Source organism: Ascaphus truei, chromosome 5 (assembly GCF_040206685.1).
Source record: "Ascaphus truei isolate aAscTru1 chromosome 5, aAscTru1.hap1, whole genome shotgun sequence".
In the NCBI taxonomy this organism is placed as follows: Eukaryota; Metazoa; Chordata; class Amphibia; order Anura; family Ascaphidae; genus Ascaphus; species Ascaphus truei.
In genome coordinates, this window is record NC_134487.1 from 241,169,899 (window position 1) to 241,314,077 (window position 144,179).

The 144,179-nt window shown below is 45.4% G+C and overlaps 1 protein-coding gene across 3 annotated transcripts; it reads left to right on the forward strand.

Annotated features, from left to right (window-relative positions):
• The first annotated feature begins 53,990 nt into the window (after positions 1 to 53,990).
• KANSL3 (KAT8 regulatory NSL complex subunit 3) lies at positions 53,991 to 119,782 on the forward strand. Of its 3 annotated transcripts, none has more exons than XM_075601871.1 (23): positions 53,991 to 54,554; positions 56,321 to 56,584; positions 56,852 to 57,022; positions 57,215 to 57,305; positions 58,212 to 58,397; positions 58,833 to 58,964; positions 59,088 to 59,204; positions 59,850 to 59,951; positions 60,108 to 60,179; positions 61,498 to 61,572; positions 62,333 to 62,490; positions 64,349 to 64,412; positions 65,013 to 65,213; positions 66,059 to 66,215; positions 67,029 to 67,106; positions 67,817 to 67,993; positions 68,692 to 68,770; positions 69,789 to 69,937; positions 70,318 to 70,439; positions 91,159 to 91,387; positions 114,702 to 114,829; positions 115,870 to 116,020; positions 117,903 to 119,782. In XM_075601871.1, exons 2-23 carry the CDS (start codon positions 56,370 to 56,372, stop codon positions 118,385 to 118,387), a joined length of 3,339 nt encoding a protein of 1,112 aa, XP_075457986.1. In that variant the 5' UTR covers positions 53,991 to 54,554; positions 56,321 to 56,369; the 3' UTR covers positions 118,388 to 119,782. The 3 variants fall into 3 exon arrangements, with proteins under 3 accessions (XP_075457986.1, XP_075457987.1, XP_075457988.1); XM_075601872.1 differs by having other exon boundaries at positions 53,992 to 54,554; positions 91,159 to 91,381; XM_075601873.1 differs by having other exon boundaries at positions 53,992 to 54,554; positions 66,131 to 66,215.
• The last annotated feature ends 24,397 nt before the right edge of the window (positions 119,783 to 144,179 follow it).

Sequence of the window (144,179 nt, forward strand, 5' to 3'; positions counted from 1 at the left end):
CTCCAAACCCCCCTGCTCAGATTCCCCCCCCCCTTGCACACTTACATGGTCCTCCATCTCCCCACACACGAGAAGCAGTTGCGGAGGGCACCTGCTCCGATCCCCCCCAATCACAATCAGATTTCCCTCCCCCTGTGTGTGTCAGAGAGAGTGTGTGTGTGCGTCTGAGAGAGTGTGTCTGAGCGAGTGTGTGTGTGTCTGAGCGAGTGTGTGTGTGTGTGTCTGAGCGAGTGTGTGTGTGTGTCTGAGCGAGTGTGTGTGTGTGTGTCTGAGCGAGTGTGTGTGTGTGTCTGAGAGAGAGAGGGAGAGTGTGTGTCTGAGAGAGAGAGAGGGAGAGTGTGTGTCTGAGAGGGAGAGTGTGTGTCTGAGAGGGAGAGTGTGTGTCTGAGAGGGAGAGTGTGTGTCTGAGAGGGAGAGTGTGTCTGAGAGGGAGAGTGTGTGTCTGAGAGAGAGAGAGGGAGAGTGTGTCTGAGAGAAAGGGAGAATGTGTGTCTGAGAGAGAGAGGGAGAGTGTGTGTGAGAGAGAGAGGGAGAGTGTGTCTGAGAGACAGAGGGAGAGTGTGTCTGAGAGAGGGAGAGTGTGTCTGAGAGACAGAGGGAGAGTGTTGTCTGAGAGAGAGAGGGAGAGTGTTGTCTGAGAGAGAGAGGGAGAGTGTGTGTCTGAGAGAGAGAGGGAGAGTGTGTGTCTGAGAGAGAGAGGGAGAGTGTGTGTCTGAGAGAGAGAGGGAGAGTGTGTGTCTGAGAGAGAGGGAGAGGGTGTGTCTGAGAGAGAGAGGGAGAGTGTGTGTCTGAGAGAGAGAGGGAGAGTGTGTGTGTGTGAGAGAGAGGGAGAGTGTGTGTCTGAGAGAGAGAGGGAGAGTGTGTGTCTGAGAGGGAGAGTGTGTGTCTGAGAGAGAGAGGGAGAGTGTGTGTCTGAGAGAGGGAGAGTGTGTCTGAGAGACAGAGGGAGAGTGTGTCTGAGAGACAGAGGGAGAGTGTTGTCTGAGAGAGAGAGGGAGAGTGTGTGTCTGAGAGAGAGAGGGAGAGTGTGTGTCAGAGAGAGAGGGATAGTGTGTGTCTGAGAGAGAGGGAGAGTGTGTGTCTGAGAGAGAGAGGGAGAGTGTGTGTCTGAGAGAGAGAGGGAGAGTGTGTGTCTGAGAGAGAGAGGGAGAGTGTGTGTCTGAGAGAGAGAGGGAGAGTGTGTGTCTGAGAGAGAGAGGGAGAGTGTGTGTCTGAGAGAGAGAGTGAGAGTGTGTGTCTGAGAGAGAGAGGGAGAGTGTGTGTCTGAGAGGGAGAGTGTGTGTCTGAGAGAGAGAGGGAGAGTGTGTGTCTGAGAGAGGGAGAGTGTGTCTGAGAGACAGAGGGAGAGTGTGTCTGAGAGACAGAGGGAGAGTGTTGTCTGAGAGAGAGAGGGAGAGTGTGTGTCTGAGAGAGAGAGGGAGAGTGTGTGTCTGAGAGAGAGAGGGAGAGTGTGTGTCAGAGAGAGAGGGATAGTGTGTGTCTGAGAGAGAGAGGGAGAGTGTGTGTCTGAGAGAGAGAGGGAGAGTGTGTGTCAGAGAGAGAGGGATAGTGTGTGTCTGAGAGAGAGAGGGAGAGTGTGTGTCTGAGAGAGAGAGGGAGAGTGTGTGTCTGAGAGAGAGAGAGAGGGAGAGTGTGTGTCTGAGAGAGAGAGGGAGAGTGTGTGTCTGAGAGAGAGAGGGAGAGTGTGTCTGAGAGAGAGAGGGAGAGTGTGTCTGAGAGAGAGAGGGAGAGTGTGTCTGAGAGACAGAGGGAGAGTGTGTCTGAGAGACAGAGGGAGAGTGTGTCTGAGAGACAGAGGGAGAGTGTTGTCTGAGAGAGAGAGGGAGAGTGTGTGTCTGAGAGAGAGAGGGAGAGTGTGTGTCTGAGAGAGAGAGGGAGAGTGTGTGTCAGAGAGAGAGGGATAGTGTGTGTCAGAGAGAGAGGGAGAGTGTGTGTCTGAGAGAGAGAGGGAGAGTGTGTGTCTGAGAGAGAGAGGGAGAGTGTGTGTCTGAGAGAGAGAGGGAGAGTGTGTCTGAGAGAGAGAGGGAGAGTGTGTCTGAGAGACAGAGGGAGAGTGTGTCTGAGAGACAGAGGGAGAGTGTTGTCTGAGAGAGAGAGGGAGAGTGTGTGTCTGAGAGAGAGAGGGAGAGTGTGTGTCTGAGAGAGAGAGGGAGAGTGTGTGTCTGAGAGAGAGAGGGAGAGTGTGTCTGAGAGAGAGGGAGAGGGTGTGTCTGAGAGAGAGGGAGAGTGTGTGTCTGAGAGAGAGAGGGAGAGTGTGTGTGTGAGAGAGAGGGAGAGTGTGTGTCTGAGAGAGAGAGGGAGAGTGTATGTCTGAGAGGGAGAGTGTGTGTCTGAGAGAGAGAGGGAGAGTGTGTGTCTGAGAGAGGGAGAGTGTGTCTGAGAGACAGAGGGAGAGTGTGTCTGAGAGACAGAGGGAGAGTGTTGTCTGAGAGAGAGAGGGAGAGTGTGTGTCTGAGAGAGAGAGGGAGAGTGTGTGTCAGAGAGAGAGGGATAGTGTGTGTCTGAGAGAGAGGGAGAGTGTGTGTCTGAGAGAGAGAGGGAGAGTGTGTGTCTGAGAGAGAGAGGGAGAGTGTGTGTCTGAGAGAGAGAGGGAGAGTGTGTGTCTGAGAGAGAGAGGGAGAGTGTGTGTCTGAGAGAGAGAGGGAGAGTGTGTGTCTGAGAGAGAGAGTGAGAGTGTGTGTCTGAGAGAGAGAGGGAGAGTGTGTGTCTGAGAGGGAGAGTGTGTGTCTGAGAGAGAGAGGGAGAGTGTGTGTCTGAGAGAGGGAGAGTGTGTCTGAGAGACAGAGGGAGAGTGTGTCTGAGAGACAGAGGGAGAGTGTTGTCTGAGAGAGAGAGGGAGAGTGTGTGTCTGAGAGAGAGAGGGAGAGTGTGTGTCAGAGAGAGAGGGATAGTGTGTGTCTGAGAGAGAGAGGGAGAGTGTGTGTCTGAGAGAGAGAGGGAGAGTGTGTGTCTGAGAGAGAGAGAGAGGGAGAGTGTGTGTCTGAGAGAGAGAGGGAGAGTGTGTGTCTGAGAGAGAGAGGGAGAGTGTGTCTGAGAGAGAGAGGGAGAGTGTGTCTGAGAGAGAGAGGGAGAGTGTGTCTGAGAGAGAGAGGGAGAGTGTGTCTGAGAGACAGAGGGAGAGTGTGTCTGAGAGACAGAGGGAGAGTGTGTCTGAGAGACAGAGGGAGAGTGTTGTCTGAGAGAGAGAGGGAGAGTGTGTGTCTGAGAGAGAGAGGGAGAGTGTGTGTCTGAGAGAGAGAGGGAGAGTGTGTGTCAGAGAGAGAGGGATAGTGTGTGTCAGAGAGAGAGGGAGAGTGTGTGTCTGAGAGAGAGAGGGAGAGTGTGTGTCTGAGAGAGAGAGGGAGAGTGTGTGTCTGAGAGAGAGAGGGAGAGTGTGTCTGAGAGAGAGAGGGAGAGTGTGTCTGAGAGACAGAGGGAGAGTGTGTCTGAGAGACAGAGGGAGAGTGTTGTCTGAGAGAGAGAGGGAGAGTGTGTGTCTGAGAGAGAGAGGGAGAGTGTGTGTCTGAGAGAGAGAGGGAGAGTGTGTGTCTGAGAGAGAGAGGGAGAGTGTGTCTGAGAGAGAGGGAGAGGGTGTGTCTGAGAGAGAGGGAGAGTGTGTGTCTGAGAGGGAGAGTGTGTGTCTGAGAGAGAGAGGGTGAGTGTGTGTCAGAGAGAGAGGGGGAGTGTGTGCTGAGAGAGAGGGAGAGTGTGTGTCTGAGAGAGAGAGGGAGAGTGTGTGTCTGAGAGAGAGAGGGAGAGTGTGTGTCTGAGAGAGAGAGGGAGAGTGTGTGTCTGAGAGGGAGAGGGAGAGTGTGTGTCTGAGAGGGAGAGGGAGAGTGTGTGTCTGAGAGGGAGAGGGATAGTGTGTGTCAGAGAGAGAGAGAGAGAGAGAGAGAGAGAGAGAGACTGTGTATGAGAGAGAGATTGTCTGAGAGAGAGAGTGTCTGAGAGTCTGAGAGAGAGAGTGGATCTGAGAGAGAGAGTGGGTCTGAGAGTCTGAGAGAGAGAGTGGGTCTGAGAGAGTGGGTCTGAGAGTCTGAGAGAGAGAGTGGGTCTGAGAGAGAGAGTGGGTCTGAGAGTCTGAGAGAGAGAGTGGGTCTGAGAGTCTGAGAGAGAGAGTGGGTCTGAGAGAGAGAGTGGGTCTGTGAGTCTGATTTTCCTACCCCCTGCCCGATTTCTGTGTGTGTGTGCACGTGTGCATTTGCGTGTGCACAGACACCAACCCATAGTCAGTCAGTCACCCAAAGAGAAGCAGTTCCAGCCATCACATTAGTGGTGAGTTCATTAAATGTTTCACCAAATACAGCAGGCTAATTTTTAAGTTGATTATTTTGGATGGCCCTCGAATGATTTTATAAATATCAAAATGGCCCTTGGCAGAAAAAAGGTTCCCCACCCCTGTTCTATGGGGACATTTATCTCTAATATTACAGCTTACACTGCTTCAAGATCTTTTTTCTATTATTTTGTGTGTGATTCCAATGTTATTTTTGTATTTTTGTATTTTGTATTTTTGTATTAGATCATGTTTAATTCATTATTACGTATCTCTGCATAGGTACCCAGATTACCGCAGGGGACAGTATGGGGAAAGATCTTCCCTCTGCTGACCCCATATGTATTTAGCATAGCCTCCCGGACGCTACCTATTTTTCTGGGCCCTACCAGTGTAACTTCTGTTAGGTGCAGGCAGTGGATGGGTAAATTCCTTCAGAAAGGCCTTGTGTGCTTTTGCAGTCTTGGTCCTCGGCCAGGGTGCTGCTGAGCGGGTGCGCACGCTCACGCTGGCCGAAATGAAACACATTGCGGCAATGTGTGTGGCCAGCGTGAGCAAGCGCCTGAGCATGCGTGGCGCTTATCTGCTTGCCAAGCAAGCAAATTTGAATTTGCCGCTCGCGCGTCACGTGAGCGGTTTGCCCAATGAGGGCGAACCAGCTCTTTGACATCTTGTCCACGCCCCCCTCGCGCGCACCTAGCCGGCCACGAATCGCCCGGCCGAGCAGGGCGCAGTGCACGAGTGCCAGCGTGCCCGCTCACGCTGGCCGTTCTGAAACACATTGAGTCAATGTGTGTGGCCAATGTGAGCAAGTGCCTGCGCATGCTCGGCGCTTAGATGCTTGCAGAGCAAGCAAATTTGATTTTGCCGCTCGCAAGCACGTCACGTGAGTGGTTCGCCCAATGAGGGTGAACCAGCTCCGTGATGTCGTGGCCGCGCCCCCAGACAAGCGCGCGCCTAGTTGACCACGAATCACCCGGCCGAGCAGGGCGCAACGCCCGAGCGCCAGCGCGCCCGCTCCTTGCCTGGCCGCAGCCTTAGATACATTTGGATGTATCCAAGGGCGGGCCTAGCAACAGCCAGAGAGTGTCAGCCTGAGAGGTGGATACTGATTGGGTCACATACTGGATGTGATGGCCTGTCAGTATCCAGATCTGTCTTGTTATGAGGCGGAGTTACAGTCACACCCAAGGGTATAAATACTGGCACTCTCACAAAAGTAGATGTCTCTTTCCTCCCCCTGTGGAGTGAGTACTATCTACCTTGGGTGTCTCACTAGGAGGCCTAAGGAGGAGCACCATGCAGAGGAAAGCTATGCTATGCTGTAAGATAAGAACCTACAATAAACACCATTGTACCATCAGTGTGATTCACGGTCTAAGAACCAGTGCAAACCCAATCTCACTTGGGGGGTGTGGGGGGGGGGGGGTGAGGGCTGCAAGGGCTACATGTAAATTAATAGTGTTCAGCTCCCAGAGATCCCCTGCTTCAAACCTATGTAAAAAAAATAATAATGAGAGACAAACAACCTGCTTGAATTGTCTGTTTAAGACGATCTATGGGACTGAGATACTCCATGTAACTGATCACATCTACTGAATGTGGCAAAATGCCAAATAGCTAAAAAGTGGAGAAAACCACTTCATTCCACTATGGACTTGGACTTGGTAGTAAATAAGGTGCGGTATGTGATGGCTATGGAAAACATTACTAGTGGTGTTTTATTACAGGGTACAAAAAATAAGTTCAAAAGGCTCTGGGAGCCGTAGCATCCAAGTGTTCACGGCAGATTTCACCATATATTCTGTGCATCTCTAGACCTTCCTGAAATAGGCTCCAATAATCAAGGGTGCTGCTGTGAGGATCAGCGTAAAGTCCCGCCCTCTTCATGCATCTCGCGACGCGCGTCAGCCACAACCTGCCCAGGCACCGTGTTACTAGAAGAGGAGACACTGCAGGGATCGTCTCCAGGCTCCGCCCTTCCTCCTGGAATCTGAGGGTGGAGTTCTTCTCCCCGCCTATTTATCACCTTTCTCCCTACCCCTGGGCCGCCATATTGATTATGTGCGCGCATGCGCATTACCCTCCCGAGTGTGGTGGCCATTAGGGGAGCTGGCGCATGTGCAGGGCATCACTGCGAGCTGCGGCCTTTATGAGATAGGGCTCCGAGGGGACTACAAACTCCATAATGCATTGGGGATGTGCATCACATGTCAGGACCCAGCCAATAGGGCTGTAGGATTCTCAGGAGCACCAAGTTGATAATTTTGGCATGTCTGGGACCACGCCAGTTAGAGCTGGGACAAGGTTAGGGTAGGTTGTGTAGGTGCAGGGCATCTGTGACCCCTGCACTAGGCCAGAGACCCCCCTAGGCCCCAGCTTCTTCATGGTGGAACCGTCCATGTGGGACACCACCCCAACGTAGAGGCGGAGGCTTCGCGGATTACATTGCTGGATCAGTAGATCCCACCATACCGTATCAGCGCTATCGGGTGTTGGAGCACCCGGTAGGTACCTCACCTCACCAAGTGCACCAACTCTACAACTTCAGTTCTGGTGGGGCAGCACTGTCTCACACATTTGGGTGGGTTAACTCTTGTGGACACCGGGGAGGTTAGGTGCACAGGAGCACCTCAGTTCTTTGAGGGGACATTCCATCGGGGTGTGGGGGTTTGGTTGACGGGCCCTATGGGGAAACGGCTTTGCGTGGCCCACATTGGTGTGGTACTGTTATTCTGTTTGCTTGCCTATAGTAAAACTGTTGTCTATCACTATGCGTATATTATTATTATTTGGGTCCTGTAACAGGGTCATCCCACATAATCGGATCCCGCTTCAGGTGTAGGCGCTTGCACCTGATGGATCAGGCACACCCTAGGCTCCCAGCAGTGGAGGCTTGGCTCTCCTGTGAGCCACAGGTAACACAGCACACACACGGTAGCCGCCATATCTCCCAGGGGGTGGAGGAGAACTACAATTGGAGGCACTGCTGAGATCTCAAACCTGGGGTGCCCGAGCAGCAGCTAAATTAGCAGAGACAAAACCATGTTTGTACCCTCAAGGCAGGAGGACTGCGATTGGGCCTTAGAACACCAAGTAGCTCCGCGACACGTGGTCGCAGTGGGAGCAGTCTCCACCTTTACGTCTGCATTTACAGTCCGTGATCACGTAAGAAACTCCCCAGGACTGGCCAACGCCCGGGTCCTAGACTGTAAATATGACACCGCTTTCCGTTGGAGTGCAGTACTCCTGGCCACCGTGCAAGAGATATGCTTGGAAGCGGCCCCTCAGGCCCTAATTCTACCTGAGACCTCGGGGGACGGCTGCTCCCTTATCTATCCTGGGCTACCAGCTCCCTAGGCCACGTCCACTCTGGGACCCTCTGTGGTGGTACCCTACTCAGGTGAGGCCCCAACTCCTCCTCCTACACACAAGGGGCTGGGAGACCGCTAGCACCAACTTGGCGCTCCCCCAGGGGGATTGATGTGACCCCGCCCAGGGTCACATTAAAAATTACGGCCACAAAAGAGGCCCACAGCTGGGCCGTGTCTCCCCCACCGTCACCTGCCCCTAACCGATGGGCGAGAAGCCATACTCAGGCTACTAGTCCAAGGCCTCAATACAAGAGTCGCTTGTCAAGTGGCGGCTCCGAGTTAGGTGTGACCCTACCGCAACTGGTGGGGGCCTTAACAATGTCTTCTCAATCCCAAAGCTACAGGACTCTCAAGGCTTTCTCCAGGATGATCCCCATCCTGTGGGCGAGGAAGGGATCGCCGCCTGGCGAGAACACACTCTAAAGGTTCTAGGAGAGTGGTCCTGCTCCGAGGCAGTAAGACGACAGTGGATTATGGAGTGTTTGTGACCTCCCCCCCCTAGTGAGTATGCACTGGGAGGAGCACTCGGAGGTAACGGCACAGATGCTGGTAGACTTTCTACATGAGGCTTATGGCGTAGAAGAAGATGAGAGTGAGCTCTGGGCCAAATACTATGGCCTTCTCCAAAAATAAGGTGAAGAGCTTTCAGCTTTCATACATCGCCTACAACTCGTACTGTGGCCGCTACCTACTCGGAAGCTCATCTTCGTCTCATGTGTGGACGAGGACCGACTGAAACAGTTTCTGCGAGGGTCAAGTCCAAATCACCCCATAGCCAACATGCTTAGATGTGGCCTTATGCAAGGGGAACCCCCTACCTTTACTGGACTCTTAAACCAGATTAAGATACACAAAGTTCACACTCGTCTACATACTCCCCAGAAGACCAAGGAGTCTCGCAAGGATGAATCCAAGGGGCTGGCTGCCCCTTAGGTAAAAGGAGGCATACAGCACTGAGGAGGATCCTCCTCCTAAGTCAGCTACATCCAAATCCAGGGCGTCTGGGAGAGTATCCCCCACCTACTGGGGGGACCCCTGGCCTCCAGTGGCACAATCTGCTTCAGCTGAGCCCAGAAGGGCCACTTTTCCCGGGACTGCCCGGAGAAAAAAAAAACTCCTACTAGAACGTTCCATCCCAAGGCCATAATTTGCAACGTTCAGACAGCAGAAGCAACTTCCCCGCCTGCAGAAAGCGCACCACCACCAAACCTCGACGAAACACCTCCAGCAGACACATACTGTCGCGTAGGACAAGCTGCCATCATTCGAATCCTCGTGGACGGAAATATGCATCGGCTTTGCTGGACACTGGATCCCAGGTGACCATTGTGTACAGGTCATTCTACGATCAACATATCAAACATCTGCCATTACAGTCAGCAGACAAGATGAAGCTGTGGGGCCTCAGCAATGAGGAGTACCCCATCAACGGCGTGGTGCAGGGGGAAGAGTGTTGCAAGGTGTCGGCCCAAGATGGACATGGTACATCTATAACCTCAGAGCAGGTGTAACCGAGATTTCACCAGGGGGAGTGAAGCGCATGGCCGCAGTGTGCTGCTACCCGAGCCAAGAAGAGCCGATCACCTCTTCTCCCTAGAAAGCACACCTAAGGAAGATGCTCGCAGGGGCTACAAACTGGTGCACCAAGTACGGGAATGGACATCCAAGCTACCGGGGCGGATTAAAGTGTTCATCCAGAACATCTCCCCTTTCCCCATGTCCTTCGACCAAGGCCAACAATTGAATCGAATATATCCAGTTACTTCCGTCGATAAGATGGCCGCGTAGGTGACCACACTGCGGTACAAGATCCAATGGTCGGGCTGGACTATGTCTTTGGGGACTCGACCCTGTCCACCGAATGGAGGAAGCGGCTGACGGTCAAGTTAGAAGCCCGAGAAGAAGTCTTCTCGACGAGCGAGATGGATGTGGGCTGTAGCCGAAATGCCCAACACACCATCAGATTAAGTGATAGCACCCCCTTCCGAGAACGGTCCCGGCGCATCGCCCCCCAAGATGTGGAGGATGTGAGAGACGTTCTACAGGAGATGGAGATGGCGGGGATTGTAACCGAGTTCTGCAGCCCATACGCGTCACCCATCGTGGTGTTGAGGAAAAAGAATGGGTCGGTCCACCTGTGTGTGGACTATCGAACACTGAATAATCGCACCGTACCTTACCAGTATACCCTTCCGTGAATTGAAGAACTTCTTAACGTGCTATCGGGGGGGAGCAAGTGGTTCAGCGTGCTGGATCTGAGATCGGGGTACCGATGAGCGCAGAGGACCAGGAGAAGACGGCATTCGTGTGTCCTCTGGGCCTCTACCAATTTACCCATATGCCTGAAGGCATATGCGGAGCTCTGGCAACGTTTGAACTAGTGATGGAGAAAACCATAGGTGACACAAATCCATGGGAATGCTTGGTCTACCTGAACGATATAATCGTCTTCGGTAAGACCTGGAAGAACATGAAGAACGCCTGCTGAAGGTGCTGGATCGGCTGGACCAGGAAGACCTGAAGCTGTCCTTAGATAAGTGCCACTTCTGTTGCCCGTCCGTGACTTATGTGGGACATATAGTGTCCGCGGAGGTGATAGCCACATACCCTGCCAAAATAGAAGCTGTGGTGAACTGGCTCAGACCCGAGAACATTGTGGAACTCTGTTCATTCTTAGGCTTCTGTGGCTACAACCACCGTTTTGTAGACGGGTATTCAAGTAGAGCAAAAGTTCTTAACAACCTCCTAAAAATATACCCTGAGGATACTGGGCAAAAGGCCACCTCTGCGAAAACACCATTTGGCGACTAGTGGATGGCCGCCTGTGAATTGGCTTTCATCGGCCTGAAGAGAAGCTTGACAGAGGCGCCTGTTCTTTCATATGCCGACCCTGAACAACCCTACATTCTCTATGTAGATGCGAGCCTCAACGGCCTCGGTGCAGTCCTGCACCAGAAGTACCCGACTGGCTTCCGCCCAGTGGCCGACGTGAGCCGCAGTCTGACTCCCAGCGAGCAGAATTATCTAGTCCATAAGTTGGAATTCCTCGCTCTCAAATGGGCAATCGTGGACAAACTCCATGATTACCTGTACGGCGTCACCTTTGAGGTACGGACGGATAACAATCCGTTAAGATACATATTAACGTCCGCCATGCTTGGCGCCACGGGCCACAGATGGCTGGCAGCCCTTTCCAATTACTGGTTTACATTGAAATATAAACCCAGGCCCCTGAACATTGGAGCCGACACTCTATCCCGAAGACCGGAACTGGGTTCCACCCCGGACGATGACCTCTGGGAGGAGATCCCTGGAGCAGGGATGCGAGCTATGTGCTCAACGGCGGCTATTGTGCAAGATAAAGTGGCCTTCCCTGAACTGAGGGTTGCCGACTCCTTGGGATGCAAATCCAAGGCCATTCCAGCCATCTACTGTGACCCCCGAAGTGATTAATATTACCCACGACAAAATCATTGCATGGAAGGATATGGTGCAATATCAAATGTGGGATCAAGTGGCTGGCATCATCCACCAGGCCATCCAGCAAAATAAGCCTGCAATACTGAAACGTGCCCCCAACGACATGGTCGCGATACTCATGCAAGAAATGGATAAATTCGAGATAGAGTAGACTTATCAATCGGGTGGTGCAGTACCATAACCACCCGGATAGAAGACAACTGGTCCCGTCCAGGAAGCTGCAACATATGGTCCTGAAAGCACTGCACAACGAACACGGCCACCTTGGCATGGAGAAGACCTTTGGGCTGATATGAGACCGGTTCTTCTGACCATGGATGCGAGAGTCAGTAGAACGACCCTGCCGCCGCTGCTCACGGTACATTCAGCGCAAGACCCTCCCCACCAGAGCCGCACCAATGGCTCACCTGAAGAGCTCGGGTCCCATGGACATGATATGTATGGATTTCCTATGCATTGAACCAGACGCCCGAGGCATCGGTAACGTGTTGGTCATCATGGACCATTACACACACAAGGCTCAAGCCTTCCCCACTAAAGACCAGAAGGCCATCACGGTGGCGAAGCTCCTGTGCGAGCGATACTTCGTGCACTATGGCCTACCCAACTGCCTACATTCAGACCAAGGCTGGGACTTTGAGAGTAAACTCATCAAGGAATTACTCAAGCTCCTAAACATCACTAAATCCCGAATGACCCCGTACCATCCGGAGGGAGACGTTCTGCCGGAGCGATTTAACAGGACTCTCCTCGATATGCTCGGTACCCTGAAAGGCGCTCAGAAAAGTGAATGGAGCAAGCATGTGGAAACACTGGTACATGGATATAATTGTACCCGCCATGAGTCCACAGGATTCTCTCCATACTTTCTCATGTTCGGTCGAGAAGCCCGGTTACCGGTAGACGTGTGTCTGAGAGTATCAACAGATGGAGTACACAATACGACGCATTTCAGATATGTGCAACGACTCCAGGAAAGCCTGCAACAGGCTTATCAGCAAGCCGAAAAGTCTTCTTCCCAGCTGAACGCCAACAATAAAAGGCGCTATGATCATACATCGGTCAGACATCGGGAGATTCGTCCTGGAGACGCCGTGCTCGTCCGTAATCTCTGAATTCCCAGGAAACATAAATTAGCTGACCCCTGGCGAGACGGAGTGTTCGACGTTGAGTCACAGATGCCGGGCCTCCCGGTCTACCGCATAAAAGATGCGGATGGCCGGGTAAGGGTCTGACACCAGAATCATCTCCTACCTATCCCACAAGTGGGGGATGACAAGCCAGAGATACCGGCTACACCACTGGACGGTGAGCCGGAACAATCGGAAGACACCAAGGAAACCATAAACGAGACCACTGAGGGTCCTATAGATTGTGAAGAAACAGTCAACGAAACAGCAGAGGATCATATGGAGGGCCCCTCTCAAAGGGCACCCAGGAATCAAGGGGCACCTCCCGAAGGAGCTACGGGTAAAGGGCCCAGACGACAAACGCCTACTCCGGTGGCTCCAATGAGCCAACCTCTGGACCCTAGAAGTCCCTGCTTCATACCCCAAACAGACTTTTCAGAGACACTAGTACCCCCAATGGCAGAGGCTGAGCCTCAGAACTATGAACATTACTCCCCAGAGGGAGTTGAAGGGCTTCGCAGAAGCCAGCGTGCTAGGTACCCTCCAAGCCGGGTAACCTACGATACAATTGGGGCACCCCACTATGAGGCTCAGCAGTGGTCTCGAAGTAAGATCAAATCTGTGATTGTAATGTTCACGGAAATGTACAATCTCATGTAAAGCCATTGCAACTGTGTTAAGTTACATATACATGTAATTTATACATGTATTTTCACCAGGGGGAGAATGTGGCCAGGTCTCCCCTCCGGGCATCCCCCTCGGGCCCCCTTTGGTCTCCCCGTACCTCGCGGTTGGTTGCGGGGAGGCTGCGGCTGTCCGGGCATGGCCAGAGTTGGCGGAGGACCCGCCTGATAGGCTGGTGCTGGGGGGGCACTGCAATCGCTGACAGGGCGACTGGGTCGCCGACGGCTCCCTCTGCAGGACGCCACCATATTGATTGTGTACGCATGCGCAGTGCGAGTTGCGCATGTGCAGTTCACGCCCGAGTGCGGTGGCCATTAGGGGAGCTGACGCATGCGCAGGGCATCAGCGCGAGCGGCGGCCATTATGAGATAGGGCTCTGTGGGACTACAAGCCCCATTATGCATTGGGGATGCGCATCACATGTCGGGACCCAGCCAATAGGACTGTAGGATTCTCGAGAGCACCAAGTTGATACTTTTGGCGCATCTGGGACCACGCCAATCGGAACTTGGACAAGGTATGGGTAGTTTGTTTAGGTGCAGGGCATCTGTGACCCATGCACTAGGCCAAGGACCCCCTAGGCCCCAGCTAGGCCCGACTCACTGTGATAGCTTGTTGTGGCTACTGCAGGGACCCCCATAGATAGAGACCCTATCCTGTAGCACTGGCGTGAGGAAAAGCTAGAACGTGGCTGTGACCTGGGCCCGTGGGGATCTGGGACTGGATCATCATAACCATACGCAGTGGTTGACAAATCACCAAAAAATCTACTCGCCACACAAAAAAATCTACTCGCCACCTAGTACCAAACGTGTGCTGCTTGGGCCAATATTTACTCGCCCGGGGGTAAATCCACTCGCCCGGGGCGAGCAAATGTATAGGTTTGTCGAGCACTGACCATACGTACAGAGACATTCTTCATGGTGGAACTGTCCACGCGGAACACCACCCAACGTAGAGGCGGAGGCTTCGCTGATGACATCGCTGGATCAGTGGATCCCACCATACTGTATCAGCGCAACCGTGTGTTGGAGCACCCGGAAGGTACCTCACCTCACCAAGTGCACCAACTCTACACCTTCAGTTCTAGTGGGGCAGCGCTGTCTCACACATTTGGGTGGGCTAGCTCTTGTGGACACCGGGGAGGTTAGGTGCCCAGGAGCAACAGAAAAACAGAACTGCGCTATACAATATACACCAAATATATTTGAAGGATACACATATACCACCGTTTATAAAGAATTTGTCTAAACTCTCCCTGCAGCTGGCCCAGACTCTCTCTCAGAGAGAAAAGTCACAAATGGATAGCAAAAATGACCTATAGTGCACAGGAGAGAAGAAAACAAAACATAGTGTAATCTGTAAACACTAGATATACATTCCTGCTATAAAGAATGCACTTACAAGATATCAGATCAATTTTGGGAAAAAGTAGATGATCTCAGGTTGATGTATTGAATCCACGCTTCCAAACTTCTTATATACTAGTGAACTATGCTATGCTCCCAGATAATATATGATCAGAAAGGATAAGGAAAGGAAAAAGGGGAGAGAGAGAGAGAGAGAGAGAGAGAGAGAGACAGAGCTCTCAAGTACAAAACAATTTATTATACTAAAAACACAAGGATATATCTGTGACGAGGAAGCCCCACTCTGGTTCTCTCCTGCAATAGATACTCTCTTCACCTCCTGAACGGACGTCCTGCGCCCCTTTCCTCGCGGTGTCACAGTCCACAGATAGTCTGTATACCGCTGGAAGGCACTCCACTGTTAGAGGAGGCGACCCGCGTCTCTCTCCGCCGGTGTCTGCGCATACACTGACTCTTCCGGTCACGTGATTGTCCTCCTCGCGTCTCGCGAGATCTCAGAAGGTAGCAGGAAAGCTACAGCTGTTAGTCCAAATAAAAAAAAGCATCACCTAATATTGAAATACTTCTTTAGTCCAAATAAAAAAGGTATCACCTAAAACTGAAGTACTCATTTATTCTGCACTATCGCAACTGGACTAACACGGCTATTTCCGTTTTATTTATATATAGATGTAGTGGTATCTGTACCGTGTTAGCCGAGCTTAATAATCAAAAACGAATTGACGAGTAGCCACAGAATGGTATTGTCTATTCATTTTATATATATATATGTCTGTGAGTGGTTTGACTTGCTTTGCTAGTCCCATGCTGTGCTTAAAAGCTGTGTGAACGGCGATGTATCTGCTTAAATGGGCTCCATGTGTATGGATATTCCAGGCAAAAGGTGACACATTGTATGCTCATTTGCATGTAATTTCCCAGAATCCCTTGCTGCAGTGGGAGCACTGTATGCTAGGTGATAATGGTTGAAAGGCAGGGTTGCAGACCTGCCTAAGACATGTGAATGTGCTCACAAGTGATCTTTTTATTTGCTATATGCAATACGGTGGAGGTTTCTTGTTGCCTTTTTCACCCACCATAACTTAAAACGTGATGGTAAATCCTACAGTCTTGAAAATTGCAAAGCCAGCAGTACAACCAACTTCACACTGATCATACCCATTAAGGTTGAAACATGTCCGTGAATGTTTTCTCTGGCTTTGCACATGATTCCCATGCTGTGCTTTAAAGCTGTGTTAACAACGAGCATTAGCTTATATGGCTCCATGTAACAATGTTTTTTCAGACAAAAGGTGACACATTGTGTGCTCATTTGCATGTTATTTCGAAGAATCTCTTGCTGCAGTGGAAGCACTGTATGCTGGGGATAACGGTGAAAGGCAGGTTAGCAGACCTGCCTAAGGCTAAGGCCCCGCTCCCTCAGTCAGCGCGCCCGCACTGCAGACAGGCGGGGCGCTGATAGACCCAGACCGCGATATGAGGTCTGTAGGGAGCGGGAGGTGGGCGGGAGTGGGAGGCTTGAGCGGGAGGCGGGCGTTGCTTCAGCAGAGGGTCCCGCTACTCTAACCCCCTCCCTCCACGGGTTCGGGCTGGAGCTGCTGATGGAAGGAAATCAAAAGCAACACACACACACGCACACACACACAGGCACTCACACACACAGGTGTGTGTGTGTGTGTGCGTGTGTGTGTGAAATAATGAAAAGAGAAAAAAGAAAAGTGTCCCACTAAAAGCACTCAAGCGTAAATAATAGTGAAAAAATGTTTATTTATGGACATGGAGAACACAAAAAAGATACAAAGTTAAAACAATCCCCATAGGATCCCTACAGCTGTAAGACGTACAAAAGATCAGAGTAATACTGTAGTCCTTAATACATGTGTAATGAGAACAGATTATTGCTGCTCAAGGAAAAAAAAGTTGTCAACGCCTGAGATATATGTAAAGACCAGCCGGTCAAAAAATGATGTCAGCTGTGTGCTGTGAACTATTGACTGCTAATGATAATAATAATTGCCAATACAGTACCACCCAGGTCACCAAGGAAACAAATGAATTACAAGAGGTCACCACTGATGAAATGAAAAAATCATTATGTATACTTGCAGATTGTCATGGAAATAATGTCCTAGTTGTAAAGTCCTAAGATGGCATGAAAGGCAAAAGATCTGTAGTATTGTACCAGAAAAAGTTCACAGACGATGAGGGGGATTCACGGGGAGTACACGGAGGTCCCCACGGCTGCTGCACAGGAATGGAGGAGCAAGGTAGGCGGGTGCAGTCAGGCGCTTCCCCTCCCACGTTCCCTTGGCGCCCACGCAGGCAGGGTAATGGGAGCGGGGAAGAACGGGCCGGCTGGCACCTCTGAGTCTCCTGTCCCCATGGCTGCGGCCCGAGTAGGGAGGGGGGTGCACGGGAGACGGGCGTACGCGGGGGGCAAGGTTGGTGGGTGGTTGCTGGATCCAGCGCGTCCCCTTCCGGCTACGTTTCTCCTTGGTTGGGTTTGGAGGGGGTTGGGGGGGGGGGCTGCGGAAAAGACAGCCTCGATCGCAGGAGAGAGAAGGTAGCGGGAGGGGGGCGGGGGCGCCACCGGGCGGGAGGTGCCAGCGGGGGTGCTCCCGCTGGAGAGGGGGGGGGGGGGTGCGCGTCCTGGTGCTCCCTCCTTGCGCTCCGGTGCTCCCTTGCGTCCCGGTGATCCCCTGCCTCCCATGGGTAAACTGTCTGGGTTGCGGGAGATGGGGGGGGGGGGAAGAGGGGGGCTTTCAATCTGTGTGTGAGTGTGTGTGTGTGTGTGTGTGTGTGGGAGAGAGAGAGAAAGAGAGTGTGTGGGAGAGAGTATGTATGTGTGTGGGAGAGAGTGTGTGTGTGTGTGGGGGAGAGAGTGTGTGTGTGTGTGTGACACCAGAAGAACCCACCCAGTCACCCACCTACCAAGCCAATGAGTCACCCACCCAGTCACCCAGTCAGTCAGTCACCCACCCAGTCACCCAGTCAGTCAGTCACCCACCCAGTCACCCAGTCAGTCAGTCACCCACCCAGTCACCCAGTCAGTCAGTCACCCACCCAGTCCGTCAGTCACCCACCCACCCAGTCCGTCAGTCACCCACCCAGTCAGTCCGTCAGTCACCCAGTCTCTCTCTGTCTCTGTCTCTGTCTCTGTCTCTCTCTCTCTCTGTATCTCTCTCTCTCTCTGTCTCTGTCTCTCTGTCTCTCTGTCTCTCTGTCTCTCTGTCTCTCTGTCTCTCTGTCTCTCTGTCTCTCTGTCTCAAACCAGCATAGCCAGCAACCAACCTCACTCTGATGATACCCATCAAGGTTGAAACATGTCTGTGAGTGGGTTTACTGGCTTTGCATCTCACCCCAGCCTATGCTTAAAAGCTGTGTTTAAAGCAGCATGCATTGGCTTAAAGGTTGCTCGTGTAATATGAGCTTGAGATAAAAGGTGGCACTTTGTGCTCATTTGCATGTCATTTCCCAGAATCCCTTGCTGCAGTGGAAGTGCTGTGTGCTGGGCGATAAAGGGGAAAGACAGGGTTGCAGACCTGTCTAAGACATGCAAATGAACATACAGTAATATTTACAGTTGCTATATGCTTTACTGTGGAGAGTTTTTGTCACTTTTTTTTACCCACCATAACCTTAATAAGTGTGGTGTGTGTGTGTGTGTGTGTGTGTGTGTGTATATTATATACACAAACCTATACATTTGCTCGCCCCGTTTGGTACTAGGTGGCGAGTAGATTTTTTGGTGATTTGTCAACCAGTGTGTGTGTGTGTGTGTGTGTGTATATATATATATATTCCCTCAAATCCTTATCTCTCTGCCTCAAAGTGGTGGCAACAGATGTTAAGGAAGATACAGTATATAGTGGCACTTGTGCTGGTAGGTTTTGCATATATTGCAGGAATTACATTTCAAAATTCCAATGAGTTTCATTGTCATAGTGACACTCTGTGGTCATTATGTATATTGCAGGGGATATATACCCAATAGGTCTTTATAAAGTGATTGCCTGCGTGTTGCTATGTATAGTACAGAAGGTAAATACCCAGTGAGTATTATAATCATAGTGATACCATGTGGTCACCATGTATATTGCTGGAAGGTATATTCCCAATGTGTATGATTGAGTCATACTGACATCTTGTGGTTGCTGAGTATTGTTTGGTATATACTAATAATAGAAACCAGTTTTGGGTTATGGCCCCAAATGACCCATCCTAATAATCCCACTTGTAACCCATGCACACAGTCACTTTACGTCTGTTGCTCACACACTGTAGGTTTGGGGAAGCCCACAAATTGGCCCCAAAACGTGAGAGAAGCAGATTCTCCATGTCAATGACGATCTCTCCGACTTTCTCATCAGAGCACACAAGGTCATAATCGAAGACAGAGGCCTTTAAGTCCTTCTCCAAGGGGACGACACAGTTCAGCTCCAACAGCCTGCAGAGATAGGGAGGGGGGAGCAGCTAAGGACACACACTGCCAACTCGCTCCAGATCACTGTGTGATAATGATCTGGTCCTGGGTTTCTGAGCTAGTAAATTGAATATAATCAGTGGTCAAAATGTGATGGTGCTAGCAAATGTTGAGTATTACTACTTTTTAATTTTGACACAGAGAGTACCACTATTTTATTTATTGTTATTATTATTATTATTATTATTATTATAAAGCTAGAACTCCACTTCTTAAAGAATAGTGGATTTCTTATGTAAGGCTCCACCCACCTTCTTCCATCTTACAGCATAAACAATGCTTCTACCTTTCTAAAATTCAGTCCAATGAGCTTCGTCCCAATCATTGCAATAACTATACAGCTGACTATGAGATAAGAAGGTTCAGGTGTGACACCCATGTAACATCATATACTCTGTTACCTTGACTTCCCCCACCCCCATGGGGTCCTCATCAGCATCCCCCTCCAGAGACCTGCCGCGGTGCAGCTTAAAAGGTCTGACAGAAATCCTGCAATCCATGGAACGTGAGGACAGATTTTGTGGAGGGAATAACACAATACAAGCATCTTTGTGAGGATCAGCGCAAGGTCCCGCCCCCGTCACGCATCTCACGACGTCACCAATGACGCGCACCTGCCACAACCTGTGCCCAGGAACCGCGCTGCTGGAAGGGCAGACACAGCAGGGACTGTCCCCTAGCTCCGCCCCTGTGACACATCCCGCGACGTCACTGGTGACGCACGTCAGTCACAGCCTGCGCGCAGGTGCCGCCCGTGAGGAAGACTGACACCGCGGCGACCGCCTCCAGGTCCCGCCTTTGTGACAACAGGGGCAGCGCACAGCACATGCGAAATACGTGCAGACGCTGAACTGTTGCAGGCACTCAAGGGGTTAACGGGATCACTTATTCCACAGCTGCTACGGGCTCTGCCCCTGCCTATCACTATACATCATACAGATAATGGTCACTCCCTGCAGCCTTCTCATTGGCTCTCTCTCCTTTATATACTCAGCCAACCCCTTGGCAAATTGGCTGAGCATAATCTTTCTTGTGTGCTTACCTCCTTGCTTCCTGTTGCCTTGTTCCTGCTTTGTATTTTTTACCTCAGCTTGCACCCAGACTCCCGACTTCTCTGACTCCTGGACCACGGCTACGGATTCGACTACTCTTCTCTCTCTACTCCTGGACTCTGGCACCGCATCAACGACTATCCGACCTCCTCACCTTGACCACGGCAAGTACCTAGACCACTCTGACATCTCCTACCCTGACCCGGCTACACGACTACCACTCTGCACTCCGGACGTGCCTGTTCGGTTGTTAGTCGGTGGCTATCAATATCCCCACCTCAGCCTCGTGGTCCCACATTGTTTGTGGTGAGCACTCATGACAATCTTGTATTAAATTGTCATAAACTGTATCATAACTCAGCAGTGGCAAACTAGGGGGTGCGCCCCCCAAGGGGGGTGGGAGATTTGCTGGGGCCCCGCGCTCTTCCCCACAGCATTTAAATTAAATGCCGGGGGGGGGGGGGGGGCGTGAGGCCTCTAACTTACTTACCTGCTGTCAGCCGGGTCTTCGGCAACGCATCGCAATGGCAACGCAGCGTCAAATGACGCCGCAGGGTTATGGCGTGAAGTCACATGACCCCCGCACGCCAGAAAGGAATGTAGGGGGGCACAAGCACCGGGGGAGTAGGCAGGGGGGGCGCAGCGCAAATAGTTTGTGCACCCCTGTCATAACTCACCCATATAAAACCAACATTTAATGCAAAGATTGTTAGTAAATCTTATGCATCACTAAATATGTCATAATCATTATATACATACATTGTATATTTACAGAGAAAGGGACAACAAACAAATGTTTGTATTTCATACATTAAGACCAATATTTACTAAGTGGTCCTATTCCACCAGACACCTTCCAGCTTATTCACTTGAATGAGCCAGATGATGTATTTTGGAATAGCACCCTTTAGTAAATATGGCCCATAGTGTTCGTGTGTTCTCTCTCTCTCTCTCAATTTTACATTTTTCAATACTGACAGGTAACTTTATATTTATTGTTACACTTTTTGAATGAATAACAATGCAATGTAAAGTTCTATGTATCGCTTACAGTATATGAAATACATAACAGTTTCTCACAATCAATAACACACAGGTAAAGCACACGGGAGAAGGGATACACACAGCAAGAGCAAAACGGATACTAACAGACAACTTGGATTCCGAATCACTTGAATTCCATTTACACCTGACATCTCCAGAATAATCAACAAAGTCTGGCAAGTATGTTGCTGTGAAACAATAATGGTGTAGCTTAGTGAATTTAAATAATTGTAGCAATACTTGGGAGCTAAATGGGAAACCCAAAACAACTCTCAAACCTCCTTACTTTATGATGACCCCTTCCTCCAGTATAACCAATAAAAAACTATTGGTACCCTTGACGGTGACATTAAAAGTGAGTCTATGAACAAAGGTATTAAGTAACGAAACCTGGTTTAAAATAAATGCTCTGTGATTGTTGTCACGGTAGAGGAATACATTTTTGGGATTCTCGATTGAGCATAACAAGGCGGGCAAAATAAATTGTTATTTATTTATTTTCAGACAAACACACGACAACCTCAGAATACACTTAATAATCACTTACTGGGATGGGGAAATGAAATAAATTGTCCATAGAACAAAAGATGAAGAAATAGTCTCTGGCTTACAATCCTTTTGGCTAGGGTGCAACTTGCCTGCCCAATATTTCCACCAAATGCAGAGAGTTCGTTCTCGTTCATTGGGATTCGTTCTGGGATCCCCCAGCGCTAACGAATTCCTGAAGTAGGGGTAAATTCTTGGTTACTGTGTTTTAACCCCTTGCGCTCCGGAACCGCTGCCGCTGCCGCTGCACTTGGACGGAATCTTGAACAACGCTTGTATAAATCATGAATCACACTGGGACTAGGCTGCAGGCATCTTTATAGAGTTAAGGCTCCTATACCTAACATACACACCTAATCTCTTCTGTGGGAACACTTTTTCCCCCTAACCCAGACTTGCCAGTAGTTCATAGCATGGGCAGAAACGGCCTCCTGGTTTGCACAGAGCATGTGTCAACTTGACAACTAAGCTGCTTAGCATACTGGGTCCCACTTCTTCCCTGGCGACAGTAAGTCTGGAATTTGGCAACCAAGTGTGACTGCCCCATACTGTGTACTAGGATCTGGTACTCAGGGATATCCTGGCCACTCTAACACCTTGGCTCTCTGAGGCTTTTCAACACCGGCTCTTCTCTAGACATTGCGGCATTCACTTCGCAGGGGGCCCTTTGAAGTGCGGAGATGAAAGACCCATCAGCTCATTTCCTCTTAACATATATGCATGTTAATACATTCATTGCTGGGCACAGGAAAAGCTTCCTGCTGGTACCTTTTAAAATATAACATATATATATATATATACACACACACACACACACACACACACACACACACACACACACACACACACACACACTTTCTGTATGTGTGGGGGACACCAAACAATATGTATGGTCTTAGTACATCCATGGGTAAGTAGTTAGAAACAAGTTCCAAGTAACAGTGCTCAATACACAAAGGAAACATGTATTTCAAATAAAGTCCTGAATAAAACACATAGTAGTGTGTTGGATAAGCTCTAATCAAGCCTGGTGAGATTATTAGACCCAGTGCATAAACATATTGTGAGGGGTTAAATACAATAACCGTCCAAATAGTGGAGACAGATACCTGTATAGATGTATGATGATCCAGTAAGAGTACTCCACAGGACAATGTTCCTCTATAATCGCACTTATAATTGTCAGCTTCTCCCCAACTGAATAATGGGGTAATACTCACATAGATGGCAGCTTATCCCTTTTGCGTGCATCACGCCAGTCAGTAACAGAAGAGAACAATCCAATGAATGGAGCGGAGCACAGCTGTGACAAATGGGGCTAACACTAGCAAAAAACGGTTAAAAAGTTATATTTTAATGGTCATGGTATACGGAGAACATCAGGTAAACACTCTGACGGGTTTCAGGCAAACGCCCTTTATCAAAAAGTGGGTTCGCGTCTACTCATACTCACATTCTTATAGATGATCCCCTGCCTCCAATCACGGATGACGCAATGCAAATTGGCGAGAAAAACAAAGAGACAAATCCTATTGGAGGAACCAGTCTCCCAATCAGCTGCCTTTGATGGTAGGTGCGTCCCGTGTAAGCGGAGGATCATAGGCAAGAGAGCAGATCTGTATTGCTGACAAAGACAAAAACAGATACACATAAAGTTTATACAAAACGTATGATAACATAAACAAACAGAAAAAAATATATAAAAACAACGAACTAGTTTCCTATGTGGCTGGAAGGTATAGAGTGAATATGACAGCTATAATAAGTTGGTAAATATCTCTATAAATGAAAAACAATAAAGATGTAAATCTAAAAGGTTGTCATAATTCAACTGTATATATTAGATATCCACCTAAATGATAGCGGATCTGGATATCCGTTCGTTGTTTTTATATATTTTTATTTGTTTTTCACTTATATTCAGGGTGGGGGAGGGAGGGGGCTACAGAACAAAAGAGGGAAAGGCAGAAGGAGGACAATAAAGCCAACATAATTAGATCAACAATACAGAAAGAATAATAACAGTAGAAAAAATATTTAACAGTACTAATAACAAAATATGGAGATGGGGGGATGGCAAGAGACCATAGCGGTACTAATCCTAGTACATTTTCTGCATAAATTTGTTTAGATTTGTAAATCTTGTATTGTTGCTATGTCTTCTGTAAAGGCCCTTATCCAAGGATTCCAGATCTTTTCAAATCTTTCCGTAGAGTTGTTCATAAATGCCTTTAGTTTTTCCATTTCTAGAACATGTCTAACTTTTTCCTGAAAGATCTGATAGGATGGTACATTTGTCTACTTCCATTGAAGTGATATTGTACATCTTGCTGCTGTCAGAAGATGTGCAATTAATTTGTCCGTAGCATATGATACATTTGGTATGGGTCTCCCCAAAATCATTATTACAGGATCTATTGGTACAACAGCACCAAGTGGTGATCTCTCTTAATTTTTCTCCAGAAAATACCAGCCTTTGAACATGTCCAGAAAATATGATATAATGCACCTCTACAACCACAATGTATATAATATTTTAAGAATAAATATTATAGCTTCTGTGTAATCGATATGTTGGAAATATAACCCCCAATTCTCTCCCCCCCCCCCATCCCTCTTGTTTCTGTACCCACCTTACCCATACTTTTCCCTCTTAAAGTATGTCCCCCCAGTGACCAAGACACCAAGGAAAAAGGACGTGCAGCAGTAGAGCTCTGTCCCAAAGGACTAGATAAGGGGGAATAAGCTACGAAAATAAATTAATATAAACCTCCACAAATACGAAATTTGCTAGGGGAAGACCCCCTCTGTGATCGGTGGGACACGGTTTCTCGCAAGCCAGAGCCGAAATCTCACAAATGGAGATTAAAGAATTCAGGGCCCCCTGAAAGCCAAAAACGCAAAATGGCCACCAAACACCTGGAAACTACATTAAAAAAATTAAAAAAAACCTACAGTACCTGAAGCACGGCGAATTAGAGGAGCTCAGGCTATCAAAGAAGTTGCGGAGGAGGTGGGTGTAGAACTATTGCCCGAGGGGATCTGGGGGATCAGAGGAGAGGAGATTGAGGCCGATACGAAGACCACCGGCCATTTTGTTTGACGCGGAGGCAGCCCCGAGGTGAATTGGTCAGCCTACCCCTGCGGGTTAAGTGTCTCTGCCTGGGTCGGAGAGGCGCAGTGATCTCCCCCTCAATCGGTCGGAGTGGGCGGAGGCGTGGAGGGAGGACCTGATCGAAGACCAGGTTCGCTCAGACCCGGCTGCATATTGTCTGTGGGTTCACAATCTTACCCTATCAAGTGGACTTGCAGAGGTGGCTGCACTTGCCTCCACTAGGCAATAACCACATATTGAACAAAGATTCATAGGGAAAAGACTCAGTAGTTTCCTGAATTTCAAGTACTGACACTTGAAAGAAGATAAAATATCCCACAATAAATTAAAAAATAAATAAAAAACGCAGCATAACAAGTTCAACCTGACCTAACCTGGGCAGGATACTGGAGAGCTGCATGCGCAGTTAGGATTGCTTCAGCCATTAGGTGATGCTCCCCGCTTGGGTAAACTCGAACCTGCGGAAAATGAAGCAATGACTTAGACATTATTCCATTAAAAAGTTCAAACAGGAGACTTACGTTGCCGTCACCAGGCATGACCGTGTGAGAGAGTAACTCCCGAAACCCTCCGAAAAGAAAGAAAGGAGTAAGATAGAGCCAACAACAGTAAAAGTTATCACCAAAATAGGGGAATCAACCCAGCTCAGTCAATACATGACTGGAAAGTGGAGAAAGCCTCAAAATCAGAGCGTCTCAAAGTACTTAACCTCAACCCAGTGCTCGACGGACCACATCACTGACCCCCAAGATGGCGCCGCAGCATGCGCGCCGGGAGAACAAGCGCGTGTCCCATCCCCCGCACTACAGGGAGACCCAGAAATGAATACAGAGACCTAGGAATACCTGGAGCAGCTGTTTGCCAAAATGAGGCAGGGGTTTCAAGAGGACTTGACCTACGCAATGAATGGCTTTAAGGCTGAAATGAACTCCCTTACACAACGCACAGAGGATATAGAAAACAAAATGGAGGATATCTGCTTAGCCCAATCCTCAGCAGAGGACGAGATTAACAGGCTAGGCCACAAGGTCAATGACCTGAAAGACCGCCTAGAGGATTATGAAAATCGAGACCGCAGGCAGAATCTGCGGATTCGTAATATACCTGAAACAGTCACCACGGAAGCTTTACGCCCGTACCTCTGCGACATGTTCCTTCTCCTGGTCCCGGAGCTCCGAGCTGAGGACATGGAAATAGATAGAGCCCATAGAGCGCTGGGCCCCAGGTCTCAGGACCCCAAGAGGCGCAGAGACGTGATCATATGGTTCCATTTATATACCACAAAGGAACGAATCATGTTCGAGAGTAGGGAAAAGGGAAGTATCCATTTCCAAAATGAAGTCTTTCAACTCTTCAGTGAGTTGTCCAGAGTCACCATTGCAAAGCGACGGGAAATTAGGCCCCTTACCCAAATGAGCCGCCGCCTCCCCCTCCCTCTCCCCACTAAACTGAAGCTGATATAAAAGGATAAGGGGTACCCTATGTTCCTCCACGTTAAAGATCGCATACTAATATAAGGTTGTCTACATGTCATGGAACAGAAATACTCATTTCTGCCTTCTCTGTTTCACCCCCCCCCCCCCCCCCTTTCCTTGGCAGTTCTGCCTGCTAGCTGTATTTGGATGTTATTTTCCTTGCAGTTTCACTCCCAGTGCAGATGGAATGGATACATTATGTTGCCTTTTTTCCTTCCTGTCTGTCTGTCACGGTTGTGCTCGCCACAAACCTGGGTTGGACCGCGTGGCTGAGGTGGGGTTGTAAAAGCACCGACCTTAGACCGCGCAGGCTGATCCGGATTGCGCAGTTCGTAGTCGTACGTAGCAGGGTCTGGACTGGAGAAGGCAGCATCGTCAGTGGACAAGCCAGGGTCAGGACTGGAGACATCAGGGTAAACGTTGTTCAAGCAGGAGTTCGGCAACAGGTAGTCAGGAGTTCCCCGCTTCAGCTTAGGAGCGCGGGAGTGGACTCTGCGCGTGCGGCGACCATGGCCCATGGTACTGGTCTCAGGAAGTGATAGGTAGACCGGAGGGGCACACCGCCTGGCAGCAGTGGTAGATCAGTGCTTCAGCGCAAGAGTCCTGAGCGGGCTGGAGTATCTTCCGCTTCAGCGCAGGAACCAAGACACGCCCTCTGCAATAGAGAATGAGCAGCAGGCCCCAGGAACCAGGGAGCTGAAGACAACACTGGGGAAACCTCCGCTTCAGCACAGGAGACAGGAACAGACCGCTGCGTGACACTAGCAGCCGGTCTCAGGAAACAAGGAGCTGAAGTCAACAAGGAGAGTACTCCGCTTCAGCACAGGAGACAGGAACTGACCGCTGCGTGAGACTAGCAGCCGGTCTCAGGAAACAGGGAGCTGAAGTCAACAAGGAGAGTACTCCGCTTCACTCCCTGCGCATGTTCCACGGCCAGCGCCATGCCACTGGACACCCACCAGGACATGGGTCAGAGCCACCGGACACCTGTAAGTACAGCTACCCCTACGCTTACCGCTGCAGGACACCTACCGGCACTATCTGAGACAGTCGCCCATCGCTGACGCAGGTAACAGACCGCACGCCACACGCACCGGCTAAAGGCCTACATACACCTACAGCATGGCAGAACTCAGATCCTCACCAGACATCACGCAGGAGAGTGACCACTCAGACACAGAGACCGCCGCACAAATGCAACAGGCGCAGGCAGACGCAAGGCCTAAACGGATAGTCACACTGACACAAAAGGCGCGCGAAAAGTACGAAACTGACATTGAAGTGCACCGCGCTAAATTAGAGAAGGCCTGGGAAAGAACCACACTCGGAATACGTAATGTCACCGGCGCTGGCAATTATGTACAACAGCTCGAGCAGGCAATAACTCAATTAAAGATAGATCACTCGTGTTACCAAGAGCTGTCAGAGGCATACATCATGTACTTGACCAGGGAAAACACCGGCGAAAGCCTGCAAGAAAAAGACTTACAGCATAATATTGACGTGACACGTGACAGCCGCGTGCGAACCTCCATCACGGAAGCTGAGAATAAGAGAAAAGACCTTTTGCAGGAGACCGCATCGCAACGTTCCAGCACATCCAGGCACTCATCAAGGTCAGCAAGATCAGCGCAATCTAACGCGTCCAGCACTAGCGCTACCAAGGCGCAAGCCACCGCAGAGGCCGCACGTGTCAGGGCCCAATATGGTTGGAGAGAGGCAGCCGTAAGGGCAGAAAGAGCGCACATAGAAGAGGAGGAGCAGACAGCCACCGCAAATGCTGCCGCCGCTAATGCAACTACTGCCGCAGCCACTACGCTTAGGAAAGCTGAATTTGATGTGGATCTAGAGGCACTTAATCAAGAGAAGGAAGCTGCCGCCATAGCCCAAGCTGAAGTCCTAGAAGCAGCCGCGCAACAGGACGGCGGGGAGCAACCATACAGACGGATAGCCTCAGAGGATCCAGTCCAACGCACTGAAGACTACGTAAGGAGCCTCTTCAGTGTAAACACCAGCGCACCATCTCAACACGAAGGGACTTCACAGACACCGAAGACTTGCTAGGTCCACGTGGAGAAGACGCTGTTCCTTCGGTAGGGACATCTTGACGGTGCACAAAGTCCGTAAACAGTGTAACGGGCCCCACAATGCACCATTTGCCCAAAGACTTGACCTAGGATGGGTGATAGTGGGCAACATGTGTACTGATAAAGGACACGAACCAGACTATGTCAACGCCCGCAGAACGGTGATAACAGAATGCGGACACACATCTCTCTCCGAACCGTGTCTTGGCCATCTCCAAGTGACAGGAAGGCCAAGTGAAGAGAAGAGACAAGGTCATACTCCCGAGACCAATAAAAACATCTTCGCATCAGAGGGATGTGACAATGGCCTAGGATGCTTAGTAGTCCAGACAACTAAGGATGACAAGGCGATTCCACCGAAGGAAGAAAGTAACCTCCTGAAGGTGACCAACAAAGGGATCTCCCAAAATAAAATAAACAATTGGATGGTCCTCCTGCGAGCAATGGCACAGCTATGATGTACAGCCATTCCTCTTCACAGAATACCAAGTGGCAAAGCAGCCAGCCGCCACGGCTGGTACAGCTGCAAAAGATTGCATCCCGCAGGTGAAGCCACAGGGGCAAAAAGACTGTCCTCTCACACGTCTAAAAAGACACAGTCGCAGAGACATTTCATAAAGGGATTTACAAGGGTAAAAGAGACTGTTCTTCGTCACGTCCAGGGAGAAAATAACCTCCTGACAGCAGTTAACAAAGAGACACAAAAGCGTTTCACCAAAATATGTGGAGATGTTCTCGGGCAAGAGGAATGCACCGATGACTTACGGTGCACAGCGTTCCAGACAACAAGGGACGACGACAAGCAAACACCATCGAGGGAAGATAGAGGATTCCCGAGGTTAACAGTCAAGGTACTCTTCAAAGACGGACCGGGCAGTTGGGTGACTCCGCTACCACTCCGTTCACCAAAAAGACGCCTCACGAACAATAGAGAACATGCAATCTCTAGGCTCACTTCGCTCCGTCGCAACCCACAAAGGGAGCCGGAAACCAAGAATCAAATTGTGGTCTTCACGCGGAAGAGATTCCTTAGCGGACACGCAGAGCCAGCGCCTTCACTGAAGGAAGGTAAAAAATGCCGGCACCTCCCATCATCTGGTGTCCACCACCGTCAGAAACCCAGCCAGATCTGGGTAACGTTCAGCTCCAATGCTCAGCACCAGGAAGCCTCTCCAAACGGCGCCCTACTCACTGGATCAGACTTGACAACCAGTCTTCCAAGGGCGTTGATCCACTTCTGCAAGGAGCCAAAGGCCATCTCCTTCCGCCAAACGCCAGGTTATAGGGTGACAGACTACCACGACTGGCATATCCACGAGGTGATGCACTCTGTAGAGAAAACTACAGAGACAAAAGGACTGTTCTCTCACAAAGTTGAAAGAAAACAGTGCAAGAGACCTTTACACAAAGACATTGTGGTGCAACAAGCTAAACTGGAGCTGTGCATCCACCTGGCCTCCCTTACCAGAAGGTTTTGGCCAAAGGACTTTGATGCCAGTGGTACCGGCCGGTATCACCTCGCTATGTGGACATGGATCTTTGCTTTGTTATGTTATGTTTGCATTGCACATATGTTCCACATATTCTGTTATATAGTGGTATCTCCAGATACCAGACGGGGAGTGTCATGGAACAGAAATACCCATTTCTGCCTTCTCTGTTTCACCCCCCCCCTTTCCTTGGCAGTTCTGCCTGCTAGCTGTATTTGGATGTTACTTTCCTTGCAGTTTCACTCCAAGTGCAGATGGAATGGATACATTATATTGTCTTTTTTCCTTCCAGTCTGTCACACCCCTGGTTGCCCTGGCAACATCTCCAGTCCTCCAAGTTAATGGGCTTTCCCATTCCCACCTGTCCCTGCTGACAGTTAGTTTGGCCAGACCCCTATCCCTGTGTCACAAGCAGTACCCACTGTCTTTACTTCCTGACATTGGCAGAGTGAGTACATTTATGTTACACCCCTATGGCAAGGCCAATTCTTTTCACCTGCCCTTAACTACAAAGCATCCACCGAGATACACCTTTCGAACACAAACATCTTATCCACAAGTGCCTGTTTTTATTGCTGTTTTCCTAAATAAAGTGAAGAAAATATACAGGACTTGTTGTGCTTTGGAAAGAGGGCTGAGTTGAAGCTAGCTGGGTTCATTCATACCCTAGACATGACCCTAGATCCAGAATACTACATGTGTATAAAGTATAAAACTTACAGTATAGAAAGTTTTAAATTATATCTTATCTGCTCTCTCACCCCCTGCTCCCCCTCATCCCCCCCTCCACCCCCCTCCCACTATCCCAACCCTCCCCCCACTCACCCCCCCCCCCTCCTGCTGTCATATACTCCCTGACCCGTGGGGGTCTACTTCAATTCCCATTCCCAAATCCACTGCAATTTAGAAGTTTATGATATTGCTAAGGATGTTGATATATTTATGTTGCAAACATTGATGTTTAAAAAAAAAAAAAGTTTCGGAGGGTTCTCGGCCCTCTCTCCATGCGACACCTGTGCACGGTGTCTGGGATGTCTCCCAAGGGAAATATGCCCGCATTCCTCATCACCACGGTGATCAAGGTTTTCACTTTAGTTCTTCTTCCTCTTCCCACCTCGCCCTCCCTCAGTCTGGCCACCCCTCTACATTCCCCCAAAAGAAAGACAGAAACAATGGAGCTATCTCCCAATAAAAATGCCCAAAGTAAAACAAGACCCCCACCCTGGGAAAGTGGAAGGTCCAAATATTCTTATATGCAAAACAAAACCATGTCAAACATGGCCCCCATGAAAATTCAGTTAGAAAGAGGAGACTTGCACTCCAGGAATTTAAAAAAACAAAAGGAGATATACTGTTCATTCAAGAGACTCATTTTAATGCCCCCTCCCCACCAAACACATTTAAGAACACGTTTCCCCAATCATACTTTGCGTCATTCACTAGTAAAAAAAGAGGGGTTGCCATCCTAATTAAAAATAACGTCCCATTCGCCCCTACTAAAGTAGTGGCAGTACCAGGAGGTAGATATCTAATTGTACAGGGGTCCCTCTCAGGGGTCTCGGTGTCCCTCATAAACATATACGCTCCTAATGAAAATCAAACTGACTTCCTAAAGACAGTCTTAGAATCCTTAGACCAGCAAACTTTATCATCTTTAATAATAGCAGGGGATATGAATACGATATGTGTCCCAGAACAGGACAAGTCCTTAACTTCGGGTGTGTCCCACTCAATCCATGTTCTGAAATCTGCCAAAAAGGTTAGGGAATTAATAAAAGACTTTTCCCTAGTGGATATATGGAGGGCGCATCACCAGTGTCAACGGGACTACACGTTTTTCTCAGCACCACATCAGACCTATTCTAGGATTGATTATTTTCTGGGTACCAAAAATATTCTTCAGGCATCCACCCAGTCGAATATAGGTCCAATAACCTGCTCTGACCACGCCCCTATCGACTTGGTCCTCTCTCTTCCCTTTGTCAAAAATAAGTAGCCCGGTCCCCTCCGGTCCACCCGCTCTCCCGCTTCCCTTTCTTACCCTCGTTGCAGTGGGTGTGTTGCAGGCAGCGCGATGGGCTCGCCCGCGGCTCCCGTAGCAGGGCGCCACCATCTTCTTTTAGCTCGCACATGCGCAGACAGGGGTAGGAGTTGCGGAGGCCCTCAGTCATCTCGCGCATGCGTAGAGAGACTAGCGGCGGCTAGTGGGAGTAGGACAAGAAGCGGAAAGCCGTGAGAGCATTCAGTTCTCCTTTCCTGGAGACGCTGGTCGACCCAGATACATACCGCGATAAGGTCTTCCAATTCAGTAGGACGTTCCTGTGTGGCCAGTTCATCCTTGAGGGATTCTGATAAGCCCTGCCAGAAGGCTGCCGACAAGGCCTCATTGTTCCAGCCAGTCTCCACTGCGATGGTCCGGAACTCGAGAGCGTATCTTGCGACTGACCGGTGCCCCTGTGAAAGGTGAAACAAAGAAGATGCTGCGATAACCTTACGGCTTGAGGTGTCAAAGATCTGTCTGAATTCTTCTTTGAAGCAAACGAAATTCTGAGTGAGCTCTTATCTTAACTCCCAGATGAGGGATACCCATGCCAGGGCGTCAGCAGAGTGATGATATACGCCACTTTGGATCTTTCAGAGGTGAAACGAGAAGGAGTTAATTCAAATTGAATGGCACATTGGTTGAGAAAGCTCCTACACCCATGAGGGTCTCCCACATAGCGATTGGGAGTGGGCAGGTGTGGCTCAGGAGGAAGGTTTTATTCAGGAGTAGGGGAGAACAAGGTTGCAGACTTAACAATTCTGGGCTGAGACTGTTGCCGACAAAACTTTGAGACAAGGAAGAAATTTGAGTCTCCAGCTGGTGAAAATGTTCACCAATATCAGACAGGACCTGGCCCACCTCAGGGGGGTCCATGTTCATTGGGCTGAGCATACTGTAACACTTGCGCTCACCACGAACAAGGCGGGACCCCGGTACTGAGGTGGGAAATTGTAAAACTGTGCACCCACAGCAGCGGAGGCACGCCTGGATTCTGGCTTCTCCGATCTGGGAGCAACGACCAGACCTGACCTCCGATATCAACCACTTCACCGCGGAGTTCCAGAGGGTCTTCAACACACCTGGTCGCAAGGTAACTGCCGCTTCTACCCTTCTTAACATTTCTCAGGGGGACCACACCATGGCCCGCTACGCACTGGAATTCCGGACAGTAGCCACTGAGACCGGCTGGACAGACGAGGCACTGTCGGCACTATTCTGGCAGGGGTTGTCCGAGTGTCTCAAAGAAGAGTTGGCATCCTAGGACCGCCCCAGAGGACTTGAAGACCTTGTGGCTCTTTGCATCCGCATGGATCAGCGTCTTCAGGAGAGAAGAATGGAGAGAGGCAGACACCAACGAGGTATACAACCTTCAGCCGTTCACCCAGCAGGACCCGTGCCTTCCTCAGCACCAACGCTAGACAAACCTAGTCAATGGGTAGCTCTTTTGAATAGACTATCTCCTGATCTTCCCAAATATGAGAGCAAACTTGTCACCCAAATACTTGTGGCTACTCACTGTTTGTATAGCAACTTCGTGGTTGAAGCCTAATATTCCTGATATTATTATTGTTAAGAGACGAATACTGCATGTAATGCTGATTGAGAAAATTGCCTTTTTTTAACACAAAATGTAATACATGTTCAAGGGAATGTGATCCATGGTTGGTATTTGTTAATGACCCAAGCTTTAGGGCTTCTTCATTCCTACTGGGCCTTATTGTCATAAAGCTCCTTAGCATATAGCTTCCCTCTTCATATAGTTAGGTGTCACATGACAATGGATTTTAATTGAGCGCTGACAGGACTGACGTTTATCATCTTCTACACTACACTCTACCCCAGGCCTGCACAACATACGGCCCGCGGGATTCTCTGTGCGGCCCACGATGACTCCCTGACTCCCCCCCCCCCCCTCAGCCGGCTCTGCAGACACAAGATGGAAGGAGCGCATTGTGACACGCTCCCCCCGCACCCGCCCTGCCGAAACAAATGGGAAGGAGTGCCAGAATTGTGAATGGGGAAGGAGCGCTAGCATTGTGACGCAACGCCCCCCCCCCCCAATCCCCAACCCGCTCTGCCGACACATAAGGAGTGCCAGCAGTTTGATGTAATTTTCCCCCCCCCCGCGCTTCTTACCTTCATGCCGATAACGCTAACACCTCCTGGGGCCTGCTTCCACCGCCGTGATCGGGTGGGGGGGGGGGGAGATGATGATGTGAGGTTCTGTGGGGGAGAGGGTGATGGGTGATGTGAGGTGCAGGGGGGGAGAGGGTGATGGGTGATGTGAGGTGCAGGGGGGGTGATTTGAGGTGCATGGGGGGTGATTTGAGGTGCAAGGGGGTGATTTGAGGTGCATGGGGGGTGATTTGAGGTGCAAGAGGGGTGATTTGAGGTGCATTGGGGGTGATTTGAGGTGCATGGTGGAGTGATTTGAGGTGCATGGGGGGTGATTTGAGGTACAAGGGGGTGATTTGAGGTGCAAGGGGGTGATTTGAGGTGCATGGGGGGTGATTTCAGGTGCAAGGGGGGAGAGTGATGTGAGGTGCAGGGGGGGGAGAGTGAGGTGAGGTGCAGGGTGGAGAGTGATGTGAGGTGCAAGGGGGGAGAGTGATGTGAGGTGCAAGGGGAGAGTGATGTGAGGTTCAAGGGGGAGAGTGATGTGAGGTGCAGGGGGGGAGTGATGTGAGGTTCAAGGGGGAGAGTGATGTGAGGTGCAGGGGGGAGAGTGATGGGAGGTGCAGGGGGGGAGGATGATGTGAGGTGCAGGGGGGAGAGGGATGTGAAGTGCAGGGGGGGGGTGGGATGTGTGTGGTATGCAGGGGGGTATTGTGTGTTTGATGTGGAGGGGAAGTATTATGTGTGTGGGTGAGGGGGAGAGATGGGGGTATGAGAGATAGATGGGGAGTATCGCAAAGGTTGATAGTGAGGGGTTCTGGGTGAGATATGAGGATGATGATGAAGGGTGCCTGGGGAGATACGAGGATGATGATGAGGGGTGCTGGGGGAGTGTAACAGGGGACTTATCCCTGTTCAGTAATGTTCCTTTAATCTAGCAGTGTGGTAGTTAATTACTAAACACCACCTGCCTGATTAGATTGTTTACAAAAAGCCTGCCTTTGAGACAGGAAGTGACTGACTCCTTAACTCTGACTGAGAGCTGACCTTTGGAGCTGACCAGTCTTGAGCTCTGCACAGCAGAGCTGATTTCAAGACGCAGGGAAAACTACTACACCTGAAGCTGAACCAGGAAGTGAGAAGATTTTCCCTCCAAGAAACAGATAAGACTTTTATTCTTAAGAAACTGCTTATATCTGCTTATTTCATGCTATATGTTTTTGGGCTGCGAGAAATGCTTGACTAAGGGAGATGTGAATTATTGCATAGTGTTTCACTAGAAATACTCCCAAGTGAATAGAAGCTTTGTTCCCCCCCCTGTGTTTGGATGGATTTCCTGATGAAAAGGAAAAGGCACAATAAAGCCTTATTATAATTTCACATTATAAACGTCTCCAAATTGTGTACCTCTGTGAACGTCCGTCTACATATGGTGTCTGAGGTGGTACAAGAGGTGTCTTTGTAGTTAAAAAGGACCGGAGATTTTTATGTGAAATTTTTTTTATGCTTTTTGCCTACAAACAGTCTGAAAAAAACAAAAAAAAACCTTATTTTGCCTATCACAAAGTGTAATATGGTCATTGAAATAGGGGTCTTTGCCTTTGAGCCATAGTCAGGGTTCAAGAAGTGAGTCAGCCCTTGGAAAGGGATAGGTGTTTGTTGTTTTCAAAACTTTAGCTGAAGCAGTGAATACAGATGGTGACCCACGAGTGGTACTGATTTTGCAGATAAAGGTTGCCACACCGCATAGGACTACCAGCTGTGAATGGAGTATATGCAGAAAAGTGTGAAAATTAATACAAGACTGTGCTGAAGCAGGGGAATTTTTAGCAAACCAATGCTGAGTGTAAAATTGCCCTATAGGGGGAAAAAGTGATTTCTGAACTGTGTAAAAGGTTTTTTCAAAACCAATTGCTGAATGTTGAGTCACCCTGCCGGGAATGAAAGAAATAGTCCACTGCAAAGAATGTTTTTTTTTCTGCAAGTAAAAAAGTCTGCCTATATATATCTTGGGAGCAAAAACAGACACCCAAAGTGTGAAGTGTGAATGCCATAATACCCAAAGATGAGACTGAAAATTACTGAATTCAGGCAGAAAAACAAATTCTGTTGCTGAAGCGGGGAGGTTGCACCCTGCAAGAAAATGGTGTAAAGCAAATAGACTTTTTTACCTAGCAACTGCACAACTTGTATACCTGATAAAAAAAATCCATGCACAGTACTGCTGATATTGAAAAAAATTATCCAAGAAAGAAAAGTCTACAGAGATGCCTGTGAGAGCTACGACCTCTACAAGCAAAATATGCCCATCTGTAGGACTACCACAATTGGGGGTTCTAGCAAATACAGTGGCAACAGCTGCAATAGCGCCACCTGAGGTCAGGAAGAAAATTACACCTGGTAGCCTAAAAATGGAGGACAAGATGCAGCGTTCCTGTAATGAACCCTACCCCACGGAACAGTGGCCCTTCCAGTCTGTTAGGACCAGTATTTCAGGCCAGAGTCTGCACTCATGTTAAGCTTCCATTTTGTCTGGTCATAACTAGTTAAGATTCTGTAGTCAGCCTTTGCTGAAATATAATTCATAAATGCACTCAGTTTCTGCTAAATTGCATTTCCTTTCATTCTGGTCAGGATATTACTAGATACTTTTGTGAGGTCAATTTCCTGGTGTTTTAGTAGAATATAATAGAATGGTTCTCTGCAAGAAGCAAGAATAATGTAATAAAAGTTGCTAAGACTCAAGGTCTTTTTTGATAACAGACAATGAATAAGCTATGTATTCAGAACATTGCTTGTATTGAAAAGGGACACATCTCAAAAGTCACGCCACTAATATGTCCTGCCCCTAAATCACGCCTCTAATCAAAGCTACGCCCAACACACACCTAGTATACGCCTATGTTACGCCTCTAACCAATATCTTTTTTTTTTCTGTATAAAAATCATTACCCTATGAGTAATAAATTGAGACAAAGGATTTGAAACCTGGCGTGCGTTACGTTTCATTTTGTTCGTCTCCCAGGCCTGATAAGGTTCATCAAAAATCGGAGATAACAGTGGCAGGGCGTGAAAAACTTCTCCGGGGGAGTCTGCTGCAAACGGTGCAGAAGGTGTATCCAGCCACAAGGCTTCAGTGTACCTGGCAGAGGAAAGGTTCCTCTCGGTTCTGAAGCGTGGGTGAAGGAATAACGGATTTTCCTTTCACAGTCCAATAAAGAGGACGACATCTCTTACGGGGAACCCGAACTGAGTCACACCCACAAAACACCCCAAGAATGGTGGGGGTGCCTCAACTCGGCACGAACAGAAAAGACCGCTCCCTTTGATGACGAATATGATCAACAGGAGACAGAGCGGGAGCAGCAGATCACCCAATATTTCTGTCAGCTAAAGCAACTGCAAGAAAAGCCTGGCGTATATAATGAAGCTGCTAAAATTTCAAATGAAGATGGAGACCCCAATATCCCTGAAGGGACGGTGTCATCCAAATCAAAAAGGCGGAAAAAGAAAAGCAGTTCTTCACTTACCGTGGAAGGAACAGACATGTCCGCAGATCCTGTGGAGGGAAAGGGGGACCGAGTTGCCCTGCAGCCTAGAGTAAATGGAGAATTCTTCCTACGGTTAACCGAATATCCAGAGGGCCCAAGGCAGAAGTCGTGTACCCCAAAGAAGTGTCTGTCCGGTGCCAACAGTGAGGAACCCTCAACTAGTCATCCCAGGGAAGCGGAGCCGGAACCAGTGAGTGACGATCCCTTGACCAGCCCTGAAGACGCCCTGAAAATTGCCAGGCATGACTGTGATCTGCTCTGTGAAGAATTAGGAAGAGAGAGAAAAAATAATGCTGAGCTACAGAAGACTGTGCTCGCAATTTACTCTGCGGCCAAGACCGAATTGGAGGATCTCAAGGCTGAGCTAGATACTGCAAAGGCTACTATCTCCGCCATGGATGAAAAGCAGAGCCAATCGGATAAAATGGTGGCTACGCTAAAGCGGAAGTATGAGGAGGCACTGAAGCAGGTGACAGTCTTCCAGCAAGAGGTTCACACTCTTCGTATAGAGCTTGATGCCTCACATCATGAGACCAACAGCTGCCGCACAGACCTGGAAGTTTCCAGAAAGGAACTACACAGTCTCACTGAGGAGCTGGACATTGCTAAAGAAACTATTGGTAATCTTGGTACAGTTCTCAAAGTCTCTCAGAAGGAGCTTCAGACCCTCAACCTAGAGAAGGAAGTCTCACGCCAGGAGATTGTCATTCTCAAAGCAGATGTGCGTAAATGGAAGGAGGAATGCAAAGAAGCCCTGAAGATTACAGAGCAGCAACAAACAACAGCAAATGGCGCACAGCCAGGGAGCCAGGTGGAATAAAAGTAAATGTCCTTTATTTCAGTGCATGACTGGTAACAAGAAAACCACCATGGGGACAAAAATGCACCACTTATGCGTTTCGGACCGGTAGGTCCTTTATCAAGGAGTCTGGTATATTGAGCAATTAAGTGTCTTATATACCCCTCATCTAATCATCTATGATATCACATACCTGCTTAAATCGGGTCGCTCCCTAATGTGCATGCGCGTGACATCATATCGAGCGCCACCGCTCCAGATCCAAAGGCCTGTGGGTAAGAAAGCGCCAACTCCGTGCCGCCACGCGCCCGCTAACACAGGGTAAGACAGCCGATGTCAGGCTTATGAACGGGCAGCAAGTCCCGCCCCCGTGACATCACCAAGAGCCCCGATTGGTCCAAGCGCGCCGCCGACCAACCAATGAGGAGGCCGGCTGATCGGAAGGCACGCCCACCCTCCGGGACTCCACGCGATGCCACAGGCAGGCGTGAAATGCCAACAATACATAGTAAACTGAGCAGGCTAGCTGCAACCTATCTACAACCAAATATAAATGTATAATTTAAAATTTAAACAAAAGTCTGCTGTGTCATAATAATAGCAACAAGCCCAGTAACTATTGGGTATTTGACTTAAATTGCTCCATATTTCCTAGCGAACAATACAGAATGTTAAAACAGTGTCACTAAGTACAAGAACTTTTTAGTGACCACATAGTTAGTATAAAATAGACAACAGACATAATTTAATTATCCACAAAAATAAAACTGAATAACCCTAAATAACAATAATCGATCGAATAAAAATCATCTAATGAAATCTCCATGGAGTAAAGAAAATGTGAAAAGATGAATCAACAATATTACTTGCTTATTATATCAATATTCATTAAACAAAATTCAATTAAGCATCGTAATCGTATGACATTCTGTAGTGTGGACCATCTACAAATCTAAGATCCAAATCAATTTATCAGTAAACAGTACATGAGGTAAAGAAACAGCGGGCCTTCACAGAATCAAAAAACTACTCCGCCTCTTCTAATATTTGAGGAAATGGCTAAGGTTCTGACTACTTTTGAGAACTTGGTCATAAGGGATTTGCGTATTTTGGCGGAGGGTGTTTCGTTCTCAGGGGCGGCTAATTTGAACCAAGGGGAAAAGCAGGCATTGTTATCTTTACAAAAAAATTCCACGATTGTTATCAAGAATGCGGATAAAGGAGTGGCCGTGGTAGTGCAGAGTAGGACTGGCTACCTCAAGGAAGCTTATCGGCAACTTGGGGATGCCACTACCTACTCTGTACTACCAGGGGACCCCACTGAAGGGTTTTTGGAAGTTTTCAAAGAATTGTGAGAGGTGGGAGAAATCACACAAGTCCTGAGTAAAACTGAAAGTGTTTACTTATGGAATCCATACCCTACTATTCCTGTCTTTTACCATCTCCCAAAGGTCCATAAGACATTGGTCGACCTTCTGGGAAGACCAATCGTGTCGTCTATTGGATCTTTGGGAGATGGTCTTTCCAAATATATTGATCGGTTCTTGCAACCTTTTGTGAAGGGTTTGCCTTCCTACCTGTTGGACTCGGGGGACCTTATTAAAAATCTTAGTTCAGTCACCTGGGGTCCCCATTCCATATGGGTAACCATGGACGTTACCTCTTTGTACTCAGTCATCAAACACGATCAGGGGGTGGCGGTTGTCAACCATTTAATCGGGGGTCCAGATAGCAATCAATTTCACACAGCGTTCATTTTAGATTCTATTAATTTTCTACTCACACACAATTATATTCTATTTGATCACAAATTTTATTTACAACAACAGGGCACAGCTATGGGCACGAGTTTTGCACCGGTGTATGCTAATTTATTTATGGGGTGGTGGGAATCACAGTTTATTTTCACGAGCACTAATCCATATCGGCAGTTTATCACATTTTACAGGAGGTTCATTGACGACCTCATTATGATTTGGGAAGGTGATATAGACACGTTGCACAGTTTTTTTGATTATATTAATTGTAATAATAATAATTTGATATTCAATCATAATTTTAATGAACATCACATTGACTATCTGGACCTTCGGTTGTTTATTGATATGAATAGAGAAATTCAAACAGAAGTTTTCAGAAAGCCAAATGCTAGGAACATGTTGTTAAGAGCATACAGCTGCCACCCTCCTGCGGTGATAAAAGGTATCCCTAAAGGCCAATTCCTCAGACTGAGGAGGAACTTCTCAACCCATGAGGGTTTTGCTCGTCAGTCTGAGGAGTTGAGCCAGCGATTTTAACAGAGGGGGTATAACATTAAAAGTATAACTAGTACCCTTCAGGAAGTGGCACCTTTGAACAGTGAGGATTTACTATACCCCCCGCAGGTTGACCCAAGAGCAGATGGAGCCGATGATAAGAGATTACATTTATCAAACAAAGTGTATGGAAATCGTAATAAATATCGAACCACCAAGGATGTGCCCCTCATACTTACCCAATACAATAAGTGCAGTCAGCAAGTCCAACAAATTATTAGGAAATATTGGAATATTTTGCTTTTGGATGGGAGCCTCAAAGATTGCGTTAAGGAAGGACCCCGGTTTGTATACCGTAGGGCCAAAACTATAGCTATGTATGTATCTCCGAGTTATGTAGCCTCACTCGACAGGGAGGAAATTTATTACTAAAGGTTCATTCAGGTGTGGAGGCTGCAAAATGTGCCAATTCATGTCACCTGCTAGAAATTTCTCGGGCTCTTCCAATAGCAAAAAATTCCCTATTAAATCATTTATTAATTGTGACACTCAGTATGTCATTTACCTGTTGACCTGCGGGTGCGGGGTCAACTATGTAGGGAGGACTACGAGATCTTTGAAATGCAGAATACTTGAACATGTCAGACTGATTAAAAAACGGGACTGGTCGCATCCAGTCTCAAAGCATTTCTCTCAGTGTGAAAAAGGGGGCATCAAAGGTCTTACTGTTAGAGGCATTGAAAAAGTGTTTGCTAGTGAGAGAAAGGGCGATTTGCTCAATGTTCTAGATCGCAGGGAGGCATATTGGATATTTATGCTTCAAACAAGAACCCCCTGCGGTCTGAACATTGAGTGGAACCTTAGCCATTTCCTCAAATATTAGAAGAGGGGGAGTAGTTTTTTGATTCTGTGAAGGCCCCGCTGATTCTTTACCTCATGTACTGTTTCTTTACCTCATGTACTGTTTACTGATAAATTGATTTAGATCTTAGATTTGTAGATGGTCCACACTACAGAATGTCATACGATTACGATGCTTAATTGAATTTTGCGAACCTGTACCTAAAATTTCCTCTGTTTGCAGAAACGGTGCGAGAAGGGAGAGAGCAGAGCTTCTGCTAAAAGGCTGGGCAGCTTGCTCCATCCTGATTGGCTGCATTACGCAGCAGCAGCCAATCAGGAGGAGGTGGCATGAGCCTGGGGGTGGGGCCAAAGAGCAGAGAAAAAGCGTGCAGCACAGAGAGGTGAGGCTGTGTCCTGTGCTGTTTGCCTGCTTGTGTCCTGTATAGTTTGCCTGCTTGTGTCCTGTGTAGTTTGCCTGCTTGTGTCCTGTATAGTTTGCCTGCTTGTGTCCTGTATAGTTTGCCTGCTTGTGTCCTGTGTAATTTGCCTGCTTGTGTCCTGTGCTGTTTGCCTGCTTGTGTCCTGTGCTGTTTTCCTGCTTGTGTCCTGTGCTGTTTGCCTGCTTGTGTCCTGTGCTGTTTGCCTGCTTGTGTCCTGTGCTGTTTGCCTGCTTGTATCCATTTGTATTTGCACTGGTTGCAGGCTGCACTTATTTCCACTGGTTCCCCCTGGTCTCTCTACTCCCCCACCCTGGTCTCTCATCCCTGTGGGATGTGAGGGGGGCTGGGAGAGCTGAGGGGGGGGGGGCTAGGAGAGCTGTGAGGGGGGGCTGGGAGAGCTGTTAGGGGGGCTGGGAGAGCTGTGAGGGGGGGCTTTGAGAGATCTGAGGGGGCTCAGGGACAGATGTGAGGGGGGGCTGGGAGAGATGTGAGGGGGGGCTGGGAGAGATGTGAGGGGGGTCAGGGAGAGCTGTGAGGGGGCAAGGGATAGATGTGAGGGGGGTCAGGGAGAGATGTGAACGGGGTCAGGGAGAGATGTGAGGGGGAGCTCGGAGAAATGTGAGGGGGTCAGGGAGAGTTGTGAAGGGGGGCTGGGAGAGATGTGAGGGGCCAGAGAGAGATGCGAGGTGTTCAGGGAGAGACCCCCATCTCTCTCTCTCCCCCCCCCATTTCTCTCTCTCTCTCTCTCTTCCCCCGTCTCTCTCTCTCTCCCCGTCTCTCTCTCTCTCCCCCGTCTCTCTCCTCCTCCCCCCCCCCGTGAGAGAACCTGTTGCTAAAAAAATTGTATCCCACCACTGGGTGTAACCTGTGTGTGGCTTGGGCGTGGCTTGGGTTAGAGGCGTGATTTAGGGGCAGGACATATTAGTGGCATGATTTTGGGACGTGATTCTCCCAATACAGGCACTGTCTGAATACATAGCTTATTCATTGTCTGTTATCAAAAGAAACCTTGAGTCTTTAGCAACTGAGTTATACGATTTTGCCTCTTTCAGAGAACCAGTCTTATTGTATATTGACTAAAACAGCAGGAAACTGACAATACAAAAAGTATCTTAGCATAAAAAGTATCTTAGCAAAATCCTGAGCTAGGAGAAAATGTATTTGGCAGAAGCTGAATACATTAGAAATTATATCTCAGCAAAAGGCTGATTACAGAATCTTAACTGGTTATGAACAGACAAAATGGATGGCTTAACACAAGTGCAGATTCTGGCCTGACCTACTGGTCCTAACAAGTCCCTCCTTTTTGTTCTTTAAAGAACAAATACCCTTACTTGGTACTCTTCTCTATGACTAGAGCCTTGTAGTGACCAATAGTGTCATATATATATAACATTAAACATTTCTACAGATTAGAAAAAATGGCTTACATAACATAATTTAAGGGTCAGCTATTTGGGAGAATTGGTGGGGGCTAATTTCTGCTAAGAGCGACTGCACAAACATCCTTCTTGCACGCATCTTTCATACTGCATGTACTCAGAATGGCAAAAATGAACCAAAAGGCTGCTATGGTCAAAATGGATGACTTGTGATCCTTTCCTTGTGGACCTACTGGTCCTAACACCCCCTATGCATGAGGTAAGGCATAATCAGACCTCATGATCCTGCTTACCCCAGAATTGTCACCTGATGCTGTGCTAGTAACTGCACTCACTTCACCACGGATCGTTTGCGGGCAAGTTTGCTGTGACAGGGGCTGCACCAGCAGATCTGTGTGCAAAGTCTGCTCTCATCGGCTACCATCTGGGTAAGATTGAGGCTGTCTGACTGTAGCTAATGGGTTACTGAAACGGCCCATATCTGTTTTAGCTAACTGAATAAGAGACAGACTTGGTGTGCGTTGAAGGTCAGGAACTAACTCCTGGATGCGCTAGCACATGGACGCATGCATGACATCACCCAATTTCCATAGGTCTGTGTGCATGTACATGCAGTCATCGCTGGTATTCTTTGCCTATATATGAGAAGTTATCACAGATCAGGCATTTATGGTAATTGGGGTGAGACAGACTAGTGGAAGCGCTAGAAGTAGGTTTTAGTGATGTTTCCGTTTTGATTACGTGATATTAATAAAATGTATTTATTTTGATATTAGTGGAGGAGAGTGCATCAAGGGGATCTTTCTTTTCATCCTATATTTCACTCCTTATCCCAGGTAGCACCACTCCAGGTAGTTTATATCCTCAGCTGAGCAGGATCCACTCTCCCCTTCCCTTTCCGTATTATTCCCAAGCCTAACATGAGCACAGAAGAGCTGCGGATGCTCTACACATTGATGCACAAGCTAACCGCACTAGCTCAAGGATCTGCTGGCGATGCCACTCAGCACTATCTAGCAATGGTGTATGAACTGTTCTACCCTGATTTACAAATGGTGATTGACTATCCAGAAGCCGAGCTGAGTATGGAGTTACACTCCGTGTGCCATGTGGGGCAGAAAGAAGGTTCCCTTCTGGGCCCTACAGCCGGGTTGTGTGCCTTCCGGAATGTGCCCCACCGCCGGAGCTGTCCCTTACTGTGTCCGGTGTGACACCTACACCAAGTAGCCAACCGTCTGAGCCCCGCAGGTAAGCGCCACCCGCATACTGCGAGGTGCGTTCTGCTGCCGCTCCTGAAAGCTGCTCCGAGACAGAGAAACCTGCGGAGGTGATCACCGTCAGTGAGTCGGATGATGAGGCCGATGACGTCTATGAGGTACCCGCCGAGACCTCCTGCGGAGCTGCTGGAATCGGTAATCGTAACCAGTGGACCCATGGAGATCCGGAGTGTTGATCTGCGCTGAGATCGCACGCAAGAGGCTGCCGACATGTACCTGCGTCGCCGCCAGGAGATGCGCGAGGCCCGCACTAGAGCTGCCGCCTATGTGACCGCTGCGGAACGCCACTATGACGCGCTGAGGCTGCGCAGTAATTCCCTCAGGAAGTGCCGGCTGGCACCACCCCAGATGTCTGTGATGTAACCACGGTGACTGCTCCACCACCGGGAGAAGAGAAGACCGCAAAGCCGTCCGGCCGGGCTTACCTGCTACCGCTGCCGCTCTGGTGAGTGACAGGTCCAGTGTGGACCCCTTCCTCCTTCGTTGCAGAGAATGGAAGGAAGAATGAGATGCTCTCAATGCCACCACCATGGCTGAAGCCCGATTTCTTAAGGCTAAAGGCCGTGGTCAACTGAGCCTTGCTGGGACTGTGAACGTTTCTATCGCTCCTCCGGGGGAGGCTCCCAAAAGCTTTCTCTTCAGAGATGTTCGACTGTCCCGTTGCCCCAGCCAATGCCCAACCTGCCCATTTTGTCCCGCCATCCACTACCAACATCAGTCCTAGAATAAGACCCCTGACTCCTAGACCCTTATCCCCGGTGAGTCCCGAGGCCCCAAACAGTATTGTCAAATGTGATAATATGTCTGCCGTGCATGTTATGCCTCTATCAGCTGTGGAGAAGTCTGTACCATGGGGGGACCGGGTGGAACAGGAGGAAAAGTCCTCATCAGAACCAATACAGAAAAGCAAACAGAAGCCGGGCGCTTACCTTTGAAATGTTAGATCAGGGTGGAGGGTATAATTCAATACCTATTTCAAACCAATAAATGTAGTCTCTCACAGTGGAGTCCGTTAATCCTAGTGAGTCCCTCTGCTCAACCCCAGAAAGGGATATCCAAAACCCTTGGTGAACGTGGAAAGGAAAAGATAGGGGGAGCAAAGGGTTAGAGCATAACACACCAACGACAACAGTAATGGGGTAAGTGATTAAAGCAACAGGTCAATAACCTCCAAAGTGGATGTGGAGTGAATTGAGGATAATAATAATCAAATACTCACACGGCCCTGTGTGAGCAGAGGTGCGTAGGGGTATCTTGCAGGTGCAAAGTCTAGTCTGCCCAGACAGTTGGTTAGATTGGGGATGGGAAATATTAAAATATGGCAATAGCCATATAATACTTACACGGCCACGTGTAAGCACAGTTGTTGAAAGGTTGCTGTAGGGTACATCTAATTAACTCATCCAAGGTGATTCCAGGGGTACGGGGTTTCCGTAGCTAGTGGAAACAGTTGCAGTCACAGCCGCGCCAGAAGTTACCATCTCTTCTGACTCCGGACGCGGAGGATAGTGCGGTCGAGAAGCGACTTCCAACCACAGCAACGGGAGCGCGCCGGGGATTTGTATTTTCATGTGAGTGCCTTTTTGTGGATTTATTTTAATGTTTAATAAACGTACACTATTTTAAAGACCACTGCTGACCCCCTGCTGTCATCTTACTTCACTCACCCCCGCTTGCTGGACTGGGGAGGGAAGGAGCCTTAGAACGTGGGGATCGTGAAGGGGAACCCCATTTAACACCCTGCCTGCCAGCAGATGTGTGCGCTGTACCCCTGGAATCACCTTGGATGGGTTAATTAGATGTACCCTACAGAAACCTTTCAACAACTGTGCTTACACGTGGCCGTGTAAGTATTATATGGCCAATACAGAAAAGGTCAGATAAGAGTAGATCTCCAGATATTTTGAGTAGCGCAGGTGTATGAAAAAGACAAAAAATATATATTATAGTGCAATATGTCTGTGATTCAAATGAAGTGTTTCTTTTCTTCAAAATCTGATGAATTGTGTACTCACAAATTTCCCACTGGTATAGTGTATATAAAGGTATCTTTGTGGCGCTGTGCCAAACACCTTCCACAGGTGTGTTCACCTTAATGGAAATGCAACAGGAGAACCAACCATAGTGCGATCTGATAAAAAACTTTATACTAAAAAATATGGTAAAACACACTCACATGTTGTTAGCAGGTTAACAGCAGTTTGATCAAATTGATTTACGCCAGCAGCTAGATGCCAAGAAGCCGAGCAGTGTGTCCCGTCTGTACGTTCTGCTGGACTCACGTCCCTGTCTCCTTGCGTTCCGATGGAATCCCCGGATGATGGGCAGGGTCGGGTTCAAAGAACGAGCAGGTCACACAGAAATCAGCTTCCCCCTCGATGTTCAGGATACACTCTACGCGTTTAACTTCTGCTGAGGTTTCATCAGGAGTGTTTTTTGGTAGTCAGCAACGGACATATATACCCTATCTAGCTGTCTCATTGGTTGTTATTAACATTAAATCAAAAAGAAAAAAAAAGGCAGCGCACTGCCAAAAAAGCAGGAGGAGGCTCACAAGTAAAAAGAAAACTTTTATTCCATGATGCGATCAAACAAAAACCCCTAAACAGCCCCAAAAGCACCACACCAACGCGTTTCGGGCCGTGTGCCCTTTATTAACTGATTAAATCAATAAGGTCTAAATGAGATGTTTTTTGTACATAGATCATATATGACTTACTAAGTCAATATATCACGATGTGACCACAATGTGGCTATACAATGAATAATACATTAGAGACGCATAAATCTCAATAAACAAATGCTATTGGTGTATGAAAACATTAACACCTATGGTGATACTCCCGACGAAGCCGCTAACAGTGTTTACTGGGCGAAACGCGTAAAGTAGGCCACCCAGACGATCCGCATCCAGAACTGCCTGCAGTGTGACGTCATCATCGCGACCGAGCTGGCTATGATGTGCTGAAACGCTGAGACGGAGGGGAAATACACTCTGCACAGAGAATTCCCCAGCTGATCCGAAGTGCCGGCTGAGACTACAAAGAACGGGGGACATTCACACTATATGTGGGTGATCCCACACATTGCGGGAGGCGGTGGGAGACATCGTGATCGGTTCTGTGGTTCACTATTCAGTGATACATGCCTATTTTACTGGCACTATTGTAAGTGCGGTTTTTTATATTTTACTATAAAGTTTTCATTCATTTTATTGATCTGTGCTATGTCGTTCTTCTCATTTTCCCCTTCTACTGCTGGAGCACCCATCTATCTCTGTGATATCGGAGGGAAGGCGCATATCTGTTTATCGTAGGAATTTTTCCCTCTACGCTCCTTGAACACCTCTATCCTGTGAGTAAGCTGGACATAGAGCCAAGATCACTATCTATTAATTCCCAGTGTGTTCCTACGTCTACACTTATATTGCCTGTGTCGTTGTTTTTCTTCTCTCCCATATGCTCCCCCTGGATTTCTTGAGAATCACCTATGGTGATACAACATTGCTCTTTGTAAACATACTGTACATAGAGTTCAAAAATACAATGTCATTTATTAAACAATCTAGTTATTACCCTATATAAACTAAGGGAACTAGAAAACACTAAAACCTTAGGGATACTTGTTTGCCAATCTGCAAAATATGGGGAGAACAAATGTTAGAGATATAAACAAACACTTCATATATGAAAACTATACAAAAAAGAAACCTTAACCCTTTGCGGTCCTATGTCGGAATATATCCGACAAAATATTTTAGTACTTGCGGTCCAATGTCGGATTTCCCCAGCATTCCCCTTGCACTTCTCCCAGCAGCCGCACTGTGTGTTGTGAGAGTGTGTTGTGAGTGTGTGCAGTGTGCAGTGTGCTGTGAGTGTGTGCAGTGTGCTGTGAGTGTGTGCAGTGTGCTGTGCAGTGTGTTTTGCAGTGTGCTGTGCAGTGTGTTGTGAGTGTGTGCAGTGTGCTGTGTGTGCGCAGTGTGCTGTGAGTGTGTGCAGTGTGCAGTGAGTGTGTGCAGTGTGCAGTGAGTGTGTGCAGTGTGCTGTGAGTGTGTGCAGTGTGCTGTGAGTGTGTGTTGTGAGAGTGTGCAGTGTGCAGTGAGTTTGCTGTGAGTGTGTGCAGTGTGCTGTGAGTGTGTGCAGTGTGCTGTGAGTGTGTGCAGTGTGCTGTGAGTGTGTGCAGTGTGCTGTGAGTGTGTGCAGTGTGCTGTGAGTGTGTGCAGTGTGCTGTGAGTGTGTGCAGTGTGCTGTGAGTGTGTGCAGTGTGCTGTGAGTGTGTGCAGTGTGCGCAGTGTGCTGAGAGTGTGTGCAGTGTGCTGAGAGTGTGTGCAGTGTGCTGAGAGTGTGTGCAGTGTGCTGAGAGTGTGTGCAGTGTGCTGATAGTGTGTGCAGTGTGCTGATAGTGTGTGCAGTGTGCTGAGTGTGTGCAGTGTGCTGAGAGTGTGTGCAGTGTGCTGAGAGTGTGTGCAGTGTGCTGAGAGTGTGTGCAGTGTGCTGAGAGTGTGTGCAGTGTGCTGAGAGTGTGCTGTGAGTGTGTGCAGTGAGTGTGCGCTGAGTGTGCGCGTGCTGTTAGTGTGTAAAAAAAAAAGAAGCTGTATGTGGTTTTTTCCCTCGAAAATTAAATTAGACCTGCTGGCGCACTTAGTGAAAATTAATTGGACCGCAAAGGGTTAAAGGAGCACTCGAGTGTATCAAGAAAATAAACGATTTTATTACAAAGTAAAAACAGGGGAGAAAAAGATAAAATGGGGAAGGGGCCAAAACCACTACCTAACAAGGGACACACACAGCAAGTATGGAGGCACGGGATAGAAAAAACACAACTGGAAAAAGAAAATGCAAGGTCTGGAACTATAGCAATGAGCAGTCAAAATAAATGACACAGAAGCCAGCTCATGATGAAAAAAAGCTGGCAAAAGTGAATGAAGCAAACAGGTAAGTGGGCCAAACATACACTGGATGCACATACATGCCTAAGTTACACAGTGGTATAGGACAGGCAAGAATACACTACAGTCAGAGCAATGCATGAGAAAATAACAAGTTGATGCATTGCAACATACAAAGGCACATTGTTACTGCTGAATCAAAGCGTCCAGACACAAGAAAGTGTGGTAGCAAAATCCATAAGGTTAATTACAGTCCCAAATACTGTACATCACCACAAAGTAAGGGGTGAAAAGCCTCCAGCTGAGTCCCGGTATAGAGAGGTAGAGGAAGGGTCCCAACACCGCGCTCCCACTCCTGCATGTGCATGCGGTAGTCTGTGTGTGTTAGAAAACTTCATATACCGGTATATTGATTAAAGAAATACATTCAAGTCAAAGTCTACATTGGGACCGGCGGGGACAGAGTTTTCAACTGAAAAAGCCAGAAGGATTCTCTTTTAGTGAGATCCTCATTTCTATCTCCCCTCTCCAATGGGGCATGACCTGTTCTATTCCTTTATTATGCAGATCTTTGGGGTCCGCATTATGAGAAGTGACAAAGGGTTTTGGTACACTATGTGTTACCACTTTACGTTTAATGTTGTTATCGTGTTCTAAAATTCGTAGTGGACGAGTGGTCTTCCCCACATATTGTAGGCCACAGGTACACCACATATTTTGAACGACAATAGATGTGTCTATCTATTTTGTAATCTTTATTAGTTACATTAGATTTAAAAGTGTCTATTGAGTTAGAACTGTAACCACAAGCTGAACAATTTTTGCGGCAGTGGATATTCACAGTCGAGTGTAAATAGCCGCTTGGCTATTCCCACTCGAGTGCAAACGGAGTGGTGGTGTGGAAGGGGCAAACGGAGTGGTGGGGGATGGGGGGGAGACAGGAGAGAAGGGGGGAGAGAGGGGACAGGAGAGAAGGGGGGAGAGAGAGGGGACATGAGAGAAGGGGGGAGAGAGGGGACAGGAGAGAAGGGGGAGAGAGGGGACAGGAGAGAAGGGGGGAGAGAGGGGACAGGAGAGAAGGGGGGAGAGAGGGGACAGGAGAGAAGGGGGGAGAGAGGGGAAAGGAGAGAAGGGGGGAGAGGGGACAGGAGAGAGGGGGGGACATGAGAGAAGGGGGGAGAGAGGGTAAAGGAGAGAAGGGGGAGAGGGGACAGGAGAGAAGGGGGGAGAGAGGGGAAAGGAGAGAAGGGGGAGAGGGGAAAGGAGAGAATGGGGAGAGGGGACAGGGGGAGAGAGGGGAAAGGAGAGGGGGGGCAAATTGAGTGGTGGTGTGGAAGGGGCAAACGGAGTGGTGGGGGGGAGAAAGAGAAGGGGCAGGAGAAAAGGGGAGAGAGGGACAGGAGAGAAGGGGGGAGAGAGGGGACAGGAGAGAAGGGACAGGAGAGAAGGGGGGAGGGAGGGGAGAGGAGAGAAGGGGGGAGGGAGGGGAGAGAAGGTGGGAGAGACGGGAGAGGAGGTGGGAGAGAGGGGACAGGAGAGAAGGGGGAGAGAGGGGACAGGAGAGAAGGGGGAGAGAGGGGACAGGAGAGAAGGGACAGGAGAGAAGGGGGGAGAGAGAGGGGACTCCCGTGCTTTCTCCCTCTCCCTCCCTCCCTCCCCCCGCTCTCTCCCCCCCTTCCCTCCTCTCTCCCTCCCTTTTCTATCTCCCCCTCCCCTCCCCCCTTGCTTTCTCTCTCCCCTTTCCCTCCTCTCTCTCCCCCCCTTCCCTCCTCTCTCCCCCCCTTCCCTCCTCTCTCCCCCCCCTTCCCTCCTCTCTCCCCCCCTTCCCTTCTCTCTCCCTCCCCCTTACCTCCTCTCCCCCCCCCCCCTTCCCTCCTCTCTCCCCCCCTTCCCTCATTTCTCTCCCCCCTTCCCTACTTTCTCTCCCCCCCATCCCTCCCTTCTCTTTCTCCCCCCCCCTATCCCCCACCACTCTGTTTCCCCCCCCCCCCCCGCCGTTCACATCTCTCCATTTTACCCCCCTTCACATCTCTTTCTACCTTAAATGCCTTTATTAACTAAGATGTATCAGCAGGTATTATAGCTCAGTTGGTAGTGCAGCTGCCCATGAGTTGAGTGAACCAGGGTTCGATTCTTGGCTGGGATGTTTTTTTTTTTTTCAATTTTATTCACAGACGAGAGTAAATATCCGCTTGGCTACTTCCACTCGAGTGCGAATAGCCAAGCACAGCTATTTGCACTCAAGTGGGAATAGCCAAGCGGCTATTTACACTCGACTGTGAATATCCACTGCCAATTTTTGCAGCTGAAGAAAACAATTAGTACCAGCTACCCTGGGTCTCACTAGAAGGCCTCAGGAGGAGCACCATGCAGAGGAAAGCTATGCAATGCTGTAAGATCAGAACCTAAAATAAACACCATTGTACCATCATCAGTGTGATTCACTGTGACGAAGGCCTGATAAAAAACAGAACTCTGAGGGTTAATTGTATCACAGAATGACACGTGAATTTATTAGCAACAGGTGCACACAGCAGAGAGTTTCAAAACAAAAGATCTCTGAAAGGCAATACGGTATACAATATATTTATACCCTAAAAACTAAAATGCACGCCCCTTTTATGGTTGTGACTTGACTTGTGCGTCACTAAAAATGACATAATTGTATAATAAAAAACAAAATGAATATGTGTTAATCAGCTAAACTCATTATACCAAATTCTACATATCTGGGGGTTCATTGTTTATACATTTATTTCAAAGGGGTTAATTATGGTAATTGCTGTCTTAGCTGTTTCTCTTACCGAATATCTTTATTTACACTTTGTGAAGTTTTGCTTATCTCCGATTCCCGCTAACTATAACGAGGTCCCTCATTATTTTCTGGCCTACTCCCTTTCTCTCTCAAACTATTCTTTGATCCCCATCACTTATCTTTTGCAGCTGTGAATTCAAGGATATCTGCTGAGAGCGTCTCTGCTTCACACGTTCAGTTCAAACACACATATTCCACAGAAAACAGCTTACAAAATGAATGACACACAAGACTTATAGCAGACAAGACAACATGGCTGACAATAATAGTCAAATAACATGGCTGCTTAGAGCTCAGTGCTGTTTTGCGTCAGACCCCCTTTTAATGTCCAATTTTCTCAACATTCTTAACTGTCTAAGAAATTCATTAACACACATTCCGAGCTAGCTCAAACTCCTACACCCACCACATCATGAATATATATTTATATCAAAAAGAGTGCTACTGGACGTGGCAAATGTATACAACAAAAGACAGGGGTGCCCAATGCTACATCCAACTGACAAAACATATAAAGTAATAAGTATAAAGTTATTGAAGTATTTAAACTTGAACTTTATACTTATTACTTTATGTTTTGTTAATTGGATGTAGCATTGGGCACCTGTCTTTTGTTGTATTCACTGTCTAAGAACGAAGAAAGGTGTCAGTATGGACTCTCCTCCATCCAAAGAACCCATGCTGACTGGAGACGCTGCAACCACGACTAAGGTACCCTGTAAATCCTGTCCGGTTCTCCCCACAACACCGCAGAGCACTCAGCCCTCTTGTTGCCACAAAGCAGGCTTCTTGTTGCTACACAGGTACACACCACCACAAATATGGAGTAGCAAGAGACGCAGACCCCAATCTCACTTAGGCCTGGGACATAGTAGATAGGGCTGTGCTGAGCAGATGCACTTACCCCCTGCATCTGTCATCAGCGCGGCTTTAGCAGCTGCTTCCGCATGCGTGCGTAGGCTGAGAAATTTTGAGCAGACAAGCAAATTTAAAATTTGCTGCTCAGGGAAGCGGAGGAGCGGTCACGTGACCGCTCACATCCAATGGGAGCGAGGGACTAGCCCCGCCTCCCGCTCCCGACACGCCTCCGCTCTGCCCCCAAAGCGCGCTCACTGCCTCGCCTGCCAGGAAACAAAAAAGCTCCAGTTTGAGCAGGCGAAGCAGAGCAGGAGCGCTGATCGGCGCGGCCCGAGGCACCATGCCCGAGGCCTTAGGGGGGCTACAAGGGATATATATATATATATATATATATATATATACAGTGGTCGACAAATCACAAAAAAATCTACTCGCCACCTAGTACCACACGTGTGCTGTTTGGGCCAATAGGAGGTCGCCACGATGTTAAATCCACTCGCCCGGGGCGTGCAAATGTATAGGTTTGGCGAACAGTGTGTGTGTGTGTGTATATATATATATATATATATCCCCTTTTATTTATGTGCTCCAGTATTAGGTGATACCTTTTACAATTGATATTATAAGACAAGCTTTCTAAAGTTCTCCTGTCTTCCTCAGGTCAGCAATACTGATTTACCAATATTCCATCATCTTGACACAGATGTAAAAATCCAAATAATTTAAGGCAGGTAATGTAGTGAAGAAATTGGTAAATAAACAGATGGGGCAATAAATGATTGAAAGGGGCAGTGAGAATTTTAGGACCAAGTACCCCTCAGCAGTGAAAAGAGTGAAGATGCTAGAGGGAGAGGAGCTGATATCTAAAATTAACAAATGGGCTAAAAGAGGACTTACTGCTGATATGGGGTTTCAATATAGACTTTTATAATTTTGTGTAATGTTTATCCCTGCCTCTCTTCTTAATTTTACAATTCAGACCCTTCTCTCACAGGTTGAGTCTCTAGTCATGTGCCTCCTGCTCCCCTCCGTGACGCACGGCACGCATGGGAGTTGTGGACACGTGACAAGAATCAAATCTCTAGCCAAGTGCGCGCCGCCCTCATTCCCCTCCCCGTGCGCGCCGCCCTCATTCCCCTCCCCGTGCGCGCCGCCCTCATTCCCCTCCCGTTGCGCGCCGCCCTCACTCCCCTCCCGTTGCGCGCCGCCCTCACTCCCCTCCCGTTGCGCGCCGCCCTCACTCCCCTCCCGTTGCGCGCCGCCCTCACTCCCCTCCCGTTGCGCGCCGCCCTCACTCCCCTCCCGTTGCGCGCCGCCCTCACTCCCCTCCCGTTGCGCGCCGCCCTCACTCCCCTCCCGTTGCGCGCCGCCCTCACTCCCCTCCCGTTGCGCGCCGCCCTCACTCCCCTCCCCGTGCGCGCCGCCCTCACTCCCCTCCCCGTGCGCGCCGCCCTCACTCCCCTCCCCGTGCGCGCCGCCCTCACTCCCCTCCCCGTGCGCGCCGCCCTCACTCCCCTCCCCGTGCGCGCCGCCCTCACTCCCCTCCCCGTGCGCGCCACCCTCACTCCCTTCCGAAGTGCGCGCGAGCCCCACTTTCAGACGCACATGTACGCGCACGCACCACGCTGTCGTGCTGCGCAGAGCTCGCGTGAGGAAACTACAATAGAGACAGAGGCCGAACAGACGGCAGCGGCGGGGATCGGTGAGAAGAATGACGGAGCACCCATGTGCATTAACAGCCCATACACAGCTACACAACAGAGACCAGTGTGTTACTGTACTATAGCGACACCTAGCAGAGACCAGTGTGTTACTGTACAATAACACACAACTACATAACAGAGCAGTGTGTTACTGTATAATAACACACAACTACATAACAGAGCAGTGTGTTACTGTACAATAACACACTACATGACACTGTGACTGTACAATAACACACTACATGACAGAGATCAGTGTGTTACTGTACAATAGTACAGCTACATAACGACTAGTGTGTTGCTGTACAATAATGACACCCAGTTACATAACAGATTTCTGTGTTACTGTACAATAACACACAGCTATGCAAAAGAGACCCGTGTGTTGCTGTACAATAACAAGTGGAGCACATGCAGTGAGAGGAGATGCACCTATAAAAGGTACAGATTAGCATGGTTACTGTGGACTCTTGACAAGGAGTCTCTGGGCGAGTGTGTCTGCTATGCAAGTGTTTTTCCCCCCATTATATATATATATATATATATAATCAGGTCATTTTATTAATTTAACTTATGTATGCCTAACATTTTTGTATATGCACGTTTAAATACAATTTGAATTTTTTTTTGCAAGACTCGTGTCCTCATTTGTGTGTTTTTTTTTTTAAAGGGTTGAGATTTTCACCTCACACACGTTACTGTACAATAGCACACAGCTACATAAGAGATCAGTATGTTACTGTTCTACAACAACACAGCTACAGAACAGTGTGTTATTGTACAATACAATAGAGATCGTGTTAAAAATACTAATACAACACCACTACACAATTGCAGTTATTATTGTATAATACAAACTACATAACTGTTGTTACAACTAGATAATAATTAATGAAATGTTATGTAATATGAACTGCACAACAGTAATTCATTCGTATACATTAATAACATTAGTACATAACACAATTAGACAACATTAATTAACACACAGCATCAAATATATGTACACAGGTGGAAAACACGCTAACACAACTAGACAGTGATAAGTACACAACAGCCTGACCATACTATTATTGCATTACACAATAACTATACAATAATAGCAATTAAAATCATGACAATATAGTTGCGCAGCGTGCTGACACAATCATTCATTTTCATACACACTATAAATATGTTCGACATCCTGTGCTCAGCAGCTCTGATAATTTAAACACTACTGCAGGCCTCTGTGCACCACCCCCACTCTCATGCCAGTGTCTCTGCATGCTGTGACCCCTCATATCAGTTACTTTCTCTGCCCCCGCTGGCTTGGTGCCCCCCTCATGTTAGTCTCTCCCTGTGGGCTGTGTGCCCCCATGCCAGTCTCTCTGTCCCCTCAGGCTGTGTGCTCTCCTTATGCCAGTCTCTGTGCCTCAGCAGACCCCCTCATGTTAGTCTCTCTTGGTGCTCCCCTCATGCTAATCTCTCTGCCCCTGCCGGCTGTGTGTCCACCTCATACCAGTCTCTCTCTTTACCCGGTCATGCTGTATGCTCCCCTCATGCCAATCTCTCACTGTGCCCAAAAGTCTCTTGCCCCCCTCATGCAAGTTGCTGTCCACAGGAGGCTGTCTGCCCTTCTTTTGCCAGTCTCTCTGTCCCCACAGGCTTTGTCGCCCCATCATGGTAGTCCCTCTCTATTCCCCCCTCGTGCATTTTCTTTCTCACTGTGCCCTTGCAGGATGTCTGCCCCACAACATGCTAATCTCTCTTTGTGCCCCTGCAGATTTCTGTGTTGCGTTGCCCCTGGGCTATGCCCTGGGGAGGCGTGCAGGATGTCTCACAGAGGGGGTGAGCGTGACCTGCAGTCGTCCGCTCGCCGGATGGGCACCTCTCTGCTATTCCAGCTGTCTGTGCATGAGCGTGAGCTGGACTTGGTGTTCCTGGATCACAGCTATGCCAAGCCCTGGAGTGCCCATCCCGATGCCAGCAATTCCCGTCCCACCCGCACCCTCTTCATCACCCCTCGAAGGCAGCAGAAGAGCACAGTGTAAGTGCCACACGCCGCTTGCATACATTGCAGTACCTAACTATGCTCCTCTACATTGTGCAGGAGCAATTGCACTGCGTTCTCCTTTAATACTAAGTAAAGGCTCTGGCTCTAAAAACAATGGCACTGACTTTGAATCAGGGGAGCCTGGTTCAAATCTCAGTGTCTGGTCTTTGTGACCTTGGGAAATTCACTTTAACTGCATACAATCAACGCTATCTAAGAAAAAATATTATTATTGCCTCATTCTGCTTCCGATCATTTCAGTGAGACAGATCTCCCCATTGACGTTGAGACGGTCACACCAACCCCCTTGCCGCTGTACGACAACCAGAAGGCAAGAAGTGTGATGAACGAGTGTGAACGTCACGTGATCTTCGTGCGCACCGACACTGAAGCACCTCCCCCACCTGACGACTGGGAGGAACATGTGAACAGGTGAGCATGTGTGCCCTTCAAGTATGAACATGCTATCAGTTGTGTGTGTTATTAGAGAGGCAATGGCTGGAAATAGGTTGAATCTATTTCTTATTCAGTTATTATACCTCAGACTAAATGCACATATATAACAAATCCGCAATTGTATGAAAACCCTCACAGTCCTTGGCGTGTCTCTGGTTTATCCGACAGATCTGGGTGGAGCGCTGCTCAGAAAAAGCTCTTTAACAAGATCCTCAAAACTCTGCAGTCGGACCGTCTCGCTCGTCTGGCTAATGATGGCGTGAGTGCGCTCTGTGTCTTTCACTGAGGAGGGGCAGAGGGCATATAGTGTATTGTGGTGGAAAAAGATTAATAAAACCGCACCAGTGGATGTTTCTTTACAGATAAATTGTATGTTTCTCCCTTTATTACCTAATGATCCATATAAAACCATTCTCGTGTTTTATTGGAACAGTATAATTATAATATAAGCCGTGCATATAGTGCCAACGTCACCCAAAAACAAATGCATTGCAGTCGCGTGCGCTTATAGTAAGCGCGACGGTGACAATGCGACGGAACGGCGTCGCGGATTTTGGAAGCTGGCAATATTTGATTTTTCAAGGGCTGTCGCCTCATATGACAGTTCCTGAACCAATCAAATGCCAGTAAGCCCGCGACGCCGCCGCAAAGCGAAATATAACTTTCGCTAGCGGCGACGGGTGACATCACCCGTCGCGTCGCCCGTCTCGGGCACTATACACGCGGCCTTACACAGAACACCATTTCAGTCATATATGGGCCTTTCTGCATTAAATTCTCTCACTGACATAAGATGTAATGACTCCGTCATTTATACGAGTTTCACAAGACAGTGTTATATACTGAAGGTATATTTGAAAGGGTCTAGATCTACACGCGTTTATACCCTCTACGAATGTAGCTAATGGTATATTTTTGGAAAGTTATTCATGGGGGCATTTATATTTTGATGCATACTCCTTACGCCCATCTTGTGTGGAGGATAATTTTGAGTTTTGGATACCTGTTCATCCATAGGTCACACTCCTTTATAAGACAAGCTATATTTATATTGATATTGATGGTTGGCACAAACCTGTTCAAACTGCTTGTAAGAGGAGGGGGTGGTATTGGTAATGTAAATTCCCACCTGCTGCGCAATTCACATTGATGTATCTCTCTCCAGGCCACGAATGAGCCGGTGCTGCGGAGGGTCGCGGTGGATAAGTGCGCCCAGCGCATGCGTCAAGCTCTGGCCTCTGTGGGCTGGGAGACAAAGCTGGTTCAGTGGCTGCACAGTACGCTGGTGGAAACTCTGAGTCTGCCCCTGCTCGCTGCGTATCTGGACGCTCTGCAGACACTGAAGGGAAAGGTAACGGTCTGCGTGATCAGGGACATCCTAAGGCTGTCCTGTGTGTGTATAAAGGAAGTTTGCATGGTTTTGTGTGTAAGTGAAACTGGTTTACTTGGAGAGGAGTGTGGGGCTTCACAGAGTATTACTTGTTGCTATAAAGGGCTCCAGGTGGAGTGTGTAAGCAAGGAGAATTATGTGTTTTAGGAAGAGGGCGAGTGTCACTACAAAATGTGAAGGTGTGAAAAATAATAGATTTGCGTACATTTGTGAGCTTTGTGTTTTGGTTCGGAGGTGTGAGGGATTACAGAGACGCGTTTGTGCACAGTAGGGTATCCTCCGCTGTGTGGAGATGTGAGATTTGCATGTTGGTGTAAATGCGTAGAGCAGAGCAGGATCATACGGATGGAGGCGTCTCTGCAGAGCTGCCTCTCCTTACACTCTGCCTCCCGTCAGATCCCATCTCTCATTGACCGCATGCTGCTGACCTCCACTGTGAGGGCAGGAGGAGCAGGAGCAGAAGCGCTGTCTCTGCTCCTGAAGAGGCCGTGGGACCCAGCCATAGGAGTCTTGTCTCATAACAAGCCGGTACGTGCACTATGCAAGGTACCCAAAGTGCACATCTCACTGTGCACAGACCTCCGTCTGTCTGCCTCTTGTTCTAGGGAAGCTGCCTGGTACACACACCTATATTTCACTCCCTTGTTTCAGAGTAAACTTCCTGGCTCTCCTCTCATCCTCATTGCTCCTTCCGGACCCTCCAGCTCGGTGTTCCCCACTTCACGGCGGCACCGGTTCTGGCAATCACAGCTCTCCTGCTTGGCTAAGGTATAAATAGATCAGTGCACAGCAGGAGTTGTGGTGGGAGGGGAGGGGGTAGTGTGTGTATGTATATGTTCATGTTCATTCAGTGCTTGAAAAATGCTACCTGCATATGTCCACCATGGGGACCAGCGCAGGAAAGACAGTGTGTGTATGTATTTATACCTGTATGTAAAGTGTATGTATACCTGTATGTAAAGTGTGTGTGTGTGTAATGGAATAAAACAGAATTGGTATACTCCGCAAAGTTCCCGGCAGTCAATCAGATGGTCACATCTAGGCGGGTCCTTCAGACCAATAAGTAAAGTCCTTCATAGGCAGAGAAAAGGAAGAGGGATCCAGCAAGGACGATCAGTGTACATCCTTGTACATAGAGACTGTTCACATGTCTAGGGACACATTTCTCGGTTCTTCTATTTTGACCTTATATAGGAGCACGTCAGGAGTCCTGTGTTTTTAGGCCGTGGTCTTAAAATATTATAATAAATTAATTAGTATTTTGTGGTAACCTGGGTCCTTGTTTGGGATTCTTTTTCCTTTTTTTCCTTTGATTATATGTATACACGTATACATTGGTGTACTTGCTCTGTGATGCTTTTACCCGTAAAGAAGTCTATCCTCTTACCTATGCCTACTCCCTCTACTCTGCAGGTCATTCCGGTGGGTGCACACCTGGTGAACAGCGGCAGCGGGGTTGGCGCACTGCAGTGCCTGGAACACATGATCGGTGGGCTACGAGGGAAAGTGCTTGAGGTATTTAATATCCAGAAAGGCTGTCAGTGCGGTAGAGGACAGGCGGTTCTTGTGAGCACTGTGCTGCAGGTCTCAGCTGCTACCTCGTTTCTCTGGCTCTCTTGTTAAGTTGATACTTTTTTCCTAACCCAGTAACGCGGTGGTCTCTTTCCTCAGATTCACAATCACTTCCCTCGCAGACCTGTCATTTTAATCGGCTGGAACACAGGATCGCTGGTTTCCTGTCACGTAAGTGCCTGGGGAGGTGAAAAGGTTTGAAGAGGGGATGATGGGACAGAAGGGGGATGTTAAATATAAACTCGAACTTTGTAAAACAGAGTTTCATAATAAAGCCGGTGAAAGAAAATAAAATGCAACATGTTTTGTATGGGAACAAGAATGAGAACTAAAGGAAGCATGCTTCTTCATTTAAAGCAGCAGTTCAAGCAATATCCTACATGTTTTTTATTTTTATTTTTTTTAAATCAGTTCTGTACTTTGAGAAAATACTTGTAGCATTAAAAAAAATATATATGTTTTAAAGACATTTGTAATGTTTCTAATGTAGGAAGCATTTCTAAAGTGACAGTCCCCTTCCCCTTCTGATAGGCTCAGGCTCTTGAGCCCTGCCCTCTCTATAGCAGTGGCACCAATTGTATCTAGTAACTACCCAGTCAATCATATTCCAGGAACTACATTGCCTAAAATGCTGTGCAAGAACTGAATTAAATAACCCGGAGCAAGTGATCGATTACAGGAGAATGGATCGATCTGCAGATTAGCTAATCACTTGTCAGTGTGCAGATTGTATTGATGCACATATTGAATGGGGGGGCGGGGGGGGAATATATATATATATATATATATATATATATATATTTTATTTTTATTTTTTATTTTTTTTAAACGGCAGCTTGAACTGCAGCTTTAAAAGGATACAAAAACCCTTTGTCACAAGAAAGGCATGCTCATTGTATTGGTTATACAGAATACAATGCACTAGTACAAGTATACAGTATACTATAAGACTATAAGATGCATTCAATATGTGAGAGTTCTGGCTATTCTGATGAGAAGCATAGTTGTTTCTCACTCAAACTGTAAGTTATATTCGTCTCTTTCCAAATCAACCCCTTGTTCACCTGAACTTTGTTTGTTTCTAGTTGTTTTTGCTGTACATCTCAGTACCTATCTCTGGCTGTGGGCCATCTAATGTGTTCATCTCACATCGCCATTTCCCCCTCTTATCTCCCAGGGCCTATTACAGGGCTGCTTTTAGCGTTTTTTGGCAGTTCTGAAGACTCCAGATGTAACACAATAATTAATTGCAGGCTAAAGCATGCAGTTAATAAAGTTTTGTAGATTTTTATGGGAATTTTTCAGTTCAAACAAGAACCTTTTAGAAATGAGCTGGACGTCTGGGAATTTATGGGGTAGAGTTTTGGGACGTTAGTATAGGGGTTTGGGGGTCTTGTGACCGGATGTTAAAATAAATTGCGGGACTGGATATCAAGATTGGGACATGCTGGTCACTAAATTTGTGTTGTTTTACCGACTTCACGCACAGGTGTCCCTGATGGAATATGTAACAGCCATTGTGTGTTTAGGATTCCCCCTGCTCACGATGGACGGACCCCGAGGGGTGAGTTATCTATCATCGAGTCATTGATATGTACAAATCCACTAAATAATCATTAAAGGTGCTGTTCATCGCCCCTCCCCCCCCCAAAAAAGCTCAATGTAATACACTTTAAAGCAAATTGACACCATTATTTGACTTTTCCTTGTTTTTGATTTTATTTACCTTTGTTAAATAAAAAAAATTAAAAAACCTGCCTGCAGTAGTGTTCACATGGTAAGCTCTGCTGTTTATTCAGACTTGCTCCTCCCTATCCGACCGCACAGCGTAGTTTCCAGGCTGAACTCAAATATCATAGTCTTATGCTGAGCTTCTCTGATATGGTTCTTTGAAGTCCAGTGATGGCAAAAAATGGGAGGGGCCTAGCAGCCAAGTTATTTGCGATATTATGCTCTTGTTAGAAATAAAATACAGTAAAGAAAAACAGTGAGCAGGTGGAAACCGAAATCTCGCTGTTCAGATTAGTGAAGAAGCCTTCAAAAAAATAAATGTGCAAGGGGCGGATGCACTTCTTTTTTTCTTTTAAGCATCAATCGATTCAAAACTAGATTTTCTTGTTTGTGGTAGCCGTTTAAAAGTGTTGCTCCTGATGTCTTGTACCTCTGCTCTCTGGAATGTTCATTAAATTGCACATACACTCCCATTGATCCCATACAGCGCGATCTTTAAACACTAGTTCCATTAAAAGGCGTGAATTCCTTTTTTTCGGCACCCTCCTTTCATTGGGCCGGTGTTCTTATTATCCTGAATCTGGCTCCCGCAGGACGTTGACGACCCTGTACTGGACATGAAGACGCCGGTCCTTTTCGTGGTGGGTCAGAACGGTCTGCAGTGCCACCCGGAGGCAATGGAGGATTTCCGGGAGAAGCTGCGAGCTGACAACAGTCTGGTGATTGTAGGAGGGGCCGACGATAATCTCAGGTACCCCCACAAGGGAGCGCCATAGTCATCTGTAGTATCCGTGCACCCCCTCTACTGCCAAACAAATCGATTAGATTGTAAGCTCTTTCGGAGAAGTCACTCCTTTCACCCAATGTTTCATTGATGTTATCATGCGCCATCAATGAAACATTGGCGCATGAAACAACCTTTTTGGCGCGATAAAAATATGCATACTGTACATCAGTAGCCCTGTATTAAGACAACATTGTGTTTAGAAGCTTGATACGTCCCGAGACCCTGTAAGCAGAAACCTGTCTGCGTTGCGTTCCTTGCTGGCTACTTTTTGTATACAAAGAGTCGTGAGAGGCGGTGCAGCTGCCTTGGAAAAAACATATGACCAGTACTGCAAAAAGTCTAGGTACAAAAATGTATTGAAGGCACATTTAAAAACAGTAAGGGAGCACTCTTACGCGTTTTGCATGGTCGCCCACGCTTTATCAAGCTTGATAAAGCGTGGGCGACCATGCGAAACGCGTAAGAGTGCTCTCTTACTGTTTTTATATGTGCCTTCAATACATTTTTGTACCTAGACTTTTTGCAGTACTGGTCATAAGTTTTTTCCAAGGCAGCTGCACCGCCTCTCACGACTCTTTGTATGCTGAAATCCTCTGGTAGGAGCACGCCGACAGCACCCGGATCTCCATATGGTCATCAGTGAGTAACTTTATTATTACATGTTGCTCAAATCAATGTGACTTTTATTACAATCAAGTTCCTATACAGCCATTTGACACCCATATACGATATATTTATTATAGGCTATTTGGAGTCTGCAGATAGTGGCATTCAAGGGACCTTCACAATGGTACATATCTATCACAGACTTTGTGGATTTTGGAGTTCTGGGTTTAACTAGCTGTTTTGTTTGGAAAGATAATGAAGATTAAAATGCTCTAAATTGCATATTTAACACATGGGCATTTCCTGGCTAGCATTGCTAGAGGTTAAAATCCTCTATTTTTCTCTGGCTACTTTTTGTAGCAAGCTCAAGGCGATGAGGTGTAATAGCTGCTCCTGGTTTTCAGGTTCACTACTTTTTTTTTTTTTTTTTAAACCATTTGCATCCAGAGGGCTCTGCAACGCATTGCTGCAAAAGGTTTAACCACAAGCATGGCTGAACAAGCTGCAAGAGGTTGAAGCTTTTCGAAAATCCTTATTACAAAATTAAATCTGTGAGCTAAAGGTGACAGTTTCGGGGATCTATGTATAAAAGTCTCCTGGGTTTCAAACTAAAGCAAAATTGGTGCAAACATTTTGCACCAGATTTATCAAATGTCATTGCTTTTAATGGGATTCCTTATGTATGACCAACACGCAGCCCTTTTTTTTTTGCCCTAGTTTTGAAGCCAGGGGACCTTGATAAGTACATTCCTTAGTGTGCACCTTTGCAGAATCTGAGCATCTGCAATGTATTTACAACGTTATATAATGCAGAAAAGGAACCACACACACAATTTATTATAATCTATAATCATGGGGAAAATAATACTCCAACATACTGGTAGTTTCCACTGGGTCTTAATTGCTGAGCTATTACTCAGAATAGGCCCCCTCTGTCCGGTATCACAGCAAGAAATTTTCCAACACAAAGTAAAGCCTGGACCATTCGTGTTATAATAAAAACATAAATTTGTTTGATGCAAAAGTAAAAATTTATCTTAAAAATGCATGACACAAGTATAAAAGATGTCACCTCACCAGATATGTTAGACCCCACGAACATCAATATATACAGCCACAATGAGGAGGTCTTGCAGGACCAGTGGTTTTGCGCCCACACAGTGGCTTCTATCTGTTAACCGTGAGTATATCGCTACCTCTGCTCTTATCATCCCAGGATTAGCAAAGCTAAGAAGCAGTCTGAGGGCCTGACTCAAAGCATGGTGGACCGATGCATCCAGGTAAGGGGATAGAGGATCTGGTGATCAGTACCTAATCAGTACGTACTAAACTCTGCTCAAACTTCATTCATACTTCTATAGCACATATAGTGTAAGTAGCGCTGTACAAAGAATGTGCAAGTACAGCATATCCCAGCCTAATGTTTGATCATTGAGGCACAGAGACATGGTCACATGTGCGTTAACACTGGGAAGTAAATTAAGCTCCTATTTCAGGGATAGTGCATTTACCAATAACACTCCATTCCAATTATTATTAATATTAGATTTTGCTTACATAACGCCGAAAGTATAGAAATTGCTTTACATAGAATTTTTCAGGCACAATGAGGCCTTGCCCCAAACTGCTTACAATTTAACATTGCCTGAGGCCCAGGGAGATGGTGACATGGCCAGGGTCACAAGGAAAGCTGACACAGGTATTTGAATTGTTTCCCAGTTCAGATGCAGTTACATTACCACTGAGCTATTCCTGAAGCAGACGTAATTATTGTCCTGGCTTCCTCTACTAGGATTATTGTATAAAACAAATGGATTTTCGTCCAATAAGTTGATAATTTCGCAGTAACCATCTTGTGCTTCCCCCCCCCCGCCCTCCAGGATGAGATCGCCGACTTTTTGACGGGGGTCCTAACACGAGCCGAGGGCCACGCTGGCTCCGACCCTCGAGACCTTGATGCTGAGAAGAAGAAGAAGCCTCGTGATTTCCTGCGGAGAGACATGTCACTGGACCTGTCGGAGAGGAGCAGCAGACCAGCCTCGCCTGGTGCCCGCTTCCCCGCTTCTCCTTCCGGCTCCGAGGTGAGAAGAGGGCAGAGGTTAAAGTAACCATCCCTCCTAGTACCAAAGTGACCGCATTGCAGTTGCATTTTCTGTAGGTTAAATGTACTTGATTTATACCATTTTAATACAAATCAAACAAGTATTAGTATTTTTTTCAACTTTAACTAAAATCATTATTTTACTTCGTCTCCATAGTAGTGAAATGCTTTGGAGTATTTATACAATCTTCGCTTAATCTGTTTTGCGATGACACTTGCGTATCTCTTTTTCTCTCTTAAGTTGTGTTTGACTAAAGATGGCAGCATAATTAGTCTCGAAGAGATAATTGGCAAAGAAAAACAATTACTAGTTTGCTCTCCAATTAAGCAGACCTCAAGAAAATTGAAACTGATTAATTTTAACACGAAGTGAAAATTGTACATTAGAGGGAATTTCCCCTTTCACTGTACAATCAGCTCTATCTCTTTATGCAACATAGTTTACATTTTGATAAAGCTGACCACACCGATAAATCTATGCTTTCTTTTTAAGATGAATTTATTTCAGACAAAACTTGATCCTTCAATATAAAATTATGGTAGCTACAATACTTTCAGTTTCAGACACCTTGGGGCTGTTTTGAATATCCGGTGTATTCCAACCTAAAATGAGTAAAGATGCCGACGGACATCATGTTCTATCCCAGGTTACCAGTGCCTTTGGACTGGTATAGATCAAAAGATAGTTTGGGATTTTGACAACCCTGGGACTACTTTATGACAATATGCTAGTAACAAATGAGATGAAGGGTTGCACCTTTAACACACAGGTGGCTGGGGCTGCCATATGAAGAAGACGCTGGACTTCTTCACTGTCTTTTTAAGGATATGTCCAGCGTGTCCAGTAGCCCGGCCTCCAGCCCCAAGACTAAATTAACCACAGCCTTCCCTGCCCAGAAACCAGGACCGACTGTTGTGCCCCAGGCCCTGAAGACCCAAATACTGAGACCAGGAGCAACAGTGACCCACAAACAGGCACAAGGTAAGAATCCTCATGGTGCGGATACGGCAGGAAATCATCCTGACTAAAGCAGCATCCATAGAAGAATGTGTAACTGCTTCAAAGTGGGTGACACTTGTCTTGGGTACAAATCGCGGTCATGTTGGTTAAGTTGGGGGTCTCCAGGTTTGCAGTAGTGTTGACTCTGGATGCTGGATATTGATACAGAGAAATGGAACAATTCGTCGTGGCCATTTGACTTCACAGCCAGTCATTTTGCCCCAGGGTTTAGGCTTTATACGGTTTATTTTGGTAGGGTTTAGGTGTTAAGGATAGGAATTTTAGGGTTTGGGGTTAAGGTTAGGTTTGGGGCGTTTAGTGTTTACAGTTAGGAATATTAGAGTTAGGGGTTAAGGTCCTAGGTGGAAAAAAAAGTGTGTTTGTGTACATGCACTCATGTGCGTGTACGGGTGCGCTAGGTCGTGGGTCAGCTGATTCCCTCGGTTTCTGCCTAACTATATAAAAAAATATAAATATAAACTTTGTATATGAAGTACACACACTGTGTGATGCTTGCGTTTGAATAGGATGTTAATCCAATGCTGTCCCAGATGTCAGGATACTAATCCTCTTTCACAGAACCTTGAAAACAAGTAGTTTCTGGAGTTTGGTATGTGTCTCACGCTGTAGATTGCAGGAGGGTCATTGGACATGCTCTCTGTGAAATTATGTTTGAGATATTGCCATTGGAGTTTATAGAAGAGTCTCTTGGTATTTCCTTTAGGGTTGTTACATTTGATGAAGTCTTTTAAATACTGCTCTACATTTGATATTTGTGCCATTTAATGTTTTCAGCTCAATTTGCTGCTTTCCTGAAACAAAACATGCTGGTGAGAAAGCCTCTCCCTTCTGGGTCCCCTTCCTGTGTTTTTGGTGAGTATGTCTCCAGCTACCTTAAAGCAGTAATTCACCCCAGAAGCCTATGTGGGTTTAACTCCCATAATGTTAGTATCTTGCCCACTGAGTGTGCCCAGCATGATCTCTAGCTTTACCATGTTAATCTTTAGACTGCATGGTGTCCGGGGAGAGCTCCATTTGAACCTCCCAGACACTTACAATTTAAAACGCGTATACCTCCTGAACAAAATATCAGATTTAAAAATGTATGAACCACGTTGGAAAGGACAGGAAAGTTCCTTAAAGTAAAAAAATAGCTAAAAATGGTAATCGATGTCGACTGCTGCTTTGAGTGTCTGTTCCTCTTTGGCATCGTCCTGATCTGGGAAGTGTAGAATTGAAGCAAGATGAAATCCTTTAAATTGTTTAAAAGTAACATCTGTACGTTGTTCTTTTAGTCTCTGTGCCAGGAATATACACTGATCATTATTGGTCAAGTTTCCCAGTTGTAAAACACAAAGCCAGCTTTTTATGAAACGCAATGTTAATGTAATTTTAACTGTTTTATTGCACCCGTTTTGCAGCCAGGAACCTTTGCTCACATTGTGCTTAGAATACTTGTGATTTATGTAATTACCCTTGTGTCCAAGTGCGGAGAGTCTATCCTCTCTTCGTAACCACTGCATATTGAGCTCTGCAATGCAGCTGCAGTTTGACTTCTTAACATTCTCCCTGTCTGTGTGCAGTGCCAGTGTCGACCGAACCTTCAGAGGCTGGTGAGAAGGACGGCAGAGGGCAGCTGAAAAGGCCCGCCAGCCCCAGCAGTAACCCAGACGGCAAACCCTCCAAATGTGCCAAAATCAAAGTGACCATCGTGTCTCACGGGGAGGCAGCGGGAGGGGGCATCTCCGGCCCGCAGGAAGGTCAGAGGTCATGATTTATATTGATGCGTACAGCCAAGTCTTTCCAATCAGAAAGCATCCGATAAGCCTGATGCAGACTGGGCTGCTATTGAACTAACCCCTCCTGGGAGTGAAGGGGTTAAAGGAGCAGGACCTCATAAGGGATACTGTCTCATAGACCCCTCCTTTCTTGTCCACGACCCAGCCTCAAATTACAGAAATATTGTAAATTGAAAGTGTACACATTGCAGAAAGCAGGTTTCAACCACCACCTTCTATAAAAATGCAGTCCCATTCATAGAAGTCTTTGTTTTCTATTTTAATGAACTTACAAGCATGCAATGCAGTCGCAATAGCTCCCGTGGGGTAATTAACGAGCCGAGTAATGACTCAGAATACAGGTATCTGAGATCCCTCCTCAGGTAATTGGTGGGGAGGTGTTCTGTGAATCACACTGTATTCAGAAATAATGTATTCAAATCTTTTTTGGCTTGATTGCTGCTTCGACCACCTTATGACGTGACAATGGGGTCAGTGAAGCAGGTTTGAGGACATGTGTAAGATAGATTTAGGGAAATTATAAGTTTGCTAAATGAAATGCAGTGGCAGTATATATTGTGAAAATGTGTGTAGACTGTGGGTTGCAGGATACAGAAGTAGCTTTCAGTGTGTGTCTGTGGTTTTCTGTCGCTGATGACCCTACCTTGTGTTTTGTGCAGCTGTAAAACCTCTGTCTGTAACGGTCGGTCAGTCTGCAGTGAGCAGCAAGGAGCTGACAGGGCTACTTACTGCTCCCAAGTAAGTGCTGCATCTGTTCTTATCTTGTTAACCCCTTTGCTGCCAGTAGGCTCGCATTGCTGTCTCTTTGTATTAGCACCTTAGGCTTGTTATACAGTAGGTGGTGCGCGGGTGTGCGCCCGGCGTTGCGCGTGCAGGTAGCGTGGGCGTTTAGTTGTTGGGGTGCGGCGCGGCAGCAGCGCGAAAATACTCTGGTCTCCCGCGCCACCGCTCACGGCCGTGCGCGCCTCCCTAGTATAGAAACGTCTGTTTAACACAGGCAATTACAATTGACGCGGGCGCGCACGGTAGCGCACATCCTAGATTACAGGCCTTACATAGTACACCCTGTTGAAGGTTGTGATGAAGGGTTTTCAACACACATAGTGGGTACATAAGATTTCCAGACTTTCTTGCAGACACATCCCGGAAAGCTCTGATGTATTATATTCCCCTCTTCACTCAATCGCGTAACACAATATTTTGCCGACCTAAAAACTGGCGTAGTCTGACTGCCCTGCGGGCGAACACATTTTTAAAATAATAGAAGAATTTATATTTACCAACAGTCATTGGGATAACACTGTAAATGTAGCAATAATTAGGTAGCTCCTCTCCGTTTTGTAGGAACAATTTGTATTTTTCCCGCATATATATCTTATCTATATATATATATATATATATATATATATATATATATATATATATATATATATTTATTTATATATATATATATATATATATATATATATATATATATATATATATATCGCTGACAATGTACGCAGCATTGTACATAGAAGATTGCAGGCACAGGAGTTGCCAAATTGCCAAATTGTAAGAGTTTACAATCTAATTTTGGTGCTTGAGACACCGGGTGATTAAGTGACTTAACCAAGGTCGCAAGGAAAGCAGCTACTGGGATTTTAACTAGGTTTACCCACTTCAAACACAGTAAGATTACCACTGATGGATAAACACTGCGATAGATCCACCGTATTCTTTTCCTCCTGCTGATAATGTTTTTGTTGCTCCGCAGGCCGAGCCTTGAAGTTGCCCCTCTCAGCCCCGCTCCCTCCTCCCTGATCACCGGCACTTCCGCCCCCAGCGCGTTTCATTCCATTCAGGGCCGGCTGGTGCCAAGCACAGCACCCTGTGTACAAAGCCAGCCGGGCAGTGCACTGCCAGGTATGACCAGTGCTCTGGGTTAGGAGCAAGATCTGCTTCTATATCTAACACACTGAAAGGTGTCCATTAACTCAACATATTTTTGGGCTAGACACAGCACTTTGAGCCCTGTCTGTCTACACACATACGCAGAGCCACACTTAAACCAGTGCTAATCTGTAAGGCATCTGATTGCCTGTTCACTTGAATCAGCCATTAGATGTTTTGTGGCCTAGTACTAATTAGTAAATCTGGCCCATAGTGTCGTAGCAAAGCATACATTTCAATCGAAGCCTCGTGTGTCCTTCCTGTAATGTGTACATGAGTGACTTATACACACGGTGTGTGCACGCTATATCTCTCTCATTGCTTTCCTGGTGCATGCATTTGTTATTTTACAGGTTCAGCCTCCGGAGCCACAGCCAGCAGCCTCCTGCATGGGTTAAGTTTTAGCCTGCAGGACATAGGAAGTAAATCTCCGGCAATACCCAGCAGCTCTGCTCTCTCAGGACCCAGCACACAGGTACCCATACACTGCGCCTGCTCAGGATGGGAGCGGGAGATGCCTCCTGTGTGCACGTCTTAAGACTTGCATAGATCCTTTTTGCAAAATCACTCCTTTTCTGAGGGGACACCCAAGGGTGTGACAGGAAAGGAAGGGTAGAACTGATCTGCACAGCCCTGGTTGTTATTTAACAATATATTTTATTTTATGAATTGTCCTTACTTTCCCCATCACATCTTTTAAGGTGGAATCCTTCAGTTTTACCACTCCAGAGAAATACTAATAAGTGGTCAAAAACAGAATTCGTAGTTGAGTTTATAGGTCTCATGAGTCTCGGTGATTAAACTGCGAGTGCGTCCCACCAGGCCTTTCAACTTACAATACAAATACAGTAATATGAAGAACATTAGTAACATTTTTATTTATTTTATTTATAAAATGTTTTACCAGGAAGTAATACATTGATAGTTAGGTCTCGTTTTCAAGTATGTCCTGGGAACAGAGTTATGATGACAGGTACATGGTTACATTAGGTGAATAGGGTTATACATTATCAATAAGGACATTGCATGAACAGTTAAAGATAAAATAAGTTATAGGGGTATGTAACAGTTACAGACCACATTAAAATGTGAGACAGCTTTAGTTTTGAAAGAACTTAGACTGTTGGTGGCTTTGAGAATCTCGGGTATATTGTTCCAGTTGTGGGGTGCACGGTAAGAGAAGGCGGAGCGGGCGGATACTTTGTTGAACCATGGGACTGAGAAAAGTCCCGTGGAGTCAGATCTCGGGTGATAAAGGCTGCATATGTAGTAGGGGTGAGGAGCTTGTTCCGATACGGGGGTAGCTTGCCCAAGAAGTATTTGAAGGCAAGACAGGAAAGATGAACTTTGCGCCTAAACTCAAGTGATGGCCAATCTAGTTCTTTGAGCATTTTGCAGTGATGTGTGTTGTAGTTACATTGGAGGACAAAGCGGCATATTCAATTGTAGAGGGTGTCTAGTTTGCCAAGGTGAATTTGGGGTGCTGTGCAATATACTATGTCCCCATAGTCTATAATTAGCACTAGCATCTGCAGTGTGATGCACTTTCTGACCAGTAGACTTATGGCGGATTTGTTCCTATAAAGTACATCTAGTTTGACATAGGTTTTGGATGTCAGGGTATCAATGTGCAACCCAAATGTTAAATGGGAGTCAAACCATATGCCCAGATATTGGAAACTAGTGACAGGATGGTATTACAGTTGTTTTGTAGTCCCAGGATAGGGTCAGCAGTGCACAGCAACAAGGACAGTAAAAATTGAGCTCAGCACATCAAAAACGTTTAAAACTAATTTATTAACAAAGGTGACATCAGGGATAGGTGGGCAACAGGTAACGCTGACGCGTTTCGTGCTTGTGAGGCGCTTTGTCAAAGAGTTAGGCTTCTTTGACAAAGTTGCTATTTCATTGCTGGAAGCACGCCAAAAGGAGTCCAGAATCATATGCCGTGAGTACTACTCAACATAAAGGTTGTTCTCTATAATCAGTGTTCTATGATATATATATTGTGATCAGCTTCACACACTCTTTAAAGCTGCAGTTCATGCAATATCCTGCATGTGTGTTTTTTTTAATAAATCAGTTCTGTAGTAAGAAAAAATACTTTTAGCATTTTTTGTTTTTAAAAAAACAACTTTGAAAGACCAATTTTCTTGTATTCTATTTTAACAAGCATGCTTTAAAGATATCGCCAAACTTTGCCGATCAATAGGCGGAGAACGAATTGACCGGCAGCTATGCAGTTTTTTTTAGGTAAGTAGAGATTGCCCACATGAAACTATTGAAGTTAAAAAAAAAAATAAAAAAAAACGGGAGCCTGAACTGCAGCTTTAAGTGGTTACTCCAGTGTTTCCCAAAGTGTGCGCAGCGCCGCGGCTTGGCTAGAGGGGCGCCGCGATCAGGGCCGCCAGCAGCGGGAAACAAGGGCTGCTAGTTCATTAAAAAAAAAAAAAAAAAAACGTCCGAGGGGAAGCGGAGGAGCGGTCACGTGACCACTCCCACCCAATGGGGCTGCAGCCTGCCCGGTTGCAACTACAGAGCCACCAGGCAGCACCAAGGTGTGTGTGTGTGTGAGTGAGAAAAACGGGCTGCAGGGGGTGTGTGTGTGTGAAAAACGGGCTGCAGGGTGGGTGTGTGTGTGTGTGTGTGTGTGAAAAACGGGCTGCAGGGTGTGTGTGTGTGAAAAACGGGCTGCAGTGTGTGTGTGTGTGTGTGTGTGTGTGTGTGTGGGTGTGTGTGTGTGAAAAATGGGCTGCAGGGGGTGTGTGTGTGTGTGTATATATGTGTGGTGTGTGTGTGTGTGTATATATGTGTGGTGTGTGTGTGTGTGTGTATATATGTGTGGTGTGTGTGTGTGTGTGTGTGTGTGTGTGTGTATATGTAAATATATGTGTGTGTGTGTGTGTGTGTGTATATGTATATATATATATATGTGTGTGTGTGTGTATATGTATATATATGTGTGCGTGTGTGTGTGTATATGTAAATATGTGTGTGTGTGTGTGTGTGTGTGTATATATATATGTGTTGTGTGTGTATATATATATATGTATGTATATATATATATATATATATATATATATATATATAATGTGTGGTATATATATATATATGTGTGTGTATGTGTGTGTGGTGTATATATGTATGTGTGGTGTGTGTGTGGTGTGTGCGTGTGAATATATTTATCAAAGTTGCACAATGTTAATAAATAATTTATTCTCACATGTCTTTTTTTTTTTAATTTTTAAAATATTATATAATATACACACACACACACACACACACACACACACACACACACACACACACACACACACACACACACACACACACACACACACACACACACACACACACACACACACACACACACACACTGACAGCTACCAAGTGACACACACACACACACACACACTGACAGCTACCAAGTGACACACACACACAGTGATACCCGCCTCCCAAGCGCGCTTGCTGTCTCCTCTGCCAGGACAGCAAAAAGCTCCTGGTAGAGCGAGCGGCAGCAACCAAGAGCGAGCAGCAGCACCTAAGCGCTTACTATGTCCCATGCCGGAGGAACTATAGCCGCGCTGATTACAGATGCAGGGGCTTTGTGCATCTGTTCAGCGTGGCCCGGCTCAGCGACGCTGAGTGCCCGACGCTGAGAGAGGGAGGCCCGGCGCGCACGCTGGAGGAGCAGCACTGGGAGACAGATGTCTCCCAGCAGCACTGCAGCCTCACACCCCCCCCTACCTCCCCGCAGCACACCGGCCCTCCCTCCCCGCAGCACACCGGCCCTCCCTCCCCGCAGCACACCGGCCCTCCCTTCCCGCAGCACACCGGCCCTCCCCCCACGTGTGTGTGTGTGTGTTTATGTGTGTATTTATTTGTGTGTGTGTGTGTGTCTGTGTGCAGGGAGCTGCCTGCACGGATCTCCTGCCTTTCCTCCCTCCCTGAGAGTGTGTGTCTGAGAGAGTGAGAGAGAGAGTGTCTGTCTGAGAGAGTGAGGGTGTCTGTCTGAGAGAGTGAGAGTGTCTGTCTGAGAGAGTGAGTGTGTCCGTCTGAGAGAGTGAGTGTGTCCGTCTGTGAGAGAGAGTGTCCGTCTGTCTGAGAGAGAGTGTTCGTCTGTCTGTGAGAGAGAGTGTTCGTCTGTCTGTGAGAGAGAGTGTCCGTCTGTCTGTGAGAGAGAGTGTCCGTCTGTCTGTGAGAGAGAGTGTCCGTCTGTCTGTGAGAGAGAGTGTCCGTCTGTCTGTGAGAGAGAGTGTCCGTCTGTCTGTGAGAGAGAGTGTCCGTCTGTCTGTGAGAGAGTGTCCGTCTGTCTGTGAGAGAGAGTGTCCGTCTGTCTGTGAGAGAGAGTGTCTGTCTGTGTGTGTGTCTGAGAGAGAGTGAGGTCAGAGAGAGAGAGAGAGTGAGGTCAGAGAGAGAGAGAGTGAGGTCAGAGAGAGAGAGAGTGAGGTCAGAGAGAGAGAGAGTGAGGTCAGAGAGAGAGAGAGAGAGAGAGAGTGAGGTCAGAGAGAGAGAGAGAGAGTGAGGTCAGAGAGAGAGAGAGTGAGGTCAGAGAGAGAGAGAGTGAGGTCAGAGAGAGAGAGAGTGAGGTCAGAGAGAGAGTGAGGTCAGAGAGAGAGAGAGGTCTGAGAGAGAGAGAGGTCAGAGAGAGAGCGTGAGGTCAGAGAGAGAGAGTGAGGTCAAAGAGAGAGAGTGAGGTCAGAGAGAGAGAGAGGGAGGTCAGAGAGAGAGAGGGGGAGGTCAGAGAGAGAGAGGGGGAGGTCAGAGAGAGAGAGGGAGGTCAGAGAGAGAGAGAGAGGGAGGTCAGAGAGAGGGGGGGAGGTCAGAGAGAGAGAGGGGGAGGTCAGAGAGAGAGAGAGGGAGGTCAGAGAGAGAGGTCTGAGAGAGAGAGAGAAAGTGAGGTCAGAGAGAGAGAGAGAGTGTGAGGTCAGAGAGAGAGTGTGAGGTCAGAGAGAGAGAGTGCGGTCAGAGAGAGAGTGCGGTCAGAGAGAGAGTGCGGTCAGAGAGAGAGTGCGGTCAGAGAGAGAGTGCGGTCAGAGAGAGAGTGAGGTCAGAGAGAGTGAGAGAGTGAGAGTGTCTGAGAGAGACACCAACTGCGCACTGCAACTGTTAGGTATGTATATACACCTTTGTTTTTACTTTGGGCGCCGCGTAAAAATCCTGATTGCCTTGGGGAGCCTTGAAAAAATTCTGATTGCCTTGGGGAGCCTTGAACCGAAAAAGTTTGGGAACCACTGGGTTACTCCATATAAGTGGGGTGGAGAACAGGTCTGACTGGTCTAATAGGCTATCTTTGTCCTTATTATCCATAAATCCCCATTTTGGAGAAAACAAGTACTGCTTACTTTTCAGCTAAATCATGAGTGACAATATTATTACACACCATCTATCCAACATGCTGGATTGAAAGGATTTTATGAACACCGTGAATATATAATTCAACTTCTTGGACTCATATGGGACTTTGTATAACACACACACAAACTTCCGAATTTCTGTAGCACTGGTTTTCTGGACTTTTGTTCTATATTGCTCTCTATGATGGTATTACAGTTGGTTCTGATCTGAAGCTCCGTCTTTGGTAGCTTTGGTTCCAAATACAATTGTTACAGTCTTGTCAGTGTTTAAAAACAGTTTGTTTTGGGAAATCCAGTTTTCAAGTTTAAAAAAAAAATCAGATTGAAGTACATGTTCAACGTCAGAGATGACAGGGCTGTATGCATATAAGATTGTGTCATCCACATACATGTGTATTTAAGCTCCTTTACAAGCTGTAGGTAGATCATTGATGAAGACTGAAAATAATAGGGGCCCCAGAACAGAGCCTTATGGGACACCGCAGGCGATATCCAGGGGGTTGGAGCAAGAACCTGAGATAGACACCTAGGTTGGCATCTACCTGATGGGTATGAGTGAAACCAGTTTAAAGCAGGTTTCCCTATTCCAGAGCACTAAAGTTTGTTTAGCAAGATAGCATGATCAACAGTATCAAAAGCCTTTGCAAAATCTAGGAATATTGCACCAGTAAGTTGTCCCAGTTCCATTCCACACTGGATCTCATTGCAAACTTTTTGGAAAGTAGTTACTGTGGAGTGTTTGGGGCGAAAGCCAGATTGGAATTAGCTAGGGAAATTTGTCTTGGTATAGTAATTACTTAATTAGGAGTGAACACATTTTTCCAATGCTTTGGGTAGTATTGGGAGAAGCGAGATTGGCCTGTAGTTTGAAACCGTGTTTTTGTCCCCATTTTTGAAGATTGGGACAACTCTGGCATTTTTCCAGGTCTTAGGAATATGACCTGAAGACAAAATAGAGTTGATTAGGAAAGCAAGCGGTTTGGCAATGGCTGGTGCACCAAGTCGTAGGAACTTTGATTGCTGCAGGTCAGGTCTATTGGCTGCTTAGTTTTAATTTGAGGAGCGCTTGCGTTACCTCCTCTTCAGATACTGGGACAAATTGAAAATTGTGGGCAGTGTTGGGAAAGGGTGGGACTTTAGGGGTTCTCCCTGATTGAGCTTCATGTTTGTAGTTCGGGTTGCGTTTGGCTAATTGAGAAGTAGCACACCTCACAAAGTATTCATTGAATGTGTTTGCAATGTCAGTGGGATTTGTCAGAGTAATATCATTAATGATATTAGATGGTTGTTGATGGCTAGAAGGCTGTAATATATTGTTGATGACCTTTCAGAAGTTAGCTGGATTTGATGTATTCTGATGAAGATTGTCAGTGTAGTATTGGGCTTTGCGTGTCTTGTTTGCCTTGTGCATGTATTCCGCGGCATCTGTAGTTGAGATCATTGGTGTTGCCAGTTACTTTGTAGCTTTTCCACAAGGCATCCCTAAAATGGTAAAGCGCAATAAGTTCGGTTGTAACCCACGGAAGGTGGGCCCCCGTCCTCTTATTCTGCATAGTGGAGTATGGATATCACAGAGTTTTAAGAACTCCAATTGGAAATAATTGAGTACAGAATCGGGGTTTGTACCATTGGCGGTTGATAAGATCAGCCAGAAACTGTTGTAGGTTAAAGTTTCTTAATGTTCTAATAAGGAGAACTTTAGGGCTTGATTGGCGTGTTCTGCTGTTCCTTACATACAGTAGTAAACTATTGCATGGTAACTGAAAATGTCAGGTAGGATGCCAGAGTATTGGAATAATAATAATAATTAATAATAGCATGTTCTTGTATAGCGCTGCTAGTTTTACGTAGCGCTTTATAGAGACATTTTGCAGGCACAGGTCCTTGCAAGCTGGAGTTTACAATCTATGTTATTGGTGCCTGAGCCACAGGAAGATAAAGTGACTTGCCAAAGGCCACAAGGAGCCGACACCGGGAGTTGAACCAGGTTCTCCTCAGTGCCAGTTAGTGTCTTTACTCACTGAGCCACTCCTTCTCTGATTCTGTTGTTTTTTTATTTATTTATTTTTATTTATAAAAATATTTTACCAGGAAGTAATACATTGAGAGTTGGGTCTAGAGGACAGAATCCAGTCTAGCAAGGAATGGTTTTGATATTTTAGGTTTGTGCGTGTGGGTTGGGAAATCAGTTGGGTTAGATTTAGTGACTTGAGTTGTGTCTGGATTTTGTTGTTTTTAGGGTCAAGCCAGTTGTAGTGGAAATCCCCAAAAATGAACAGCTCACACTTCCTATTCATAGAAGAAATTGAGACAAGAAACTGAGCGATATCAGTTGGGGATTGTAGTGGGTTAGGTGGGTGGTAGATGCCAGCAATAAGAACGGGCTTAGAAATGGGGAGGCAAATTTTGCCAACTAGGATTTCAAGAGGTTGGGCTTCAGGGGGAGGGGGCAATTTAGTAGCGTAAATTGTAAGATGTCATCAATTTAAAGTAATACCCCTCCTCTCTTTGACCTATCTTTCCTAGAAATGGAGTATCCCTGAAAGGCGATATTTGCATTGAGTGTTTTAGGAATTAGCCACGTTTCTGTAAGAATGATGGCTTTGGGTTTATGCATAAGGCACCTTTTCTGTAGTTCATCCAGTTTAGGCAACAGACTACGAATATTTATATGGGTGACAGATGGAATTTGAAAGGGGTATTCTTGGGGGTATGGGATAGAGTTGAGAGGGGAGGGCCTGGGTTAAGTTCAATATCACCTGCTAAAGAGAGTAACAGTATAAATATAAATTGGAGTAGTTGTTTGCAAATTGTACATTTGGGATGTTTGTCATTAGAGTGAGAAGTGGTTGGTGTAGTAGTTTTCAGAGTTCTCCACCAACATTCAGTAGATAATGTAAGGTTTTTGAGTAATCCAGGGTGTATGATGATGATGGTGGGTGTGGGCCAGGAGGGACGAGTTTGTAGTGGATAGAGAGAGTAACATTTCATTGAGGCCAGAGTAAATAGCAGACTTGAGGTAAGTAGCAGGTTCATTATCACAAAGGTAGATAACTTTGCATGAAGCTGTGCTTAGCCAAGTAGTGTGCGCATTTAGTAGACAGCAGATGTGTGCCTTTTACTTGCCACTGAAAGTGTGCTGCATTTGGCAGTGTTAAGGTCTCTTAAGGGATTGCTTAGGAGATCGGAGAGGGATTTGGCAGATAGGAGAGGCAGTTGTGAGCAGACAAGTGTTGGGAGAGACTGCAGTAAATAAAGTGTTCAAGAGGGTTAATTGTTCAGGCTAACAAGCATGGGATAATAGTGTGGTCAATTGAGCTCACCATGTGATGCCTTGTGTAGAAGAATTTGTAAAAAGACCACTCCCAGTCCGCCTCTAGTCCAACTACAGTCTAACTACATATTCACTTAAAGATTACCACTTGAAGATTAACAATCTTAAAATGCAATGCTAAAACCCTGCAATGCTCCCCTTTACTTCTTTCAAATTTATACATCTAAACAGTCTCATGCCCTCCGCCCAATACATCTGCCTGTTACAAGCTGGACAATTAACAGGACACAATAAACAAATCAAGTTTGCTAAGCTAAACATACCACAGATCACAAATACAGTCCGGATCCGGTGATTCGTGTATATAGGGCTTACAAAAGATTCAGTTGATTAAACATTCCTGTGGGTGAAGAGACCATGCACATAGTTTCATATCACATCAGCTGATGTTATAGTCTTGCATGGGGAATGAGAAAAGCGTAAATAAAAAACACAGTCTGAGGTTATTTTGAAACAGAATAACACGTGAATTTATTCAAGTCAAGTGCACAAGGAGACAGCTTTTGGAAAAAAAGCTCTCTAACAATAACACGATATGCCATATATTTATACCCTAAAACCTAAAGCTCCACCCCTTTATGGGGGGGCTTGCACGTCACTAATATTACCTCATTTTGTAATACATAACAATACTAAAGCTGATGTCATTTTGTAATACATAATAATACTGAATAACTGTATGTAAGCTAAAAATCATTATGGGGTTAAATGTGATGTCAGTTCTGCCACTTGGCACATTGTGTGAGAAACAGTTTCTTATCTCACGGGTTCTCACAACCTTTGGCCTGTTTACACTTTCAATTTGACGCTGATTGGATGAGGAAGAATCAATAAAATCAGCTAGGAGCGAAAACATTCCATTCTCTGCTTCAAACATTTGTTTATACAGAAATGAAACACAGAAATTAAGACTCACAGAGACAAGACAAGATGGCGGATTGAAATATTCACACAAAATGGCTTCATCCTAAATGCTGTTATGTTGTTATGCCAGACCCCCTAATGTCTCAACTTTGTCAGTCCCTCCTCTGATTGTTTAAAACATAGTTTTTTGAGAATTATTGGTATGATTTTAGTCCAGAAACACGTTGGGAGGCACAAGGGTGCTCCATCATCTCATAATGCTGCTTGAGGGTATAGGACAGTGCACGAGGGTGGCTGCTAAATGTAGTCATAGTCTCGTAGTATGGTGTTGCAACCAAATTATTTTCCAGAGTTAGAACATTGTACTTGGCATCTTCTTTCTTCAAGGGACTGCTGTAAATTGGTTCTGCAAACAATGGCATTATGTCTGCAGAGGGGGTAGCACATTTGTGGATCATGCCTTTGACAAACGTAACACAAACATAGATGACAACGAGTATCACAATCACACACATTACCGCATTCAAAAATTTCGCTCTCAGTGATCCTACCAATCCAGTCAGCCCCAAAGGGTCCCAGTCTGTGTCACCTTCCTTCCTAAGTCTTTCTTGAATTTCTTCTATCTTATCTTACTCATGTTGTACCTTGCCACTCTGATCTTGGATGAAAACACAACATTGTTCTTTAATTAGGGCACATACACCTCCTTTTGATGCTAAAATGTAATCTAAAGCCATTCTGTTTTGTAAGGCCATAAGCCTGATCTGAACCTGTTCTTGGTTTAATGATGAAATTAAAAACGGCAAAATTAAGGCCACACCCTTCCTGTAAATTGTTATCTGACTGAACATACATTTTTACACAGGTTTCATTGGTTGGTGGAGACACTTGACCCATAAATTGATTCTTGTTCCTAGTGTATGATACACCCTTTAAAGAGGTTCCCTTAAAAAATGGGAAAATACAGAAATTATACACAATACTAAAAACCTTATTTTATGCAAGCAACCTTTCTTTGGATATGCAGTTGCTCGATAAAGGAAATGGCATCTATCTCTATCATCATATATTTTCAGAATCATCACAACATTCTATTACTGAGAATTGAAGGGGTTTGGTATCTGTGGAAGCGAAATGCGTGATCCTCCCCCCTGCACGCATTGTATACATCATTCACTCAGAATATCAGAACAGACGATGTCTGCGATGGGTCAAAATGGCTGACTTATGATCCTTTCCTTGTGGCTGACACACGCTCCTGGGTGACCCCCTCATTTCGGTGGAGGTGCAACACACTTCTGGATCAAAGTTTTGCTGCATATGACACATACATAGAGAGTGATGAGTACTGCCAAAACACATACAAGAGCTTTCACAAGCCACGCTTCCAGGAAACCAATCCTCCCATCAAGGCTCAATTGTACATACACCTTAAATTTCTAACTTAAACACACTCTAAAGAATAAAAATATTGAGTCTCTGAAAAATGAAATGTTCTGATAGAAATCAGGAATATAGGTATCTTTTTTTCGTCGTTGGTTAACTGTCAAAGTTTATGTCTCGTCAAAACGTTAACTTGATGCGGCTGTGCTTTAGGTGACTTTGGTCTTTGGTGGAGCTGGAATGAACTTTACTGTACTTTGGGTCCAGGGAAAGAACTCTGCCACTTTAATTGCTGTATTGGTGGTTAGTATGGGCCCTTTCATCTGGGATGAGGAGCATGCTTGTTTAGGAACTACTTGACCTTTAACTCTGTCTCGCTTAGGTGCACTTTCAACTTTGCCTAGAGAGACTCAAAAAATGTATTAGTGGCATACAATACTTATTAATTGTTTTATTACCAATAGATGGTCCTTAATTTGTTCCTTTGAACTACTGATAGTCATAAGTCATCCCATAAGTGTCATAGGGAGATAATTTATATCTAGGAACAAATTCTTGTATCAATGTGTTATCTACTGTCTTAACATCCGCATATAGACAGAGGTATCTCCTATTAATGCTCCTCATATTTAAAACTAAGCAGCTAATGTGGACTTGACTGTACTACAATCTAAGTTCCTATGGCTTTGGGCCTCAGCCATTGTCAAACCAATTGCTTCCATAATCAACTCTATCCTTTCTGCAGGCCATATCCCTAAGACCTGGAAAACTACCAGAGCTGACCCAATCTTCAAAAGTGGGGACAAAAACACTGTCTCAAACTACAGACCAATATCTCTTCTCCCCATACACACTTGCTCTCATTCATGCCTCACTGTCATCTCCTCCGATGCAAATGGTATCACCCTTTTCATAAAATACTAACTAACCTTAAAACTTGCCCCACAAATTAAACATCCCAATAGCCTGCACTCGTGCCTATTATTCCACACACAGTCACTCCTACCACCCATTGTGGCCAAGCACTGCCATCTACAGCACTTATTCCCTCACCTGCTATCTTTGTAAATTTCCCTTAAACCTTAAGGGCAGGGCTCTTAAGGGCAGGGATTTCTTTTCCTATTGTCTGATTTTGCTGCACTTACTATTCTATTATAATTCCCTCTACTGTATTCTTTGTGAAGTGCTGAGAACATTTTTGACGCTATACATAAAGTCATACACTACTATCCAAAGTCATGGAAAAAATGTGTTTACTCCCAATTAAAGAATTACTATACTAAGACAAATGCCCCTAGCCAATTCCAGTCTGGCATCCACCCCAAACACTCCATTGTAACTATTCTGCTAAAAATGTGAAATGCCTTGCATATAATGTATACCCTGCTCACTTGTGTAATTGTATTTGCAACTAGGTATCACCTGTCCTTTAACTCTATACCTAGAACATATCCAAAAACGAGAGGTGACTCCCAATGCACCACTTTGGCAAAACATTCTACAAATATTTTAACAATAACTACTGCTTATAATAAAATAGAACACCTATGGGGAAAAAAAATGGTTAAAAGTTATAAAATATATCACATATTCAGATAATAGTCAAATGCTTTTGTATAGGACTTTACACTAAATTTCTTGTAATATAATCTCTTTGCACAGTGCCGAACACACTGACAGCGTTATTTTTTTAAAGACACTCAGAGAAAAAATTCAGAGCTTGTTTATCTTGGGCAATTTGCCAGCCCGGGCGTTTCGCCAAAAAAAGACCTTGAGAGTGCAGAGCAGATAACAAAACAGTTTCTCCGTCTTCTAAATATTAATTACTGGATTGAAACTTCAGCTCAAAGTTAAAAATGGAGCTCTCTCCACAGCAATAAAACCGAAAAATGTATGGCCTCTCAAAAATAAAAATATGACCTCTCAAAAATAAAAAATATGGCCTCTTAAAAATAAAAATATGGCCTCTTAAAAATAAAAATATGGCCTCTCAAAAATAAAAATATGGCCTCAAAAATAAAAATGGGACAATGAACTATACTGAGGTTAGATCAACTTATTAACACACCATATATAATTTAAACAATACGTGCGAGCTTAAAATCTCTTTGCAACATATCCTAATCCTATAGAAATGCAATTGACGTTTTACTGGTTTACACACAATACAGAAACCACAATACAGACACACAAAGAACATAGACACAAACTTCTCTCCTACACAGTGAATCAACTTCTCATAAATAACCTGCTTTTTAAAACTAAATTTTTTTTTTTATGCTCCGGAGATTATGAGTTTTGAGTTAACTTTTCGTATCTTTTGCACATTCCTTTGGAGAAAAAGGTTTTTTTTTTGGCGCGGTCTGTGCTGCTTTTATTCTGATTCTCTTTCTAGTTGCCATTAGAACAGAAGGAAAAAGAATATTTTCTGATTTAAAAGACCCATTCGTGTGGCCAGTACGAACAAACCTTTTAAATTCCATTCTTTTTCTTCTACTCTCTCTCTTAGGGCTGCTCTGCAATTACTGGCAACATGTCCTACCTTTTTACACTTATAACACTTTCTGTCCCTTCCAAACAATATACACAGTCTCTAATTGTATCCCAATTTCTGCATATAAACCTTTCATAAAAATAACCCTCAATATCTACTTCCTCAACACCATCATATACCTTAATTATCTATCGGCAAATTCACTTGCTATTTCTTTCCTATTCACTTTCTTTTTCACTTGTTATTATATTAACTTCTGTCCTGGCAATGGTAAAAATAAATGCAGCGTGACCCTCCTGTCCCTCAAGAGAATTCTTTTGACCCATATTAACGTAAGGTATGTTTCCCTGTGGGATTCAAAAACACACGAGACGGCGCTCCCTGAGCTTATCAATCCCACAGAAAAAGACCCCTCTTTCATTTTAACATCTGCGCAATTTGTTGATAATAGTACAAACAGTGCCATTCACTGGCCAACAAAATATATTTATATTGTCTCTTTTCGTTCTCTGTATTCATTCTTTATTATTTTCGTATGCAGACACACAATCCTTTGAGAATTTTTGGTTTCCCATTATTCCCCTGTTACAGAAATAAAATTTAATTGACCTGTACAATACTTCTTCGGTTACAGCAATCAACTGTTAATTGACCTGTACAATTTAGCGTTACAATAATCAGTGCAAGCTGATTACGTACAACTCTTTTGGCGTGTTATTGTTCTAAATAGTGTAAATATGCAGATTAGGACCTGTCACAAGACTGTTCCCCAATCACATTTTCTCACCATAACTATACCAAAGAAAAACTTGAATCACTTCAGCGGGTCCAACCCAGTCCTGATAAACCTTATACTTTTATAACATGGATACAGATAAGACTTTCTAATCAGATATCCATGAATAACGCACTTGGTTTGTAAATGACAAAACAGAGCAAATGTACAATCGGACCCGTCCTGCTCAGACAACAAAAATATTTATCACAACCCAGGACGGTCTGAAAACAATCCCTTTAAGCACACAAACACTCTCCATCACCAAAACACCAAAACTTTTAACGGGACTCTTACCTTAGCCCCTAACAACTCTTAACAACTCTTACACTTTAAAATGAATACAGGAACAGAGAATAATAAATTCACGTGAAACTGCTCGGGATTCTTACTCGTCACATCAGATAAGACACCGTTCAAAAATCAGCTCCACGCATCACTCAAAACAATTTAATCGGGCTGTTTGTCTAGAAAATGCAGGTAGCTTACCTTGATTCATATGAGCGCTCAGGTTTGAGTGATGGAGGAGTGATTCATCCGGGTGCTCGATTCCAATGATATTGAGTCCCTATTCGGGCGCCATCTGAGAAAAGCGTAAATAAAAAACACAGTCTGAGGTTATTTTGAAACAGAATAACACGTGAATTTATTTAAGTCAAGTGCACAAGGAGACAGCTTTTGAAAAAAAGCTCTCTAACAATAACACGGTATGCCATATATTTATACCCTAAAACCTAAAGCTCCACCCCTTTATGGGGGGGCTTGCACGTCACTAATATTACCTCATTTTGTAATACACAACAATACTAAAGCTGATGTCATTTTGTAATACATAATAATACTGAATAACTGCATGTAAGCTAAAAATCATTATGGGGTTAAATGTGATGTCAGTTCTGCCACTTGGCACATTGTGTGAGAAACAGTTTCTTATCTCACGGGTTCTCACAACCTTTGGCCTGTTTACACTTTCAATTTGACGCTGATTGGATGAGGAAGAATCAATAAAATCAGCTAAGAGCGAAAACATTCCATTCTCTGCTTCACACATTTGTTTATACAGAAATGAAACACAGAAATTAAGACTCACAGAGACAAGGCAAGATGGCGGATTGAAATATTCACACAAAATGGCTTCATCCTAAATGCTGTTATGTTGTTATGCCAGACCCCCTAATGTCTCAACTTTGTCAGGAACAATAAATATATAGTAAGAATAATACAACAATTGGGTGTAATCCTTATCCTTTCTGTGACCCTTTTTGAAACAATGAAGACCACCAAGAAATATTTTCTCTATCGTATTCCTTTCTGATGTGTAAAAATTCTTTCATGTTCTAGAACTACTCTGGCCTCTCCTAGTTGTTTATTTGCATGTTGATCACTTCTTCAAGATTGGCTTCTGTCCACCATTGGTGCATTTCGTTGCCAAATCCAAAATGAGCCACCCAGCCTTTGGGTTTGTAGTACTCAAGATTATGTGTACTGTTCTGCAATATTGGAGCCCAGATAATACCATAACTTCCCTTGATCATGATAGTTTAATTTAATGTACACCATAATTCTTTATCTATTCATTTTACCTCTGAGCAATTATGTGTATGGATCTCTTGTGCTCCATATCCTTCCTGGTTCCAACAAAACTTTCCTGCTCCTAAATAACACATTGGATTTGATGGAGGGTTGGTAACTTTGACTACATTTATCTTTCTGCCAACAGCATGATATGTTTCTGTATGTCGTGATTCCCACTGCACAAAGGAAGTCTCCATCTTTCATTTGACAATTATTAGTATCTACTTCATAATACACAGTTTTTTTTATATCTAATTTCCGGATGTTTTTCTGTATTGTAGACCTTCCCTTCGTTCGAGTTTGGTCCATTGACCTTCCTGAATTATTCCCATGTCAATTATGCTAGCTAAGGCAAAATCGCTTCCTGACAAAGGAATAAAACTTCCAAAATAACCATTTTCAAATTTCTTTAGTCTATTTTTACCATTGCATCCCATCCATGCTACCTTCCATCATTTGAGATGTTGCCTAGCATTGACACTTACAGTATAAGTGGATGTTCTGTTGCTGTTTCCCAAAGCCAATGTCCTGACAATAGTGACTGGAGCATTAGTTTTGCATTTGTGTACATTTCTTATTGTAACTGAACATACATTATATTCTTTCCTGTATCATTCACTAGTCTGTCTACGTTATATATTTAGCTATAGACCTGTATATAGCAGTCTGTACCTTAACCTGGGAGTGTATGATACCTTTCTGTACTACTAAAGCATACATTTCTAAATCCACATTTTTACTCCCTGACTCTACCATATGTGTTAAAATACTTGATAACATTTCTATATCTATTCCATTCAGATATATTCACACTCCAGGTATGGAGTCCAAATTGGACTTCCATAGCCAAAGTACCTGGGCTATATCTGCATGTATCTGAATGGGATTGTCTGTTATATTGACTTGTACATTCTTAAGACACATCTCACAACCATTAGTTACATATGTCCATTAATGTGCAAAATAGTGGGTCACATTTATATCGATCTTCCCAATAGATTCCACCATCTTGATTTTGACATATGTCCTTAGCAATTTCTTTTTGTCCTGCAACGTGTTCCCATAAAGTATATCAACCATGTTACCAAAGAGTGTGCATCTTGCTTCTTTTGCAAAATGTCTTTATCTTCTCCTTCCGATCTGGTCTTCCATCTTTGGTTCCGTAAGTGGTTGCGGTTCATCTGAAGGATCTTTGTCCTTTTATGTTTGGTTCTGGTTTAGAAAAAGGTGGTCTTCTTTAGCTACTTCAGAACATCGGACATCTCTGGTTCCAAAAATCTCAGATACCATGGACCTGTTCACGTTATACGCCATGGGGGAAAGAAAATTCCGGGTTGTCCGGTACTTTGTGTCCAAATGGGACTCTCTTCCAGGTTTGCAAATCTATCCTTCACCTGGGGAGAAAGTAAAGTACTGTATCAGGTTCTTGGCCGTGACATCTGTTTGTTAATTTTTACCTGCTTGTCCTGTGTATAATTTACATTAATCTATATATACTACGCTTGTATTACCTTTCTTTGGCTTTTGTGACCTAGTATTCTCTGTAACAAGTCTCTATATTATAATAATGGTATTCCTGAATATCTTTCAAATTTGAAAAGAACCTTTTTTTTTTCTTGAATATTTGTATAACAATCCGAACTAATCATAACTAATATATTCACTATATCCCCCCTCAACAAACATGTATATTCTCTGACCATGTTTGTTGTGGTAAGATAGGTCTTCAAGATTATGGAGGAGCAAGGGAAATCACTATGAAGAAAGAAGAAAATATCACAGTGCAGATGTATTAATAAAATGGATGAATATTGGCTCCGATAGAGTACGTACTTGGTGAGAGAACAAAATGGGCAAATCCAAACGGTGGCTTTTTTCTTTCTTTGGGATCTGGATATCTCATAGAGGAAAAGACCCCAGACTTAGAGAAAATTGAACACCATAGTGCTGATCAGTAAGAAAGGTTCTTTAGCTATAAAAAGCTAGGAATAGTACTCATATTGTCTACATTCTTCAAAAGCAATAAAAACATAGAGAGCTAAACATTAGCGTAGAAAACAGGTCACGGTCTCACCGCCTCTGCAACAGGCAAGTATCCGACAGCACTCCCGCTCTCTCGTGCCTCACGGGAGTTTTCCGTGGTTGCCGGGATGTCACTTCCGGATTTATTGGAATGTCCCGTCCTGTTTTGCCCGACCAAAGAATGTGGCGCGACTAGGCTCTCTGGAGGTCCACTCAATGCGTTGTGCATGTCTCGGCTTCATCAGGCGTTTGTGAAACGCGTAGGGTTACTTGTTGCTTGCTGTGTTCCTTTGGACTGTTCCTGACTCCAATTATTGCTGCCAAAATAGCCTCATAGGGGCCCCTGCAACATCACTCGCACATACACCGGCAAGCAGAGAAAAGGAGACGGACAACATCGGACGTGCGGTTTTTCATAGTGGGTGCCATACTTCCCCATAAAGAGTGAATACAAATTCCTATGTAACTTTCAGAGATAGAGGGAGAGTAGGGGCTGCTGCAGTTTTGGGTGATCGTGCTGTGACAAAACATGAGCTGAATTGCTTTTTATTACAACCTCGCATTCCCACCCCTCAGTCTCGCAATTCCAATTTCTTCTCTTTCCACAAAGCATGCTCTCTATGATAACTTTGTGCCTGAGCCTTAAAATACTCTGAATCTGTTTCGTGCAACTTTTTCGAATTCTTTCTCTTACAAAATCTTCATCAATATCCTCAAAATCTCTCATAACTTGTTTCCATCGAGCATTCCACAAATCTACACATACCACATGCTCGGGGGGTGTGAGGGGAATGTTGCTCACGTTAGCCAGTTCGTAGATAAAATACATAGCAAAGACAATGTAGCCAGGGTTACTTACATAAAAGTTCAATAGATGCTTTCTATGTAGGCACAGGTGTTATTAGGAAATCCCGGTATACTGAGAGATCCGATCCCCTCTTTGTGAGTGCTTAACTTGCACTGTAACAGATCAGGAGCGTCTCTCTTTTATCACGTTCGGTCTCGGTGGCCACCGTTAATTTGGTTATAAGACATCTGTCCAAAATATTATTGACTTCCAGGTTCTGAAGGATGCACTGCTCAAAAATCTTCCCAGAGGGATGCCGGAAAGTCTGCCCCAGATGGGTTTCACTCCCTCTAAGGCAGGCCTGCACAGCATACGGCCCGCGGGCCGCATGCGGCCCGCCGGGGCATCCCGTGCGGCCCGCGACGGAACACCTTCAACCCCCACCCTTCACCCCCCTTCCCTGGTAGGGAAAGGAGCGCTCGCGCTCCAGCAATCTGTGTGAATGCGCACTCTCCCCTAATCCCCCTAACCCGCCCTTCCCCCTCAGCCTGCTCCAGCAGGGGGACGCGCTCTAGCAGTGCAGCGCGACCCTGAACTTCCGGGTCTGCTGCTAGAGTGCACTTCCCTCATGCCCTGCCGCCATCTCAGTTGCCGTCGCCATCCACCAAATCCTCCTCCTCTCTTGCCGCCACCTCTGTTGCCGCCGCCGCCACCTCTGCTGCCGCCGACGCCAACATCATCAGGTAGGCATTGGGGGGGTAGTTCATTCATGCGGGGGGCTGCTGAAATGGAATGGGCTGGGGGGACTGCTGAAATTAAATGGGATGGGGGGGCTGCTGATATGGGTTTTGGGGAGCTGCTGATATGGACTGGGAGAGTGATTGGAGGTGCAGGGGGGGAGAGTGATGGGGTGGAGAGTGATGGGAGGTGCAGGGGGGGAGAGTGATGGGAGGTTCAGGGGGAGAGTGATGGGAGGTTCAGGGGGGGGAGAGTGATGGGAGGTCAGGGGCGGAGAGTGATGGGAGGTGCAGGGGGGGAGATTGATGGGAGGTGCAGGGGGGGAAAGTGATGGGAGGTGCAGGGGGGAGAGTGATGGGAGGTGCAGGGGGGAGAGTGATGGGAGGTGCAGGGGGGAAAGGGATGTGAGGTGCAGGGGGGGAGAAGGATGTGAGGTGCAGGGGGGGGTGGGATGTGTGTGGTGTGCAGGGGGTATTGTGTGTTTGATGTGGAGGGGGAGTATTGTGTGTGTGGGTGAGGGGGAGAGATGGGGGTATGAGAGATAGATGGGGAGTATCGTAAAGATTGATAGTGAGGGGTTCTGGGGGAGATATGAGGATGATGAGAGGTGCTGGAGGAGAGGAGATGATGATCATGATTTTACCCGTGCGGCCCAAATGTTTTTTCCTTGGAGCAGTTCGGTCCATCTCACTTTACGAGTTGTGCAGGTCTGCTCTAAGGCTTCTCCCCCCCTTTTGAGCATGCAAAGACCCAGATGGGCTCAGGCTTGAGAATGAAGATGGGTCTGGCTGGTTTGTCGATGATAATAGAGCACTCTCCACCTTCATCAAAAAGTCCACAAATCGGCGCCTTTTTCAATATTTATTCATAGACGGGTAGAAAGCCATCTATATGTCTTGCACAGGCATTTCTTAGTTATGAGTGGAGAATTACAGTCATGTGGCATCCGTTCAAGTTTTGTTGGTAGTTCTAGGTTCAATACACACAGGATGAAACTCTAATACCTTCTTGTTAACCAATGTTGCCTCTTTCTCATGATCAACCACAGCAATTAATATCAATAGACAGAAAACACATTTTCATCTTAAACTGTTCTCTAGTCTTAGACATTCATGGTAGAACAACGTCTCCCTATAGTTTATCTCAAGACATCCTTGTGATATGTCTACTCATAGCATCAATCTCTATTCTGACAAACTCCCTAATAATAATGAGAACAAAACCCTTGTTTTTAGCCTCTCCATAAACCCTTTTTTTGTAGATACCAAAGGGCTCCACTATATCTCAATGCTGTCTATAGATAACAAGTTGTGCCTCATTATTTCTCTTCTTGTAGATAACAGAATCTGCCTGTCCTGCATTTTCTCTGCTATTTTTATGTTGACTCTGTGAAAGTGTATAGCCTGAGCCACACACATTATCTCAATCTTCACAACTATATGGGTGCTAGCGTCTACCTTATACAGTTAAGATGAATACAGACAATATGGCATCTCTCTGGTTCAAACTGAAATCATCCTATCTTCATTTATAAGGAGCAACTTCATAGCTCCCCTAAATCACTGCAGCATTCTTTAGATAAGGTTGAACCCATTATAAAATCAGTAGGTGTTCAACATATTCACCAGTATCTGTTGTTGAGTTTGTGTCGCAACATGGGATTGTACATCTAATTATAAGGCAGGTAAAGTGCCAACACCCATTATAATAGGTTATATTGCCTTTATTCCTCTCCTATCCTAGCTGTACTTGTGAGTATTAGTACTTCTGGTTTTCTGTCAGGGCCTCACCTTTGTCGTTCCCATGAGTATTTTGTCCTTCTCTTAGGGGTCTCACTTCTGGTCTCTTTCTTTACATGACAGACCCTGGCTGTTAAAACCTCTGCTCCCCTCCAGACCTTGGCCACCATCACGACCTGCACAGGCACCATCCTTCGTACAATCCCAGTGGTGACAGCCTCCTCCTCCCTCATGGCGTCGGCCAGCGGAAAACCCACCACCATCCACCAGCTGCTCACTAACGGGGGTCTGGCAAAGCTGGCGAGCAGCCTGCCCGGCCTGGCACAGTTATCCAACCCAGCTGCAGGTAAAGGTAACGATGTTGGCTGTAATACCCAGGGGGTCCTCAGTGCTTGTAATGTAAATAAAACAAACCATGTTAGTATTTTCACTTGGAGGGTCAGTCCCTCCTAGGACCAAAGTGTACTAATGGCAGTGACCTGTTTAAGGGGTCAGTCACTCATAGGACTTAAGTGTATTAGCGGCAGTTACATGTTTAAGGGGTTACATCTGGGTAAACTAAAAACACATATTTTAAAATAATTTAACCCGTTGTGTGCCCTATTAGGTAGCCACCACGTTATGGTGTCTGATACTCCAAAGGCCCCATGATGTAGTGGCTACGTCACGTGTTTTCAGCTCATTTTCTAGGAGAGATTGCGTTCCTGTGGAGCGCTGAACTTGTTCTGGCCAGCAGAGGAACAGAAGAAAAGGACTTCTCTTTAGTTTTCATCATCAGGGACATCACAATCACGTTATCGCTCAGATGAGTGGTCACGTGATTGCATTGTGTCGTAAAAGTTTATCAGTCCTCTGATTATCCAGGAGAAGTTCCATGAATATTAACTCTTTAAATCAATCTGAATTTTACGGTGTCCCTCTGCAGCCTTCCAATGCATTCACTGAATTCCAAGGAATACCTTATTTAAAACAAAAGAAAGACCAGTGCAAAAGTCTTCATAGTGTAACCCATATTTTAATATTGAAGTTAATTAGGGATACAACTTACGTAAACGCAATATGAATAAAAATTGCTTCCAATAACTTGTGTGTGGTAATAGTCACTGGGGTGATACTTGACGTCCCAGCGTCAGCGTGGTAGTTGTGCCGGAAGGCCGTGTGCAGCGACCCATTCTCTGATACAGTCCCCTTCATTGTACGTCTTGACATAACCCACAAGTTCCTCAAAAGTTCAAACCCAACGCGTTTCGGCACCATATCACGGAGCCGTTTTCGTGTGCGCTGCTGTACTCCACTCGGCCAATCACGCGGTTGATTTGTTTTAATTTCATGGATCCCGATTTCTTTGGGTGCAATTCTTCGCGTTCTGTGGCAGAAATGAATGAATTGTAATGTGTACAGTACAGTACTGTGTCAATTTGCAGGTGTTTCAAAACCAGAACACTAAAATGCCATTTTCTGCACTCGATAAAACACGAGTCAACACGCAGTAATGACGCGCTATGACAGGGGTATTCCGAGGTATACAGCGCGTGATATGTTCGCATAACGTCCGTTGCGTCTGTAGCATATAAATATAACAAACAAGTGCATTTATACATAGATCTACAATGATTAAAAATAAAAAATATTTAATAAAAAATAATAACATGTTGATGCACCAAGTAACATATCTAAATTAATTACAAATAAATATGCAATTATAAAACTACCATAGATTAAGCTTGTCTCACAATGCATTAATGCGGATCAGAAATATATAGAAAAGTTATGATGGTGTTGCTGACATCCATTTAAATTGTCTGGTGATATTGTACTCATCTTAAAGATCCAACGTGTCTCCTGCTTACAGAGGGAACTTGGATTTTGTTACAATCTCTGTTCTGGTGGTTAACAAAAATGTCACAATAATCCATGAGCCAATTAACCCTTTGAAATGTTCCTCCTGCATTCCATGAATCTTGTTTTCAAATTACGTTTGGTTCTTCCAATGTATTGTAATCTACAACTATATGTGAGCATATGACATTTATGTTATAACTAGTTGAGAGACCCGGCGTTGCCCGTGAGTTAAATTTCCCGCTAGAAAAGGGGGGGGGACAGTGGACAGGAGGAGGGGAGGGGGGGGGACAGTGGACAGGAGGGGGGAACAGTGGAGGGGGGGGACAGTGGACAGGAGGGTGGGGGGGCAGTGGACAGGAGGGGGGGAGACAGTGGACAGGAGGGGGGGACAGTGGACAGGAGGGGACAGTGGACAGGAGGGGACAGTGGACAGGAGGGGACAGTGGACAGGAGGGGACAGTGGACAGGAGGGGACAGTGGACAGGAGGGGACGGGACAGTGGACAGGAGGGGACGGGGACAGTGGACAGGAGGGGACGGGGACAGTGGACAGGAGGGGACAGTGGACAGGAGGGGACGGGACAGTGGACAGGAGGGGACGGGACAGTGGAGAGGAGGGGACGGGACAGTGGACAGGAGGGGACGGGGACAGTGGACAGGAGGGGACGGGACAGTGGACAGGAGGGGACGGGACAGTGGAGAGGAGGGGACGGGGACAGGAGGGGACAGTGGACAGGAGGGGACAGGGACAGTGGACAGGAGGGGACGGGGACAGTGGACAGGAGGGGACAGTGGACAGGAGGGGACGGGACAGTGGACAGGAGGGGACGGGACAGTGGAGGGGAGGGGACGGGACAGTGGACAGGAGGGGGACAGTGGACAGGTGGGGGACGGGACAGTGGACAGCAGGGGGACGGGACAGTGGACAGGAGGGGGACGGGACAGTGGACAGGAGGGGGACGGGACAGTGGACAGGAGAGGGACAGTGGACAGGAGGGGGTGGGACAGTGGACAGGAGGGGGGACAGGGGGCAGTGGACAGGAGGGGGGACGGGACAGGAGGGGGGGCAGTGGACAGGAGGGGGTGGGACAGTGGACAGGAGGGGGGGACAGGGGGCAGTGGACAGGAGGGGGGACGGGACAGGAGGGGGGACGGGACAGGAGGGGGGGCAGTGGACAGGAGGGTACAGTGGACAGGAGGGGACGGGACGACAGTGGACAGGAGGAGGACGGGACGACAGTGGACAGTAGGGGGACGGGACAGTGGACAGTAGGGGGACGGGACAGTGGACAGGAGGGGGACGGGACAGTGGACAGGAGGGGGACGGGACAGTGGACAGGAGGGGGACGGGACAGTGGACAGGAGGGGGACGGGACAGTGGACAGGAGGGGGACGGGACAGTGGACAGGAGGGGGACGGGACAGTGAACAGGAGTGGGACGGGACAGTGGACAGGAGGGGGACGGGACAGTGGACAGGAGGGGGACGGGACAGTGGACAGGAGGGGACGGGACGACAGTGGACAGGAGGGGACGGGACGACAGTAGACAGTAGGGGGAGGGGACGACAATGGACAGGAGGGGAGGGGACGACACTGGATAGGACGGGACGACAGTGGACAGGAGGGGGACGGGACAGTGGACAGGAGTGGACGGGACAGTGGACAGGAGGGGACGGGACGACAGTGTACAGGAGTGGATAGTGGACAGGAGGGGACGGGACGACAGTGGACAGGAGGGGAGGGGACGACACTGGACAGGAGGGGACGGAACGACAGTGGACAGGAGGGGGACGGGACGACAGTGGACAGGAGGGGACGGGACGACAGTGGACAGGAGGGGGACGGGACAGTGGACAGGAGGGGGACGGGACAGTGGACAGGAGGGGGACGGGACAGTGGACAGGAGGGGGACGGGACAGTGGACAGGAGGGGGACGGGACAGTGGACAGGAGGGGGACGGGACAGTGGACAGGAGGGGGACGGGACAGTGGACAGGAGGGGGACGGGACAGTGGACAAGAGGGGGACGGGACAGTGGACAGGAGGGGGACGGGACAATGGACAGGAGGGGGACGGGACAGTGGACAGGAGGGGGATGGGACAGTGGACAGGAGGGGGGGGTGACAGTGGACAGGAGTGGGGGTGACAGTGGACAGGAGGGGGGGGACAGTGGACAGGAGGAGGGGGGGACAGTTGACAGGAGGGTGGGCAGTGGACAGGAGGGGGGGTGGGTTGCTTAAAATTTCCGGGTCCCTCCTCTCCTCTCTGTATGTTTCTCGGCTCCCCCCTCTCTCTACGCTCCTGACCCCCCCCCCCCCCGTAGCTCCGGTCCCCACCCTACAGTGCCTGACACACACACAGTGTCACACACACACAGTGTCCCACACAGTGACACACACACACACACACACACACACACACACAGTGTCACACACACACACAGTGTCACACACACACAGTGTCACACACACACACAGTGTCACACACACACACACACACACACAGTGTCACACACACACACACACACACACACACACACACACACACACACACACACACACACACACACACACACACACAGTGACACAGTGACACAGTGACACACACACACAGTGACACAGTGACACACACACGCACAGTGTCACACACACACACACACACACACACACACAGTGTCACACACACACACACAGTGTCACACACACACACACACAGTGTCACACACACACACACACACACACACACACACACACACACACACACACACACACACACACACACACACACACAGTGTCCCACACACACACAAACACACTGTCCCACACACACACACACACACACACACACAGTGTCCCACACACATACACAGTGTCACACACACACACACACACACACACACACACACACACACACACACACACACACACACAGTGTCACACAGTGTCACACACACACACACACACACACACACACACACACACACACACACACACACACACACACACACACACACACACACAGTGTCACACACACACACACACACACACACACAGTGTCACACACACACACACACACACACACACACAGTGTCACACACACACACACAGTGTCACACACACACACACAGTGTCCCACACACACACAGTGTCCCTCACACACAGTGTCACACACACACAGTGTCACACACACACACACACACACACACACACACACACACACACACACACACACACACTGACACAGTGACACACACACACATACACACAGTGACACAGTGACACGCACAGTGTCACACACACACACACACACAGTGACACACACACACGTCACCTCTCGTTCCGGCCGCCGCCATCTTAGTTACTCCGCGAGGGAGGAAGGGGGTCCTTCCGGCCGCTGCCATCTTAGGTGCCGCGTGTCAGCTGCCTGTCCCCCCGCCGGGGGGGGGGGAGGTGAGTGGAGCATCGGGTGGGGGGGGGAGGTGAGTGGAGCATTGGGTGGGGGGGGGAGGTGAGTGGAGCATCGTGGGGGAGGTGAGTGGAGCATCGGGGGGGAGGTGAGTGGAGCATCGGGGGGGAGGTGGGTGGGGGGGAGGTGAGTGGAGCATCGGGGGGGTGGGGAGGTGAGTGGAGCATCGGGGGGGAGGTGAGTGGAGCATCGGGGGGGAGGGGAGTGGAGCATCGGGGGGGGAGTGGAGCATCGGGGGGGGGAGGTGAGTGGAGCATCGGGGGGGGGAACTGAGCGGAGCACCAGGGGGGAGCTGAGCGGAGCACCGGGGGGGAGGTGAGTGTGATGGGGGGTGGGAGGTGAGTGTGATGGGGGCTGGGAGAGGACAGAGAGAGAGAGGTGTGTGTGTGTGTGTGTGTGTGACACTGTGTGTGTGTGTGTGTGTGTGTGTGTGTGTGTGTGTCTCGTCACTCAGCCTCAGGCCAATGAGAGGTGTGCGGGGGCAGGCGGGCGGGCGGCCCAAGGGACCAATGAGATTTCCCCTAGGGACACAGGAAGATGCAGACAGGCATACAGTGCTTTCATTTTTATTATATAGGATTAAACCCTTTGGCTAGAAATGTAGTCCTAATCTTTATCTACTTAAAGCTAAAATATTTTTTAAAAATTATTTGTGGAGTGCTTTATGCATGATTTAAATTTTTTTTTTTTTTTTTTAATGGAACCGCATGTCAAAATATCTCAATGTTTATTGATTGTTTTTTTGATCTTAGCTGCGGACTGATTGTATGTTGTTACAAACTTAGACTGGTTATCTATTCTCTTTACATTTTATGGGAATTAAATATTTTTTTTTCAAGAACAGAAAGAGAGGGGTGCTTTTGGAGCAAAGATTAAAAGGTTTTTTTATAGCTCAATAATCCAAAATTCACAATACAATAAACAATGAAATAGAAAAATGAAAAACGATTTTTTATTTTTCAATTTCATTGTGTATTGTATTGTGAACTTTGGATTATTGATCTATAAAAAACTTTTACTATATGTTTCAAAAGCACCCATTTCTTTCTGTTCTTGACATTTCCATGTAGGATTGGTAAATCTTTTATAGGGCAGCACCAAGAGCATATTGTATTTCAACTTTTGGATTCTATATCACAGTATAGAGGACTTTTCTGTGGGATTGGATATTTCAGGACACATTAAGTCTAGTATATCATTTTTAACATACCATTTCCTATTTCGGGTCCAACATGTCCACTGTTGTATTACAGATAGAGCTCAAGTTGCATTTTCCTATGGTATTTTTTTATGGTTCATGTCATACGTCTAGACCATTTGAGTCTTGGGTGTTATTTTGTATTGTATTGTATGTCTTTATTTGTATAGCGCCATAAATGTACATAGCGCTTCACAGTAGTAATAGACACGGTAATCATATCAATAACAAATAATATAAAAAACAGGTCTGGGGAATAAGTGCTTCAGACATAGACGTAACATTTAGGAAGAGGAGTCCCTGCTCCGAGGAGCTTACAATCTAATTGGTATGTAGGAGGAACATACCGAGACAGTAGGAAGCCTTTTGCTAAGTACTTCTGCACGGGGCCAAGCTTTATGTATCATGTGTCAAGTAATATCTACGGTGCTAATCATATGCTTCTTTAAGCAAGTGTGTCTTAAGGTGGGCCTTAAAGGTGGATAGAGAGGGTGCTAGTCTGGTATTGAGGGGAAGGGCATTCCAGAGATGTGGGGCAGTCGGTGAGAAAGATTGAAGGCTGGAGAGGGCGTTAGAAACAAAGGGGGTAGAGAGGAGACATCCTTGAGCATAACGCAAGAGTCGGGATGGTGCATAGCGAGACATTAGGGATGAAATGTAAGGAGGGGCAGAAGAGTGTTAAGCTTTAAAAGCGAGGAGGAGAATTGCATGTGATACGGGATTTGATTGGAAGCCATGAGAGCGATTTCAGCAGGGGAGACGCTGAGACAGATTTAGGAAAGAGTAGAGTGATTCTGGCAGCAGCGTTGAGGATAGATTGTAGGGGAGGCAGGAAGGCCGGACAGCAGGAGGTTACAGTAGTCGAGACGGGAGAGATTGTAGGGGAGGCAGGAAGGCCGGACAGCAGGAGGTTACAGTAGTCGAGACGGGAGAGAATGAGGGCCTGAGTCAGAGTTTTAGCAGTCGCGCAAACAGAGGAAAGGGCGTATCTTTGTAATATTGCGGAGACGTTTTGAATGTGAAAGGAGAATATGAGAGAGGAGTCGAGTGTGACCCCTAGGCAGTGTGCTTGGGCTACTGGGTGAATGATGCTACTTCCAACAGTAATGTAGAAAGAGGTAGTAAGGCCAGGTTTCGGAGGAAATATGAGGAGCTGTTTTTGTCATGTTAAGTTTATGTCGGCGGAGGGCCATCCAGGGCCATCCAGCATGATATCGCAGAGAGGCATTCTGAAACTTTGGTCTGTACAGCAGGTGTAAGGTATGGTGTTGAAAAGTAAATTTGTGTTTCGTCAGCATAGAGGTGATATTTAAACCCAAGCGATGTGATTAAGTCACCTAGCGAAAGTGTGTACAGAGAAAAGAGAAGAGGTCCCAGGACAGAACCCTGCGGCACCCCCACAGAGAGATCTATGGAAGAGGAGGAGGTGTTAGCAGAAAAGACACTGAAAGTACGATGGGAGAGGTAAGAGGAGATCCAGGATAGAGCTTTGTTACGAATACCAAGAGTGTGGAGAATAAGAGGGTGGTTCACAGTGTTAAATGCTGCAGAGAGGTCGAGTAATATGAGCAGAGTGTAATGACTTCTGTCTTTGGCAGCATGGAGGTCATTAGTTATTTTAGTGAGGGCTGTTTCAGTCGAGTGAGCAGTGTGGATGCCAGATTGTAGAGGGTCTAGGAGAGAATGGGTGTTCAGAAAGTGGAGCAAGCGAGAGAATACCAGACGTTCAAGGAGTTTGGAGGCAAAAGGCAGGATAGATAGTTGGAAAGACAGGTAGGATCAAGCTTGCTGTTTTTGAGTAGTGGTATAATGGTTGCATGTTTGAAGGAGGAGGATAAGGTAGCAGCATAGAGGGATGTGTTAAATATGTGTGTGAGCGTAGGGGATAAAGTAGAAACAAGATGTTTTAGGAGATGGGAGGGAATGGGATCAAGAGGGCAAGTGGTAGAGGGAGAAGAGGAGATCAGCAGTGACACATCCTCCTCTGAGACAGCGGGAAAAGAGTCAAGGAAGGCAGGAGGAGAGTTAGGAAGCAGTGTAGGATGGGAGGAGGCGTCAGATGGGATGTTCTGACGTATGGAATCCACCTTTCCCTTAAAATAGTCAGCAAAGTCCTGAGGTGAGATGGAGGAAGAAGAAGAGGCAGCTGAGGGTGGTCTGAGTAGAGAGTCAAAGACAGCGAAGAGTTGGCGTGGGTTAGACTTGTGCGTGTTGATTAGTGATGAAACGTAGGTTTGTTTAGCCTGAGAGGGCAGAATTTGTAGTGAAGGAAGTCTGCGAGAGTATGAGATTTCCTGCAGAGGTGTTCAGAGGAACGAGTGGAGGAACGCAGCATGCGCGTGTGGAAATTTAGCCAGCGTCTGAGGTTAGACGGGTGAGGACGGCAGAGAGAAAGCGGGGCATGTAGATCAAGAGAGGAGGATAAGGCAGAGTTGTAGTTCCTGACCAGGTTGTCAGGGTCTGAAGCAGGGCTGAGGGAGGAGAGGGAGGAGCGTAAAGTGGAATCAAAAGCTGGTAGGTTAATAGAGCGCACGTTTCTGCAGAAACGAGGGCTAGATGGAGAGGGGGAGAAGTGCGAGAGAGAAAATGAGATGATGTGATGGTCAGAAAGAGGATAGGGGGAAATGGAGAAATCAGTGAGAGAGAAGTTTTTAGTGAAAACCAGGTCTAAGTAGTGGCCATCCTTGTGGGTGCTGGCTGCAGTACACTGTTGAAGGCCAAAAGAAGAGGTTAGAGAAAGAAAGCGGGAAGCCCAAGGGAGAGAGTGGGTCATCAATGTGACAATTGAAGTCCCCAAGGTGAAGAACAGGGGAGTCTGAAGGGAGAAAGAAAGAGAGCCAGGATTCAAAGTGAGAGAGAAAGGCAAAAGGGGGATGAGTTGAGGTAGGTGGGCTATAGATGACCGCCACGTGGACAGGGAGAGGAGAGAAGATCTGGACAGTGTGAGTCTCAAAGGAGGGAAAAGCAAGAGAGGGAGGAATAGGAAGGGTTTCGTAACAGCAGAGAGAGGAGAGAACTGCACACCTCCACCCCTGCCATCAGAGTGCGGTGTGTGGGATAAAGAAAGGCCACCATAATAGAGGGCAGCTTCCAGAGCAGAGTCAGACTGAGTGAGCCAGGTCTCAGTTATAGCAAATAGGAGCAAAAAGTGACAGAGAAAGAAATCATGCACCGAGAGGCACTTGTTAGAAAGGGAGCGAGCATTCCAAAGGGCACAGGCGAATGGGAGGGAGGTTGGCAGGGGATGGGTATGAGGTTAGTAGGGTTGACACCAGAAGGAGTAGAAGTTTTATGTGGAAGGAGAGGACGAGAGCATGTAGGCATAAGGCAGGGACCAGAATTGGGAGAGATATCCCCAGAAGCAAGGAGGAGAAGCATGGTTAGAAAGAGGATGTGTGAGGAGGATTTGTAGGGGTGTGTTTTAGTGCAGGGGGTATAGCTGAGTGATGTCAGAGGGCGCAGGTAAGAAAGGAGTTCATGTGAACTGAGAAACGGTGAAGAAAGGAGAGATGGAGATATATGAATAGAGTTAGAGACATGATGAGGCTGGTAGAAGGAAGTGCATAATTTGAAAAGAAGTGAGGTCACAGCAAATATAAAAAGTAAAGGCGGCATCACAGCAATAGTAAAGTGTTGAGATGTGCAGTCTGGGATGGATGATATCCTCCTTTCCAGCGTAGGTCAAATGCAGGAATCAGGGCCAGTAGGTATTGTCCAATTTTTTTCACTCCTTTTGAACTCCCTTTTAAACTCCAGTTGTTGCTTGCTACTTAAAAGGGCTACTTGACTAGAGTCTGCAGACAGCAGAGGCTGCTATGATGACTGGTTTTATCGCTCTTAAATGTCACCTGACTTAAGTACAGCCAAGGCAACTTAATTAGCACATGTGTGGCACATTAAAACAGATGGATATTCCAAAAAGGGTGTTGTCCAGGTAGAAGTTTAAATGCAGATCAGTTGCAGATGGGCTTAATTTAAAAGAGGGGATTCCAATCAAACATACCAGGTAGAAGGTTATTTAGGTTTTCCTATTCACCGTTTAACTATTCCATGGTTATACACACCTTTCAGCATCATTAACATCTATGCAGTGAGAGTATTTCTGCACATAGCGTAAGGTTCCATAGCGCACATTGTTTTTCGTGTTTCAAAATAGTTTTTTTGATTGGGCTTTTATATCACCATTTCACAATGCAAGGATTTTTCTCTCTAATAGGATTTAGCTGTGGAATATTTGATATATCCTTTGTTTTAAGCGTTTTGTTTGATTACACAGAAATTGTTCCAGAGAATGATTTCAATAATCTGTTGAACTGCCCATATGAGATATTACGTAACCAATGTGAAATATGGTTGCTACACGCATCCAAATCATTATTGCACGATACCGACTCGTGAAAAGGGACTGTTTTGATTTCAAAATGGTCATGTACCAATTAAAATCAAATCCGAAAATTCAATGGACTTGAATTTACCTTATGAATAAAGACAAATCCCGTATCACTGTTGTTAAAATGACCTACTGCACTAACTTTAAAAGATCCAATTTCCTTCCGTTCCAAATGATTATAATATCTATGAAACTGACATTTTAGATGTGGAAAGGGATGTTGTACTACTTGTTTACACACCCAAAATAATAAACAATAATTGACATCTCGTATAAACGTTAACACAATTCCAGTCAAAGGGTCATTGTAACACCAATGGTCATATATGCTCATGTGTAGTTGTGTATTACAATACATTGGAAGCATCAAATGTAATTTTAAAAACAAGATTCATGGAACACATGAGGAACATATCAACGGGTTTTCTGTCTCATGGATTATTGAGACATTTTTGTTAACCACCAGAACAAGCATTGTAGCCAAATCCAAGTTCTGGTGGTTGAACACATGCCACATAACATTTTAGGAGGTGACAGGTTTAGAACATCTGTAAGCAGGAGACAAATTGCATCTTAAGTACAATATCACCACAGGATTTAAAGCTGCAGTTCAGTCTTTTTTTTAAAATTTTATTTATTTATTTATTTCAATAGTTTCATGTGGGCAATCTCTAATTACCTAAAGAACTGTATAGCTGCCAGTCAATTCGTTCTCCATGTATTGATTGGCGACATCTTTAGATATGGGATATGTTTTTCCTCTGCTTCTGTCACTCAGTGGAAGCTTCATGAGCACTCCTGCACTGACATGTGCAAGAGGGAGGGCAGGGGTGTGCCAGGGCTTGTGACAGGAATTGAAGGGGCAGTGCCTTAGTAAATGCTTGTTAAAATAGAATACAAGAAAATTGGTCTTTCAACGTTGTTTTTTTAAAAACAGAAAATGCTAAAAGTATTTTTTCTTACTACAGAACTGATTTATTAAAAAAGAAACACATGCAGGATATTGACTGAACTGCAGCTTTAAATCAAAACATGGATGTCGGCAACATCATACGTTTTCTAGGTATTGTTGAGCCACATTAAGGCCAACATTTCAATTAGTGAGTTAAGTCTAATGCAAGTTTTATATTTGCATATTTATTCATGGGTTTTTAAAAATTATTATTTAGATTATATGTTACTTGGTGGAACAAACATGTTGGTGGATTTTATTTTTATATATATATTTTTTTTAAGTGTCATTTATATACAACTAGCTGAGAGACCCGGCGTTGCCCGGGATGTAATTTTGGGGGGGCGGACGACAGGGTTGGGCTTCCCCCGGGTGACTGGGTGACTGACTGAATGGGTGACTGAATGGGTGGGTGACTGACTGAATGGGTGGGTGACTGGGTGACTGACTGAGTGGGTGGGTGACTGAGTGGGTGGGTGGGTGACTGAGTGGGTGGGTGACTGAGTGAGTGGGTGACTGGGTGAAAGTGGGTGACTGGGTGAAAGTGACTGGGTGGGTGAAAGTGACCTTGATCTTGACTGGGTGGGTTGACTGGGTGGGTGACTGGGTGGGTGGGTGACTGAGTGAGTGGGTGGGTGAGTGAGTGGGTGGGTGACTGAGTGGGTGGGTGGGTGGGTGACTGAGTGAGTGGGTGGGTGGGTGACTGAGTGAGTGGGTGGGTGGGTGACTGAGTGAGTGGGTGGGTGGGTGACTGAGTGAGTGGGTGGGTGACTGAGTGGGTGGGTGAGTGAGTGGGTGACTGGGTGAAAGTGGGTGACTGGGTGGGTGACTGGGTGGGTGTGTGGGTGACTGGGTGACAGTGCGTGGGTGGTAGACGGTGGGTGACTTACCTTGACCCCGTGGCATCTGGCTGGGGCAAGAGGTGAGTTCGGGAAGCTGGCGGGGGAGGGGCAAGAGTGGCAGGAGGCCCGCGCCGCACTTACCCTCCGTCTGGGAGCCGGTGCACGTGAGGAGGAGGTCCGTGCCGCGCTTCCCCTCCATCCGGGAGCCGGCGCACGTGAGGGGGAGTGCAGGAGGCCCGGGCCGCGCCACGCTTCCCCTCCGTTCCTCGTTGTGAGCGAGGGGGGAGGAGCCTGGAGTTTGCTGCTGAGCAGGAGGGCCGCGCTTCCCCTCTCCGGGAGCGGCGCACGGTGAGGGTGATGGTGCGGCTGGGGATGTTGCGTTCGTGGAGATTTGGGTGAGGTGGGGAGGGGGGAGAGAGTGAGGGGCACCGGGAGAGGAGGGGCACCGGGAGAGGAGGGGGGGGTGTGTGGAAGGTGAGCTGCGGTCCAACTGACGGGGGAGAGTGAGGCCAAGCAACAGAGTGAGTGTGTGTGTGTGTGTGTGTGTGTGTGTGTCGTCACTCCGCCTCAGGCCAATGAGAGGTGTGGGGGCGGGCGGCCCAAGGGACCAGTGAGATTTCCCCTAGGGACACAGGAAGATGCAGACAGGCATACAGTGCTTTCACAAATATATAATAAGATGTGCGTACATTTGGTTTAATTAGCTAACGATATACTCAAAATAACATGTGTTGCACTTTTAGCAACAAATTGCTACAATGTGAGTTACTATAGCAACCACAAACTGTAAACGTTAGAAACTACATCTCCCATCATTCCCTGATGGTCATATTACGCAACAAAACGTGCTGAGCTAACATTTGAGGAACTTGTATGTGACGTCACGACTTACAGCGGAGGGCGGAGCTACTAACTGGGTCTGAATCGGGAAACGTGCCGCTGCACGCTGGCATCCGGCACATCTATCAGGCTGACACTGTGACTCTCAAAATCGCCCCTGGTGACTATCACCACACGTGAATTGTTGGAAGCGATTTTTATTCACTTTGTGAGTGTGTAAATTGTATCCCTAATTAACTAAGTTTAGATTTAATATTACAAAAGATATGACGTGCTTGTTGCAGACAAATTATTTATAAAATGACATACAATACATAATTTTTTAAATAAAAAGGAGTATACCAGAAAATGTATACATTTCCAGTCTTGGTCTTTATAGAGATCATGAAAAGAAAATGAGATACAAGCACACAATATGCTCCCCTAGAGCTCAATCTGCCTTATGGGGTTTAGACATAAACTCTTTTAGTTCATACTCCTTTGATGTGTGAGAGATTTCAGATTCATAACAAGCCAGTAGCGTTGTGGCCTGTCCCAACATTTGTCACTTTCTCTTCTCTGAGACACTTTTACAACTAGCTCCATTTCCATTTGCTCAAGGGAACAATTTCATCTCCAATTTAATCTGAGTATAAAATACTCCATAACTCTCTCCCTGTAATCACCAGATTCTGGGAATCTGACACGCACAAAGGTGAACCCTTTTATACCCTTTAGAAGAAATCCCTTAACTGTTATTTGTAAAAACGATAACGTTGCATGTTTTACATGACCACAAGTGTATTTTTGCTGTTTACATATTTATACCTGACTCAAAATTGCAGTGAACATGAATTATCTTCATTAATATTACTCTGTAATGATAAGAATATAGTGTCCTCCCTGTGTCCGTTTAATATAAACCGTTGGGTACAGCTAGAACCTGAACAAACTGAATGCATTTCTTTCTTTGTTTGATTGCCACTTTAAGCCATAGGCCTGTAAAGTTTTGACACAGGCCTGCTTTGCCAGAACGAAAAAGCGATATTAGTAAAGATGTAAACCTCTTGCTTACTATATTGCTCCCAAGCTTTCACTTTTCAGAGAAACAAAGGAAGCCAAATCTTTGCTGTTAGCACAGTTAGTCTAGTTTAAGGAAGACACTTGTGCTATTAAATTGTTTACAAAAGGTTGTATTTTAGATGGCTACCTGACATTTCATATTTAAGTTTGATAGCATCTGTTATTATTTCTGCCATTATTTTCTAGGTCTTTCCCTGTTTTTTTAACTTATTAAATAAAATAGGGTTAAATGACCAGAATCCAGACATACCTCAAGTCACTAAACTTAACCCAACTAATTTCCCAACCAACACGCACAAACCTAAAATAACCACTCTTTGCTAAACTGGAATCTATCCTTTAGTCCCAACAGTATCCAATCCTCTGGCATCCTACCAGATATTTTCAGTGACCATACAATAGTGTACTATGTAAGGAAAGCAGACCACCCCAATCAAGCCCTCCTCACTAGAACATTTAGAAACTTTAACACACAACAGTTGATAGCTAATCTGATCAACCGCCATTGGTACAGAATCGAATTAATACCTGACCCCGATTCTGCACTCTATTATTGCCCATCAGAGTTCTTAAAACTCTGTAATACCCATGCTCCACTACGCAGAATAAGAGTACGGAGGTCCCACCTTCCGTGGGTTACAACCGACCTTATTGTGCTTCACCATTTTTGGGGTGCCTTGTGGAAAAGCTACAAAGTAACTTAACTACAGATGCCTGTGGAATACATGCACAAAGCAAACATGACACCCAAAAGACCAATTCTACACTGACAACATTCACCAGAATAAATCATATCCAGCTAACCTCTGGAAGGTCATCAACAATATATTATAGCCTTCTAGCCATCAACAACCATACAATATCATTGAGGATGATAGTACTATGACAAATCCCACTGACATTGCAAACACATTCAATTAATACTTTGTGGGGTGTGCTACTTCCCTATTAGCAAAACACAACCTGAACTACAAACATGAAGCTCAATCTGGGAGAACCCCAAAAGCCCCACCCTCTCCCAACACTGGCCACAATTTTCAATTTCTCCAACTATCTGGAGAGGACATTATACAAGCGCTTCTCAAATTAAAACTAAGCAGGCAATGTGGACCTGACCTGCTGCAATCAAAGTTCATACGAGTTCAACTCTATTTTGTCTTCAGGACATATTCCTAAAACCTGGAAAACTGCCAGAGTTGTCCCAATCTTCAAAAATAGGGACAAAAACACTGTCTCAAACTTACAGGCCAATCTTTCTTCTCCCATTACTGCCCAAAGTATTGGAAAATGTGTTCACTCCCAATTAAGCAATTACTATACCAAGACAAATTTCCCTAGCCAATTCTAATCTGACTTTTGCCCCAAACACTCCACAGTAACTACCCTCCTAAAAGTTTGCAATGAGATCCAGGGTGGAATGGATCTGGGACAACTTACTGGTGCAATATTCCTAGCTTTTGCAAAGGCTTTTGATACTGTTCATCCTATCTTGCTAAACAAACATCAATGTTCTGGAATAGGGAAACATGCTTTAAACTGGTTTCACTCATAGCTATTGGATAGATCCCAACATGTGTCTATCTCGGTTTCTAGCTTCAACCCTTTGGATATCGCCTGCGGTGTCCTGCAAGGCTCTGTTCTGGGACCCTTAGGCCGAGTCCATAGAAGGACAGGCTGTGCTGAGGCGTGCGGACGCTCCGCGCTGAGCCCCTGCATCCTCAATGAGGATACCTTGAGAGGGGGCTCACGCGAGCGTCCGCAGGCGTGCTGAGGAGATGGAGGTTTCAGCCGAGCGCCAAGCTGTTTTTCAGCGCGCTGTCGGCTGAAAACCTCCAATCCCAGCACAGCAGTGTCGACGTCATGACGCCGTGACGTCGATGTCAGTGCGTCGCGGGCGATTGGCCCAGCGACGTCACTGCCCCGCCTCCAACCACCTCCCTCCGGCTCCGATCGCGCCCGCTGGCTCACCTGTATGGGCATGAAATCGCCCAGATTTCAGCAGGCGAGCCTCAGCGTCAGCGCAGTTCGGATCGCCTCACCCCTCTATGGCTCGGGCCTTACTCTTTACAGTTTTCATAAAAGATCTACCTACAGCTTATAATTGAGCTTCAAGATACATGTATGCGGATGACACAATCTTCTATGCACACAGCCCTAGCCTCCCTGACCTTGAACACATACTTCAATCTGGATTTTCCAAAAACAAACTGTTTTTAAACACTGACAATACTATAACAATGGTATTTGGGACCAAGGCTAAATTTGTAAAGATACCAATGACACAGCTTCAGATCAGAACCAACTCTAACACCATCCTAGCCTCTGTCACTAGTTTCAAATATCTGGGCATATGGTTTGACTCCCATTTAACATTTGGATTTAGGTTGCAGATTGATACCCTGACATCTAAATCCTATGCCAAACTAGGTGTACTTTATAGGAACAAATCCTCCCTAAGCCCACTGGTCAGAAAGCGTATCACACAGCAGATGCTAATATCAATTATAGACTATGGGGACATAGTATAAGACACAGCACCCCAAACTCACCTTGGCAAACTAGACACCATCTACAATTTCTTACTACAGAACTGATTTATTAAAAAAAAACACACATGCAGGATATTGACTGAACAGCAGCTTTAAATCAAAACATGGATGTCGGCAACATCATACATTTTCTAGGTAATGTTGAGCCACATTAAGGCCAACATTTCAATTAGTGAGTTAATTCTAATGCAAGTTTTATATTTGCATATTTATTCATGGGTTTTTAAAAATTGTTATTTAGATTATATGTTACTTGGTGGAACAAGCATGTTGGTGGAGTTTATTTTTATATATATGTATTTTTTAAGTGTCATTTATATACAATGTGCGTACATTTGCATATTTTGCAGACAGCAGCAGTTTCATTTTTAATCTTTTAATTCTAGATCATTCCAAACGCAGTAGATGTTTCCAACTATGCAGTATTGTACCTCTGTGATATACTGTTATTTAGTAACTTATGAGTATATTGTGTGCTATATGGTTTTTTTATAATTTTTTTAAATTAATTTTTTAGAGAAAATTGGTTTAATTATCTAACGATATACTCAAAATAACATGTGTTGCACTTTTAGCAACAAATTGCTACAATGTGAGTTACTATAGCAACCACAAACTGTAAACGTTAAAAACTACATCTCCCATCATTCCCTGATGGTCATATTACACAACAAAATGTGCTGAGCTAACATTTGAGGAACTTGTATGTGACGTCACGACTTACAGCGGAGGGCAGAGCTACTAACTGGGTCTGAATCGGGAAACGTGTCGCTGCACGCTGGCCTCCGGCACATCTATCAGGCTAACACTGTGACTCTCAAAATCGCCCCTGGTGACTATCACCACACGTGAATTGTTGGAAGCGATTTTTATTCACTTTGTGAGTGTGTAAATTGTATCCCTAATTAACTTTAAGTTTAGATTTAATATTACAAAAGATATGACGTGCTTGTTGCAGACAAATTATTTATAAAATGACATACAATACATAATTTTTTAAATAAAAAGGAGTATACCAGAAAATGTATACATTTCCAGTCTTGGTCTTTATAGAGATCATGAAAAGAAAATGAGATACAAGCACACAATATGCTTCCCTAGAGCTCAATCTGCCTTATGGGGTTTAGACATAAACTCTTTTAGTTCATACTCCTTTGATGTGTGAGAGATTTCAGATTCATAACAAGCCAGTAGCGTTGTGGCCTGTCCCAACATTTGTCACTTTCTCTTCTCTGAGACACTTTTACAACTAGCTCCATTTCCATTTGCTCAAGGGAACAATTTCATCTCCAATTTAATCTGAGTATAAAATACTCCATAACTCTCTCCCTGTAATCACCAGATTCTGGGAATTTGACACGCACAAAGGTGAACCCTTTTATACCCTTTAGAAGAAATCCCTTAACTGTTATTTGTAAAAACGATAACGTTGCATATTTTACATGACCACAAGTGTATTTTTGCTGTTTACATATTTATACCTGACTAAAAATTGCAGTGAACATGAATTATCTTCATTAATATTACTCTGTAATGATAAGAATATAGTGTCCTCCCTGTGTCCGTTTAATATAAACCGTTGGGTACAGCTAGAACCTGAACAAACTGAATGCATTTCTTTCTTTGTTTGATTGCCACTTTAAGCCATAGGCCTGTAAAGTTTTGACACAGGCCTGCTTTGCCAGAACGAAAAAGCGATATTAGTAAAGATGTAAACCTCTTGCTTACTAGTTTAAGGAAGACACTTGTGCTATTAAATTGTTTACATAAGGTTGTATTTTAGATGGCTACCTGACATTTCATATTTAAGTTTGATAGCATCTGTTATTATTTCTGCCATTATTTTCTAGGTCTTTCCCTTATTAAATAAAATAGGGTTAAATGACCAGAATCCAGACATACCTCAAGTCACTAAACTTAACCCAACTAATTTCCCAACCAACACGCACAGACCTAAAATAACCACTCTTTGCTAAACTGGAATCTATCCTTTAGTCCCAACAGTATCCAATCCTCTGGCATCCTACCAGATATTTTCAGTGACCATACAATAGTGTACTATGTAAGGAAAGCAGACCACCCCAATCAAGCCCTCCTCACTAGAACATTTAGAAACTTTTAACACACAACAGTTGATAGCTAATCTGATCAACCGCCATTGGTACAGAATCGAATTAATACCTGACCCCGATTCTGCACTCTATTATTGCCCATCAGAGTTCTTAAAACTCTGTAATACCCATGCTCCACTACGCAGAATAAGAGTACGGAGGTCCCACCTTCCGTGGGTTACAACCGACCTTATTGGGCTTCACCATTTTTGGGGTGCCTTGTGGAAAAGCTACAAAGTAACTTAACTACAGATGCCTGTGGAATACATGCACAAGGCAAACATGACACCCAAAAAAGCCCAATTCTACACTGACAACATTCACCAGAATAAATCATATCCAGCTAACTTCTGGAAGGTCATCAACAATATATTATAGCCTTCTAGCCATCAACAACCATACAATATTATTGAGGATGATATTACTATGACAAATCCCACTGACATTGCAAACACATTCAATTAATACTTTGTGGGGTGTGCTATTTCCCTATTAGCAAAACACAACCAGAACTACAAACATGAAGCTCAATCTGGGAGAACCCCTAGAGCCCCACCCTCTCCCAACACTGTCCACATTTTCAATTTCTCCAACTATCTGGAGAGGAAATTATACAAGCGCTTCTCAAATTAAAACTAAGCAGGCAATGTGGACCTGACCTGCTGCAATCAAAGTTCATACGAGTTCAACTCTATTTTGTCTTCAGGACATATTCCTAAAACCTGGAAAACTGCCAGAGTTATCCCAATCTTCAAAAATGGGGACAAAAACACTGTCTCAAAGTTACAGGCCAATCTCTCTTCTCCCATTACTACCCAAAGTATTGGAAAATATGTTCACTCCCAATTAAGCAATTACTATACCAAGACAAATTTCCCTAGCCAATTCTAATCTGACTTTTGCCCCAAACACTCCACAGTAACTACCCTCCTAAAAGTTTGCAATGGGATCCAGGGTGGAATGGAACTGGGACAATTTACTGGGGTAATATTCCTAGGTTTTGCAAAGGCTTTTGATACTGTTCATCTTATCTTGCTAAACAAACATCAATGTTCTGGAATAGGGAAACATACTTTAAACTGGTTTCACTCATAGCTATTTGATAGATCCCAACATGTGTCTATCTCGGTTTCTAGCTCCAACCCTTCGGATATCGCCTGCGGTGTCCTGCAAGGCTCTGTTCTGGGACCCTTACTCTTTACAGTTTTACAGTTTTCATAAAAGATCTACCTACAGCTTATAATTGAGCTTCAAGATACATGTATGCGGATGACACAATCTTCTATGCACACAGCCCTAGCCTCCCTGACCTTGAACACATACTTCAATCTGGATTTTCCAAAAACAAACTGTTTTTAAACACTGACAATACTATAACAATGGTATTTGGGACCAAGGCTAAATTTCTAAAGATACCAATGACACAGCTTCAGATCAGAACCAACTCTAACACCATCCTAGCCTCTGTCACTAGTTTCAAATATCTGGGCATATGGTTTGACTCCCATTTAACATTTGGATTTAGGTTGCAGATTGATACCCTGACATCTAAATCCTATGCCAAACTAGGTGTACTTTATAGGAACAAATCCTCCCTAAGCCCGCTGGTCAGAAAGCGTATCACACAGCAGATGCTAATATCAATTATAGACTATGGGGACATAGTATAAGACACAGCACCCCAAACTCACCTTGGCAAACTAGACACCATCTACAATTCAATATGCCGCTTTGTCCTCCAATGTAACTACAACACATCACTGCGAAATGCTCAAAGAACTAGATTGGCCATTGTGAAAGCGTGAATAAAAAAATACAAGTTAGGATTCCATATTAACAGAACGAGTGAGTTTATTGGCATAGATGTGCACACAGGAGACATCTTATAAACAAAGCTCTCAGGTAGGTATGGTATGTGGCATACGATACATTTATACCCTAATACCAAAGCTCACTCCCCCTTTATGGTGTGGTTTGTATGTCACAGAAAATAATTGAAATGTATAATAAAAAAACAAATGAAAATGAGAAAATCACCTAAAATCATTATACAAGCTTGTAACCAGTCCCCTACATTACGCATCTGGATGTTTTGTTTGAGTATTCTGTAAGGGGGTGAATGTGAGAAATGATTTCTATCTCTGATTTCACCAGACACTTGCTGAGAGTGAAACATTCTTTCAAACCCAAGCTGTGCTTTCATGCAGACAAACATCAAAATGGTTGACACACAAAGACAGAACACATCAAAATGGATGACAGACAGGGACAAGAACACATCAAAATGGCTCTGAACAAAATGGCTGCTTAGATCCTAGTGCTGTTTACTTGAGACCCCCTATGTCACTTTCTCACCATCACTTGAGTCTTGGAGCAAAGTTCAACTTTCGTGTCTTGCCTTCAAATATGTCTTGAGCAAGCTACACCCGTATCTGAACAAGCTCCTCACCTCTACCACACGCAGCATTTATCAGCTGAGATCTGACTCCAAGGGACTTTTCACAGTCCCACGGTTCAACAAAAGTATCCGGGCGCTCTGCCTTCTCTTACAACTGGAACAGAAAAGGGGTAGTTTGTAAAAACAAACAGCACAGGGCTTCAAAAAACCTTCATGCTGTGTGTAAATGAACGCTTGCACAATGTTGCAATAATGCCTTAGGCTGCGCTTATAGCGACGGCCCGTCAAAACAAATGCATTGCCGCCGTCGCATGCGCTTCTAGTAAGCACAGAGCGACGGCTTGGTTGCGATAGTTGGAAGTCATCTCAATTTGATTTTTTCAGCCACTGCAGTCTGACGTCGCCATCGCCAGCTCTATAAGTGTAGCCTTAGTCTTAAGGCTAGTAAATGTCAGTATACAAAGTAGGTTGAAAAATATGAATCCTAGTGAGTCCCAAGTGTATTGATGAGCCTTTAATACATTTGCTTGTTTTGATGATATGTCCGTGTGTGACTGATTTATGTGGTGAAAACACAAAGTCGTTAGAAACATGCAGACATCATCTCCAATGGGTTAATATCATCTCTTTTAGAATAAACAGTAGTATATCAGTGAGAAAGGGATGGGGTACTCACAGGAAATCCTTGTTTGTATTGCTGCAGTCGACGTGCTCCAGCTGGTGTCCGGTCCAGGGTTGAAGAAAAGAAAAATGTCGGTGCACAGTCGGACATAATACACAGAGGGCTGGTAAGTAGGCTCTATGAAAAGTTTATTGGCACATGTAGTACAGGGTAAAACACACTTGCGCATTTCGTGGCGGATGGCGCTTTATCAAGGGCCTGTACTGCATGTGCCAATTAACTTTTCATAGAGCCTACTTACCAGCCCTCTGTGTATTATCTTCAACTGTACACTGCCATTTTTCTTTTCTTCAACCCACAACTGGAAAATCTACCTGAGACTCTCAAAGCCGCCACCAGTCTAAGTTCTTTCAAAACTAAAGCTGTCTCACATTTGTATGTATGTATGTCTTTATTTATATAGCGCCATTAGTGTGCATAGCGCTTCACATTAGTAATACACGTGAAAATCATATAAATAACAAATAATACAAATAACAGATCATGGGTATAAGTGCTTCAGTCATAAAAGTAACATTTCGGAAGAGGAGGCCCTGCTCGGAGGAGCTTACAATCTAATCACATTTTAATGTGGTCTGTAGTTGCGTGCGCCTATAACTTATTTTATCTTTAACTGTTCAAAATGTCATTATATATAATGTATAACCCTGTTCACCTAATATAATGCAATGTCTTTATATATAATGTATAATCCCTGTTCACCTAATGTAACAATGTATTTGTAACCATGTATCTGTCATCATAACTCTGTGCCCAGGACATACTTCAAAATGAGTGGTAACTCTCAATGTATTACTTCCTGGTAAAACATTTTATGTGATCTGATACCGACAAATTTCCAAGCAGGTGTTTCAGATGTGATATTTTAGCTACCGTGCTCTTCTTTGCTGAGTTTTTATTTATTTCTTAAATTACAGGATTGAAGTAGGGGGTCTCCGGAGCTAAACTGTTAATTTACGCTTCGGGGACCCCCTGCTCCCAGAGATACTTACCTCCGTAGCGGTGCCGGTATCTCTGCAGTCAGAGAAACTGTGTGCCTAACATAATGGCGGCTTTAAATGTGTGACTTCATCCATTGCGGCTTCCTATTGGCCAGCGTGACCTGGACATTTTAACTTCACAGGGATACCGGCAGCACCTACGGAGGTAAGTATCTTCGCAAGCAAGGGGGGTCCACAGGGCTGAAATTAACACAGTTCAGCTCCGGAGACCCCCTGCTTCAAACCTAGAATAAAAAAATGATGTTGATTATAGAGATAAGTCAGACAGTTAGTGCTGTCATACGTTTTCATTGGGGAGAGTGTCTGAAAAGTTACCTGTGCTTTACCGCCCATTAGGATTAAAAGCCCCGACTACCATCACGGTCACTTTACGTGGTCAGCCGAGCCGCATCACCACCCTAAGCCAGGCTGGCATCGGAGCCGCTCAACTGAAGCCGGACGATGCTGCCCAGCTCACCAAGCCGGTAAGGAGAATCTCGCAGATCGCAAGATACACACTTCACCGGGATTGCAAGAGAGACACAAACACCTTATAAGATGGCAGCCTACATTAGCTTATTGGCTATGGCATTGTGGAAGAATCAGGAAGTTCTGGAGCAAGTAGGATGGAACATTCCTTCTCCGCAACCAGCTGCTGTGCCGGGGGTGTTGCAATAGTATAATGAATGAAAGGACGAGCCTATAAATCACAGATATCCAATGTGTGAGTGAGCAAATGAATTAGATCAGGCATCGTATTTTTATTTTGGCCAGTTGGGCTTTAAAGCAGCCATTTAAAAAAAAAAATCTTTTTAATATGTGCATTAATACAATCCATAAAATAAGTAATTAACTAAGTTGACGATCGATCGGCGAAGATTCGGCTCAGGGGTTCACTAAATGGCTGTCAGTGCAGCAGAAGAGGACCAAAGATGCAAAGTTCTGTGGGGAAGATAATGTGACCAGGCAGTCACTAGATACAATTTGTGCACTGCTAGAGAGGGCAAGGCTCAAAAAGTGGTGTGCCAGAGCCTGTTTCAGAAGGGGATGTGACTTTGTAAATAGTTGCTATAGAAACAAAAAATGCTTGTTACATTATAATGGAGTAAAGTTTTCTTTTTGTTCTTTGTTACATTATAATACATTAAAAATGTCATTCACAGTTCTTTAAAAAAAATGCTACAAGAATTTTCTCATTGTACAAAACTGATTTATTTTTATTTGTTAAACACACGTAGGATATTACTTGGTCTGCAGCTTTAAGATGGGTATTACCATATGGTAAAGTAACGGAGTGCCTCATTGCATTACAAACCAGTTAAGGTTTAAATGCAGGAGTAGACAGGAGGAATAGGAAGTAGGGCATATTGAGTCTGAGGTTTTATAATGAATAGATGAAAATAGTGTACATCGCTGTGTGCATTGTCAGCACTATAGAAAACCAATGTTATTACCTGTGCACTGATGTTCAGTAAAGCCTGCATCAGCTGGTCTCTGAAGCTGTATCCCTGCTTTAACCCCTCAGGCTGCTGACTCTGCCTCCAGCGGCACTCTGTCCGCTAGCAAACTTCTGGTTCCCCCTACTATGACTGAGCAGTGCAAGGCACCAATAGCCGGCGATAGGACCCCCGGTGACAAAGCCTTGCCTCTGTCACGGGCAGCAACACCGCCAGTAGGTAAGGAACACCCCACTGCTGCACATGAGGGCGCAGTAGTGAATAGGGGAGGGGGTAACCCCTGCAATCTGATTGTCAGCAACACATTGCAAAGCAACGTGACAACATGCAGAACAATGCATTTCAGGCTGCTCTGGCAACAACGTGGTTAAAGCCCCAATTAACAACATTAGTTGGATTTGCAATCAAATTAGAAACTGCTCTGCCATGTAATGTTGGTTTCAGCTCTGGCGACCCCCTGCTTCGCAAGATACATACCTCTCTAGGGGATGCTAGTAGCAGCTCCGGTTGGGTTAGTTTAGACCCAGAAAGCCTAATGCCAAAATGCATTTCATCAAATAACAATAATAATAATTCTGCATTTGTTGGGGGGAACCATACCAGCCTGAGAATAATGCTGCAGCGATTCCAATGTTGCAGTGACTCATTATAAGGACTTAGAAAGTTTACAGGTTTATATTTTGCACGTTCCTGCAAAATAATATTTTGTCAGTGGTTCTCTGGAATTGGAAACTGCCAAAGGGTTTTATAGTGAAGTTGGTGATTAGGATGAATAAGGGGAAGTATTGGCAAATTCTTACTCCGGTAGCACAGGGATTTAAGTAAGACAGCCCTCTTACAGCTTTTCTCTCTATTGGACAGTCATGGTTCCTCTTTGATACGATCTCCATCCCAAACGAAGAGAGAACAAAGCTCACCAAATTAAGTGTGTAGCATATGTCTTAATAAAAAAGTCAAATCCACACTTATAATTAATTTTTAAAACTTGTACTCCAACGGACCAGAACCTCCAGGAGCCCAGTGTGTCTCCAGGAGTGGTGCACGTCTCCACAACCCAAACTCAACCGGAAACAGCGTCTCTGCATAATCCCCCAGAAGACGTATGTTTTCAGTTGAGTTTGGGTTGTGGAGACCGGGTGGAGACACGGACAAGCCCTGGAGGCAACTACAAACGCTGGGCTCCTGGAGGTTCTGGTCCGTTGGAGTACAAGTTTTAAAAATGAATTGTAAGAGTGGATTGTACCTTTTTATTATGAAGTGTGCTATACACCTCCGTCGGTGCGCTTTGTTCTTTTTCTGTTGGGCAGCACATGGATTTAGCATTATATTATTTAGGTCCTACCTAAAGGTGACGTTAAGAGAGAGCGTGCGAGAGACCTATTTTAGTATAGTTAAACACTTTAAGAGACTCCTATACTGAAAAAGCAGTACACCTAATATATTCTAATAGGATATGCCAAGTATATTGTAATTGCTTTCATTTGCATATCTAAGGTGGTGTGCTCCTTTTTGAGCACAGGTATGTCTCCACTTGTTTCCGGGTATATCTATCTCTCCTTTTTGCCTTCCCCTCTCTACCTCTCCCCCCACTTCCTTCCTTCTCCCCTCCGCCCCATAAGCCATATTTCAAGGTCTGGACAGAGCAAACGCCACCTTTATGTAAGACATTAATGTCGGGTTATTTGAAGCTAATGCAAGGTAGTGCTAAATTAACCTAAATTTAACCCTATGCTAATGAGTTTGACTTTCATTGTTTTTGCATATAATTAGCTTAATGGATACCTGTTGCACTCGGGGAAAAACTACCTATTTCGATAATGCCATGTTATTTGCCCAGATTCAACAGAGTTTTAGTGCATCCGGCCCATAGTGAGGTCAGGTATCAAAAGGGTTCTGCTGCTTCCCAGCTAGTAGGTTAGTGAGCAGACTTGGTGAGTTTTCTCTGTTCTAAAGTTTAGATTTCTGTGTTTTGTTTGAACTTTGAACAGACTTTAAGTAACTAAGGTTGGATTCAGCCTGCCTCGTTTATAGTTTGCGGATTGCCCCCATTGCATTATTCTTCAAGGCCGATTTATTCATTCTCCTGTTGTGTTCTCCTCAGCGACAACCAGCCCCCCCAAGACCCTCTACGTCATGTCGGATGCCAAGCTCTCCGCACTCACCAAGTCAGTGGGCGCTGACCTGGCATCTCTCCCAGTGAAGCCATTGACCCTGCAAGCGTCGCCCAGAATGCCCACCGGAGCAGTGACTTTCACCACACCAGCTTTGGCAAGCACCCCAAGCCCGGCATGCACCATGGTGCTGTCAAAAATAGGTCCAGTGCTGCAGGCCCCCCCCAAAACTGTCATCCTGGCCGCAGCAAAGAATGAGGGGGGTGAAAGAGCGTCAGGGAACCACGTGATGAGCACAGTTGAGAGCCTGGGCAGGGTGCCCTCGGTGGTGGATGAAGGCAGCACCATCATACATAGCCGCGAATCTCTAGCTAGCAGGCAGCTTCTGCAGCCTGCACTGATCGCAATGTCTGGTACCAGCACTGTCGTTCCAAACACAGGGGTAGCGGCTAATCAGAAGCAGCAAGGACTCTGACATTGGTGAGCTCACCCCATCGCGGTTGGAGAAGACCGCAATGCATTGCAGCTAGAAGATATGGCAAGTGTAGTAAAGAAACTGCATTAGTTGGACATGTCTTACTATGAGCGTGTCTTCTAGATTATACTCTTCTAGTCGGTGAGGAGACCGAGTAGAGCCAGAGGTTTAAATATAGAATGAAAAAAGCTGGGTAACGGGGACAGATGTGTCCCTCAAGCAGAGTTTTTGGATTAGCCATAGAAAGCCTGTGTGACCTAATCTCATCTGGCAGTGAAAGCATTTTCTCTGCTAATAAACAGTATTGCGGATGTGTGTGTTCCTATTGGCACATACAGATTTCTGTCCCAATTTTCCATGGTATTCGCCCCTCACTAATACAGGGTCGCATGTTTATGCAGTGAAAACAAAGATTAAAGGATTGCCATCCTTTTCAAAAACAGTCAACGTTTTTCTTTTCTTTTGCCATCTAGTGCAGTATTTTCTATCTGTGTAAAGAACATTGGATGCACTGCTTAAGTTTAATCAGAACATTACCCCCCAGTTCTGAGCAGATTATAACTAAAATGGGGATACACCTCTTAATTCTTTTATTTTTAGTGCAATGGTTTAATTCTCCTAGACCAGGAGTGGCCAACCCCAGTCCTCAAGGGCCACCAACGAGTGAGGGTTTCAGGATATCCCTGCTTCAGCACAGGTGGCTTAGTTGAAGACTGACATATACAGCCACTTGTGGGTAGAAATTTAGGATGCCCTGCGCTTTGTAGAAAAAGGCTCATTGTTAATGAAGAAGAGAGAGAGAGTTTAAGAAAATAAACTCCTGTAAAAATAAAATTGCACCTTAAACCGTGGTGCCTGCTTCCTGGCAATTTAGTTAGTGTATTAACATGATATAAAACATTAAAAGTACATTACTAGTAGTGAGCAGTAAAGATATATTGCATGAGTTCACTTTTTACAGTGTGGCTATTAATACATTTACAGTACTCAAAGTGTGATGGTACTAGGGGATATACAGAGGGCAGCTACTTTATTTATGCGCCCAGAGTAACGCTGCATTTTTATTTACAAAGTTACAATTCCACTTTCTCTTTAAAAGAGATTTATTTTGGAAAGCCTTTCTGACACGGTCCAAAAAGATTTGTCCCCAATGTTTATTAAATGTATGTTTTTTCTTTTTTTTTTATTGGCTACCGTACTTTTGTAAGCCACTGGGCTTGAATAACTGAACCCTTTCTTCAGCTAACAGACAGTGCCGTCCATCTTTTTCTCTGTGCATATACATTATTCTTTCAGACTTTCCCACAGTCAAAAGTGAAATTATATCCACTTTTTGTAATATATACTAAGATTGAAAAGGATTTAATAATAATAATAAAAAAAAGATGTAATGCACCTTAAATTGTTTCTGGTGAGTACAGAATATTGAAAAAGCTGCCTCTGAGGAGGTTTTCTGATTCTATACTTCCTTGCCCCCACATTTTTATAACCATGTAATGTGGCAGACATGAGCTCTAGTGAAATACCATTATTCAGAATGTTTTGAAAGCTAAAAAGTGACACACTCCCTTGCTCATTTTACCCCTCCCACCCATCCTGTACCTGATCGACATGCAGTTTTCATTCACCAAATAATACTTTCCTGGTGGACACAAAATTGCTGTGTGGTCAGGCTCGCTCTGGTTTCGAATATTGTGAAATTCTAATTGTCACCTCGGCCATATTTCAAGCTTTTTTTTATTCAAAACCAGCACACAAAAAAAACCTATAAATATCTTGAGAACTAGAGTACCCCAAGGTTGGAGATCAACTCCAATGGACTCCGTAGGGGAAGGGGATTGCTGCAATGTTACAAGCACTTTTGGTCAAAAGGGGTTAAACTCGTCCTAATTTCTGCAATGATCAAGAACATTTGTGAGCACATTCACATGTGAATGTGTAACACACACAGGTGCCCAAACTTGCATTACCCCATAATCACACTGCTTTCCCTGCAGCCAGGGATTCTGGGTAATGATATGCAAATGAGCTCACAGCTCACACACTTTTTGCTTCTCCACTTTAAAATGGATCCCTTAAAGCAGGGGTGCGCAAACTTTTCAGTCTGCGCCCCCCTGCCTGCTGTCCCCCCCCTGCTCACGTCCCCTCTCCCTTCTGGTACCTTGGCTCCAGCGTCAAATTATGCTGCGGGGTCATGTGATGTCGTGTTTCCATGGCAACGCGTTACCCAAAGCCATGGTAAAGGAATTTACAGAGGCCTTGCGTGGTCCCCCGGCATTTAATTTAAATGCTATGGGGGAGAGCGCGGGGCCTCTGTCACCACTGTGCCCTCGATGTAAAATCACACGCACCCCTCAGTTTGCGCACCTTTGCCTTAAAACTTATACCTGCGGTTTTACACCGCAAGGTCTGGAAATATACCCAGGAAATGTATTCACAAGATGACTGTTTTGAGCCTTTGTATCTGGATTTCTAGGTCACAAAAACAGGTCAAACCAGTAGTTCTTTTATCAGGTTTAAATATTCAAAACTCTTACCTGGGTGAGGTTTATTAAAGGTGCAGTCCCATGTGGGATGTCAAAAAAACCTTATAAAAATGTTTGCAATCTAAGTCATTCAGTCAATGAAATCTAACCTTGCTAAAAGCAAATATGTATCTGATTTTGTTTCTTTGGAAATGAATTAAAAGTTGCATTTCTTTGGAGCCTCTGAATGGGAGAGTGTTTGTCAATCCAATGTTTCCTTAACCCTTGTCCCACTCTGCCCTTATTAGAGAGGCAAAATATCAGCGGAGGAAGGCTTTGCCTGTCAAACTCTTGTTGAACATAGTGACCGGAGGAAATCAAACCCCTCAAGTCTCAGCTTACCACATTTCCAAACTATATGTGAAAATAATTATAGGTGTCAGGTTTTGCCAGGGGAGAGTGACCCCTTAAACATGTCACTGCTGACTGGTCGGTGTTGGTGTGCGGATGCTGTGGTATCTTGGCCTTCGTATGCCTCAATTGCCGGTGTGACCCCGAGGAGGATCTCCCTAGGAGCGTTTGTGGAGCCACAGAGATGGGGTATCCCCTCTCGCCGCTCCTGAGGTCAGGCCCCTGTTGAGGCGCAATTCGGAGGGAGTGGCTAGGTGAGGATGAAGTTCCTTTGGCTATTCACTCCCAGAGCAGACCGCCAGTTGGTCCCCCAATCGGCTGTCGAGGCAGAGGGCCTTAATTTCCCCTGCAAACATGCCAACTGGTCCCAGAGGAGCTACAGTACATGTGGAGCTGCAGGAATTGACCTACAGCTCAGCTGATAGCACACAGATAAGTCTCTAAACCTCTGCTGCTGCTTCCAATACAATATTTGAGGCTTACTCTCTCTTCCATTATTATTAAATGTTTATTTGTGAAAAAAGATTGCCTTCATCTCGTGTTTTCCCTCCCCTGTCACTAAACAAGAAACATAGCATCTTTAATCCTAATTATACCTCTTATACTCCAAATACTGTTCCTTCCTGGTATACATCCTGCTGGAATTCCTCATTCCTCCATAAGTGGGACATTAGTGAGGGGGTTGTCCTTTTTATCCCCCACTTTTTTTTCTCCCAATTATCCCAAATATTTAGTGTGAATTTAATAACCGGGTGGTTATACACCTCCTTGAGGTCTATTCTTTTAGTATTTGTTTAGTGACCACAAAGCTAACCCACCATCTGCCCTTAATGCACTAAGTACACTTATTTTTATTCTCGGTTTTTTCTTTCCCCAGATAAATGTATACATTTTGCTTTGCATATCATTTATAATTTTGGTTGGAATATTAATTGGAAGGCTATGAAATAGGTAAAGCAATTTAGGGAGCGAATTCATCTTTTCATTATTCTGTCAATCCATGAAATGCAATATTTATTCCATTCTTCCAACTCTCTCTTAATTGTCAGAAACAGTTCTGGGTAGTTAGCTTAAGGCTTGTTATATAGTGTGTGCGGCTGTGCTTGCCAGTACGAAAACACGTGCCGCATGATTTGTGTGTGTGTGTGTGTGTGTGTGTGTGTGTGTGTGTGTGTGTGTGTGTGTGTGTGTGTGTGTGTGTGTGTGTGTGTGTGTGTGTGTGTGTGTGTGTGTGTGTGTGATTTATTATTTATTTTTAAAAAAAAAATACATTGGTGAAAATAAAATATTTATTAACATTGTGCATATACATATATACACACACACACACATATACATACATTTCAGCGCCGGTAGTAGCGCTAAATCATTCTATTCCCCATCTTCCCCGCTGTCGGCCGGATGCACGCTCACTGCCGTGCACGTGTGCGGCCCTTGTATAGAAGGGCTGACTAACCTCAGCCAATTATAAGTGCCGCGCATGGCATAGCACACGCAGCCACTATATAACAGGCCTTATACAGCTCCGAATATCTAGCGGTCAAATACACCCTCAGATATTTCATACTATCTTTTTCCCATTTTAAAATAAAAAAAATCTTTTTAATAGTATTTTTATCCCTGTCTCTACTCCTAATGCCAGTGCTTCTGATTTTGTGTTGTTTATTTTATAATTTGAGAAAAAGTTGAATGTTGAAATCTCAAATAGATTAGGCAGAGATGTCAGCGATCTGGTGAGTGTTAGTAAAATATTGTCTGCATAAAGAGCTATTTTATAATCTTTAGACTGTTTTATCAAACCTTTGATATTTTTATTGATCCGAATTGTGTTCGCTAAGAGCTCTAGACTCAAATAGTAAAGGTGACAGTGGGCACCCTTGTCTGGTCCCTTTATATTGATCAATCCGGAGGTGATTCCAGCTATCTTTAGAGTGGCTCCTGGTTGATTATGGAGAGCCTTAATTCTATTTAGTTTATTTCCCCTGATCCCAAACTTCACTAAGGTTAAGAACATATATAACCAGTCTACACGATCGAACGCTTTTTCAGCGTCAAGTGAAATTAGCAGTGTGGGTGTTTTTGTTGCATTTGCTAGATGGGTGAGATTTATCACTATTCTAATATCAGCTGCTTGTCTCCCTAAAATAAATCCCACTTGGTCTGGATTGATTATTCTGGGAAGCAATTTATTTAATCTTACTGCAATAATTTTACTGTAAATTTTAATATCAGTGTTAATTGAAATTGGTCTATAATTACTACAATAATTATGATCTCTGCCTGGTTTTGGGATCACAGAAATTTGTGCTCAAGATTGAGGGGGAAATTTCCTTACCTTTTATAAAAGAGTTAAAAATTATTTTTAGAAATGGTACTAAACATACTTTAAATGTTTTATAATAACTATTTGAGAGTCTGGGCCAGTAGTCTTTGTATTTTTAAATCCCTTAATCACTGCCAGTATCTCATCTTGTGAAATTTCTGCATTTAGTAGAACTCTATCTTCATTTTCCTGAGATGTAACTGACAGATACATTTCTAATAGTTGTTTGAATATATCTGGGTTTTGTTGGTTTATTTTGTAAATTGTACAGAGAGAAATAGTATGCTATAAATTCTTCCTCCACTATCTTTGGGTCAAATGTAGTTTTTCCATTTCTCATTTTGATTTATTTGTTAGTGGAGGCAATTTGAACCTTTCTTAATTTCTGTGCCAGCAACCTGTCCGCTCTATTACCTTTTTGGTAAAACAGTTGTTTGGTCCATTTTAGGACTTTTTCTGCTTTGTTAATTTGCAAAATTCTCAAATCTCCCCTAATTTTAAGCAATTTTTGATAGTTTGAATCTGTTAGTTTTTTTTATACTTCTGCTAATTCTATTGAATATTTTGTAATTTTTATAATCCCTTAGTTTTTTTTATTCAACGAGGCGATAGCAATAAACCTTCCCCACATACATGCTTTTTGTGCTTACCAAATAGTTGAGAGAGCCATATCAGGTGTATCATTAATAGAGGAATATTGTGATAGGTGTGCATTTATCTCATCAACAGTGAGATTGTTCAGAAGTGAGTCATTTAAATTCCACATATGTCTCACCCTACTAGGGTTAATATCTTTAAATGTGCACGTTACCAGTGCGTGCTGCTGGGATTAGTGAGTGTTCAATTAAAAAAATTATCTATTCTCGGGAATACTAGATGTGGTGCTGAATGCAATGTGTAATCTTTCTCTTTAGGATGCTGTAACCTCCTAATATCCCATAGTGCTATATCTTGTATACATCTTGCTAAATCTGTATCTTTTGGGTCTTGTATGCTCAGAGTCCTTTTTGGGGGATTTTATTTATCTAATTTTATATCGTATACTGCATTGAAATCTCCTGCCATAATTATTTTTTCTTTAGCAAAATTTGATCTTGTGAAGACAGTCTCAGAAAAATGTGCCTGTTTCTCGATTGGAGCATAAATGTTAGCTAAAGTGATCGTTGTGTTTCCGAGTTTGCCCTTGAGGAGTAAAAACTGACCTTTGTCTGAGTCACTTTCCTCAAGGGCAAATGGTATCGACCTTCTGACCAATATAGCCACTCTTCTCTACTTCACACATGCTGATGCGAAAATCACTGAAGAGAAGAGTCTGTCGAAGAAGCTAGGTTGATCCTGTTTCCTGAAATGAGTTTCATGTACAAAAACAACATCCAACAATTGCTTATTAAAATCCTGCAAAGCTAGTTTTCTTTTTCTGGGATTGTTTAGTCCTTTAACATTTAGCGTACCTAATTTAACACATTGAAATTAAACCTTGTTTCCTTGACATTTTTGTTGCTTTGCAAATACACTGGAATTTTGTTCTGTTATATTTAGTCGTATATTTAAGTCGTTATATATAATATTTAGTCGTTATATATAAGTCGTGCCTAAACAAATATATGTATAGCTGACGCTGAAGCAGTGTGTGTGAAGTGTGGATGCAGATACGCTACAATAGCTTATTGGCTGTGGTATGGTGGAAGTATCAGGAAGTTCTGGAACAAGATACTAAATTACCTGAATGGACAGCTAAATCTAAGGCTGCCTTTGGATTACAAAGCGCTGCTGTTCAGTTGCATGAGCGACTGGAGAACTCAAGATAATAGCCTACATAGATTAGCGGGGATGATCACGTTGGCGGCTCGCAAGTTAATATTGGTAAACTGACTATAGCTGTTCCCACCAAATATTAGTCAAATAGAATAGTTTCTTTTTCACATCATGATCACTAAACATTTTGTTTTCATAGGTTCTGATCTCTAATAGAGCTGGTAAATGTATAGCCAAGTGGAAGCCATATCTGAAAAGCCTTTCTCTAGCGGTCTTTAAGGAAGTAATATCTCCATCTAAACACTCCAAATGGGTATTGGTTGCATTACTGAGGGGAACCTGTCAAAAACTACATTTGCTGTAAAGTATGTATCGGGTTGCTTGTAGATGGAAGATTCTGGATAAATATAAAGTACTTGGAGTCTGTCACCTCTCCCAATCCCTCTATTTATTTATTTTCTCTTCTTTCCACAAATAGAGAGGAGGTGGAAGGTTTTCTATTGAAACCTATTAAATGTACTGCATTAAGAAAACTTTAAAAAGTGTGAACCTTGGATGGCCAAGATATAATTTCCTGATTTATAACTAAAGAAGTTATGTTAATATGATATTCATTCTGTACTCATAATTTTTAAGTGCCATCCATTACTTTATTGGTGATTAATAGTCAGCATTGAAGTGCTAATACTGTGATTTACTTGTCAACACCTATCTTATATTATGTTCACACGTAAAAAGAAATGTATGAAACAAAAATATGTCGCTGCCATTAGATCATGTTGGTCCTAAGAGGAACTGACCCCTTAAACACGTCACTGCCATTAGATCACTTTTTTCCACTGGTGGAGGTTTCCGATGGGAAGCTCTGGTAAATTCATCTGAAAGGCAGTGGCATTCTTGTTCCTTTATTAATGTGAATCAATGTGTGTGTCATGGAATCAGGTAGAAATATTGGCGGATATGTATAAAGTGTCTAAAAATAATTTCTGCTGTGTTTGTATGTGAATCTCTTCCTAAGTGATGATGTGTCAATCTCTATCTTTATCACAATGTTGAGTGCATCTGATGTCGACTACTGTATATACAGAACTTATCATGTTATAAGTGCATGTGAATTTATGGTAGTACTGTACTGTATGTGTGTCCGTGTGATTCTTTATGTCTTCGTGTCAGTGTGTGCAAAGCTGTGAATTTGCCTTTGCATTGTGTGTGCTGTTTTCATTTCTCAGAAGTCAAGAGATAAAGTCTAAATGTTATTTTCAGTTTCTGTTCGTCAATAACAGTGTGGGTGTGTGTATATATGTTTCCATTTCTCTGAAATCACAAGATATAATTTCTGAAGTTGAATTTCCTTTTCTGTTAATCAGTAACACAGTAATGCATTTTGCATATCCCCTGCCAGAGATTCTGAAGGTGAGTGATAATCTGCAGTACTTCACAGATAAGGGTGTGGGTACAAAGCTCTGCTGATCTTCCTAACTGAACAGTGGAGAGAAGGAATGCTCTGCAGAACTGATGTGTTAAGGAGCACTGTTCTGCAGGACTCTTGCAGGTAAAAGTTTATAATCCATGCTCTGCAAAATTCCCCCTGTCCAGGGTGAGGTTAGATGAGATGTACTGTAAGTAATAATGTTCTTCAGAGATAATGTGCAGACTTTCACTGTGGATACTGCTCTTGGCAACTTAAAGCAACAATACATTAAAAATCTTGTGTTTTTATTTTTTATAAATCGGTTATATAGTATTAGATACTTACTGCATTTTTTTTACTGCCACTCTTTATGATCTCTCATGTACGGCACACCTGTGTGCATGTGACCTGCATACGGGACAAGGGTTAATATGCAGCTCTCAAGCTGGACCACTTTTCACTTCCACAAAGGTCCCTCAAATTGACAATATCTCCCCCCAATCTGTCCCCATATACCATCTAACAGCACACAAGTGAGCACCTGATTTATTAGAAGGCAGTGCTCACTAATTAAAGGACAGTCTCCCTCATTGGTTAATACACACGGCTACTCTAGCCAACTCGCTTATCTCCTGCACAAGGTACTTCGAATTAATTAATATTTATCCCTTAATCAATTGCACTCATGTCTATCCACTTCCACCAGTGCAAGAAAAGGTGTAGATAAGGCGCTAAACACCCTATATCAATCAATTAAAAGTGACTTTATAAGATAAGTGATTTTAAGTGCCTTAAACATAAAATTGCAAGTACAAATAAATAATAATAAAGTGTAAAACCCCCTGCTTCTACCCTCTGGTGAGGTTGTTTTCACTCTTCCCCAAATTGTAGAACTTGTTTCACACGATCCAGGGGGAGCATAAGGGAAAAAAACACAAAAAGCAAGACTAGGAAATTAGATAATTTCAAGCAGTGTAGATCAAATATCGGGTATCGGAAAAAAACAGGCAGGCTCCGTCACTTTGGGAATATGACCTCGGCGAGAGAAGGAGATAACACGCACATAGCACAGATCAGGTAGAAAATTTCTATAGAACGATAAGTCAAAGTTACCTGTGTTTTAACATCTACCAAAGGTGCATAAGAGTGTAGTCAATCCCCCAGGCAGACCTATTGTCTCGGGGATTGACTCGCTGATGGCAAACCTTTCACTATTCATCGACAAATTTTTACAGAAATATGTAATACAACAAAAGGCGTACTTACGTGACACGACTGATATTTTAAATACATTAATAAATAAGATTAAGTTTGAACAAAACTACTTGATGGCAACCTGTGATATAACCTCACTTTATACATCTATAAACACACAAAGGGATGTGAGGCGATATTACAGATATTACAGAAAGACGAAGATCTCCCTGATATCCAGGCGAAATTCATTGTGGACAGCATTAGGTTCATTTTGGATCACAATTTTTTCTGGTACGGGGATGGCTATTATCTCCAGAAATGTGGAATGGGGATGGGGACTAGGTTCGCCCCCAGTTACGCAAACTTGTTTATGGCAGTTTGGGAAGACCTTAAGATCTGGTCTGAGGAGGGACCGGGGGCGAGCCTGGTCCTCTGGCGCCGTTTCATAGACGATGTGTTCTTGGTCTGGAAAGGGGGAGTGAAGTCACTGGAGGTGTTTTTGAACACATTTGATTTTAATATTAATGATAGTAATTAAAAAATTACCAGTGTATTTAGCCAAGACCATATCAATTTTCTGGGCATAACAGTATATATAGAAGAAAATAAGATTAAGACAAAAACGTATTTTAAAGATACGGATAAGAATAACTATATTCTAAGGTCCAGCTGTCACTTGCCAAAATGGATGGACAATGTGCCAGCTGGGCAATTTTCCCGTATCAAGAGAAATTGTACTGAAAATGATTTTTTTGTATCCCAGGCTAACATGGTTAAACAGAGATTTGTAGATAAAAAATACAAAAAGTATACTTTAGATAAAGCCATGAAACTGGTAAATGAAAAAGATAGTGCGAATCTTCTAAAACCAAAAATTAAAACTAATACCAGAGATGGCAGATTCGATTATGCTTTTCTAACTAATTGTAACAGGGAAGCAGGAGACATCAAGTCAATTATAAACAAACATTGGGACATTTTTAAAAATGACCCCATCTTGGGATCCAGTATTACTGATAAACCTAGCATAATTTTTAAAAAAGCAACCAATTTAAAAATTCGATTAGCACCAAGTGCACTTAGAACTATAAAATCAGGTTGTAATGGTGGTTGCAGCAGAATAAAGGTTTTTATGGATGTAGAATGTGTAGGACATGCCAATTTAGGTCTACGAGCAATACAGAATTTAGCTCAAATGTTACAGGAGAAAAATTCCTTGTGGATTCATGCATAACGTGCAGAACAAACCATGTAATATATCTCTTGGAATGCCCGTGCAAAATGCAATATGTGGGGAAAACCAAAAGACCGATCCGCACAAGAATCCTGGAACATTTGAGCAGCATTAAAAAAAAAGTTAGAGACACATAGTGTATCTAACCATTTTGCAAAATTCCATCAGGGAGATACCGCTGGTTTAACCTTTATTGGAGTAAAACACGTTTTACAACATTGGCGAGGAGGGGATAGAAATTTAGAATTGAGAAAAAGAGAACTTTTGGATACATAAATTAAGAACACACTCTCAAAGGTGTCTCAACTTGGAGATTGATATTGTTCCCTTCCTATAAATATTATTTCCATTATGGTATATTAAGGTGACTAATATCTGTCTTTTTCCCCCTCTTCTCTCCCAATATACTGAGGGTTATTTTCTAATATGTATTATGCATCCCATGTTTGACCTGTACCCCGTGATATTCCATAGTTTGAGATCAGGACTTGTCTTCTAATGTTTATTCACAGTAGTTTAGTTGAAGGTTGTTTCCTAGACTCAAGATGCCTATCCATTTGTTGTATTGTCATGATTTCTATGTTTAGATTACTTACTTCACCTGAATTATTGTTATCTACCTCAGATGATGATTAATTTAATATCAACAATATCTATAACATGTATTATTGTAACACCCTATGTGATTTTATGTCTGTGTAAATTTTACCTTGTACGTTCAATACCACGCTATTTTGTTCCCATTTCCCAATGAACTGGCCCAGATTAGGTCCGTATTGTAAGTGTTTAATTGTTTAATTATTGAATTTAGAATAGTTGTATATATACTTAAAGTGGGAAGGGGGAGGTACACTCCTGAGGAAGCCGAATCATTGACAGGTGAAATGCGTAGAGGGATAACACCCACAACGTGACATGACCATGGGAGAAGGCGTCTCTGTACTGTGCACCTTACATCCTATGTCCATTGGGGCAGCCCGGTCGGAAGTGACGTTTTCATCCTGCAACTGGAAGTGGAGCGGTGTCTCCTGCAAGCGACAGGAAGATCGTGTGATCCAGTCAGGGCTCCAGACGGAGGCGGTGTGGGCGTTCTTCCCGGTCATCTTATCTAGCTTTTATAGCTTAAATGCTTTTTTACTACTCCACCGACACACTTTATTCGAGCAAATACCCAGTATGTACCTGGCAGATACCTGGAATGCGCCGCTCCTCACCTCTGACAAGCCCCGTTGCGTTTGCCTTCCCAGCCTGGGTTCATGCCTGGCTGACGGGCGGCTGATCTGTTAAATGATAATGATTAGGATTTAATAGGCTGCAATGCTTCGCGTGTCTACCAGATGGCATAAATTCATGAATTGTAATGCAGTATATATATATATATATACTGTGCAGTATTGCAGCCAGCGGGAATAAAATGCTTCAATCCCTGCCTGGAAAATAACGCAATGCACTCGGGCAGAAAACAGTCACAAACCTCAATACACCCGGGTATACCCGAATTCGTGGGACTAGCCGAGCTCGAATAAAGTGTGTCGCCAGTGTATGGCTACACTGTAAGTGTGCACTTTTAAGGATTATCGATAAATTATATCTTTTTCTACCTGATCTGTGCTCTGTGCGTGTTATCTCCTCTCGCCGAGGTCATATTCCCAAAGTGACGGAGCCTGCCTCTTTTTTTCCACTACCGATATTTGATCTACACTGCTTGAAATTATCTAATTTCCTAGTCTTGCTTTTTATGTTTTTTTCCCTTATGCTCTACCAGGATCGTGTGAAACAAATACTGTATCCACTGCCACCACCAAAAAAAATATGTAACTAATATGTATCTGCCAGGGTCTCATGTCCATGTTTATTATAGAAAAAACTATGCACTTAACACACAAAAAAAAATCTGTTGTAGCAAAATGTGTCCGAAAATGTAAATACTCTAGCGCCATTAATGTACATAGTGCTTCACAGCAGTAATACACGTGACGATCGTATAGATAAATAATAATACAAATAACATATAATGGGAAGAAGTGCTTCAGACATAAAAATAACATTTAGGAAAAGAAGTCAATGTTCCGAAGAACTTACAATCGAATTGATAGGAAGAATGTACAGGGACATTAGGAGGGCATTCTGGTAAGTGCATCTGCAAGGGGCCAAGGTTTATGCATGAGGTGTAAAGTATCCGAATCATTTGTATTGTATTGTATGTCTTTATTTATATAGCGCCATTAATGTACATAGCGCTTCACAGTAGTAATACACGTGGTAATCAAATAAATAACAGATAATATAAATAACAGATCATGGGAATAAGTGCTTTAGACATAAAAGTAACATTAAGGAAGAGGAGTCCCTGCCCCGAGGAGCTTACAGTCTAATTGGTAGGTAGGGAGAACGTACAGAGACAGTAGGAGGGAGTTCTGGTAAGTGCGTCTGCAGGGGGCCAAGCTTTATGTATCATGTGTTCAGAATATCCACAGTGCTATTCATATGCTTCTTTAAGCAAGTGTGTCTTAAGTTGGGTCTTAAAGATGGATAGAGAGGGTGCTAGTCGGGTACTGAGGGGAAGGCATTCCAGAGGTGTGGGGCAGTCAGTGAAAAAGGTTTAAGGCGGGAGAGGGCTTTAGATACAAAGGGGGTAGAAAGAAGACATCCTTGAGAAGAATGCAAGAGTCGGGATGGTGCATAACGAGAAATTAGGGCTGAGATGTAAGGAGGGGCAGAAGAGTGTAAAGCTTTAAAAGTGAGGAGAAGAATGGAGTGTGAGATGCGGGATTTGATCGGAAGCCAGGAGAGGGATTTCATGAGGGGAGATGCTGAGACAGATCTAGGAAAGAGTAGAGTGATTCTGGCAGCAGCGTTTAGGATAGATTGTAGGGGAGACAGGTGAGAGGTAGGAAGGCCGGACAGCTGGAGGTTACAGTAATCAAGACGGGAGAGAATGAGGGCCTGGGTCAGAGTTTTAGCAGTCGAGCAACAGAGGAAAGGGCGTATCTTTGTTATATTGCGGAGGAAAAAGCGACAGGTTTTAGAAATGTTTTGAATGTGAGGGGCGAATGTGAGAGAGGAGTCGAGTGTGACCCCTAGGCAGCGTGCTTGGGCTACTGGGTGAATGATCGTAGTTCCAACAGTAAAGTGGAAGGAGGTAGTAGGGCCAGGTTTGGGAGGTAGTATGAGGAGCTCTGTTTTAGCCATGTTGAGTTTAAGGCGACGGAGGGCCATCCAGGATGATATAGCAGAGAGACATTCAGAAACTTTGGTTTGTACAGCAGGTGTAAGGTCGGGTGTTGAAAAGTATATTTGTGTGTCGTCAGCATAGAGGTGATAATTAAACCCAAAAGATGTTATTAGGTCACCTAGAGAGAGTGTATACAGAGAAAAGAGAAGAGGTTGCAGGACAGAGCCCTGGGGTACCCCCACAGAGAGATCAATAGAGGAGGAGGAGGAGATGTTAGCAGAAGAGACACTGAAAGTACGATGGGAGAGGTAGGATGAGATCCAGGATAGAGCTTTGTTCCGAATACCAAGAGTATGGAGAATGTGAAGGAGAAGAGGGTGGTCCACGGTGTCAAATGCTGCAGAGAGGTCGAGTAATATGAGCAGAGTGTAATGACCTCTGTCTTTGGCAGCATGGAGGTCGTCAGTTATTTTAGTGAGGGCTGTTTCCGTGGAGTGAGCAGTGCGAAAGCCAGATTGTAGAGGGTCTAGGAGAGAATAGGTGTTGAGAAAATGGAGCAAGCGAGAGAATACAAGACGTTCAAGGAGTTTAGAGGCAAAAGGCAGGAGGGAGACAGGTCGATAGTTAGAAAGACAGGTAGGGTCAAGCTTGCTGTTTTTGAGTAGTGGTATGACTGTTGCATGTTTGAAGGAGGATAGAAAGGTTCCAGAGCAGAGGGAGGAGTTAAAAATGTGTGTGAGCGTAGGGATTATAGTAGGAGCAAGAGGTTTTAGGAGATGGGAGGGAATGGGGTCAAGAGGGCAAGTGGTAGAGGGAGAAGAGGCGATCAACAGCGACACATCCTCCTCTGAGACAGTGGAAAAAGAGTCAAGGAAGGCAGGAGGAGAGTTAGGAAGAGGTGTAGGATGGGAGGAAGAAACAGAGGGGATGTTCTGACGTATGGATTCCACCTTTTCCTTAAAATAGTCAGCAAAGTCCTGAGCGGAGATGGAGGAAGGAGAGGCAGCTGAGGGTGGTTTGAGTAAAGTATCAAAGACAGAGAACAGTCAGCGTGGATTAGACTTGTGCATGTTGATTAGTGAAGAAAAGTATGCTTGTTTAGCTTGCGAGAGGGCAGAGTTGAAACAGGATAGCATAAATTTGTAGTGAAGGAAGTCTGCGAGAGTATGAGATTTCCTCCAGAGGCGTTCAGAGGAACGAGTGGAGGAACGCAGCATGCGCATGTGGGAATTTAACCAGGGTCTAGGGTTAGAAGAGCGAGTGCGGCAGAGAGAAAGCGGGGCATGTAGATCAAGAGAGGAGGACAAGGCAGAGTTGTAGTTCCTGACCAGGTTGTCAGGGTCTGTAGCAGAGCTGAGAGAGGAGAGGGAGGAGTGTAAAGTGGACTCAGTCAGGTAAGTGAATAGAGCACGGGTTTCTGCAAAACGGGGGTAGACGGAGGTGGAGAAGCGAGATAGAGAGAATGAGATGAGGTGATGGTCAGAGAGAGGAAAAGGGGAAATGGAGAAATCGGAGAGAGAGAAGTTTTTAGTGAAAACCAGGTCTAAGTAGTGGCCATCCTTGTGGGTGCTGGCTGCAGTCCACTGTTGAAGGCCAAAAGAAGAGGTTAGAGAAAGAAAGCGAGAAGCCCAAGGGAGAGAGGGGTCATCAATGTGGCAATTGAAGTCCCCAAGGAGAAGAACCGGGGAGTCGGAGGAGAGAAAGAAAGAGAGCCAGGATTCAAAGTGAGAGAGAAAGGCAGAAGGGAGATGAGTAGAGGTAGGTGGGCGATAGATAACCGCCACGTGGACAGGGAGAGGAGAGAAGATCTGGACAGTGTGAACCTCAAAGGAGGGAAAAGCAAGAGAGGGGGGAATAGGAAGGGTTCGGTAACGGCAGAGAGAGGAGAGCAGGAGCCCCACGTCTCCACCCCTGCCATCAGGGCACAGAGTGTGGGAAAAGGAAAGGCCACCGTAGAAGAGGGCAGCTTCCAGAGCAGAGTCAGACTGAGTGAGCCAGGTCTCAATTATAGCAAAGAGAAGCAGGGAGTGAGAGAGAAAGAAGTCATGCACAGAGAGGAACTTGTTAGAGAGGGAGCGAGCATTCCAAAGGGCACAGGAGAATGGGAGAGAGGAGGGAGGGTGGCAGGGGATGGGTATGAGGTTGGAGGGGTTAACACCAAATGAGTAGAAGTTGCATGTGGGAGGCGAAGATTGGGAGAGATATCCCCAGAAGCAAGGAGGAGAAGCATGGATAGAAAGAGGATGTGTGAGGATGATTTGTAGGGGTGGGTTTTAGTGCAGGGTGTATAGCTGTGTGGTGTCAGAGGGCACAGGTAAGAAAGGAGTTCATGTGAACTGAGAAGTGGGGAAGAAAGGAGAGATGAAGATATATGAATAGAGTTAGAGACATAAGGAGACTGGTGAAAGGAAGTGCATAATTTGAAAATAAGGGAGGTTACAACAAATATAAAAAATAAAGGTGGCATCACAGCAATAGTTAAGTGTTGAGATGTGCAGTCTGGGATAGATGATATCCTCCTTTTCAACATAGATCAAAAGCAGGAATCAGAAGCAGTAGATGTTGTCCACTTTCCACTTCTTTTTAAGCTTCCTTTTTAAACTTCATATCTACTTTAAACATTTCTACTTAAAAGCATATCTGCATAGGAGCATTGGCTGCAGGCAGCAATGGCTGCTATGAGTTGACTTATATACATTTAAAAAGTCACCTGGTTGGCACAACAACTTAATTAGCACATGTGAGGGACGTTAAAGCAAATGGTTTTTCTAAGGTGGGTGCTGTCTTGCACAAGTGTGAAAGCTGAATTAAATTAAGACAGCAGGGGGATGATTTACAGACAGACAATTTGAAATATGTTTTTACCTAAATAGAACTAAATACACAACAGGGGAGGATATCAGGACAGGCAGACAATTTGAAATATGTTTTTACCTAAATAGAACTAAATACACAGCAGGGGAGGATATCAAGACAGACAGACAATTTGAAATATGTTTTTACCTAAATAGAACTGAGTACACAGCAGGGGAGGATATCAGGACAGACAGACAATTTGAAATATGTTTTTACCTGAGGAAAGAGAAGAGATGAAATGAGATCAGTGATTCAATAGTCTTCCTTTTTAAACCTCATATCTACTTTAAACATTTCTACTTAAAAGCATATCTGCATAGGAGCATATAAAAATACTGTGCTTAGATTACAGAAAAAAGATCACTGGACAAGACAGTAACAATAAATGCAGAATAGTTTCTTAAAATAACAGAATAAAACCTAAAACCGAAATCCCTATACCGTACGTTACCATATATCATAGGTTTTACCAAGAGAGGTCACTGTCGTAGAAAGATGAAAATTCAAGTGTTTGATCCCAAAACACACCACCTGTTGAATTCTGATTTCATAACTCCAGGGCAAGTCCTATATACCATTCTTCTTCCATTAAAAACCATATAAAACTACCCTGTCGTAAATCAGCTGCTAGGTTGGTGGTTTTACGACAGAGAAAAAAAAATCCTAAAAAAGACGTTTAAGTTCTTACCTCAATATATAAACACTTCCATAACTTCCTTTCTCTAATATTTCGACATGTGTGAGTCATATCAATAGATTCACGCGATCATGACGTATGTAACAAGAATCATTTTGCCCCTCTTGCTCATAAATTTGAGTGACAAATGGATTTCTGTCCTTGGCACTGCATTTGTTGTGACGTTGCGTCGCTGTTGCCGGCACTTTAAGTGCAGCCGTAAGCTTGTTTTGCTATAGCTCACGCACTTCTGAATGTTTCTGATGGAAATAATGCTCTGTAGCCAATTATCCTCCACTTTAAATTCATACTCTCCTCCTATAACACTGCCCACTTTCTTGCCAAGCAACTCTACTTTTCTTCAGTCATACTAACGCTGTCCTCTAACCCTCAATGTCTATCTACCATCTTTTTACTCCATTCTCTGCCCATCTCCAACTGCACCCCCTTCTGCTCACATGGCCCATGACCTTGCCACCTACTTCACAGAGAAAATTGAGTCCATCAGACATGACATCTCCATGTCAGGCTCCAAACGCACCATCTACTTCTCCATGCACACCTAAATCCACCCTTCGCTCATTTTTTCTGTGACTAAGGACGAGGTCTCTGCACTCATCATCTCACTTTACAATTTGCCCCTTTGACCCTATTCCTTCACATCTCCGCTCCCTCTCTGGCGCACTAAGCCATAGCCTAACTCACCTTTTTCACCTCTCATATTTCTGGCACATTATCAACTTGCTTTAAACATGTACTCATCAAACCTCTTTCTAAAGAAACCCTCTCTTGACTTAACCTACCACCCTCTCTCTTTTCTCCCCTTGGCATCCAAACTACTTGAGGGGATTGTAAACAACTGTTTGTATCGCATTCTCTTCTCCAACTTCCTGCTCGACTCTTTGCAATCTGATTTCCATCCTCTACACTCCAAGACAGCACTAACAAAAATGGCTAATGATATACTCCCAGCTAAGTATGATGGTCACTTCTCCCTACTAATTCTCTTGGATCTCTCTGCTACCTTCGACACTGTTGATCACTTTTCCTGCATTCTAACCACTCCATTGGCCTTTGGTCTGGTTCACGTCCTGACTATCCAACCGCTCTTTCAGTGTTTCCTTCTCTGGTGTCTCCTCCTCTTCACTCTACACCTCCTTTTCTTAGTGAACTAATACAATATTTTGACTTTCATCTCTATGCCGATGACACCCAAATTGACCTCTCCTTCCTTGACATGTCCTCTCTCTCTTATCCCATATCACCAACAGTCTCTCCATAATCTCCTCCTGGATATCCCACCGTTACCTGAAGCAAAACATGTCCAAAACAGAACTTATACTCTTCCTCAAAGGGCACATCTCTCTTTACATTTGCAGTATTGTTCATAGTTTTACTGTACATGGTTGGTTAAATAAACCAAATGTGCGGGAAGGGAAAGCTGTGTGCTGCCTGATGGAACGAAGGAAATGACATTTCCGGTAAGCTAAATTTTATCTTTCCTTCCCGTCCATTTGGCAGCACCATGAGATTTATCACAGCAATAGCAAGGGAGGGAAACAAAAACACAAGAAATTTATTTATTACAGCCTGTAACACTTTTCTACCAAAGGCTGTTTCTTGGGATGCTCGTACTTCCAACTTATAATGTTTGGTAAAGGTGTGAATATTTTTTCAGATGTGTTCTGCTTTCTCTTCCCAGGACATTGCTACTGCTCTTGTAGATTGGACTTTTAGGACTGTTGGTATCTGCATGCTTTTTTTGATACGCTAAGTGTATACTCTGCATAATCCATTTTGCAATACTGTCATGTACGGCACTTCTGTGAGCACGTGACCTGCATATGGGACAAGCGTTAATATACAGCTCGCAAGCTGTCCCACTTTTCACCTTCGCAACGGTTCCTCAAATGAACAATATCTCCCCTAAATCTGTCCCAATATACCACCTGTCACGAACAGCACACAAGTGGACACGTGACTTAGATATGCAACCAGGGTTAATACACACAGCTACTCTAGCCAACTCGCCTTTCTCCTCCCCTAGGTACTTTCAATGAGTTAAAATTAACTCCTTACTATAAGCTTTCAACACTTGAGAAATTATGCAAACAAAAGATGTAAAATTAATATTTGCCAGGGTCTAGGGTCCCTGTTTACTTAACACACAAAAATCTGTTGTAGAAAAATGTGTCCGAAAATGTAAATACTCTTTCCAGAACGTGCAAAAGTTAATTCAGAGCCCAAAGCATCACTTATTAAATGTTTTAATATATATAAAAATAGAGTGCTTTGATTACAGGAACAGACAATTATAGTAAATGCGGGACAGTTTCTTAAAATAACAGGATAAAACATAGAACAGAAATCACTTTACATTACGTTAACATTACGTTACCATATGTCAGGATTTTCTCCCAGAGAGGTCACTGGTGTAGCAATATGAGAAATCACGTGTTTGGTCCAAAACACACCTCTGTTGAAATCTGATTTTCATAAACCTTGCTCAGACTTCTTTACTATTTTTTCCCCCATTGAAACAACATACGACCACCCCTGTCGTAAATCAGCTGTGAGATTGACAGTTTTATGACAGAGTAAAAAAAACTGCTACAAACAATGTTTGAGTTGTGCCTCAGTATACAGTACAACTGCACTCATAACTTCCCTTCTCTAATATTTAGACAAATGTGAGTTCCATCAATAGATTCAGGTAGTCGTGATGGACACAACAACACTAATAACGACCTTAATCCTAAATTTGAGTGACAAATGTATATCTGTCCTTGGCACCTCTTACCCATGCAGTGTGTGGTCTCCGTACATGCTATTCTGTGCTATGAACACACACGTTACTCTTATTATATACAGTAGATGACGTCACATGATATTCTCATTTTTAATAAAATCCTTAAATGAAAGCATACTCTGTTTGTCACCTCTCTCTGGAATGCACCAGTAATTATTCACAAACGTTTTGATTTCTTTGAGGCTGACCGTTATATCTGGTTAGCATTTAGCATTTATGACCTTCTACACAACACACTTCACCTTGAGTGGGCCATCCGTGACAGGCCCCCCAAATTACAAATGTTTTGAAGACATGCACAGACCCAAGAAAAGTTTTGACCTATCATAAACTCAACATATTGTATTTTTAAACCCAAACTGTACCTTCATTAACTCCTGAAGCACCAGATGGATTAAAATACATAATATCTCATTATATTATCATGACAAATAGGTTTTTTTGTTTTTCCCACAAAATGAGCAGTTTTTGTGACTTCCTGAATTTTTGGGATGCAGACAAAGTGAAGGTAAAATAACTTCCTGATTTGTGTAAAAAAAAGTGAATAAAAAAAATAAGGCGCAAATGAGTGTATAAATAATCATGTGCAGAACTCAATAATGGGATATAGCACTCACAGCTGGTTGGTAATGCCTTAATAACCATATGCAGTAAAGATCAGTAGAACCGCAGGCTGGAGTTCTCCCCAAAAAGGAAACATAAGGAGAACATGGCATAACATCATTTAATAAAAGTGACAGAACAGGGAGGGTAGGGAATAACACTTGAATTCTCTCAGTCTATCAGGCACAATAAGTGTATTAAAGGTATACTTATACCACTCAGGACTGTCCGAGTAACACAGCGTGAGTGCCAATGGCGGTCTCGCTCCAATCTTCATTGTGGCGGCGGTCCCATTCTACTCATTGTTGCCGGTATGGTAAGTCAAAAACCATAAACGTTTTGCCTCAACAATGTAAATGGCTTCCACAAGGGTTCTCCTATCGTGACCCTCAAGCTTGTTTATATGAACATGATGATCGAGATGATTTGTTTGAAAGAAAGATGACACTTTTGGACAAAACTCAGGTATTGTCCTCAGGCATCACTTTGTCTTTGTGAATTACCATACAAGGATCATTTATTGAAAGTGTCTGTTTTTCACTGACTCGTTTAGCGGATTTCACTGAGATTAAGAACACCATCTTTAGAGACAAGTTACTAATGTCTGCTTCCTGTAAGGGTTCAAATGGTGTATCACATAGACCTTTTAGTACCAGACTAAAATTTCATGCTGGAATTGGATCTCTGATTCTAGGTCTAATGTTCTGAATGGCTCTGATGAATATATCAGATGCCTATGTGCAATTGATTGCATCCAGATTGCTCATATTGTTGAGATGTGAACCTTTAATGTGTTCATTTTTTAGACCTTTCTGAAAAACCCTCCTGCAAAAATTATTTTTTATCTAGGATCACGTTACTGGGTGCTGTTTCTGGACTACTGCCTTTTGGTCTGCACCATTTGCTTACTGAATTTTTTTTCAAACTTGTGTAGACTTTTGGAGGTCACCTTTTTACAGGATTGTAACACGGTCTCTATCACTGAAGATAATCCTTGTTGCTTCATTATCCACCTTTCAGCTTTCAGGCTGTCCTGTCACATATATATATATATATATATATATATATATATATATATATATATATATACAGTGCTCGACAAACCCGGTCGCCCACTCGCCAGGCGCGAACGGAAATTGGCCCGTGGCCAGCTACTTTTTCCCCCTGCTCTGCGCAAATTTAAAAAAAATAAAAAAAAAAAATAACAAAAAAAATATCCTCCTGGCTGATTGGCCAATTGGTCGTGACGCGGAATGGAGCCCTTCTCTGCAGGGGTAATGGCTTCTCCTCGCGCGCGCGGTCCATCTCCTGCCCGCGCTTCCCTCCTCATCCCCTCCAGTCTCCGCTCCTGTCGGGCAAGAGATGACAGCAGGGGATTTCTCCCCCTCATCTCCCCCCCTCGCCCTCCGGTTCTGCTCCTGTCCCTGTGGCTGCTCGCGCGGGGCAGGAGATGACAGCGGGCGATGTTCCCCCGTCCCGGTTGCCCTACGGTCCCCGCTTTCCCCCAGTGCCAGTGGCTGCTCCCAATGCCAGCAGGGGTGTTCCCCTCGGTCCCCGTGGCTGTCTCCGCTTCCCCACCCCCCCACAAATTTAAAAAAATAAATAAATAACAAAAAAAAATATCTTCCTGGCTGATTGGCCGTGACGCGGTCGTGACGCGGAATGGAGCCCTTCTCTGCAGGGGTAAGTAATGGCTGCTCCTCGCGTGCGCGGTCCCTGTCTCCTGCTCGCGCTTCCCTTCTCATCCCCTCAGTCTCCGCTCCTGTCCCCGTGGCTGCTCGCGTGGGGCAGGAGATGACGGCAGGGGATTTCCCCCCCACCCACTCCCCCGTCCCGCTTGCCCTCCGGTTCCGCTCCTGTCCCCGTGGCTGCTCGCGTGGGGCAGGAGATGACAGCGGGGAATGTTCCCCCCCCCTCCCCAAACCTGCTTCCCCTTTGGTCTCCGCTCCTGTCCCCGTGGCTGCTCGCGCGGGGCAGGGGATTTCCCCCCCCTGTCCCGCTTGCCCTCCGGTTCCACAGAGTGTGTGTGTATGAGAGTGTGTGTGTGTGTGTGTATGTATGAGAGAGAGTGGTGTGTGTGTGTGTGTGTGTGTATGTGTGTATGTATGAGTGAGAGTGGTGTATGTATGAGTGAGAGTGGTGTGTGTGTGTGTGTGTGTGTGTGTGTGTGTGTGTGTGTGTGTGTGTGTGTGTGTAAGAGAGAGAGAGAGAGAGAGAGAGAACGTGTAGGACACCAAAGGTACCCCCCACCCAGTCAGTCATCCCCCCACCCCACCCAGTCAGTCATCCCCCCACCCCACCCAGTCAGTCATCCCCCCACCCCACCCAGTCAGTCATCCCCCCACCCCACCCAGTCATCCCCCCACCCCACCCAGTCATCCCCCCACGCCACCCAGTCAGTCATCCCCCCACCCCACCCAGTCAGTCATCCCCCCACCCAGTCAGTCATCCCCCCATCCCACCCAGTCAGTCATCCCCCCACCCCACCCAGTCAGTCATACTCCCCCCACCCAGTCAGTCATACTCCCCCCCACCCAGTCAGTGATACCCCCCCAGTCAGTCAAACCCCCCCCACCCAGTAAGTCATACCCCCCCCACCCAGTCAGTCATCCCCCCCACCCAGTCAGTCATCCCCCCCCCACCCAGTCAGTCATCCCCCCACCCAGTCAGTCATCCCCCCACCCCACCCAGTCAGTCATCCCCCCATCCCACCCAGTCAGTCATCCCCCCACCCCACCCAGTCAGTCATAACCCCCCCCACCCAGTCATACCCCCCCACCCAGTCATACCCCCTCCACCCAGTCAGTCATACACCCCCACCCAGTCAGTCAGTCATACCCCCCCACCCAGTCAGTCACCCCCCCACCCAGTCAGTCATCCCACCCCCCTGCCCAGTCACCCCACCCCCCTGCCCAGTCACCCCACCCAGTCAGACAGTCAGTAATCCCCACCCAGTCACCCCACCCAATCACCCACCCAATCACCCCATCACCCCACCCAGTCACCCCATCACCCCACCCAGTCTCCCCATCACCCCACCCAGTCACCCCATCCCCCCACAGTCACCCTCTCTCCGTCTCTCACCGTCTCTCCCTCTCTCCCTCTCTCTCTCCCTCTCACCCTCTCACTCACCCTCTCTCCGTCTCTCTCTCACCCTCTCTCGGTCTCTCTCTCACCCTCTCTCCGTCCTCTCTCACCCTCTCTCCGTCCTCTCTCACCCTCTCTCCGTCTCTCTCTCACCCTCTCTCCGTCTCTCTCTCACCCTCTCTCCGTCTCTCTCTCACCCTCTCTCTATCTCACCCTCTCTCTGTCTCACCCTCTCTCTGTCTCACCCTCTCTCTGTCTCACCCTCTCTCTGTCTCACCCTCTCTCTGTCTCACCCTCTCTCTGTCTCACCCTCTCTCTGTCTCACCCTCTCTCTGTCTCACCCTCTCTCTGTCTCAAAATCTGGATCTGGATATTTTATTTACCCTGTATATCTTAACTGCCCTATACTACACCGAAATAACCTATACTGCTTTCTTCCAGATCTGACTCAAGCTTCACACAGAAGACATTGGAATCCCCCGTAACCCAGAAGACAGGTAGGGAACACATCCCCTCCAATGTATAACATTGTGGGAATGAGGTACCTGGACATTGAGGGTCTGCGGATCAGGTAAGATCCCAGACGGGATTGCTGCTTTAAACATTCTGAAGCGGGGGCATCCAGGCACTAGTTAAGGGGTGCAGGAAACTAGTCATTCACATCTGGCTTTTTTTCTAGATTCGACATTTATACACACACATACACACACACAAAACAAGGACTAATTGTAGTATAATGTAATACAATAAATACACTTATGTCAAAAATGAATGTTCTTACTAGAAATTTATTACATTTATGGTTTTTTTTAAATGCGGGGCTGGGGGCGGGATTAGAGGCGGGGTTGGGGGCGGGACTAGAGGCAGGGTTGGGGCGGGACTAGGTGGCGAGTAGATTTTTTGGTTCGGCGAGTAGATTTTTGGGTGATTTGTCAAGCACTGTATATATATATATATATATATATACATATATATATATATATATATATATATACATATATATATATATATACATATATATATATATATATATATACACACAGTGCTTGACAAATCACCCAAAAATCTACTGGGTGACTGGGTGGGTGATTGGATGGGGTGACTGGGTGGGTGATTGGGTGGGGTGACTGGGTGGGGATTACTGACTGTCTGACTGGGTGGGGTGACTGGGCAGGGGGGTGGGATGACTGACTGGGTGGGGGGGTGACTGACAGGGTGGGGGGGTATGACTGACTGACTGGGTGGGGGTGTATGACTGACTGGGTGGAGGGGGTATGACTGGGTGGGGGGGTATGACTGGGTGGGGGGGGTTATGACTGACTGGGTGGGGTGGGGGGATGACTGACTGGGTGGGATGGGGGGATGACTGACTGGGTGGGGTGGGGGGATGACTGACTGGGTGGAGGGATGACTGACTAATGACTGACTGGGTGGGGGGGGGTATGACTTACTGGGTGGGGGGGTATGACTTACTGGGGGGGTATCACTGACTGGGTGGGGGGGAGTATGACTGACTGGGTGGGGGGAGTATGACTGACTGGGTGGGGTGGGGGGATGACTGACTGGGTGGGATGGGGGGATGACTGACTGGGTGGGGGGATGACTGACTGGGTGGGGTGGGGGGATGACTGACTGGGTGGGGTGGGGGGATGACTGACTGGGTGGGGTGGGGGGATGACTGGGTGGGGTGGGGGGATGACTGACTGGGTGGGGTGGGGGGATGACTGACTGGGTGGGGTGGGGGGATGACTGACTGGGTGGGGTGGGGGGATGACTGACTGGGTGGGGTG

Excerpts from the sequence above, each read along its gene's own strand:
- KANSL3 (XM_075601871.1), top strand. The coding sequence starts at position 56,370 with ATGTCTCACAGAGGGGGTGAGCGTGACCTGCAGTCGTCCGCTCGCCGG. Across the intron at positions 57,023-57,214 it reads TGGGAGGAACATGTGAACAG|ATCTGGGTGGAGCGCTGCTC; the intron begins GTGAGCATGTGT and ends TTTATCCGACAG. Across the intron at positions 67,107-67,816 it reads GTCCCCTTCCTGTGTTTTTG|TGCCAGTGTCGACCGAACCT; the intron begins GTGAGTATGTCT and ends GTCTGTGTGCAG.